The sequence below is a fragment of the Eublepharis macularius genome, chromosome 19 (assembly GCF_028583425.1).
Source record: "Eublepharis macularius isolate TG4126 chromosome 19, MPM_Emac_v1.0, whole genome shotgun sequence".
NCBI classification, from domain to species: Eukaryota; Metazoa; Chordata; class Lepidosauria; order Squamata; family Eublepharidae; genus Eublepharis; species Eublepharis macularius.
Window position 1 is genome coordinate 240,250 of NC_072808.1, and position 143,725 is coordinate 383,974.

The 143,725-nt window shown below is 46.1% G+C and overlaps 2 protein-coding genes, 1 long non-coding RNA gene and 1 other non-coding gene across 5 annotated transcripts in view; 3 read left to right on the forward strand and 1 right to left on the reverse strand.

Annotated features, from left to right (window-relative positions):
* Positions 1 to 16,405: 16,405 nt before the first annotated feature.
* Positions 16,406 to 22,600, reverse strand: LOC129346433 (uncharacterized). Its single transcript, XR_008598779.1, has 3 exons — positions 22,488 to 22,600; positions 19,044 to 19,198; positions 16,406 to 17,008 (listed from the first exon to the last, which is right to left on the reverse strand). It is a non-coding gene; the product is annotated as an uncharacterized LOC129346433 (long non-coding RNA).
* A 157-nt stretch (positions 22,601 to 22,757) lies between these two features.
* On the forward strand, positions 22,758 to 74,797 carry RAB11FIP4 (RAB11 family interacting protein 4). Of its 2 annotated transcripts, none has more exons than XM_055003782.1 (13): positions 22,758 to 22,830; positions 50,998 to 51,221; positions 54,243 to 54,434; positions 55,414 to 55,548; positions 56,719 to 56,754; positions 57,924 to 58,023; positions 58,399 to 58,502; positions 59,526 to 59,666; positions 61,704 to 61,785; positions 63,548 to 63,685; positions 65,343 to 65,501; positions 66,593 to 66,736; positions 70,507 to 74,797. In XM_055003782.1, the coding sequence occupies exons 2-13, from the start codon at positions 51,079 to 51,081 to the stop codon at positions 70,621 to 70,623; spliced, it is 1,491 nt and encodes a 496-aa protein (XP_054859757.1). In that variant the 5' UTR covers positions 22,758 to 22,830; positions 50,998 to 51,078; the 3' UTR covers positions 70,624 to 74,797. The 2 variants fall into 2 exon arrangements, with proteins under 2 accessions (XP_054859757.1, XP_054859758.1); XM_055003783.1 differs by having other exon boundaries at positions 54,309 to 54,434.
* A 14,839-nt stretch (positions 74,798 to 89,636) lies between these two features.
* TRNAT-CGU (transfer RNA threonine (anticodon CGU)) lies at positions 89,637 to 89,708 on the forward strand. Its single transcript has one exon. It is a non-coding gene; the product is annotated as a tRNA-Thr (tRNA).
* Positions 89,709 to 104,214: 14,506 nt separating this feature from the next.
* Positions 104,215 to 143,725, forward strand: part of LOC129346409 (hypermethylated in cancer 1 protein-like) — a 56,632-nt gene continuing 17,121 nt past the window's right edge. Inside the window, exon 1 of the mRNA XM_055003761.1 lies at positions 104,215 to 104,934. Coding sequence (XP_054859736.1) covers positions 104,215 to 104,934 — 720 coding nt within the window. The remainder of the gene's footprint in view (positions 104,935 to 143,725) is intronic.

Here is a 143,725-nt window from a genome sequence, read left to right on the forward strand (position 1 = left end):
TGCTTTGACAATTTCATCTCTGGCCAATGTCCAGGTTCTTTCTAATGGAAAAACTCTGAGCAGCCATTAATTAAAAAAAATGTCAGCAGCACCAGGAGTCAGATAGGGACACGCTATTATGCACCTTTGAAACTGTGACCGTCCAGCCATCTTTAGTCACTCCAATCTATTCGTTTTGACCTGTTTTGCCTGACAATGGCCACATTGGAAAATGTCTTCTCAAGGTGGCCAGTCACAGAGTAATGGGATGCTCCATAGCTGATGCATGAGTCAGAAGGGTAAGGATCATTGGAAAATCCTACAGATTTGGTTCCCATGGAAGAGAGGCTTAGATTCCATGGTAAATCACTTACTTCTTTGGGACAGGATTTCTTGGCCTCCCCGTCCCCTCCGGAACAGTATGAGAGGCAAGTCAGAGGCCTGCAACAGCGGGGGACTCCCCCTTCCCCCCAATCCAATGATCCAATCCAAAAATACTGGATTTATTCTGCTCACCATAGCTCATTTCTCCAGGACAAGGTGTCTTCCCCGTGCAAGAGGCTCTAGGGGAGTTCTTAACCTTTTTTTGTGCCATGGACCCCTTTGGCAGTCTGGTGAAGCCTATGGACCCCTTCTCAGAATAATGTTTTTAAATGCATAAAATAAAATATATAATTCCAGCCAGATTAGTGAAAATAAAGATGTAATTTTTTTCCCACTGAAGTTCATGGCCCCCCTGAAATCAGTCCACGGGGTCCGTGGATCCCAGGTTAAGAGCCCCCGCTCTAGAGTCACATGCATTGTTTGAATAAACCCTACAACAACTCTGGCACTCTTATCATGCACTTTTTATATTTAACGTGAGCAGGTCTCACTTCCACTGAGCCATAATCTGCAAGCTGGAGGTCTCTGCTATTCATCCGTCATGGAAGGCCTGAGAAGAACGGGAAGGAAGGGGATTTTAGGACAGGCATGAGCTCCGTTGATTTGAAACTGGACGTTCTGTGTGTAGCCAGTAACCCACAGACTAAGACTTCTGAATGGCATCCTTCCTGGCACCTCCTCCCATCTGCTGCGTCCTCCTTCTCCTTCACATCATCTCTTGAGGAGTGGTGTTGGAGAGAGTGCACGTCCTGCATCTGTTGGGTGGAGCCCATTTAATTTTATTATTTTTAATTAATTTATTTCAGATATTTATATCCTGTTGTTCTCCCCAATGGGGATCCAGAGTATTTCACATCTTGCCGCAGGCAAGGCGGGGTGCAAAATGTAGATACAAGTTGGAGAAAGGAAAGAGGCAAAGAGAAAAGACTCAGAAAATGGCACAAAAAAAAAAATACTGCGAGGGAGAAAGTACTCCTACTGGTACTTGCCACGGATCTTCTCCCATTTTTTTCCAAGAGTGCAGAATGCCACTCAGCTTCTGGAGAAGACAAAGGCATGGATTCCTGAAAAATTCTCTCAAAGGTCTGCTAAATGGTGTGGACGTAGAGGGTGCAGGACCCAAACAGTAAATTCTCAGAGAGCTGAGACCTGAAACTTAATTCCTGATGAAAGCCAGGAGGGGACTGAGCATTAGAAACGTCATTTAAAAAAACAAAGCCAATTCAGTATTCCTCCAATATGAAGAACAATCGCACTGCCAAACGAGGCACTTTTAGACGTTTTTGACAGCGACTCGGGAGCCTTCTTTCCTTTCTTTCCTTTTCTTTGTTGTTGCACATTTGCCCCTACTAAGTGCCATTCCCCAATTGATGACGCTCATTAAATTTTAATGAAGATCAGCTCCCCCTTTGGCTCATATCAACAAGTCGGTCACATTTGCCCGCTTAAGAAAGGAATAATTTAACATATATTAACATTAACCAGGCAGGTGATGTGTATAATTCATGCTGTGTCTTGTTCAATTTCCTCTTACAGGATCAGTGGCGCAGAAAGAACTTGTCGTTTCCATGGGGGGAGGCAGATTCCGTTGTTTCTGTGTTTCATAAAAGTAACTTGGATTTGAGCAAACCCTTGGAAAAGATTACCCGAGGAATCCCACATAAGCTCCTGGCCAGGCCTATATCCCATGTTTGCCGTTTGGTTTGAAAGTGGCATCATTTTTTGCAAGCCATGGTCTACCAAATAACATTCTGAAGTCTTTGACATACTGCTTTACTTTAGGGTGTAGTATTTTTACAACAGTGAGGCCTCTTGGATGGTTGGACCTGTGGCCTCTGCCATCATTTAAGAAAGATTGAAAAAAATACTGTGAAGGCCCAATCAGGCATGGGAGGACCAGGTGATCATACCATGGCTGTTTTGGTACTTGAAAAGGCATTCTGAGAGGGGGAGATTGCCTGATCCCCCTGTTTCACGAGCTTGTGGCATTTTATAAATAGTTACATTCTTCCCTAAAACGGCAGCAATGGCCATGGGTTGAACCTGTGGCCACCATCACATTCTTTGGCCTTGAGACTCAAGGTGAATTACATAGTGTAAGTCAATACAGACAACAGAATAGAACATCCAGTGAATAATACAATGGGATTTAGGTTCCAGAAATTTGCAACTCAGCAGAACATAGAATCATAGGGTTGGAAGGGAGCGCCAGGGTCATCTAGTCCAACCCCCGGCACAATGAAGGAAATTCACAACTCACCCCCCCCTTCTGACTGCCCCAGTGACCCCTGAAATTGGCTTATGTGGCAGAGGCCATATAACCTCACCATGTGGGGATGGGGGTGTTGGAACCACCCAAATGCATTGCTGAGTTGAGTGAAGCTACCCGTTTATACCAGGAGTATTATTCATATATTTATTCTGCAGCAAATGGAAAATAATTTTTTGCTTATTGCCCTTTATCCTGCAGAGTCATTTGATGGAATCCTTGCCGGCTAATCCTTTTTTAAAAGATCACTGCGATGCCAGGTTGGAATCTTAGCGACAGGTGTGTGGGTTTTTTTGGAAGGGGGATTCTTACATTTCCCCTCCTCTACAGCTGATTCATATTTGGCTTGTCAAACATGGGTACAAAAGGTATACCAGCTTGTATGGCAAAACATACACATGGAAGCGCTTGGTTAGGAATGGCGTCTGTGTTCCTTCTTCTGTGCAACTATTAAAGGGGGAAGGCAGGGTCTGTCCTTCTTTGCATCACTGAAAATAAAGTAGTGCTGTCATGTTCATAATAATGAACTTTTATGCCTAGCCACGCTAACGGTGCAGACTGAGGAAGAGTTGCACCCTTCTAAATCCATTGAAATCAATGGATTCAGAACTCTGTTATTTAGGATTGCACTCTGAATGGCTCTTGGTACTTATTAGCAAGCCTTCAGAAAAACTCAGTCTAACATGAAATCAATAGACTTAGACTGGAGCAGCTCTGGGTACGATTGCTCTGTAAGTAACTTTTTGTTTCTTGCATGGGAGGTACATGCATTTCTCAGTAACCCTGGTAGCCGTTGTTATGTAATGTGAAATTAGCCTAGTGCTAATTGCTGTGGCTATGCAGATTGGGGAAGGAGGGGATGGTTTTCTCGTTTGCTCACTCTGCAAAGGAATCACCCGTCATTCTAGTGGCTGCAAGTTTCCGAGCCGAGAAACAGCTCCTGGCGAGCGGCCCGTGGAGTACATTTGGCTGCAAGGAATGGGGTGAAGAGAAGGCTAGTCTCTGCTGTACTGTGGGAGGCTTCCCCCTCCCTTTGGGTTACCAACACCACTTTGTTAAGAAAAGTATCTTGTATATAAGTCTCTTTCTAGTATATTTCTGTCCAGGTCTTCCTCCAAGGAGCTTGGGTTAGTGTGGATTGTCTCCCTTCTTCAGAGTGTGTGTGTGTGTGTGTGTGTGTGTGTATGTATCTCCTTCCTCCATGCTTGGATCCTGCCCGAAAGTTCTGCTGCAGGAAGGGTTTTAATCAGCAGAGCGCAACTTCCTGCAGCCCCCAGTGCCCCACTGAATGTTGCTTCTGGGGGGCGGAAGACTCCCAGGGCCAGCACAAGGGGACCACTGGAGGCCTGCAGCGAGAGGGGGGGAATTGGCCAAATTGCTCCGTTCCATCAGCAGAAATTCTCCATAAGATCCAACCTGAGCTTTTTTTGACTCTGAAAAAATGTGTCTATATATCATGAGCTGTTGGGATATTTCTGCTTCTTAGAAATGTGAATGAATTCCAGTATCCGGGTCTAGGAGCTAGTTACATTCGCTGATTTTACCGGCTAACGTAGGGGCAAGGGCTGAGACCATCTGGATATTGCGGGGAGGTATTCAAGTGTGCCTCTTGGGAATGTTCATACTGCGTTTTTAAAATCTACCTAGCTTCCATATGGTACCTTTTAAAAAAGTATTTACAAAATATCTCAACTAACATATGTTAAAAATCATACACCATGCCATTTACTGATTTGTAGGGCTGTTGGATACCCTGTGAATATTTAGGAAAACAAAATTCTTCCCCGATGTTCAACTTGGCAATCCTTTTATAAGGACAATCCTTTTATAAGGCCTAGGACTGAAAGATGAGGCAGCGTCGCTGTTTTCCACAGCTGCTCAGAAATGACCCACTATTTTCAAAAGGCCTTGTTCAGAAATAAATGCACACAGAATTCTAACTTTGGCTTTTATGGCACTGACTGCATTTATTATCTATACTTCTGTCTGCCAATTGGCTGAACTGGAATTATAACATTAAATATTTGTGGTGTATGTATGTATGTATTTGTACCCCATCTTTCTCACCGAAACCCATGGCAGATTATATAGTGTAAGTCAGTATGATCTATGGCTGGGACATCCAATAACAGTGCAGTAGAGTCTGGATAGCATAAAATTTGATAATAAGCAGAAATTTGATACAGAGCTAAAACAATGCTGAAACAAAGCACAAGCAATTAAACATGACATAATAATAATAACATTTGACTTATAGACTGCCCGTCTGGACAACTTTACGCTCACTCAGAACAGTTTACAAAGTGTGTTATTATCCTCACAACAATCACTCTGTGAGGCGGGCTGGGCTGAGAGAGCTTTGAAAGAGCTGTGACTGACCCAGCTGGCTTCAAGTGGAGGAGTGGGGAAACAAACTCAGTTCTCCAGATTAGAGTTCTGCCGCTCTTAATCACTATGCCACTACAATGCAGAAATTACCCAGTAGGAGCCTAGCAACAAACAGTATGCAGTAGTACAGTCTACAGTTCCTATCCCTTTACCAAAGCATCTTTCTGAATCATTTCCTCCTACCTGTATAAAAAAACCCAGTGAATAATTCAGTGTTGCATAGTTTGCAGAAAGCCAGGAGAGTGGGAGCTTTGTAAACCTCATCAGGCAGGCCATTCTACAAGGTGCAGGCCACAACAAAAATGTGTGTGTACAGGCAGTTGTTAATTTTGCTGATTTGCCAGGTGGTACCTGCAGAAGTCCTTGTATAGGCTTCAGGGTGCATCATTGTTGGCACATTGGCAGCCTAGTTTATGTGTAGAATGAGAGAAGTGTCGGTTAGGTTGCGACTGACATCTCACATAGAACAAATGTGAGAACAAAGGAAAAGACGGCTGATGACTGGGCGGGGGTTAGAAGAGCAAGATAAACTAAGGAGCAGATTATCCTCATTGCCATGTTTTCAACTGTTATCTTTAAAATCCACATTTTTCTCCAATATTCTGAGTGATTCTATGGAGGCTTATTTACTTCTTCAAAGGAGCTGAATTGCATTTTGTTTGTGATTCATATGTTCCCTCCTCTGTTAGAGCAAGACTAAATTTTCCATTAACAGAGAGGATGGAATAATTTCCCCTTCTTGCTAAGGAGCTCAAAGTGGGTTTGATTCCTCACTCCTCTGCTTGAAGCCAGCTGGGTGACCTTGGGTCAGTCAGAGCTCTCTCGGAGCTCTCTCAGCCCCACCCACCCCACAGGGTGTTTGTCGTGAGGATATTAATAGCACACTTTGTATGCCACTCTGAGTGGGCATTAAGTTGTCCTGAAGGGCAGTATGCACATTGAATGTCGGTTCTTGTTGTTATTGGCCTGCCTTGTGCTTCCTGAGGGCCCCCTGTCCCCCCATGGAGGAGAATTTCGGGGAGGTCATTGTGCTGCAGCAAGGGGGGTGGGGGACGCAACAGTCTCTTCCACTGCCAAAAGTTCCTTGCATGGCTGTAAAATTTAGTCTGGACCCAATCCATGGCTTCCAATTTTCTCTTCAGTTTTCTTGTGGAATAACTATTGGACACGGGGCTGATTTAAGAGCAAGAGAAAGAGAGAAAGATCTCCGGTGGTTTATTGTCTTTTAACACTCTGCCTTCTAGCCGGTTTCTCCTCAGCCTTGATTATACAGTCTGAAACAGAAGGCCTAAATGCACTGCGGGAAAGTGAAAAACAAACATGGGAGGCAAACAAATGCCCCTGCTCAGGCATGTTGACTGTGGTGTGCAATAAAGAAGGGCAGCTTGGAATGGAATTATGACAAAAATTGACCTACTTAGACTTCCTCTCAGGAATGTATCATACAGGTGAAAATTAAGAGCACGGTTTCTATCCTTTTTCTAGAGAGAGGTCGTGAGGAGCCATTAAAAGGACAACAGTCAGACATGCACACACCTGGGTTTCCTGGTATCGACCTGGGTTCTTTTTCTCCCCAGAGTTTCATTTGCCACCTTATTTTGAAAAGAAAAACATCTATGTTGCTTGACGGCACATAGAATTGTGGGCAGAATGGGGCCCTGATCTGCAGGCCTCTGTGGGTGAGCAGTGCGACGAGGGCTGCCCCAGGGGAGCCTCAGAGGCTGAGGAGGGGTTGGGCAGCCAAACAGCTTTTCTGATGGCCAAGCCGGGTTCTGGACACCAGGGCTCTGCCTAGTTTCTCCCTGGGTGGTTCTGTGGCTAGCTCAAGCTGACTTAATAGTGAATCACTTTTGATTTATGTGGTTAATTCTACAGGTTGCAGCTGAATTTCAGGTACCTGAAGGTGGAATGGTGTGAAGGGGCATTGTTTCTAAGCACAAAGTCTGATCATGGCATGACGGATGGTGCCTGCTGAGATTTGCTCTCTTAAGAGAACTAGTCAAGGATAAAAGTCTTGCATCCCAGCACCTGCCGTGCTATACAAACAGCAAATGCAATCAGTACACCTCTTAACAGAAACTATTTACAAAAACTGTCTGGATGATCCAAATCTAAACAAGGGCAGCGTCTACACAAATGTAATCAACAGCAGAATCTAACCCTAAATGAGTCCCTTATGGAACTTGGCTGTCTGATGGGACCCCAGGGACCCAGCATGGGAAAGACGTGTTCCTAGCCGCCATCTGTTCCACAGGCTGGTTTTGATGTCACAGATCAAACAGCTCAACTTCCTTCCTCGGGATTCCCGCTATACAGTGGATAGTGAAAAAAGTTTGCGAACAAGCAGCAATGGTGTGACTCCTTCCGACAAATCCTATTTATAACACTATTTATAGAACTGACCCAGCCAAGAGACTCTGCCAGCAGGACTGCAGGTTTTATTATGGCTGTCCTGCCATTTGGTTTAGAGAACATAACAGTCCTTCTCATATAGGCCTGCACACCCACCTTAGCGTGCATGTTTATTTTCACTTGTTGACAGTTTATACCAGCCTCATATCTTTAGCGTCTTTGGTTGTAAAACCTCAGGCAGTGTTCAGTGACCACTTACGCACATCTGTAGCCAGGAGTTTACTTGATTGAAAGTCAGAACATGAAGGGAAAAAAACTATTTTCTTCCTTTATGTGTATTTCCTTCCATGTAACAAGAAAAAGGATCTTAGCTCAATAATAAATGAATAATAAAGCAACAATTTACCCCCCGGTGATCAAGTGCCGAGATATTCATTGCTGCTTTACATCTGCCAAGCCCACTTTCACCAAATTAACAGTTCTCTCCTAGGGAAGGCTCCTGTGCCTCTTTCTTCTTCCTTTCCACGTCAGAATCAAGACTGTTAAGAAAGAACTTAAATGAATCCCCTCTCCAGCGTGGTTCCCATGATGTCTCTCTCAGGGTCTCGTCTTTTAAAATCAGCAGTCTTGTCAAGATTTGGAAATCTTTTACTGCTGTTTGGTTGCTAACTTGAGAAGTGGCCCAATTTTCTCAGTGTAAAAGAACAAAAACATTTTAAGGTGGTCGTTATTAGGGCATTGGGAGGCTGGACAGAATAATAAAATACAAAGACATGAAATCATGCTCATTGCCAATTAAACACGGACAGTTGGCTCGTCTCAAAAGCAATTTGGCTTTGCAGCAGCTGATGTGTAGAGCTGAACTGCACTGCTGTTTTGGAAGAGCAAAAAACAAACAAAGGGGGGCTGTTGCGAAGCCACGATCAGCTCAGAGGGTTCAAAGCGAAGACCTTGAGCGGGGTGGGAAATGGGTAATACACTGATAATAAAAAAAATTATTATTTGTGGTAAAGTGGTAGAGCATCTGCTTTGTGTGCCGAAAGTCCCAGGTTCAATCTCCAGTTAAAAGGACTGGATGATAGATGATGCGAAAGAACTTGGCCTGAAATCTTGGGGAGTTGTTTGCCTGTCAGAATAAACAATGCTGACCTATTCATCACCCATATTACTAACTAAAAGTCAGCATAGGATAACTGCTGTATTATTAGAATCATAGGGTTGGAAGGGATCTCCAGGGTCATCTAGTCCAACCCCCTACACAATACAGAAAATTCACAACTACCTCCCCCCACTACATACACCCAGTGCCCCCCCCCCCGCCCACTCCATGTCCAGAAGATGGCAAAACTCCGTCAGGATCCTTAGCCAAACTGCCCCGGGGGAAAATTGCTACCTGACCCCAAAGTGGCAATTGGCCTTACCCTGGGCATGTAAGAAGGGGCCACAAGAACTAAGCACTGATGTGACCCTTCCTGCCCTCCCTCTCATGATCTGCCCAGGTTCACAGAATCAGCATCGCTGTCCGATGGCCATCTAGCCTCTGCTTAAAAACTTCCAAAGAAGGAGAGCCTAGCACCTCCCGAGGAATCCTGTTCCACTGAGGGACTGCTCTCATGGTCAGGAAGTTCTTCCTAATTTTTAGTCAAAAACCTTTAATTTAAAGCCATTGGTTCTGGTCCAACCTTCTGGGGCAGCAGAAAGATACCTGAAGTATCTGAAGAAGTGAGCTGTGGCTCACAAAAACTCCTACCCTACCACTAATTTCGCTAGTCTTATATGTGCTACTGTAGTTCTTTTCTATTGCTACAGACAGACTTACTGAAGAAGTGAGCTGTGACTCATGAAAGCTCACACCCTACCACACATTTTGTAGTCTTATAGGTGCTACTGGACTCTTGCTCTTTTCTGCTGCTACAGACAGACTAACACAGCTACCCATCTTGATCTTTTTCAAGAGGTATTATGCAATTGTAATTCTCCGTTTTCAAACAACAGGAACTGCTGCTTAAACCTCGGCATTAGTTTTAAAATCAAGTAAGGAACATAGGAATATAAACACGAGACTTGATAAACTAGAAGTGGCATTGCCATGTCAGTCATGAAAAATTGCATCAATATGTTCTGCCTTAATTTATTGCCTAAATAATGTATCTAGTGGAATAATACCATTGATCAAAAACGCTCTCAAGTGACTGAGACTTCACAGTTCCTGTACCTTGAGATGGATCATTTGTAAAAATAATTTAACCCCCAGCCTCAAAAGATGATGTATTTGCTGTTTAGCTTCTAATCTGCATTCCAGCCTTCTGCAGAATTTATTATATATATTCATTGCATCTCTGAGGGGATGTCCAAAAGATATAAGAGTCTAATGTGCAGTATAAATTTAACTGACTTGAATTACATGTATCCCATAAATACTATGTAGCAGTTAACTAAAAAAGAATAGAATGGGATTTACCATGGAGATTTTTCAGTTTCCTGGAGGGACCAGTGACTAGTTGGAACATGTGGGTGGCAATTTTGTGTTTCACTACAGGACATACATAAATCTTTGTAGATGATCTTCATCATCCAGGCACTATATAGACTCAAGAGCAAATGAAAAAGTAAAATATGTAGAAGTTCTGTACTTCCTCCCTTTTACCAGCAAGATCCAGAATAAGAAAAAAGTCTCTGAGAGCCAGTTTGGTGTAGTGGTTAAGAGCACGGGATTCTAATATGGAGAACCAGGTTTGATTCCCCACTCCTCTGCTTGAAGCCAGCTGGGTGACCTTGGGTCAGTTACAACTCTTCCAGAGCTCTCTCAGCCCCACCAACCTCTCAGGGTGATGGTTGCGGGAATAATAAGAATACACTTTGTAAACTGCTCTGAGTGGCTGTTAAGTTGTCCTGAGAGGCAGTATATAAATGTTGTTGTTGTTGTTGTTGTTGTTGTTGTTGTTGTTGTTAGAGTGCATTAAATAAACGGACCATTTTGCTCTTCCCACCCATTCACTCTTAGAGGTCTGAGATGAATTCAGGAATGCCAGAAATAGTTCAACTCTACAGGCAAATTAGGTGGCTGCCTAAAGTGGCCCAATACAGCGGTCACCTTGAAGAATCGGCAGTTTTTGTTTCCGTGGGCTTGTGATGCAGCTCATTCCCTATAGAAATTGAGGATGTGGCAAAGAAGCCACTGGGGCGTTAAGACGACCTTCTGAACTTTAGGTGGGCAGAAAAAAACCTTGAGCTGGGCACCACGCACGAGGCCCTCGCTGGTCCTCTTGGAGACACAAGTCGCTAGCGAAGGTTATTTTTATACTCCAAAACCTATCCTCTGTGAACATTTGTAGTGGTTTTAGAGGTTTAATCAGAAATGGATTTTCCCCCTTCATTTATACACTGCCTTTCTCCCCACCATTCTTTGCAATTTTTCATCACAACCGTCTGTGAGATAGATTAGGTGGAGAGTGTGAAATGGTTCAAAGGGGAAATAAATCTTATTCAAAGTTGAAAATGGTCTTAGTTGCATGTGGTGTGTGCGCTCAGCGCCTCCTACAATTGTGCCTGACTGAACAACTTTTGAAAAGTAGCCCTTCAAAAACTTGAAAAACTCTATTTTATCAGAGGACAAGTGGGGAAAAAATGTGTGCAGACGGGCACTCCATCACACTACACTCAGCTCGCTTACTATCACCACGTTAGCCTCAGTGAATCAGGTTAAAGACATGCCCTTTATCCAAACCGTCCTGGTCAGATGGCTGTCCACCTTTTCTTGACAAATCCTGAAGAGGAAATTCTATAACAATTTTATGCTGGCCAGTGGAACTGTTCTTATTCTTAAACTATTTTTGTTCATTTTGCAGGGTATAAGCTTTAGTGAGTCAACGATCATTTCATCAGGTACTGACCAAGTGAGCTTTGACTCATGGAAGCTTATATCCTGGGAAATACTGCTAGTCTCTATGGTGCAACTGGACTCAAATTTTATTTAAGTAATAGACGTGGCAGCAAAAGGAGATCCAGACGACGAGGGTGGAGGCAGGGTGGCCACAGCTGCCTGCCTTCTTTGTGCTATGCAAAGGGCAGTTGGGAACGGAGCATCCTGAGCCGAGGTTTGCTGCCGAGAAGTTTGCAGCGCAAAGCAAATAAAGCAGACGGCGGTTGCTATTGATTGCTCTGGCCTTTCCTTTATTGAGAGCGCATGGCTCAGGCTTATTTCTGTACCTGCCTTTTTATTAAAACTGACAAAGAGGTATCCATGCCTTCAAGAGATGAGTCTCAAGGGTCACTTGGGGTAGTGTTTGTCTGACTTAAAGTGATGCTAACACTCTTGTTCCATACAAGCTTTCAATGTGTCAATAAAAACAAACACTAAAAAAAAATGGAGGGCTAGATAAACTTCAGGTTTCTAGGCATTTTTAAGCCATCGCTTATTAGGGACAAACTCCAAGGGACACGAGGTGGGGACGGGGGCTAGAGACACCTAATATATTTAATTGACAGTGAGGGGGAGATCAACTTTTTCAAGTTTCTGTACAAAGGCTACTTCCACACAGGTACACAGCTTTGCTGCAGTTTCATCTGAACATATCCAAAGGCAGGCTCCTCAGACCCAAGCCACCTGTTTGCTAATTGGTTGACGCTGGAATTCTCTCATTCTTATCTCTACATAAACGTGTCCTCAATTGTTGAAGTTTTGGAACAGCAAGGCCATTGTATTTATTTAGTCAGAATATTTCTATGCTGCCTCTTTAAAGTCCTGCTCAAAGGGGCTTGCTATAGTTTTTTTTAAAAAAAACAGTTACTGGGCATAAGCAGCATGAAACTATTCATAAAACAGAAGCTGATGATAAAAAACCCTAATTAAAATCCTGGGTAAAAAGACTTATTAGCCTGGTGCCTAAAAGAAAGCAAAGTAGGCGCTGGGCGAGCCTCAAGGGACGGAGTATTCCAAAGGTGAGGTGCCAGCCCAGAAAATGCCCTGTCTCTCATCAACACCCACCTCTCCTCTGAAGGTGGGGGCACAGAGAGCAGGTCTTGAGAAGCAGATCTTAACTGAAAGGCTGGACCTTATGGGAGAAGACAGCCCTTCAAGTATTGCAGAATTCAATGTGATGGTGGTGGGGGAAAGTGCCATCAAGTCATAACTGACTTATGGCGACCCCTGCTGGGGTGTTCAAGGCAAGAAACTAACAGTGCAATCCTAAGGAGAGTTACTCCAGTCTAAGCCACTAACTCTTACTAGGTTGCACTGTAACGGAGGTGGTTTGCCATTGCCCACCTCTGCATAGCGACCCTGGACTTCTTTGGAGGACTCCCATACAATTACTAACCAAGGCCAACCCTACTTAGCTTCCTAGGTCTAATGAGATCAGGCTAGCATTTGGTGCGTTGTCAAAGTTATGGAGATGAAAGAGGAAAACCACAAGGTAGCAAGATAAGGTTGTAATCCAAGTTTTCCGTGCTCCATACCTGCATAATACTCAGAAGGGATGTCATTGAGGAGTAGCGCACAGGTTTGGCATACGGAAGACTCTGTGCATAATCCTTGATGTTGCAACTTAAATGATTTTCATACAAAAAGAGTCCAGTAGCACCTTTAAGACTAACCAATTTTATTGTAGCATAAGCTTTCGAGAATCACAGTTCTCTTCGTCAGATGCATGGAGGGCCAACAGAAACTGGTCAAATATAGAGGAGGGGAGGGGGGGGGAGGAGAGGGGAGATGCAAACAACTCCTTTTGATGTGGGGATCAGTTTGCTTCTGCAAAGGTTAAAAGGAGTTTGCCGTGTTAGTTTGTAGTAGCAAAATCAAAAAGAGTCCAGCAGCACCTCCAAGACCAACCAATTCCACTGTAGCACAAGCCCCCGAGAACCACAGCCCTCCCCGCCAGATGCATTACTACAGACTAACAGGGCAAACTCCTTTGAACCTTTACAGAAGCAAACTGATCCCCACGTCAAAAGGAGTTGTTTGCATCTCCCCTCTCCTCCCCCCTCCCCTCCTCTATATTTGACCAGTTTCTGTTGGCCCTCCATGCATCTGACGAAGAGAACTGTGATTCTCGAAAGCTTATGCTACAATAAAATTGGTTAGTCTTAAAGGTGCTACTGGACTCTTTTTGATTTCGCTACTACAGACTAACACGGCTAACTCCTCTCGATTTTCATACAGTATTGCTTGGAAAGATCTGCATTGGAGTCATTTCAGAAAGGCGACACGATAGTGTGTTTTTTTAAAAACCTTTTAAAACCTTTGCTTTTGAACCTTTAATCCAGCTCCTCCTTACTTTACCTTGAACTTATATATCCGGAGGGCCCAATCAACTCTCCTTATATTTCCACTCACACAGAGCTTAGGTGTTCTGTACTTTACCCAGGGACAGCAGGAAACACATTGGTGGTCACTGATCCAGGTGCAAACCAAGCTCCCTGTCTCTGGCAGTGTGGAAGGGGGGCGGGGATCCACAACAGCTCATGTACAGATAGCTGGGAATGGGACAAGAACCTATTTCTCCTTCCAGCCTGCCTCACAGAAAAGGTATAAGCATTCATACTGTCTTTGTTACAGATTGATGTGCTCACAAATGGGGCAATTAGAAGATTTCATAATATAAGAAGTAGTGTCTACTTTGCTCTTACCTTTAAATGTTAATACTGGTCCAACTTTTTGGAATAAACAGGGTTATTAATATAAATAAATACAACAGAATACAGAACGTCCTCATGTTGGAGAGGGCAGGTCTTTTTAATCAAAAAGAAAAAACAAAACCAGCTTGCTTCTGTTGTATACGTACCACAGCTAACTAATCCAAGAAATTCCAGCACAAAAAAAGGCTGGCTGAGGCATGAAACGGGCTGCCATTTTTTCCATGTGATAATGACAACTTTAGCGTCTACATTCTGGTAATCTCATTATCTCTATTATTAATTAGTTTCTGCTTCTCACATTTCAGCTCTCGTTTCATGCTCTTAGTTTCCATAGCCTGGAACAAAAGGGATTGTTAGATTTGGGAGAATAATGTGTTGCCTCTTTAAAGGGTTAAGGTAAAGATATCAATCTGCACATTTTATTGGATATTTTTATTCAGTAATATATTTAAGGGGGAACTACAGTCTCGGGATGCTGGAACTTATTTTTGGCAATTGAGTTGATTCTGGTGCACATACGTGCAATAAACTTTAACTTAGAAGTTATTCCTGCACTGCTAAGTAGTGATACCTTTAACAATGCTCTGTTTTCTTCGGACTTATCTAGGCCCAGGTACTCGCTATTAGGGCTGCCAGCACCAGGTTGGGAAATTCCTGGAGATTTGGGGAATGAACATTAGAGAGGGCAGAGATAAGTCTGGTGATCAGTTATCATTCAGAGGCTGGCAACTGTAAAGATGGTGCCCCCCCTCACAGCCCTGTCTAACTACAGCCTTCTGGCCCCTGCAGGATCTTCTCTCGTTTGGACACAAGATCTTGTGATACTTCGACACTCCCCACAAATCCTTGCTGATTCCCCGCCATGTCACTGGGCCCAGTTAGGCATCAGGCCCTGTGCAACTGGGCTGTAGTTTTCACAGGTGGTGGCTGCAGGTGAGGGGGGGAGGGAAAGCTGGAGACAAGGGGGCAAAGATCGGCTGGTGAATGGGAAGAAAAGGAGGAAGCAGGAAAAGGAGAGACGCTGGGGGCCCTTTTAGGGAAGGGAAAGAGGATGCGAGGGGGGATGAGATACCTCCCCACAAATCTTTGTGCCCCCCCCCCGCTTGTTCTATTTTGTTTTTGAAACAACCTGGACAGTAATCGGGGCCGTATGGCTCCTGAGAGCACAGCAAAGGGTACCCGTTTAGCAGATGCTTCATCCCAGGCAAAGGCCATTGGCTACATGCCTGGCATTTGTCCAGTGGCAGGGGCGACTGCATAGGGCACACTGTACAAGGGGTTGCCAACTCTGGGTTGGGAAATTACTAGAGATGAGGTGGAGCCTGGAGAGGGTGGAGCTTGGGGCGGGACTCAGCGGAGTCCAATGCCATATACCCTTCAAAATGGCTGTTTTCCCCAGAGATCTGATCTCTGTTGTCTGGAGATCTTCAGGCCCTGCTTGGAAGTTGGAAACCCTCCTTGCACACCGCCGCCGTTCCTTCAGTGTCACAGCAGAGCTTGTAGGCGTGAGCATATAGTCTTACTGAAAGACTGCACGTAGTGTGCAATGCCGTCATTCTTATTGCCGAGGGATTTCTGTTTACAGAATGCAGACAATGGAGGGAGTCGGGGTACAGTTTTAAGGGGAAGATCATGCTCAGTGACAGCGGGCAGGCATTTACCCCTTTCTCCTCATTCCCTTTTCTCACTGAAAACCTGAAAAAATTACTGAAGGTACAAACAGCTGGAGGGTGGCAATTTTGGGCTCAAAAGCAGGGTGAAGTGACAGTGTGAATACCTCCTTGACCTCATTCCCACCCCATATACTCTCCTATTTAAAATTAAAGGCCCAGCAGCTATAGTCTGTAAACAAAACAGTAAGGGGGAAAAATGGCAGGTACACAGAAAATCCTTAAAAGAACTCTGTAGATTTCTGAGGGTGTAACAGCCCTGAGAATTTCATCTTCTGTATGGATTCTGATGTTCTACATATTTTGAATAACAGTTAAAGAAAATGGGATATAACAGGACTGCTAAAATATTTGGGGGGCATCAAGCATTTTGTTGCTTTATACTGATGATACATATTTGACATGCTGTGAGCATGTTTTGGCATTGTGTTTGCGTGTGTACTTCCTTAAAACCAGTTATGATTCATTGTACCATATGAAAATACTTGACCTTAAAGCTATGTAAAAATAAACAGCCCTCTGCACATGCATGCACACACAATTCCTGTGGAACAAGAGTGAACAGCCGAGGAATTCTGTTAGAAAGTCTTCTGCAAGATTTCCACCTATGTATGAGGATTATCCCTTCTATGTATGAGGATTATCCCTTCTAGAGAACTCTTTCAATAAACAAGAAGGTGTCAATCAAAAGGAGTTTTATTTATAAAATAATAAAGATCAGTTGCACACAAGATAGACAGCACATGTACAGAGGTGACTAGAAAAGCAGGGAGGAAAATTGGAAAGAGTTGCAGTTTTGGGGGGTGGTTACCAGTCCCTGAGAGAGAGAGAGTCGAGTGACCAGCGCTTCAGTGCAAGATGAGCTCAGACCAAAGTCTGAGGGTGGATGCTAGATCCGAGGGCACTGCACACAACTATGGCAGAGGGGTAATCCGAGTATACTGTAGAACATACCCTGGAGCAGGATTACGTCTGCTGCCCCAAAACAATAACTTAATAGTCATCTCTGGGGTGAGACATTGAACCAGGAAAGTTTGATTAAGCTTTCCTGCGTGATACTAAAGTTATCAGTGATGACTGACGACCCACGATGGCTTGGATAGCTGAGGCTATCAGAGCCCTGAACAGCCTGGAATGAGTGGATAAGGGAAGATTGATAGGGTGTGTTAAGGAGATTCATTCAGGAGCTCCGGGAAGGCCCTGTTGTCTTAGGATCTTGGCACATCTCCAGGGCATGGGGGCTGAAAGCTGGTCTTGCCCGGTGACTGACACGTTCTCCAGCTCACAGCCAGGATCTGGCAGCCATTCCGTGCCTTGCTAGGCAGCGTTTCTGTGTTTAAAACCACATAGAGGGAGGAGGTTATGATACTGCTATATTCATAAACCTTCTTAATAACATCGGGCAGGTCTCACCACTAATAGAATGGCAGCTTCAGAAAGTGGACAGTGGCCCAGACTTGATGGGATGACATTCACGGGTCCATCCCATGGATGTCACTGTCATTTAAAGAGATTTTTTAAAAACTGAGAGACCCACAGTGCAGCTGGTTGAGGTGCTCTTGTCCCCCCTCACCCCACACCTTTTCAAGTACTGAAATGGCCACACATAACTGTTGTGGTACTTGGAAAGGAATGAGGTAATACAAGATCACCACAGCCTGGTGCACTCTGAGCCCAATCAGGATGGGGCCCTGGTGGCATTTTGGATTGCTTAAAATGGCGGCGTCCCCAGGTTGGACCTGGGAGTGCCATCACATCTCGTTTGGGTCCACATGGCATCACACCCCCGTTGAGCTCCTCCCTAAACTCTGCCCCCCCACCCCAGCACCACTCCCAAATCTCCAGGAATTCCACAAGCCAGAGGTGGCAACCCTAGCTTGCAGCTACTTCCTTTCAGACAAATGCTTGTGTGTGTTCCTGCCTTGTTGTATTATTCACTGCATAAGCGATAAACGATAAACGATAATCCCGTTTTAGTTTGCAAACAACCCTGTCAGATAAGTCAGGCTGGGACACTGTGGCCGGCCCAAGTTCATTGGGCGAGCTTTTGATCGCAGGGGGACTCTGAGTTCAAGTCCTCCCAACCTAAATGCAATACTGTGTCCACTAAACACCATACAGTCTCTTCATGGGAGTGGGAGGGATATCTCCTTGCATTTCCATTATTGCGTTATTCAGTGAAGATGAAGAGGTAAACAGGGAAAGCATTAATGGAAGCCAATGGGAATGACAACTTGTAACGTCCATGGCCTAATCAAATTCACAGAACACCAGCACTGCAGGATGTGACTGATTTTGCAGTAACTTTGCTAAATTCTATCAAGAAGACCTCTATAAATTCTTGATTATTGCCTTGTAATAAATGAGTCTGCCCCAATACCAGTGCATTTGGTTCATGTATTAAACATTAATATATAGCTCCTGAGCATCTCTCAGTAATAAAACATGTTTTCAGTACAGCCCTGTCTTATTAAACATTTATTACTTGTATATTTTTGCATGCAGCACAAGTTATTGGGAAATTAAGCTTTGTCCCCACAATCACTTTAAATGCCTTAAGTATTTTAAGACTGGCAGGACTAAAAATAATGCTGAAGAATGAATGAGGACATTTCACAGTCAAGTCTGTGGGGCAGTTCTGAAAATGCGCCCTGTGGATTGCTTTATTTATGACCCATTTAATTTTATAAATGAAAATACAGAGTCATAGCTTGCAAGCCTAGTAGCCCAGTAAGGCACGAAGTTCTGAGGAATCTGATGTTTAACCGTATTTCACACTGAAGGCTTTTGAACAGACTGTAAAATACGTGCATCCACCATGTCTGTGAGACTCCAAAAGCAGTGGAGACTTACAGATACCCACTTTTCAAGCTTACTCATATCTGGGTTTTTTTACCCATGTCCAGGAAACAAATGCTTTTGCAAAAATTACTTCTTTTCCACGCATTTGCATTCTCATTTCTTTAATTTTGCCCACACTTTGTTAAGTGTTTGCACAATAACAAAGTAATAGTTTTCACAATAGGAAGCAGGATATTACTAAGAAAAGGAAGTTATTGACAGCAGCTTCTGAAAGCAGAAGAATCTAGTAGCCCTCTCAGTCTTTGGGAGCCAACAGATCAATCTGTTTTGAGAATTCAGTGCCCTGCCTCCTGTCCCAGTTCTGCCCTGATTTGTAGCTTGGGCAACACATTTAATTGATCCTAACAAAATCTTATTGTGGCAGAGGAATGGATTTGGGCGTGCATTTTTAGAGACCTGCCCACTGCTTAGTTCTCCTGTACTCAGTTTATATCTGGGTTTCGCCACTGCTAAGTTCTAAACACGTCCCTGGAAGAAAATTGTATGACTTCGGTGGCACTTACTCCACAAAAGCATGCACAAAATCGAGGCCATAGTGTCTTCTTCTTCTGATTCTTCTTCTTCTTCTGCTTCCCCTACGCTGTTTCAAATGAGATGCTTGCGTCTACTGAGAGCAGTTCTGCTTCTCCCAGGGTATCTAACTGCTTGTCTTTGTCTCCTGTAGAGAATATATCGAAGCAGGAGAATATTGCTTTGCTGTGGATTTATGATGGAATATTTTTCTTGGATCTTATTCTCACATGTGCAGGCATGTCATTTGGGAGATAATTCAGCAAAGCCATATTCCAATGTGGCTGCTCCTCTTCCCTGTTATTCTACTGTTGTTCAATCAGATAAATGTTCATCAAGGCAGAAGAAGGATCCCTGTGGTGAAGGGCAGCCAAGGGGTGGCCTGAGAAACTGCTGTTGTTGGGTGAACTGTGCTTCTCAGGGATACAAAGGGGGCAGCCGGGGAAAGAGGCACTGCCGAAGCATGGCTGAGGTCCGAGGGGAGCAATTTTGGAGCTGTGGCAGAGGCATCTTTTCTTCCTCTCAGCTTTGAACACAATGAATGATTATATAACATGGCCAACCTTTTAGAAGCAGCGGCTATCAATTATTTGCCCAGACTAGCCCAATCTCATCACATCTTGGAAGCAAAGTGGTCTCGGCCCTGATTAGTACTTGGAGGGGAGACCACCAGGGAAGTCCAGGGTCAGTATACAGAAACAGGCAATGGCAAACTGCCTCTGTTAGCTTCTTGCCTTGAAACCCCTACCTTGGCCGGGGGTGGGGTGGGGGTGTCACCATAAGCCAGCTGTGACTTGACAGCACTTTCCACCACCAAAGGCGCCTCTGCTGCTCAGAAGAACGGTGTGGGACTTGATGGCTTATGGAAGGTAGGAAGGAAAGACCAGCAGCATCAAGAATAAGCCGCTATCAGGGTTCAGGAACACAGCTTACTGTGTTCTTCGTTACATTTTATTCTGTGTTCAGAAAGCACCAAGTACTACATTTCCTTACCCATACCAAGCTACTCCTTGGCATGAATTTGTCGCACACCTACAAATTATTTAGTATCACAGTTTATTCAGGGCTGGCCTTAATATTAGGCAGCCCCCAGGACGATAGTTCTCCTCAAACTGTGGGTGGAGGGCTTCATGAGGCTACTTGCAGAGGATGTGCATCTCCTTTTTAAGAGCAACCTTTTCCTGTGTTCGTTCACCTGGCTAACTTAAAAATAGAGCCCTCACAATTTTCTACAAACGAGGTCAGGGACAATCTGCCTTGGAGGAAGGGGACAGAACTGGCTTTCAAGGGCACACGGTGGTTGCCGTCACCGAGCTTTCAGAGCACTGGTCAGAAATGCACTGACTGGTTGGTAGGAACCCACAGCTCAGTCTTAGGAATACTAATAAGTTGAATTGGCACCGAGCAGTCATCATGGCTAATTCCAGTGTAAACTCAACTGTTTTTCACTGTTTTTCACTATAAAAGGTGTCATCAGTGTGAGAGAGAGAGAGATACGCCACTCTGCATCTATAAACAGGCAGTGGCGGTTTTCAACTCAATACTGGAAGTTCAGGTTTTGTGAGATGCTGGTCGTCTTCTGATTCAATGAACAGCTTTTTCCAGTCCCTTTCCTTCCCCCACCTTCAGTTGGCTTCTATCTAGAAATTATTAACCAAAAAAATCCAAAAAAGTTTCTTGCTGTCCTTGGTGCAAAGTTGCTTCCAATCCCAGGGTTATATTGATTAGAACTTGAGTTGTTTCCCTTATAGAATCAGCAACCTTTGGAGACCTGACCGCTTACAGACAATAAAGAGAGTTTTTAAAAAAATTGTTTTTGAAGTATAGCCAATAAGGGTCTCACTGTATTATTTTGAGGATGGAAGCCTCTACAGGGCATGTGGGACTTTGGGGTACACTTTGAAAAGAGGTTCTCTGATGTGTGGAGTCTACCAGCAAGGAGGAGCAAACGACTTGGGGGGGAGGGGTTGCTAAAAAAATTAAAATCAAAAGGGGAGGTTCTTGCATTGCTAAAGTCTGAGAACTGCTCGCATAGGACAATGCTTGTGCAGCCACAGCAGCTTGCGGGAAAGGACCTATTCCTCCTGATGCTCTGCTGGTCCATACACTCCAGCTATTTTGAACATGGCTCCTGTATGGTGTGAGAAAATTAGCCTTCTGGTGTGGTTGTAAACACAAGAAAAATGGGCCACGCCACACTCCATAGTGAGGATGCCACCACCAACAAAAGGAAGTGCCTCACTCAATGACTAATTATGGATTTTGCTTCTGGTGAATGTTACAGTCATTAATGTAGACAACTTTAAAAGGGAACTAGACTCGTGGCCCAGGCTAGCCTGATCCCATCAGGTCTGGGAAGCTAAGCAGGATCAGCCCTGGTTAGTACTTAGATGGGAGGCCACCCAAGAAGTCCAGAATTGCTGAGCAGAGGCAGGCAATGGCAAACCACCTCTGAATATCTCTTGCCTTGAAAGCCCTATGGGGTTGCCGTAATTTGGCTGTGACTTGATGGCACTTTATATGCCCAGACAGATTCATAGAAGAGAAGCCCCTCAATAGCCACTGGCTGTGCCTAAAGAGACCGCCATGTCCAGAGGACAAAAAGCTGTGCTAGAAGGCAACGTCGGGGGGAAGAAAAGATGGACAAAAACGAAATGACCTCCAACTGGGCTCTGTATTGCAGGTTGGACTTAAAGGTAGGTCCCAGGGCTGAACAGGTTGAAGGCCACTTGCTTCACAAGAACCAGCAGAAAGGAAGGAAGGAAGGAAGGAAGAAAAAAAGAAAGACTGACATGTTTATAAACTTTTGTTAGCCACTGTCCACTTCATATAAAAGAAGGCACTTTGGCAATTTGCCCTTATGTTGCAGGAATGAGAAAAGCTGTATTTCCTGAAATTCCATTGATAGAACAAATATTAAATGTACCGGAGTTCTCTACAGTTTATCACTAATAATCTGCATTAGGAGACGATAATGGCTGATTGAAACCTGTCCACATGCATCTCCGTGCAAGTTTCATTGGACGGTAACATCCAAGCAACCCACTTAGGTCTACAGAGCCATTCTTTGCCCTCTTTGTAAGGGTCTAGTCTCGTTGACTTAGAATGAATAGGAAGTCTCAGGACACACGAATTTCTTGGAAGTATGTCACAATAAATTCGTTACCATCACATGATCCCCCTTCAGGAATTTCTGTTTATGCTGCATACACGTTCTAAAAGACTAGGCGAGTGATGGTTTAGAGGCAGAAAAACCCCATAAACAGCAGCCGATTTTACCCACTGCAAGATTTCAATCTGAATAAATTTTAAAGCCGATTAGCTCAACCTATGAATGCATTACTTGTAACTCCCAACTGGAGTCAAGATGGAACAGATCTCACCGAGTCAACGGGCTTTACTCCCAAATAAATATGATCAAGATTACAGCCACTTACTAAGCATCTTCCACTGAACTCGGGGGTATTCAGTGGATGCGTTAACCGGTTTAGGTCCGGATTGCGCTGCAGCGGACGCAGCTTCGGGGAAAAGACCGCGCCGCCCTGGGCCTCGGGAGTTCTCACCTCCTGGCTCCTCCCCCTTTTGGAATCTTCGCAGGCCCCGCCGTTGTGATGTCACAGAACGGATACAAAGGCAGCGCCCGCGGCGCTTAGCAACAGCCTGCGGGGGCGTGGCTTCCGCGGGACTGCCAACTGTTGCCCAAGGTAGGGAGGAGGGCTTCTCCGGGTCCTTTGAGCCGCGGCGGAGGCTGCAGACGAGGGGAGTGGAGCGCGGAGTCAGGTAGGAGAGGGATGGCAGAGTTGGGAAGGGGGAAATGGGCAGGTGAGCAGCAGCACAGGCCGGGCGGGGCGCAGACCTGAGACCCCGTTTCCTTTGTGTGGGGTTCCAAGCTGCCCTCGGCCCCCCGGGCCCCCCGGGCTCCCGCTTGGGCGGGCTGCTTCCCGTTGTCGCAGGAGCGGAGGCTTCCCACGACCTGCCTCTCCTCTCTGCCATTCATTCTTCCCACTGCCGAACAAGCTGGGCTCCTCTCTTCCCCCTCCTGCCTTCGCTTGTTCCACTTCTGCATTGGAGGAGGAGCGGGAGGCTGATGGAATGACACGCACCCCCCCCCCCCGGTCCTTTTTGTAATCTCGAGATCTCCGCGGGATCGTTTGATGCCCTCAAAGCAACATTCTAAAGCTCTTTGTTAGAACTGATGGGGCGATTGGGGGGAGGGGGGGCTGCTGCAGCGAGGGCGCGCAAAGTCTGGCGGAGTTGGTGAGAAGAGGCCGCGTGGGTGGGCGAGGGGGCGGCGGGAGAGGCGCCTGAGCCCTGACCTCCTTCCGCGTGGCTCTTGCGGCAGGAGGCTTTGGCGAGGCTTGCATGCGGAATTTGATGGTCTGAAAGCCAGGCATCTTTGTGCAGTATTGGATGGAGCCAAGGAGACAGATCTATGGCACCATTGCTTGAAGGAATCGGAGGGGAGGGGAAGGGGTTTTTTCTTCTCCTTCTGAGAAATCAAAAACATTGTCACTGTTTCCTGAGATAGCTGGCAACCCTCTATACTGAACAGTCTGTAACAGAAGTGGCAGGTGGTCTTCATTTCAAAATCCAAATAATAGAGATGTTTTCCCTTCGAGAAGAAACTGTCCAGAATGCTCATTGGGTTCCCTGCAGCATCCAAATTACTTCTAGCCTAAGAATTGCTCTGTGAGACGCTACTGTTTTATGCTAGCTTTATGCCTTTTTAAATTGATAACAACTTGTATGGTGTTATGTTTTACTTTGTCAGCTGCCTTGAAAATGTTCTCTGGAGAGGCAGTACAGAAAAATGTCTATATAATAAATCACAGGTAGCAAGTTTCATGGTTAATCGGTTCTATAAACAAATTACTTTCTACCTGCCCGCCTCACTGCCTTTCTCACAACTCCTCTGTGAGGCAGGTTAGACCAACTGGCTGTGATCTGGCCATCTTGGGACCCACTTGATTGGCAGTGAAGGACATAAATATTTGAAAGCTTTTCATCCTTGCTGGACGTGGCTTCCTGGCCAGGCAGAGTTGTGAATGCAGGTCTCCAAACTGCACTATCAAGTCATTACATCCCATCAGCTCTCTGTAAGGGTTTGATTCCCTCATAGCCTAATAAAAGAGGTTACAGCCCATTTAATAGAGAAATCATTGACTTCTGTGATGTGGGAACATTGCAAGTTGACTCCACTGAGCCGTACCATACAAACAATGGAACTGTGTACTTGCTGTACTTCTTCCCAGGGCATCTGTTCCAGCAAATGAAATATTGTAATATTGAAACTCGAAGTACGCCAGTTATATTTGGCTGGACAACTAGACCTGTGCTTTGCCATTGTTGCACAAATGTTCACGAGAAAGCAGGGCTGGCACCTCAAATTTCTCTGGAACTGTATATTGCCACTTAAGGCTTTCACTAGTATTAGAGACTTCGACTCAACCAGTAGTATGTGTTTGTGGCTGATCTTTGATCAAGTATCTCATGCTGTGTGTCCGCTTGGGTGATTAAAAAACTGTAGAAAGTCTTGTACTGAATTGGGCTAATGGGCTTTCTTCTTGCTAAGATTTGATCAGTAGGTTTGTTGGTCAGTAGATCTACATTATGCTGCTGGCACTCACAACTGTGTTGCTGGCAGTGGACAGGGCTGACCTGGTCTCTTAGCCCCACATGCCAAAGAGGGAGTCCAGAGACCCAGAACAGGTTTGGAGAGGGGTGAGGAACAAAGGAGTAACAGACTGATATGGGCTCTAGTAGACCGGAAAAAGTATAATTAGTATCAGTAGATATAATATATTGCAGCCCAAGTGCGAGGAGTAGCTGCAAATGGCAAGAATAGAAGTATTGTTTGAGATAAAGGGGATCCCACAGATATTCCTGTATGTGAAACTTGTAATCCCTATTTTTGCGTTTCTTTGTTGTGATTAAAAGTAGCAAGAATGCATTAACACAGCTAATCTATAGTCATGTGTTTTCTTAAAATATATAAGACTGTATGAAGTTATGAAATAATTAGCCAAAGAACATGTGCTGTATCCGGTGAAAAAGCTAGCTATCGTTGGTAGATGATTTTGAAAACCTATCAATATGGGCAACTGAATTGATCTGTGACATCTTCTTTGAAGATGGTCCATGCCTGTAGCTGCTTTCTTTTGGTAAGAAATAATTTATGGTCTCAAATAACTGTTCGCCTTAATTATCTATGCAGAATTTGTGGATGGTATTTGCATATTCCTTTAAGGGAGTCAGTGTTAAAAGGAAAATCAAAAAGAGTCCAGCAGCACCTTTAAGACTAACCAATTTTATTGTAGCATAAGCTTTCGAGAATCACAGTTCTCTTCGTCTCATCTGACGAAGAGAACTGTGATTCTCGAAAGCTTATGCTACAATAAAATTGGTTAGTTTTAAAGGTGCTGCTGGACTCTTTTTGATTTTGCTACTACAGACTAACATGGCTAACTCCTCTGGATCTAGTGTTAAAAGGGTAAATAATTGTGTTTTGATAAAATGTAGGCAAGATTCTCTAGTGATAGTTTCACTTGTACCTATGATTGCCGACCTCCTGCTGGGCCGTGGAGTTGTCTAGAAATTATAACTAATCTCCAGGACACAGAGATCAGTTCCCCTAGAGAAAATGGCTGCTTTGAAGGGTTGACTCCATGGCGTTGCATCCCCGCTGGGGCCCCTCAGCAAATCCCACCCTCCCCAGGTTTGATTCCCAAGTCCCCTGGAGCTGGCAGCACTATTACCCCAAACAGACCAAAAACATTACTGAGGTGTATGTTTTGCCAGATGAATGATCTGCTACAGGAAAGCTGACTAGACATGCAGGGTTTCTGAAGTGCTTACCTGTATCGGAATGAGGCTTGACCAAAGGCATCTGGATCAACAGTAGGGGGTAGGCAGTGTGCAGTTGGGGAGCGGGGCTGTGGGGTGTCTAGAGAGAAGTGTGCATGCGTCATATGGTGAGACTCAACATGTGGATAATTTGTTCACCCTAGTGTACTCAGCTTCCACAGTTCTATGCAGCGTGCTGGTGATCAGCAGAAAAGCTCATGCAAAACGGGTTTCTTGAAGGTAAAAGGCTTGAAAATCACTAGTGTAATTGAACAGAGCCTGTTGACTTGTGCTATCAGGTGTTTGGCCTTCTCAGCTGGTAGTTCTAAGAACTGGCAGTGCAATCCTATAAGAAATTACTCCAGTCTAGGCTCGCTGATCCCGATGGGCTTATTCTGGAGTAATTCTGCATAGATTGCAGTGTGACTCTAGCGTTTGATCCCAGGTCTGAATTGCACCACTGAAGCAAATGAACACGGCATTGCAGTACTAGGATGAGAAAGAACTTTGTTTCTCCATGTGTTGTTCTTTTTGGGGGGAGGGGGGGCGGAAATATCCAATTTCATGCAAGGCTGTGGGTTTTCTTTTTCTTACACGGATGGAGCTAACCTGGATATATTGTGCAAACTGGCTTGGTAGAAGGCTTTCCTTTGAGGAAGCTCTGTAGGCATAAGCACTGCACCAAATATGTTTCAGAACAGAACCAAATACATCTCTTTTAAAAGAGAACCAAAAATTCCAAAAAAGGTATTTGGGAGGAGTACGTGGGGTGCTAGAATAACCAGTATGTAAAAGGAATGACAGGCAAAGCATTTTCTGGGACTAAAATTTAGACTTTTGCAGACATGGAAATTGTAGGAAGCCAACCACAAACCGTCCTAAGATTTATGCACTAAAATGACCATGCAGGGTTCATTTGTGTATGCTGATGACTTCCTGTGACACCTCATGTGTGCCCCTTCCTAATCAAGGGCTCGCAGCCAACACCTAGTGTTTGGGCTGCAGAAACTTTATGGATTATTGATCAATATAATTATCAGTAATGTTAAGTGGTACAGTTTCATTGATGCAAACAGGCTTTCTTATACTGACACTTTTTTGATCCATTGCTCTGAATTTTGACATATTGGCTCTTTAATTATTCAGGTTTGCTGCCCCCTGTTCTGTTGTTACTTTTGCAGCTCTGTCATTCTATTATTGTGCAACTTTTTAGGGTCTGGTTATAAGTTTGTCTTATCATGTTCATATGTGCATGAACAAGTGGCCCCAGTCAAACAAGCCCCTTGAATTGCCCACTTTAAAGACTCCTTGGACACAGCAGTAAGTTTGGAGAGCCATTGCATTAAGACTTGGCTTGTTACATATTCAGTCAAGTTAATTATTAACGCTATTATTAATTAAATATTAACACTGGGTCAGACCTATGAGGTCAGTTGAATTTCACGTATTTTTGTGGTTGCAGCAAATAGCTTCTTTTTGTGATCCTTGAATATTTGTACAATAGCTATTTCAAGATTTATCGCCAATGACTATGAAGAGAACAATGCCGTTTTTCTGGGGGGAAAGTACGTGCATTTTTTCCTAAGGGTAAAATTAAATGTAATGGCAACCACCATGTTTATTTAATTGTAAGTTTACTCCATAGACATGGAAAACAGCAGGTGGGAGCTTGATGTTAATAATGAAAAGGGCATTTGGTGAAGAAAGTCAAACCCTTCAGCCTTCCTGCCTGGTATCCTCAGGATCTGTTGTATTCAGAAGGGCTTGTGAAAAGCTGCCTGGCTGCATGAACGTTAGATGGGGTCAGCTCCCCTCACTCACACACTGCTTTGGTTGGGGTAAAAGCCAGATCCTGTGTTTTATACGTGAACAAGGGAAAGATGAGTCAGGCATGTAACTGAGACCCACCCACCAGCTAGAGCTGGTATACTCAATAAGCAGAGGAGCTGTGATTTGTTATGGTCTTCTGTGGAACTATTGCTCCTTTCACAAATTCCTAAAGTAGTGTTAAGTAAGATAGGTATTTTCCACGTGGGGACAGGCTTGTGTAGTTTCCCCATTGCTGCTGTAGCTGCCGTTATGCTGCCGTGGTAATGGGGCTTCCACAGAGCAGGTTTCCCTGTAATTTTCCTGCCCCATTTCCCCCACTGCAGCCACCCCCATGCTATTAGCATGTTTCATTAAAAATGGCAGTTGACTATTATTATAATGATTTAGCAATCTGTGTACCAGGTTCTGTTAATTTCCAGCTATCATTTTTTTAAAAGTCTTTAACCCCTTTCGGTGCCTTTCCTCTTATATCTCTGAATGAAAAGGGCTAGAGACTTTTTAAAAGAAGAAATCTCCTGATTCAGAGAATATAGTACACGGCATGTTAGACTGTTACGAGGATGTTCAGCTCCCAGTTTTTTAAAAGCCGCCCTCCCCATGGAAGGGGAAGGAAATGGCTAGGTTATGCTGTGATCTTTCCCTAAACTTCACAGTAAAGCCGATTCAGGAAGGATTGGAGGAAAGCCGGGGAAACCCCACAAGGTACACAAACCCACCCTGATGCTGTGGGAAAGCAGGAAAAAACTCTCCTTTCCCGGCAGCATCGAACCCGGGACAAACGAGCTGCCTGGATGTGGGCCTACGTTCTCAGTAGGTCATCTGATGTGTGGGGTGGGGGGCCATACTGGTGGCCAGTAATTACATGTTGCTGAAATCCTCACCAAGTATCTAGGCAGATCTCACAACTTTAAACCTTCCTTCTCGCTGATCTTTCTGACAAAACCACTCTGTGGGTGGCCAAAATTGTGTGCCCTGCCATGTTCAAACAGGAAGGTGTCGGTCTAGTATTTTAACAATGTTCCCACTATTAACAAAAATAATAGTATGCATTCTTCTTTTATGTATTGTATTTTAGGTATTGTTGACTTGTTTGTAGCACATGACTGACTGAGGGCCGCAATGAATAAAATCGAGTTACTGATGTAATGCAGCCCAGCTTTACAGGGCGGTTTTAAGAATTATATTGTGCTTGACACGCTCATTAAGAAAGAACAGAATGTTTGTTTTTTGTAAGATTGATAAGGGTTTTAGTTCTGATTCCAGGAACTTGCAGATTACAAATTTAAAATATGGGGCAGATAGAATTCTTAACCGTGGTTTACTTTAAAAGTACTTTATTGAATGAACTCTGATCAAGATTCCTAATATACAGTGAAATCATCATTTACCTTTCCATGTTGAGTCTTGTGGCATGTATGGGGAGGCCTCAGTGACATGTTGGTTATCTGTCTTGCAAGCAAAGAGAATAGAGAAGTGGAAAAACGACCTTCAGAACGGCTTGTTTGTTTCAAATGCAATACTGAACCGTGATGAGAGGAAGCCATGGCTTGCAAAACCCGCTCCGGTGCAGTTGACATATTGTGGTTTTCAGCCAGTTCTAAATCACGCTTCAGTATTCCAACATAATGCTTGACTGTGGTGTGATAGATGGGAGCATTATCCTAATTTATTCAAAGGGCTATGTACCAATAAGATTGGGATCCATTAGGAAGTGTCGGTTGGAAAACTGTTGGGAGAGAGATTAGTAGTTACAGGCTTAGGTGTTAAGGGCATTTATTAGATCTGGGGAAACTGTTTTAGACCCTATCTCAAGTTTAAGTTAACTTTGTTGTTGTTTTTTAATTTAAAAATTACAAAGAAAAACCACTTTGTTTGATAAATCCTTTAATTTTTGAGCAGTTGTGTATATAGACTTAACTTGGCCATGACATAGGACAGAAGTTTGGCCGTTTACACGCTATATAGCCTGTTCGATCCATGTTGAAACGCTACTGGCTATCCCAGGGAAGGGGGAAAGCAAGACGGTGGCCCTAGGGTGGTGTCTCAGGACCCGCCTCATTAAAGTCACACATGGCATGAAATCTGCATATGATCTTAGTAACAGACTTTGGCAAGGGACCTGTAGCCAGGGACCACAGCTGACCCAGCACATGCGCAGCATCTGTTCCCAAATGTCTGGAGACGCGCTGCCCATCTCCACTCAGTGGCCCTTGCAGAAACGAGTTCTTTCCTGAACTGAGCAGCTATCACTTTCTTAACTTGTTGTTCGTCATGGCTCAGGGGCAGGTCCTGTTTCCTGACCCACGATAATCTCTTCTGGTTTAATGTATTCTTTTACGTTTGTTTGCTTTAGAGGCCAGCGCTAGGCCGGACTACCACACTGCTTCTTCAAACAGCAACTGGAATGTGCCCATTGAATAGACTGCCAGTTCATTCTGCATAGTGCTAATCAGCTGCTGACTTAACGGGTGGAAGTGATTTCTCCCCCTTCCTCCAAAGCAATGCAGACCTCTGCACCCCCCCCCTCCCCCAGTGGAATAGTGGGGTATGCGATTGCAGCCAGAACCCACAAACGTGGCAAGTGCCTTTGTAGCAAGAATGCAATAAGAAACGTGAGGTCTGCTCCCCAACCACTTACTGGCTCTTGGAAGCAGCACTGGGTTGTTGTTGTTGTTGTTTGAGGGGGGGGGGCGTTCTTCCTACCAGCTCTGAGACCTGGCATAAGACCTAGCCTTCTCCCAAATTGGTGGTGGTGGGGGGGAATGGCTGCTTGGTGGTGTTCACAAATGTTTTCATCATGGCCAGCGAAAATCTGTGGACCCCTCATTGTACTGTTGTATTCTCAGTTCTATAATAATACGATCTTAGTCGCAGTGTTTTATGTCAGGAAGACATCTGCCCTGTTAATTGATTGAACTTTAGCTGGCTCTACACATAGGCAAATATTTCTGAGGAGGGATCACGGCGGTCAAGTGCCTCAGCATATACACGATGAACAAGGATGCAGACTGAGCTTTTCTCCCTCCCCCTCTTTTGGATCAGCGACTTCCAAAAGGGAGGAGCCAGAGAAGTGGTCAGTATGAAATGAGTTCCTATTTCCTACAACAGTATCTACCATATTATGAATACAATTACGTCCAAGAAACTTCTTTTTAAAAAATTAGAATTCTCTCTGATGTGGCAAACACCATTGCATATCACAGGACAGCACACTTTTTTTTAAAAAGTCACCACATGAAACTAATGTTGGCAGAACTTCCTTGTGGTGGTTATTATTCAAGTCCAAAAGTTGTAGGGAATGCCCCCGCCCCCAAAGACTGGGGAAACTCTCCAGCCATAAGGTCACCTGATCATCTCAAAACAGGTCATGGGAGACTTGGCCCCAATATGGTAGGCAGAGGGAACAGAAAGGAGGAAGAGTGCTAAAACACACACACACACCCCACAGGCTTTTTATAGCTTGGATTTCCTGAGCGTCCTGAGAGATGCATTTGAACTTCATGTGGCTCAGAATATTCACTGGTTCCGTGTGTGGGGCACAACAATTAGCCTACCTTAACATTGTCAGCCGTCTTCTTATTTCTTAGCTATTATAAAGTTTGGAGGATTTCTATGGAAACTGTTTAATGTATTTGTAGTTATTTTATTTATATGATTCCTTTTGGTTTGATAAGAAGTACTTCAGGTGGTTAGAATAGTAAGATTCAACTTCAGTGGCACCTTAGAGACCAGCAAGATTTTCAGAGTATAAGCTTTTGAGAGTCGAAGCTCCCTCCATCAGTAGTATCTGACGAAGGGAACTTTGACTCTCAGAAGCATATATCCTGAAAATGTCTGGTCTCTAAGGTGCTCCTGGACTCAGATCTTCTGTTCGACGCAAACCAGCATAGCTGTCCATCTGAAACTACCTTAAAATGGTTAGCTGTGGCAAGCACAGAAAATGATTCAACAGAATAAAAAGTTAAGTTTAAAATCGCAAGCAAACAACTTAGAAAGACACTCAGACTTCTGCTGGGAGGCCTGTAAAGACGATGGCCAGTTGCACTTTCCAGACCACAACAGCTGAAACAAACCCTCTCTAGCACACCTGCTAACTTAATCTTGCCTTGACCTCAAAATCCAGAGAGGATGATCTGGGTGGAAATGATACTTTGGATCCAGGCAGTGTACATTTCTTTAAAGGGGTACACAGTAACGTGAATTAAGCCCAGAAACCAAATGGAAACTCTCTCATGAACAGCTTGCCATACAGGGGGCCATAACCCTGTGGGGAAATCTCCACAACCATGGTTTTTTGCTGCCAAAAATGTGAATTGGGAATGTAAGGACTAGTAACACAATAGTATCCATCTACATACAATCTTGCATCCTATAACAAGCTCAGGCAGAGGGTGGAGAATTTATAATGGATTTTGCAATTTTCAAAAAGATTCACAGTAAGCATAATGTATGCAGCAACTGTCAGTTATTGTGTGGTGCTGATGCTGGCTCTGTAATTAAAAGAGAGCAAGGTTCAAGTCCTATTACCTGCCAACATCTCCTCCACAGTTTGACACTGAGAGATCCCTTTCTTTTGGTGCTACACCTCTGAAGATGCCAGTCACAGCTGCTGGCGAAACGTCAGGAACTACAATGCCAAGACCACGGCGATACAGCCCGGAAAATCCACAACAACCATCGTTCAAGTCCTTGTTGTTAATTTAAATAAAAATACATTGTCCAATTTCTCATGAGCCTCTGCTATTTTGGAGATTGTTTGCAGGGAGTAGGCCAGATACACCAAAGTCAGTCAGGAATCCATTGAGGCTGCTTCTGTAATGCGACTCTTGGACCAGCTTTGCAGATAATCCCAACCCAGATGAGGCAGTGAGTGGCATTCTTAATCCCAAAATACATCCTCAGGCCCAAAATTGTTAGGTAAAGATAACAGGCGGGACTGCTTTGACTGCTTTGCTGTGAAGGAATTCTGATAATCTTAACATGTCATCTGTTGGGCCAAAGTCCCTCTTTATTATTACCTCTGGAAACAGCCAATCAGGATTGTATGTTTGGTGTTTTGGGGGCTGGAGAAGGCAATCTCTATATGAGACAGTGTACTGTTTTCTATTTAGCAGAAATCTTTTTTTTTAATACATTAGGTTTGTTCAAAATAGCAGTTTCTTGTATTTGGTATGGGTCTCTTCTTCCCACCGCCCATGAAGCCATCTTGTCAGTTTTTTTCACACGTTTTGCAGTATCATGAACTTGGAAGTATACGAATGAGATGTAGATTGGCTGATAGACTCCATGCCTTGAGAATTTGTGAATGGTATAATTGTGTTACATTTTAAGGTTCCTTTGAATCTTTGTATGTTTATCCTTTGCGGAAAGACTGGGGCAGGGGGGGCACCTTCCTAAAGGCATGTGGTTCAGTGGTTTTAAAACCAATAAAATTGTAAGGATAAATTTAAGGAAGGAAAATAATTTTTAATCTGGCACCTCTGAGGTCTGCAAGGATATATTTTTCCCAGTGTAGTAAAGAGTCCAGTAGCACCTGTAAGACTAAGCAACTTGATTGTAGCGTACAATAACCTGACCATTGCTTGTAAATCTGATATTGGAGGAACTTCAAGGAATACGTTTCGAAGTTGGTAGCCCTAAATCACTTTTTCAACTGTCCTGTCAGATATGTTAGGCAGGATTTGGAAGCCGGGCCTCCCTGGCCCAAGCCTAATCCGCTGCTCTTCTCTGCCATTCCTGTTTTTCTCTTGTTCCAGAATAATCACATATTCAGGCTTCCTGTAGATGTCCTTCTTTTTTCCCCCCATAGCCTTTAGCCCCACCGTTAGGCTCGTATAGTAAGTGAACAAGGCTTCATTATCCATCGGCCTTGTTCACCCTACAGGCAGATGTAATGCAACTCTGTAGCCAGCTCTTCAGCCTTGAGGCATCTCAAGAGAAAAAAGGGGGGCTCTTTAGCAAATTGCTAGTTTAGAGCCAGCATTTTGCCTTCTGGCTTGTGCCAAACCTTGAAGCAAATATTTTTGGAGTAGTTGTAAAAGCAGGAGAAACCTGTTTGCTTCCTTCAGCATGATTTCACCTAGCTGTTCTTTGTGGGGGTGAAAGAGACACTCCAGCACTCCAGTTTGTTTCAAGTTAGCTTTCTGAAATTTAATTGCGCAATATGCCTTTTGTCTCGTGTCCTCCAATAAAAGAAACTGTATTCAGGCAGCTGGACACAGGATGAGCCCAGCACCATTTCTGACAAATCTTGGGCATGTGGTATATATATTTTCAGTCAAGTTTGTTGCATACAGTTTAGGGGTTTAAGGGTACAACATGTTAATAAGTAATGCTCTTAAAGCACCATTAGAGTGGATTCAGATAAACTTGCAGATGAATTGGAGACATCGCAGATGGTTCTTTCCAAGTGTTTGCATTCTGCAAGCTGATGGTCGTTGGGATTTTCTCCTATGGGAAGAATTGTGGAAGTTGACTGAAGAGGATGGTGTTGTGCTGTCCTACTCTGTGCCTAAAATAAGTTGGAGCTTTCCAATAACTCACCATCACACTATAAAAAAACAACAACAACCTGCAACTGCGTGAGCTGATCTGTTGCTCTCTTACCTTTCCTGCCACCTGGATCCACCCATTGGTGCTTGTAGACAGAAATTAACGGCATTTTTAATATAGTGGTGCTTGGGTGTGGCTAATTCCATTGTTTATCCTGAAACCAGGGCACCCTTGAACTTCTGCACGTAATCCATATACGGAGCTCTGGGAATCTGGTCGGATGACTGGGGTTGCCAGCAACCTAGAGGGGGGGAAATACCCAGTCTCTTTAATAGAGGCTTGATGCATAGAAATGTGCAGGGGAAGCTTTTCGTGGTGTGGGGGTCAGTAATGTCACTTCTTAAAGGAACAAGACACCTTTCCTCCAGGCCATTGGCTACGCTTCCAACAACCTGTCCAAAAGGTGCAAGCAAGCCCTTCTACCCACCTCCATCTTGCAGCAACCAGGCCACTGGACCCCCTGCAGGCAGCACATGCGCTGAAGCATCAGCAGAGGGGACACCTTCGTGTGTTTCGGACATCTGAAGCTGGTGGTTCGGATAGTAATTGGCAGACAGTTATGTGCACAAAATCCTAGAGTTTCAGGGTCTGGTAGCTCTTCCTTGCATAGCTTATCAAATCCAAATAAAATTAAAAAAAATGTTCTTGGCCCAAGCTGAGACTGCCTGTCCGAGCCACAAATTGTGCCAAAAGACTATCCATTCTTACTCCTATTACGATTGGTTTGTCTTGTCCCCTCCATGTCACTTCCTTATCCGCTCACCTACCCCTACTTCACTCCCACCCCACCCTGGAACTGCTGGCCGCCTCACCCCCAGCTTCTCCAAGTAGATCTTCCACGCTGAAGTGCTTAATTCTGTCACCAATTCTTGCTCTCTACTGCCAGCATTAATACTGCCTGGGAGTGCCTCCTGTTAAGACCAGGACTGGCCTGGCATTTCAGATATTTTTAGGATGGTGTTGGTTTTTCCCTAGTGGCAAGAGGTTTAGGACTGTGTGGATTTCACTCTAGTGGCAAGATGGTTCTGTGCCATGCTTGTGGCTGCTTTGTTCAGTCCTGTTACTAAGGTTACTTCTGCTGCACACTTGCTGAGAAAAAATAAACAGGTTTAGCGTAGGTGGAAACACATGCTCAAGTGTGAGTGCTGCTGGTTTTGATCCACCGGAGATAAACTAGAGATGCAGCTTAGGTACACAAGAAAGGGGAGCCGCCCTTCCTGGTGTCTGCGATCATTCACAGTCAGGCTTCAGGGGTGTCTGTGGCCTGTACACAGCTACACATTTCAAAAGACGCAAGATGACTTAAGTTTTCTTATGAGTTAACAGTAATTTCTGCTGATTTCCCCCCTTCCTGTTGTAGCCCACTGAGCCACCTGAAATGTTGATTGGAGGGGGGGGGCAGCAGAGCCATAAGAAATGCACAGGGAGCAAGCTGGGGTCTGCAGTGGGAGGGGGGAGTCTCTACCCACTATATTTTATCCCACTGTCTCTCCAAGAAACTCAAGGTGGCTTACATGATTCTCAGTCTTCCATTGTATCTGCACAACAACTCTGAGATAGGTTAGGTTAAGAGAGAGAGAGAGAGAGATAAAGCCTGATGGAGGGGTTTGGATCCGACCCTAGGTCAGCCTAGACTCTGGCATGCTCACCGTCTCACCACCAGCTCACCACGAAAGCCACTTCCCCTCCTTTGACGACTGCAGTGATCTCCTTGATGCATGCACTTAGGCGAGTTGGGTTGTATTGGATTTGGGGCAGAGAGCTCGAAGGGGTCAAAAAGAAATTCCAGCCCAACTGCAAAAAATCTTGGCCCACCTGAGGTACCATCTAGTACACGTTTCTTCCACTGGCGGCTGGGAGATGTTGAGACTGAAAGAGAAGCACCAAGACCGGTCAGTGGAACCAGGACAAATACTTCTTAACAAAGGCAGCCCGTGCCAGGGCTCAGTCCTGCTGTTGCCTCTTGACAGCTGGGAGATGCAGAGGCTGAGCTGGATGGAGCTGAATCCCGATAGAGCTGGCCTCTTTAAAATATTTCCCCCCTTTCTCCTTTTTCTTTCAAAGGTTAGCAGTCGAAGGGGGGCAAAATGCTGACGGGTCTAGTAAAGTGTTGGCTCACCTGGGCCCGAATCCCCTCTCTGCCTTGGCAGTGCGATGGGCGACCTCAGGCCAGTTATGTCCTCCCAGACTAACGGGCGAGAGGAGAAAGGTGCTGTAAGACGCTTAGAGTCCCCATGGGGGAGAAAAGCCGGGTATAAATATATAAATCATATGTTCCCCCTTTTTCCCAAGAAGATAATTATGTCTGATTTCATGGCCATAGCTACTTTCAAACACAGTTCTCTTGGTGCAGTTATTCTGTATTTACATTACTTTCTTTCCCTCCGCTTTAGGATGAGAGTGGCTGTTTTACTGCTTTGCTATGCCTTGGTAGTATGAAGCCCAGTCCTATACACGTAGACTCGGAAGCTTTCACTAGGACGCCTGTATTTCATTGCAGGCTTAAGTTTGATTCAGAGGCAGCTGTTTCTAATAGATCGGCGGTATGCTGTATGTTTCAGCAGTCCCTGTTTCGGGGCGGGGGGCGGGGGGGGGGAGGCTCTATTTTCTGATAACCTGTCCTTGGCGAAAGACAATTCCTGATGCAGAGATACCGGGATGCCTTTTGAAATAAGTTGTTAGTGTACATATGTAGACGAGAGTATTTTTGGCTTCAGCTTTCTTCCCTGGATCTCTAGAAATGAGGCAAGAATATGGGACGCACAGGGGCTTTGTCAGGAAAGACTTGTTCATGCTCATTTGCCTGTTGCGTCTTGGTTCACAGTCTGTGGCAGGGCAGGCCATTGTTCAATGAACGAATGCAACCTAGAGGAGGTGAGAGAGGACAGAGGCACAGGCTCTTTGGTGTTGTCCTGGGGGTCTTCAAGTGTCTTTCTCCATCTGTGGAATGTTAATGTTTGCTTTCTCTGAGGGTTGTTTCGGATATTACCTGCCCAGATCGCAAAATCCACGCTGAAAGGCTTGCATTGATATGCTGTGACCATGAAAAAAATGGCATTTTTAATACAGATTTTAATTTTGCATTGAATTTGTTCTGTAACATACTAAGGGCTGGAGGGAGGGGAGCAAGCATATAAAAGGGAACAACTATGTTCTTGTGACCCAGATTCTCAGAAGGCTGATATACTAATAAGATACTCACTGAATAATTTTGTAAGTATATGGCATCCTCACTTGCCATAGGAAAGAGGCAGGACTTATTAATATCTTTCAGCACATATACAACAACTGCTATCTGTTAACAGTAGAACCATCTAATTTCTATAACGGCTTTAGGGAATGTAATGCCTTATGGAAATTATCCCCACGTTTGTGTTAATTTTACAGAGAGCTGCACTGAAAGAAAGCTGTATGTGTTCCTCTTGGCATTTTGTAAGTTTTTTTGAGAATCATTTTGCACTGTGTTGCTAACTGTGACATCATGTCATCTCAAGGGTCTATGTTAGGCTTGACTTGACTTTCCAAAACCAACAACTCTGTGGCCAAAAATGGGGGGAAATGCTGTTATTGGAAAGTAACGTTTGATTCTTAATCAGGATGTAAGTTGCAGTAGAAACAATGCAACCTGTATTAAGACAGGTTAAGCGGACCCATTTAAATGTGCCTGTTTTGTTAGGGGGAGGGGGAGCGCTGGCATGGATTCTCTGGCATCACCTGCCTGCTTAGAAAAGAGCCCAGGCCCTAACAGATGCTGCATGCTGCAATAGCTCTAGCATAGTATGGATCTCGGGGGAGGCGGGAGAGCCCCATTGGGCTGAATTCAGTAGGTTTTTGTTCCATGTCAGATAATGCCAAGAGAATAATTGCCACTACCCACCTACAATGATACTATTTTTCTGGATGGATGCAAATTGGAAAATAGATCTTGCATATTTAGTTTCAAGTGATATTTAGCATACAATTTAAAGAGTGTTCCATGTTGTCTTTATGTCCCAATAGTAGCAAATACTTACACTGAAACACTTTGTGAAGAAAAAAACGCTGTTTAAATGTTGTGTTCAAAGCTTTATGTGGAAAATACTTCATTAGAATAAATCTTGTAAAAATTTAACCCCCAAATGGCATGTAATTACCTTGTCCCTTGCAAATCCTTTTGGGTTCCCCATTGTGCTACTGGGCCTGGCCCAGGGATCAGCACCGCTCAACGGAGCAGGAGTCCCCCAAGGGACAGATTGCCAGCGGGAGGGAAGGAAGGAAAGCTGAAAGGGGAGGGGGGCATAAATGTTGGTAGGCTGGGGGGGGGGTGGGGAGGAGAGAAGGGGGCAGGGAAAGGGGAGAGGAGGGGGTGCCCCTGCACATCCTTGCAGGTCTCATATATAATTCTCAAAGTGGCCCCATCTGTGGATTCTTAACTCCAGTGACGGGGGCCATGGACAGACATGACCAGTTTTCTACAAACAGGAACAACTGAATTATTCAAAAAGGCTTTCGCATTGTAGGGAGAGGGTCTCAGATGCTTCGCTCATGAGTTAAGGACCATAGACCACCACTCTGTTGCCTCAAGTCCTATCTGTTGCTTTAAATATGTGCTCCTAGGAGCTGCCTGTGCTCCATGTGGTCTAATCTCAGCCCTAGAATTGCTTCTGTTCTGTTTCAGCATTTCTTCAACTCTGTATTGGATTCTTACTAATGCTCTGTCTTTGAAAAATTGTGTGAATTATGGCATCGTTTATGGAAATGTCCTTGAAATTGACAGTACTCATCTCACACTGTGTAATCCTCCTGGAGTCTCAGTGAGAAAGGCGGACTATAAGTGACATACATACATATATACATACATACATCTGATAAAGTCCCCAGGTTTGCAGAAAAAATCTGATTTTCTAAAAGATAAAAGCTTTAAAAAACAGTTGCCCTTCGTGACGGAGAGCTAGAAAACCACAATAGTATTCAAGTCTTGGTTTCCATCAGGAAAAAGCAGGAGGGTGTGAAGGGCCATTTCCAGGCTGTTTTGGCCTTTGAAAGTGAACTCCTCGGGGCCAGGCCCAGCAGCAGGCACTGGGCAACTGGCTGCCGCAGGGCTTGCCTGACTCAGCAGGTTCAACAGCGGCCAGCTGGAGAAAGCCAAGGAAACTGGGCAGTGAGGATATGGGGGTTGCCAGGAGGAAGAAAAACGCAAACAGTGTGGGGAGGGGTTACAAGGGAAAGTGAGTCCCTCGCAACTGGGCCAGGCTCAGCCCACACTGTGTGCAACTTGGAATTTCCCAAGCCGGAACCCGGGCAACCCTGGAGTCTCTCAGAGTGGGGGAAGATGGCAGGTGTGGCCAAGAGAAGCAGGTGGGCCTGTGGAAGAGGGGAGAGGTGGCCCTTCGAATGAGTGGGACACAGACCGCAAAGGGCGTTCAAGGGCAGAACCGACAGCATGACAGAAACAAGATTCTGCCGAGAATAACAGGGCAAGACCACCTGCCATTCCAAGGGGATTGCCAACTCAGGGCTGGGAAATTCCTGGAGATCGGGGTGGTGCCTGGTAAGGGCAGGGTTTGGGGAGGGGTGGGATCTCGGCAGGGAACAATGCCAGAGAGTTCACCCCCCACCCCCACCCCCACCCCAGCCACCATTCTCTCCAGGGGAACTGGCCTCTGTCATCTGGAGATCAGCTGAAATACTAGGAGATTTCCAGCCCCCACCCGGAGGTTGGCAACCCTAAATTCTGGTCCGTGCAATTTTGGAGCAGTTCCTCATATTATACCGTAAAATTATCACAAGTGTTCTTCTGTTTTGTGGCAAAGATGGCAACATTTTAGTTTTGCTAGTGGAAGCAAATCACTTACAACTGTAAAAGCAGCTGTGCCCCCCCCTCCCCCAAACCAGGTTTTTAGAATTTGGAGAATACTTGAACAGCCCCATAGTCTTTAGCATGTCCCCCCCCCTCCCCACGTTAAGGACTCTGATGTCTTTATTTCCTCTTTGTGCCCCCTTGTTTTGGTCTTGCTGTTTGTGAACTGGGAAAGGAGACCTCCCTTTGGCACTCCCGGAGGATCGTCCTCCTGAAATTACCCTTTCCTAGGGGTGGCCTTGAGGACGTGAGTGGGGGCAGGAACAACATCCAAACTTTTAGCCTGCGCATGGGTGAGTTCACACACCCTGGGCACATTCAAAAAGTAAGCGATCATTTTTTATCAAACAGCATCACATTTATAACTTAAGCTCTGAAAAAGATTCACATTTTCCTTGGTTACCCCCAGCAGACTACACAATATCCCCCACCCCCCTCTAAACAGGCCCTGTCAGACGGAGGAAACCAAAGCAAAAGCTTAACGCTTCAGCCTGTGGCCAGCCAACCCCCCCCCCCCCCCCGTCTAACGGCCGTTCTTTCCCAACTGTCCCTGTTCCTTGGAACGTAAGCCCATTGGCTCATGAAGCTATGAATAAATTATGCGAATGTTTCCGTGACACGACCCTAGCTGGCCACCCCGCTTGCTGCTTTCTTAGTGAAAAGAGCCTCTTTGGGTGCATTTAAAATAAATGCACAGCAAATGCTCCTCCTCGGTACGCAGCAGCCCTCCGAGCAGGACCCTGCCTATTAAACGGCCGGGCCTTTCTGTTACCAGCCTGCTAAAGTGACAGGTGGGGCAAGTGCAAACATTCTGGCAGTCCCTGGCCTGGCCCCAGACCCCTGGCCCAGTTTTGTTTTGACCGCCCCCCCCTTCAAAAAACAGTGGGTTTCCATTTGAACTTCCTAATGGGAGCACAAAGCCGCTTTTCATGAGCTCTCCTTTTTTGCCTTCTGCCTGCAAGTCTCCTGTAGGAGAAACATAGACTTCATTTCCACTTGGAATGTGGACTTTTACATTCCTGTAGTGCCCAAATAACCTTTTTTCTCCCACCTGGACTTAAATAGTGTTAACTCATCACTGTAGGGTTACAACATCTAGTGTTGCTCACTTGCCTTGTAGGGTGTGAAGATTTGTGTGGCCTTAGGCCTCTTTTTTGGGGGCTGAAACATGTTTGCAGAGCTTTCTTACCCTGATTTTCTGTCCATTCCTGAATCTTGATTCTGTATGTTTCCAAATGAAAGGGGAAAAGACAGAACTTCCACAGTACAGTCTTCTAGTGAAAACAGAGTAACATTTTGGAAGCTGCCCGCAAAGTAAAGAATAGTGCCTTGGGGCTGTCCATCAACTCCTGCCTGACTGCAGGTCTGTAACGGAGCAGTCACAGGCGTCCACCGTTAAAAGTTCTCAGCTGGCAGTGATGGAAAGGGCAGCTCTGCCTAATGGCCGGGAGGGCAGCTCTGACCCAAAGTATTCAGTGGCGAATTCAATGGCTCCAGTGGTCTGAAGTTGCATCTCTGGGGAGGGGTGAGAGGAGTTGCAGGTAATGATTCGGTTTAAGGGTTGGTGCATGGAGTGGGGTGTGTGTGTGTGTGTGTGTGTGTGTGCTCAGAGAAGAGCGCCCTTAGCCTGGATGTCTACTTTCTGAACTGCTGTCTGAGAGGCTGGGATAGTCGGTCATTTTTCTTTCTCTCTTGTGTAAGCAACGGATGTATGCCCTTGCAGCTTTTTTCAAATCAGAAAAATAAACAAAATTGGAAATAACTGCAGTTGATTTCCAGACTGGCCTTTTCAAAGAGTTGTGCGCTGGCAGGTGATCACCGTACTGATTCAGCTTGCTGCGCACCAGCTAATGGCATTTTTTTCAGGTGGAGGAAGGGTGTGTGTGCGTGCGTTCGTGTGCATATGCATGCGTGTGTCTAAGGTATTGTTTATAATTGCTTCTCTCGCATATGAATTAACAGGCTCAGTGTGAATAGGGGAAGGCTGTAATTTCATCTGACCCATGACAGCTACAAAACCTCGAGTTTTCCGTTTTGGAGGCTGTGTTCTCAATATTGACTGCTCCTGCCAGCCACATACCTTGAACATCCTTGCAAAACATGCTTTGTATTAAATACTATTAATGTTACTTTGGCATAGATGTGAAAGGAATTTATGCAACCCGCACAGATGTGTTCTTATTTCTCAGGTCCCATGTTTGTTTCCTTAATGACGTGGCTCCCCACTGGGGAGGAATCACCGTTGAGGTATAGATTAAATTAATAACAGTATATGGGGCTCAAACCATCTTATCTGATAATACTCCGCCCCCCCCCCCCCGGTCATGCTTAAAGTGCAGCATTGAAGACCTGCCTTATTTGTGATCATTTTTCTTTGGAAGTCTTACCAAAGCAGCTCTGGTTGTCCCCCTCCTTGTCTGTCTCTTTGTTACCAGCTTAAAACATATTTTTTTTCAAAAACATTTTTATACTGTTTTAGGTTGACTTTGTCCTCTTCTTTTAATGTTTTTTATGGATTGCTTTTTGGTGTTTAATTTTGCATGTTGCCACTCAGGAGTGGGAAATGCAACTCTTAAATATACCCCCCCTTTAAAAAAAAAGGATCCATGTAATATGTTTTTGCCATTGTGTTGTGAACCAAGCAAACTATCTCTGTTTAAGTAAATATAACATGTTAACTTGACTCTGTAGGGGGCCAGTAGGCCTAGAACCTGATCTGCCTTTTTCTGGGGATGGGAAAAACTTTAGTAGCTCTATTCAGTTGGAAGTATAAAGGGCCCATATCTTGCCTAAACCCAAGGATCGACATCTTCAAGACCTGAGTGTGCAGACAAGCTCCCAGTAAACTGCTTCCAGGTTGGTTCAGTTAAAAGACTAGGATCCTGGCCGTTGACCAGGGCTAATTGTCTCTGCTTGGACTCCAGCCTTCCTAAACAGGTGTTCCATCTCTGTTTGAAATCTCAGCGTTCAGTTATTTATCAGAAAATTTCAGTCCTTTCATCCACTCAAGGCAACTTACAGTAGAACCTAAAGTTCTCCTAAAAATACCCTCAATTCAAACACAACAGCAGAAGAGGTGACTCAAACTGACCAATGCCTTTGTACAAAAAAGTTCATTGACTGTCAGACATTGGATTGCGAGGCAGCAGCGTTTGAATTCCCTGTCCCCAAACTTACATTTATAGCTTACATTTTGGTTTCCCGTTCTGCCCCCCACTTGGCGCCACTGAACACGGTCCTTTAGGACTATTTCTTTGACTCAGCTCTGTCATTTTACCTGAAAAAGTCTCTAGAGGCCTTCAGCCAGGCACACGTTGCCACTAAACTTGGTTAGGCAAAACTGGTCTCTCAGCTCTCAACAACTTCTTTATCTTTTATTCAAACAAGTGGAGGGAAGATCAACAGGCGAGCTCTCCTGGGACTGGCAGTGAACCTTCTTCCTTAGCTTTCAGTAATTTCTGTGCAAAGATAATCTGACTTTTTAAAAAACCCAGCCACAATGTGCCTGAGCATTTTAGCAGCTATGCCCTTCTCCACTTTCTCCCCCAACATCCCTTTGCAATAGTGAAAGTATTTTCCTCTAAATTCAATAGACATTTATTTATTTATTAAATATTTGTATGCTACTTTTCTGCCCAAATAGGATCCCCAAGGTAGTGTACATTTAAAAATTTGAAAAAAAAATTAAACAATTTAAATGTAAGACAACATTTAAAATAGTATTAAAACGATTCAATTAAAACCACACACAACACCAAAACTGGTAACAAGAGAGACTAATTCCCTGGTGTGCACAAATGAATTTAGATCTTTGACTGACATCCCAGCACATTTCTGTTCCCCACCTCAACTCCCTCCCCCCATTTGTGGAGAGCTGGAAAATAACCAGTTCAATTGTCCCGTTTTTATAACCCATCTCCCATCCCTTCTATGTCACATTGTTGCTGCCTCGTTGTGATTCATAGCCGCATATGCAGGATCTTTCACATAACAAAATCTCAAGAAAGGACAGCAAGTGCTATAAATTCTAGGAAGAGCTGTTGTATAAGCCACTAGAACTTTGTGGCCTAGCTAACTTAGCTGTATAAATCTGTAACATCTCTTTGCCTAGTTTTGTGAGGGGATTATTTTGTGACATTGTCATCTTTCCTTGGGATTTCCTCCTCTTGAAGCCCTCGAGAGACAACAGTGCTGACCTTGAGGGACCGACGGTCTGATTTGGTGTCGGGCATCTTCTGGTGTCCACGGAGCATGTCTCAGGGTCAAAAGGGAAGTGCTGCTGTAGGTCTGCAGTCCCATTGCTACCAGCTCTGGGGGGAAATTGCCCTGCCTCTTTAATAGAGGCTCAGTAAGTGGGAATGGGCAGCAGATGAAGCTTCTTATGGCGTGAAGTTAAATAGCATCTCTTATCAATTTGCTCTCCAAGCAAGAATTATTAAAAAGACAACTAGAGGGACCGTTTCAAAGGTGGACATCCCAAGTAGGACCCAGTTTGGTGTAGTGGTTAAGAGCGCGGGACTCTCATCTGGAGAGCCGGGTTTGATTTCCCCCCTCCTCCGCTTGAAGCCAGCTGGGTGACCCTGGGCTAGTCACAGCTGTCTCAGAGCTCTCTCAGCCCCACCCACCTCATAGGGTGATTGTTGTGGGGATGATAATAACACATTTTGTAAACTGCTAAGTGGGCATTAAGTTGCCCTGAAGGGCGGTATATAAATCGAATGTTGTTGTTGTTGTTAAGTGGTTTTGCTAATTTAACCAGGAAAGCAGTGTTGGGGAAGGAGGTTTAACCGTTTAATCCCATGCTGTTTCCCTGATCTGAACCCCCCCCCCCCACCCAGAGACTAAAAGGCCCACTGGGGTGGTGGGGGATACAGGTACCTAATGGCACAAAGGAGAGGGTTAATCCCCTCTTCCTAGAGTACAGCTTTCCTGACCAAATTAGCAACCCAATGCAGTTGCTTTGAAAGGAAAACACATTGGGAAATTTAGTCACCGATTTCCTTCATCTGTTTTGACTCTTAGATGAGACAAAATTCATTTTGGTACACACAGAAGTAAAAAAAAAAAAGTTTAAGAGAGTGATCAACTGTTGGGGTATATAAAGGTTGGATGGGGGAAGGGCCGTTAGACCGTCTGTTTTACTCAAGGGACAATGAATGACTTGTGCTGAAGAACCAGGCCAGAGTTGGCCGTACTGCAGGCCTCGGTGACCTGCTCCTCTCGACTCCGGCTCTCTGCCCAGCTGGCGGCAGCAGCAGCAGCGGCGGCACCATCCTCTGGCTTTGTCCAGTGGTGGCCCTGGAGCCTAGCAGAGGGCCGGCCTGAAGTTCTGCTATCACGGAGTGCAGAGAGGATCTGGCTGCTGGAGTCAGTGGTCTGAGACCCCCCTGCCACGTTACAGGGAGCAGTTTTTTTTTTCTCTTGAAAGCCGCCCTTCTCCAGAAAGGTTCATTTAATAGATTGGAATGAAAATTAAAGTGCATATACTTCAATCACTGTCTAGCACAGAGCAAATCATGCTAAAGTCTGCTGGAACCAGTGGGCTTAAGTGCACTCACCTCTGTGCTTGATTGTGGTCTTCAGTTGTATTGCTGCAAAATATGAATAGCACTAACCAGATTAAGCATACAGTCTGTTCAGCGCTGTGACCTCAAAATATCTGCTCTGAAACTGAAATCTTGTTAGCTTCCCAGGAGGCTGGGGGTTGTGAAGTATTAATAGCTACTCTGGAGAGGTTGCTGCATGTAATTGCTGACAGGTCTACTTTAGAGTATTGGATTAAAGTAGTTACTAGCAAAATAAGCAGACTGCTACCTCCAGGGCTCAGTTTTGTGTTTCTGTGCATGTTTTAAAAGTACCAATGAGATGTGTTTGGTGTAAAAACTTTGCTAAGTAAAGGTCTATAACAAGCTTTCTTTAAAAACACGTTGGTAGAAAGATAACCCTCTGAATGCCAGTGCTGGGAGACATCGCTGGGGGAGGCTCTTACGCTCCATCTGTTGGTCCTCCAGGGCAGCTGGTTGGCGGCATCCCTGTGAGATGGGATGTTGGTCTTAAATACACTGCTGGCCTGGCCCAGAAGGGCTCTTCTTCTGTTCTTGTGCCTTGATTAAGTTTTCCACAGAGGGGTCACACTGAAGATGAACAGCCCTCCTGTATTGTTCGGGGCCTTATGGAGGCTGGGAGGGTGTCTTTGTTTTAACGCTGTAAGGTTTGTTTCATCACTCGTGTAGGTGACATTTAAAGAATGAAACCTTGAGGAATTTGACTTGGACAAGTAATTCAGGATGCAGTATATGAATGTTCAGTTCGCCTCTGGTGTGGCAGTTGCCAGCTCTGGCAGCCAGGCCCTTCAAGCTGAGGGACTGCAGGAGGGCCGACTGCTGGGCCACCATTACTGGATCTCCTGAGATGAGTTGCAGAGACCGCAGCAGCTCTCATCATAACCCCGGGAAGGGGCGGCAGTACAAGGGCATGGTAACACCAGACTCCTCTGAGAATCTGGACCTGGAAGCCGATAACTAAGTTACTGAAGAAGGCATTTTGGGTTGGCTAGGCAACTCCTCTGAATGTAGAGCTGTCCACACCTAGTTGTCCTGCCAGAATCTCTATGTGGTTCAGCTCCTCTGATGTGATCTGCTGCTTGTAGGCCCCAGTTCTTCTCCCAGTGTGGTAGGTGGACCCTATTCCGTTCTTTTCCAGCTCTGTCCCTTCATACTTCTAGTGTCGCTCGATTTACAGCAGTCTCTGTGCTCGTGAGGTGGGCAAGGTGCCTGGATATCACTGTCTCCTTTTCATTGCTTGGGGCCAAGCCAAATGAAATCCTGAATGATCAGTGAATGGATGGCCACTGAATCGGAGCCATGGAAAGGGCTTTCATCTGTTGAATGCCTTTTCTGCAATCTTAATTTGGTTCCCTCAAGTTGATATTTTCTCCGTCATGGGACACCTAATGTATAGGCAACCTGTACGTTTCTCCAGTGGGGCAAATAGCAGGGCTCTGGGAAAATGGGCTGGAAGGGCTGGCCTGAATCAGAATCTCCGCTTTCCCACCGCTGTGGCTGCGCCATTTGTAGGCCTTCTAGCATCTTGCCTACTTCTACATTTACTGATCTTTAGCCCCGCAGGGGACCAACAGCATTTAGTGGAGACAGCCGAGTGGCCGGGGCAGTTTTCTGTGCCTGAATGGCTTCTCTTCAGTGGATGATCTCGAGATCGGTTATCATCTGCAGACCATTTCTGTAGTTCATTAGGATTTCTGCTTTATGCTTAAGAATGAATCTCCTTCCAGACTGCAGAGACCAGCTCCCCTGCAGAAATGGCTGCTTTGGAGGGCGGAGTCTGTGCCGTTATAGCCTGCTGAGTCACTCCCCAGGCTTCACCCCCCAAATCCCCAGGAATTTCCCAGCCCAGAGTTGGCTGTCCTACTTGGGTGCCATTTTGGGTTGGCATGGCAACTACTCAGAAGGCCGAGCCACCCTTGTGTAGTGCTGCAAGCATCTCTGTGCAGTCTAGTGTCGCTCTGAAGCATCAGGTGCTCAGTGGGGTGGCTGTGCTTGGGAGGACCCCAAATTCTAAGGCAACTCCTTTTAGAAATATGCGAAGCAAATATGCTGGCATTCTACGGGGTTGCCAAGGCAACCAAAGATACCTTTCAAATTTTCAAAGGTCATCTGAGCAGCCATTTCAGTTCAGCGATGTACTGTGCGAGGTGGGAGGGGGCGGTGAGCTGATATTCCGAGAGCTAAGGGGGAGGTCGCTTGTCTTCGGTGATGGGAGGGGAAACAAGGTGGGATGGTGAAGCAGAATGAAAGGATGAGGTTGTGTGAGATTAATTTGGGCTTGAGAAGGAAGGGGTGTGAAGTTTAAAGAATGCTTGGTATAAATATTTTATTATTTATTTAGAATGTTTCTTGCTCTTCAAAGTCTTGCTCAAGTTAAAAAACACAGTATAAGCAATAGACTGTTTAGGTGTGTCCAAGGAAGTGTGAAAATGCAATTGTATCATAAGGTGTGGCTGTAGACAATGGATCATGTGGTTGAGTCTCAGCTAGCCACGTGAAGAGATCTCAGTAGGTTTCCAGTGCAACGTGGAGCTTTTATGTCCATTATGTGCTTCCTCAGAGATGTCCATCAAGTGAATCTGTTGTTTGGACTGGTCTGTGGTCAGGTCGACGGGGGGGGACGGGGGGGGACAGGAGCTGCAAAACTGTTCTCAGATGGCCACGGATATGTTGCCGCAATGTCAAGTAATGTGGGTGCTTATTATAGCAACACTGACCCGCTTATTTTGAATACCGCCTGAAACAAAGGAAGGAGGGGAACAGTCTTGACTGATCTGATGAAAACAAGGTCCTTCGTCTGTCTATGATGCTCGGCTCTTGGTTCTCCTCTCCAGAGCGAGATATCAGTCCTTTCTTTTCCTTAAAAAAAAAAAGGCAGTTGGCACTCATGATGTTCACTGTCTTGGGGGGCCAAGCCCACTGGCCAGCACCAGAAAGAGGTGCTGGTACTTTATACTGGCACAGGCCACCATGCCTGTCTGAGGTATTTTCTGCATGGGGCTTTTTCATCGGTTCTGGCCCCATACAGCATCTTGTTCCTCTATAAACTTCTGCACGCACAGTCAAAATACCCCGCTTCAGTCTCCAAACGGCTTCCCAGACTTTTTTGCATTCCACATGGAGGAAGGCTACAGGTACTGCAGCTTTGCTCCCTGCACACCCCGATGTTTTCTTCCAGCAAAGTCAAAGCAAGGCTTTTTTAAAGTGCAGAATGCCTTCTTCGGTGTGAGGCCTTGCCCTGGCCCTGTCTTTCACCCTCCCCTTTATTCGCCTGCATCCTGATTGGTTGAACAGCAACCAATCCTATTTTTTTCCTGATTAAAAAAAAAAAATTAAATTGCAACCGTACAACCTTGGTGCCTTGAAAAAACCTTGCAACCGCCAGGGGGAAACACTGCAATACAGGTAACACAAAAACTCTGTAGAGAGCCCCGAATTCCAGTTGATTTTTTACAGTTTCACATGTACTTCCTGTACTTTTTGGCTTTTTTAAAAAAAAATATTCAATGTTAGATCAATTTAAAAAGACCAGAAAGATCTTGTTAGTTCCTTCAGCGATCAGTGGAGGAAACTGACCTGTCCTTACCCAATCAACTAAAGAAACTGTCATTTCCTCAGCCAGTCAGCTAACAAAACTAAACTGATCTCGGCAATCAGCTAACAAAAGTGACATGTCCTCAAAGCCAGCAGCCGAAACTGGGCATTTTTCTAGTGCAGAAATAAAAAACAGAAACCACTTTGGCTCAACTGCCTCAAAATGTAGATTTAAAGGATCTAAGCAGTATGGAGCTAGAACTGATGAGTAAAGTGGACCCGATCCTCGTGGGCTGAGTATGCAGAAAGCCCGAAGGAAAGTTCACCAGGTGAAAGAGGCCTGACATTATTTATCAAAAGATCTTTCTTTCTGTTGTATATTTTATTTCCTAGCTAACTTTGTTAATCTTTACAAACTTGAAAAGAAATTTATATGCCTATTTTGAAAATCCGTGCAGTATTTGAAAACTCTTCATCCAGATCTCAGTCTTCATGCCATAAGTGCCCTTTTACTTGCTTTACTAGTAAAGTACGTAAAATTGGCTGCTTTTGACAGCTTCTATTTGTTCATACCAAACATATTTCTGCATGTGATAAGTACAGCATCATCAAGACACTTCATTTGGCCAGATTTTAAGGTTAACACGTAGCTCTAAACGTTTGCCTAATCTGCTTCTAAATTGTATTGGCAATCAGCTGATTTCTGACTGGCACAGGCTTATTTATCTTATCTGCACAGAGGTTTGCAACACTGAGAAGCCTAAAATATAACAAGGAATTCTGCTGAGTTTAACAGCTCAGACTTTGCACACTTTTGCTTGTCTAATAGTCTGATAGCACAGGAACAGCTACAGTTGAAAGATCCTAGTAGTTGCTAGGACTTTACTGGCTGGAGCAATAGTGGGGTGGGGGCGGGGCTCCATTGGCTTTAAAATCTGTAGCCTGTCATTCAAAGTTGTTGAGTAAATACTTCTGAAAGAGAAATCAATAGCAGAGTTGAATATTTCCTTTAAATGCTTGGAACGCTGTTGGACAGAAAACTTTAAGTAAGACCTTAATACCAGAATACAAATTCTTTATCTTCTCTTCCTCTCTCCCTCCATCCAGTTTTGCTTCCTTTAGTATTTCTAATGCCAAACTCCCACTATTCATTTTGTTAATCTTTCTGAACCCAGCAAGAGGGTATAGATAATAAACTGCATTTCTTGTAGTTTTTACAGTACATTTTGAAACTAGGAATACTGCCATTCATCTTATGAGACTGAAGCTGTAAAAGGAAAATCCCTAGGTCGAAAGGGAACTTTTTGCTTTGCAGAGCATGAAGAAACTGCAACTATGAACTAATCTGTTTAGCTTGGTACAGGTGAACACACGTTGGTGGCCCATGGCTCCTGTTCTATTTTGCTGTAGATGTTCCTTTACTTGGAACTCTATCATTTCCTTATTTTTCTTCAATGCTGGGTAGGTTCTGTCCTTTTGCATGAGAGTAATCCCATAGTATATTTCTTCCAGTGTTAGAAAAGGGGGAGATGTTTATTTTTATCCTACTGTAACCCCAGTCTTGAAGTCCCAGCAAGGAATGGTTTTTGGCCTTTGGGACTTCTTGTAGACCAGCCCAGTTCAGTTCACCAAAACCTACCAAAAGACAAGTTGATTTAGTCTTTAATTTAAAAAGAGGACTTGAGTCCTTAGGCGTGCACATGCACATGCGCGCACACACCCCGTCACCTTCAAGTGCTCCTACTTTGCAGCAAGCGTGAATGCTTTCTGATTTCTCTTCCCCAGGGTGCTGAAATCCAAGACGCTAGCTATTTGGACAGCGAAGGTGTGTACAACGAATCGGATCTCTTTCCTGATGAAGACAACATGACCCTCGCTCAGCAGGAAGTCCATCATGAGTCTGATATGGACAGCGCCATTGAGAGCGCCCACAGCTCCGAGGCGTCTGATGTGTGTAGGAGTGAGGAAAAGGATGGTGTACTGGGAGGTCTCTTTCTCCCTGGAGAAAAGTGAGTAAAAGCTACACGTTAGGACTGTTTCAGAGATTTCTTTTTTCCTTATTTCTTCAAAATAAGTACTAATTGCAAAAATATCTGGATCTGTGTCAAAACTGCCAGATGTATCTTAGATCAGCTTTAGCACCTCCGTATCACCCACAAGCTGGATTAGTGTTGATGTATGTATTTTTAAAATCTCCATGGTGCGAAATACCATCATTTTATAATCTGGCAGTAATTCCTTGTTAGTATTGCACAAGGGATTAATTTCTTTCCCTTCCATGTCTCCTCTTCAGTAGTTTCCCTAGATCTTTATCCTGTTTTACATAAAAACTAAGTAACCACTTCCATCCATCCATCCATCCATCCAACTAACCACCAATGTTAAGATCCTTGAAACGGCCCAATCTAAATTTCTTAGATCTCTATTTAACGCACCTAGATGTACCTCTAACGTTATTCTTAGACAAGAAACTGGTTTGCCCAAAGTCAAATTGAAAATATGGGAACATTTAATTTATTACTGGCTAAGAATTCATCTTGAACCGAAGGGTTTAATTCCCTTGCTGTTAGCTTCCGACCCTTATCCTATATGGTCCTCAAAGATAGCTGATAAAATTAAATTGAGAGGCCTGGACCCAGAAGCCCTGTTTGACATGGGACTCAACAAAGCAAAAACTCTAATCACTCAAAGATTGACATAGAGTCCCCAAATGATGAGGCAATACTCCCTCTAAGTTACAAGAGCTTTAAAAAAGGACTGATCTATACCGTATCCCCATATCTTTCAGATATCGCGAACGAGAGATGTGGATGGGCTCTTTCGAGAGCGCAATTCGTCGCATTTCCCTCTGCAGTTCTATAGGGGAGATTCTCTCACCTGCCTTTGCAGCAGCGCTGTTGTCCCTGGTTAAATAAAGTGGTTGAGTCTATTACACATATACTTTTCCACTGCAAATTCCATCAAGAAGAAAAACTACAAATAATTACCCCCCCGGCTTTCCAGATTTAAACCATCACAATATTATATTGACTTTCGCCCTGCGAAACTCTTCAGATATATCTCTTAGAAGATAGCCAGAAAACTGTATCTTATGCGGTTGCAAAATTTTGTGTATTCAGAAAATATACACTGCCAGCACTCAGAAAGCGGAATTGCTTGACTAAGGAAATGTTAAATGCTGGGAAGTGAATTAGTGAAGTGAGTGAGTTTTATTATTTTTATATATATCTATATATATATATATATCTATATATATATCTATATATATATCTATATCTATCTATCTATCTATCTATCTATATATATATATATATATATATATATATATATATATATAAAACTCAGTTTCACTAATTCATATATATATATATATAGCTCCTTTATCATTGTCTTGTCTTTTATGTATTAATTCATTTTAAATGTTTAAAAACCGTCTTTTATCTGTATTTAACTTGGCTGGTTCTTTGATTGTAATAAATCTGTCCTTCCTTCCTTCCTTCCCTCCCTCCCACTTTTAGGTGCCACCCTTCCACCCCAGTAGGATCCTGAAGGTGGCAAATATCAAAAAAGTTCAGCCTAAAACCAGCATATAAAATACAGTTTATGTAAAGTAAACAATTCAGTAAAAAAAAATCAAACAAGCATAACAACACAGTAAGGGAGGAAAGCCAGTAGCGGGTATTGATACACCAACGTCCTCATGTGCTGGCAGAAGACCGCGAGGAAGGGAGACTGTCTCCCTGGGGGGGGGGTGAGTTCCAGAGTTTGGGCTCCATGACTGAGAAGGGCCTTTTCTCAGCTTGCCACCCACCTCGCCCCAGACGGCTGGGGGGGCACCCAAAGCAGTGCCCCCAAAGATGGTCACAGTGATCAGGTAGGTTCGCGTAGGAGAAGACAGTCCATAAGGCATGCTGGTCCTAGGGCAGTAGAGGGCTTTAAACGTCAATTCCAGCACCTCACATTGGGCTCAGAAACGAACAGGGTGCCCATGTAGATGGAACAAGGCTGAAGGGATGTGGTCCCTACAGCACAATCTAGTCAGCATTCTGGACGCAGCATTCTGTGCCAACTGTGGCTTCCAGACAATCTTCAAGGGCTGCCCTGCGTAGAGTACACTGCTGTCATCTTGATGTCGCCAGAGCATGCACAGCAGCGGCAAGATCTTCCATGCCCAGGAAGGACTGCAGCTGGCTCGCCACCCAAAGCCGGTGAAAGGCTCCCCTGGCCGCCTGCGCCTCCAGCTTATTCAACAGGCGGCTCAGGTCCAGCAGCAGCACTCCCGCTCCTGGGGTGGGGGGGCAATCCCACCTAGAACAGGAGTTCTCCTGCTTCCTGGGTCAGACCTTCCCCCACCAACAGCACCTCTGTTTTGTTAGTGTCTTAGCCCTCGTCCATCACGAAACTGCTCCCAGCCTCCTGTTCAGAGTTTCCACAGCCTCACTGTGGAACCTGGGGGCCAGGGGGCAGGGCAGCTGTCCCTCAGCATCACACTCTGAAAACTGTCTTCAAGGTAGGACTGAAACTGCTGCAGAACACTGCCTCCCAGTCCCAACCCCAGAGGGCAGTCCAGAAAGATGCCATCATTGCTGGTATCAAAAACTGCCTCAAGGCAGTCCTGGAGAATTAGTCAGATTGCTCTCCACGTGTCCGTCTCCCAGTGGAGGTCATCCACCAGGGCAACCAGTCCCATAACCAGGTTTGAAACGAGATTGAAATGGATCCAAACAATCCACTTCATTCAGGAATTAGTGTGTCATCGTCCCCCTGCCCCATTTTTTAAAGCAAGAGGACGATGTCTTCTCTGCAGAAATAAGATGTGGACATGGACCGGAAGGAGGAGGATGTGGTGGTGTTTTATTAGGGCCAAGCATTGGATTTCCCAGTGAAGTGAGCTATTGAACTGCTGCTCTGCCCCACTTGTTCCCGGTTCTCCAGAGTGGTGGCGCTGGGTCCCGCTTTCTGGCCTTCAGGCAGCAGAGGCCCTGTTAAAGGCGCTCCCTTGTAAACGCTGTGATGCTCCTTTTCTTCAGGTTAAGTCCTCTGAACCCTTCCGCAGCATCTGACCTTTCCACCTATTCCACTGCTTCCTTGATTAGTAACGAAGAGCAGTTTGAGGATTACGGAGAAGGAGATGATGTGGACTTCACCCCCAGCAGCCCATGCCCAGACGATGAAAGCAGAACAAACGCTTACTCTGATCTTGGCTCGTCCGTTTCTTCCAGGTTCCTTATTTGCATTCTGTTTCTTTTTCTTGAAGTTTGGGAAGGAAATTCCTATGAAGTTTATTGCAGTATCTTTTGGGAATTGCTTGATTTGTCATCAGTCTAAACTCGTCTTTTTTTCCTGCAGTTCTCTTTCCCCAACCTTAAGCTGATGATGGAATGTGGCACATCATGTTGTCCACACGGCAATTTATTTTTAAAAAGAGCCCTCCTGGTTGGCCTGCAAAGTCCTTCTCTTCTGTGTTTGCTCTTTTTAAGAAAAACAGCATACATTTATTCCAAAGATGGCGATGGTGCTGTTGTTGCTGTCTTCCAAGATAAAATGGTGACAAGCATATTCTGTTAAAATGAGCGGAGTTGGGCAGTGCAATCCTAAGTGGAGCTACACCCTTCTAAGCACATTGAAGTCACTGGGCTTAGAAGAGTGTAACTCTGCTTAGGACTGCGCTACGAGTGAGGTTCAGCCTGATACAGATAGCAGAAGACATCCTGTGCTCAGCCTTGACAAAATACAAAACGCTGCCCTGGAGTAATACTGATTAACCAGGAGCTGTTCTTCCTGCTTCCCTGTGTCTGATCCGTGCACGGTCACTGGGTAGTGATGGGCAGTGGCTGGACTTGTACACCACCAGCCCCTTGGAATGTGTGTGGACTGGACAGGCTCTGTGTTGACCTCAGACGCTTGGGGCCGGCCCCTTGCGGTCCAGAGAAGAGGAGAACTGTGGTTGCAAGGCTGCCCTTCGAAAAGCACCACTCTCAAAGCTGGGGCAATCTGCCACTGAGGGAACTCAGGACAATTTTCGCTTCAATATTGCAAGATGGTTCTTTTTTTTAAAAAAAAAACCCACCCCTTTCCTGGGACTAAGCCTGGTGCCAGAATGAGCCCCGGAATTTTCATTTGTGAACAGCAAGCTCCGAACCTGACACACAGCGAGCGTACAGGGGATCTGGGTCTCACCTCCTTCCTTTCTGCCAACAGTGCTGGCCAGACCCCAAGGAAAATGAGGCACATCTACAATAGTGAATTGCTGGACGTCTATTGCACTCAGTGCTGCAAAAAAATCAACCTGCTCAACGACTTGGAAGCCAGGCTGAAAAACCTGAAAGCAAACAGGTAAGAAACACAGGAGCCTGGGTGACGCCTTTTAGCAAGGGGGCCCATGCTACAGTTCGCAAGAAGGGGGGAGGCTTTGTCAGGCTCTGCATTGTGGGTGTTGGGGCCTGGCGGGGGCTCACCCTGCACATGAGTCCCAGCCCTGGGTGTGCCTCAGAAATGGGGGGAGGAGGGGGGGGTTACAGCAGCCGCTCTCCATCCACTGGGCAGGTTTCCCGCCCTCTCTGCTGCTTCTTAGTGCTTCCTCTCCTCCTCTCTCTTTCACCATCCACTCATCAACTCCCCAGCTCTCTCCACACCAGTTACCCAGCTGGGAACCAATTTATAGGGCTTTCTTGGAGGGATATCCATCCCCCAGGCTTCGCCCCACCTCTGACTGACCCTCCCCCTCCCAGCACCGCCAGCCTGTCTGGGGCCTCCTCCTTATTATTATCCCCACAACAATCACCCTGTGAGGTGAGTGGGCTGAGAGAGCTGTGACTGACCCAAGGTCACCCAGCTGGCTGCAAGCAGAGTGGGGAATCAAACCCGGCTCTCCGGATTAGAGTCCTGCCGCTCTTAATCACTACCCCAAACTGGCTCTCTTATTCCTTCAGCAACACACCTCTCTTCCTTACAGCTCAGTCCTCCTTACCTGTGCAAAGAGCCCTTCTGAATAATGCAGTTCTGCATCGCTGCAGGAAGCCAGGGGCGTGGGAGCTTTCCTGACCTCTGCAGGATTCTGGGAGTCACTGTGGTATCATAGTGAAGGTGTCTCACTAGTACTAAGGAGACCAGGGCTGAAACCCCCCCTCCCCATTCTAGGTCAAGAATTGGGTGGCCTCTCCACCCCAGCCCCTCAAGGTGTGGGCATAACATAGAGAACTGACAAACACGTATGCGACTCAGAGCTCCATGGAGGAAGGACAGAACAAAAATGTGCTAGATTATATTTTGTTCTGTTTGAGCACCAGATTCCCCCTAAAGATCTGCATTATCTTTGCTGGGGGTGGGGTGGGAATTTCAGTGTTGCTGTGTGCTTACTGTTGCGGCAGCCATCATTCTCTCTTTGAAATCAATACAGGTGAATTGTTACTGCTGCTTAGTGGGTTTTGAGGTTCTGTTGTCTTGCACAGCTGTCGAGAAGAAACTGCAGATCACTTCACAGCATTTTTGTTTGTTTTTTCCTAGCCCAAACAGAAAAATATCTAGCACAGCTTTCGGAAGGTAAGAAACATTACTGCAGTGCCTGGGACTGTCTTAAATAACAGCACATTCATGCAATTGCCTGCCATTAAAAAAATGGATTGAATGCAAAAGGAGGAGGGGCTGAGTGGGTTTTGAGCAGTATCTAAATTGTGCCAGAAGGAAATCCATCTAGCTAAGGAAATTTCTGGGCCTCCAATATGATTCCCACTACACTGGGATCAAATCCAACAGACTTTTCTTATTACTTGATCCAGCCACTGGGGGAAAGCCTCCCCCCTTGTTACCTTGGCTGCTTATCATTCCCTGTATGCCGAGATAAAAGCTGCCGTTAGGCCCCAGGACTGCTCTTTGAGATGACTGCGTGGGAAATCCTCAAGCCTCCTGTCTTTGGGTCTTTCCCCATGAACATTAGGGCCGCCATCCCATTAAAGCCTCCGCAGTTCCTTTCTCTTCCAGAGCAAAAATGGAACAGACTTTGGCTCTGATGCCTCAGCCATCAACCTGCCTTGTTGGAAGTTTTTTTCTTAATTAGATGGGTGCAAAATCATGGAGGGGGGGGTCTTTATTAAAGAAATAAAAACCACTGTCTGAAGGAAGATGTTGGGAGCAGAGACCTGCATGATGGAGGCACGAATAATAGTGCACCAGAGCATGAGCAGAGTCCCACCTGGTCCACTCTTCCAGTTCTGAATTATGTAGGGAAATGCTCCTGCACCCTTGGAAACTAACAGTTGTGCAGAAACGTCCTTCTTTGTGAAAGGGGGGGGGGGGGAAGAACCATACTTGCTTTGGAGCTGGTGATCGTGGCTTTATTATCTCTTACAGTGTATTGGAAAAGAGCAGCAAAATTTAACGTCTAGCTTAAAGTAGCCACTATTAATATGTGCCTGGAGGTTTTCTATGAGGGAGGCCCCCTCCCTTGAGGGGAGGGGCTGTGGCTCAGCTTTGCATGCAGAAGGTCCACCCCAGGGTCAGTCTCCAGCAACCCCAGCCAAAAAGGATCTGGTGGGAGGTGAGGCAAAAGAACTCTGCTCGGGGCTCTGGAAAGATGCTGCCGATCAGAGCGGACCGTACAGTCCTCCGTAGATCAGTGGTCTGATTCCGGGTCAGGAAGCTGTGTGTGTGTGTGTGTGTGTGTTCCTGTGTGAGTTCCTTTACCGCAGGTTTTCTTCTTGTCCTCCTGGCAGACAACTCTTCCACAACAGTAACTTCAGCAGCAGCAACGGCAGCACAGAGGACTTGTTCAGAGACAGCATAGACTCGTGTGACAACGATATCACGGAAAAGGTGAGCCCGGGGCTTCCTGGCATCACTGTGAATAAAAGCTCAGGAGACAGGCTGCTACACCAAAGACAGTTTTGCACCGGGCGGGCGGGCGGGCGGGCGGGCGAGTGTGTGTGTGTGTGTGTGTGTGTGTGTGTGTGTGTGTGTGTGTGTGTGTGAGAGAGCGAGAGAGAGCGAGAGAGAGACCATCTCCCCTGCAAGGTACTCGGAGTGCAGCGTGCCTGGAAACTGCTCAGTGAGCAATTGTAGGTTCGGGGTGAGGAAAGAGCATTTTGACACAATTTTTAGATGAATAGGCTGGTGCCTGTGACCTGCCCCCAGTTCTGCATATTCCACAACTCCTGTAGAGAAGCAACTTGCGTCCTCTTTCTTTTGCAGGTGACTTATTTAGAGAAAAAAGTGACAGAACTGGAAAATGATAGCATGACAAACGGTGACCTGAAGAGCAAATTGAAACAGGAGAACACACAGCTGGTTCACAGGTAACTGAGCACACTGCCTACTGTTGCCTTTCATCCTCTCCAAAGTTTGAGTGTTACGAGACACTCAAAAGAACTAAGGCTCCATTGCTAACATTTTTGCCTGTCTTCTTTGGAAGCCAGACAATAGTTCTTAAATATTTGTTGGAGCTGTGATTTTACAGCGGGCGAGAAGGATATGTTGACAGTTAGTTCCTCTGGTCTGAGAGGTATTGCCTGGTGTGCCTTAAACCTGGAATAGTTCTTGGGGTAGCAGCTGTGATGCCTTTGCTGGTTAAGGGCATGAAAAGCTTCCATGGTGATTGGGTGTCTAAATACTGCTGAGCATTAATTATCACAAGAATGAAAGACTCTCTTTTCTGCCCTGAAGGCCAGGCAGGTGTGGGAATGGAGAGAATGGAAATGAGTTGGAATGGGAGTTGAAGAAGGACAAGGGTTAGGCCTAGGGAGGCGAAGCCTTTTGATTACCAGATGTGGACTTGGTGTGGTGGGGCCACTGCTTCTTTGGGTGCTTGAAAGCCAGATCTCCCGAGCTCACTAGATCAGCCCTGGGGCTTAGGCAAAAGCAGACCTGCCGTTCCTCTGCAAGGTAATATATACATCAGTTGGAAGGGGCTGAGAGGGGCGTCCAGCTGGGCCACACTTTTTCAGTGAACAATCCTCACTTCTTCCAAGAAACTCAATCTGTATTATGCAATAGGGTGTTTTTAAAAAATCAGTTTATCCTTGTGGAATTGGGTGGGGTCATTGTGAGAGCGCATCTTAAAATTGTTGTGAGGGCTCAGTGAGAAGCAAGTTACCTTGTGTGTCACTGAATTCAGTTCTCCTTGCAGTAAACTAAATTTCTTGAGATGTCAGCAAATGGAGGCAGCATCTCACAGGCCGTATATTCAAGAAACGAGCCACTTTGAGTTTTGGTTGGCAGTTGCCAAATCCAGTAGATGCTAAAAGGAATGGAAAGCAGGAGGGTGCTACTTGCAAGTGGGCATGTTGAGCTGGTGGGTAAATGCGCAATCTCTTTCCTAGAGTTCATGAATTAGAAGAACTGTTGAAAGACCAAGAAGCATCAGCTGAGCAGACTCTGGAGGAAGAGATAAAGAGGCACAGAGAAGCATACAGCAAGTATGAAAAAGAGAAGAGCACTGAAATTGAACTGCTCAACACAAGGTACTGATCATGGCTTTCGTCAGCCATGCCACGCTCCAAGAGGCTACAGGGTTTTTTTTTAAAGTTGCTTTACTGCAACAAGTTAAGGCCCACTTTAGACACAGTTACACGCTTGTCCATGCAGTAATGTAAAGAAAGATATCATACGGTCCCTCACTATTGCTATACAGATACGGAACTGGCAGTCTACTTTTCTACTTCATGGTCTCTGTGCATCACCCAGAGGATAAGAATAACTAGCAGAGGGAAAAAGGCTCTCCAAATCACTGCCCCCCCCTCCCCGAGAGGGTCAATAGGCAACTGAGTGGGAAGGCATGGCCTCTCCCACAGAGCAGGCGTCGTCCAAGGCGGCATTTGTTCATGCCCAAAGGCGAGTGCTAGATGTTTCTAAATGGCTGCTCTATGCAGGCTTAAAGTCCTTTAGTGTGAAAACACAGACAACCACTTGAAAAACAACAGTTACAGGTAAGCAGCCTGGTTTTTGCCTCTCCTGTCAGAGCAGGACTGCTCAAAGGGAGTTCTCGTCTCTTGGTTATGCTGGGGTTTGTATTACTTGGATTCTGTATGGCTTGATTTTATGGGTTTATACTTGTTTTTATTTTATGAGCTGCCTTGTGGTGGCATATACATGTTTACTCAGATAAAATAATAATAAGGGAGGGGAAGGCAGTTCGGCCCTCTCTCCACTACCGCCTCCCTTCCGTGTGGCTGCTGTTCCACCTGGGTCACGGGAAAGATCTGTGATCCATGCATGCCTGGATTGTTGGATCCAACCCATTGTTTATATATGATGCAATCATATGAATGAGTGGAAAATGTAAGTATAGAATTGAGCCTGTCATAGCCGGTACTGGGGTCAGGGCTATGTGAATTCTGTATTTTAAAAAGTTGTGCGCCCAGGCAATCCAGGTCCTTGGCTAAGAAAAGTTGAATGCTGCAGCCTCTCTGAATTATGCAGCTTGAGCGATTTTGCACATTTGTTGCATGGTGTGAACTGGGGATGAGGCAAACAGCAGTGCAGGGCTGCAAAACCCTAACTAAGCAGGGCGGATTTTATTTAGCCCCCATTACTCCTGGCCATGGACTTGAATCCGCTGGAGTGCTCCCATGGGCAGAAGGATGTCGCCCACAAAGTGTAACTTTCTCACCTCCCTCTTCACCAGAATTTCCCCGTCACGCTGTTTCAGGGGATCTCTTGTCCCTCAGGAACAGTATTTGGGGGGAGCATTTGGAGCTGCTGTGAGGAGGGGAGGCAAGAAAGTCATTTTCTGTGGGTGGAAATTCTCCTCTTGATCCAAGTCTTGAGATTTCAGCAGGATTCCCAACATCTGTCCAAGCATATCTTTGTAACCATAAGGGTGAGAAACTTGCTTGCTTTTTAAAATAAAAACTGAGAATCTCCAGAAGCTGAGCTCTGAACCTAATACATATTTTTTTTAAAAAAACCCTCGCCTTCCTCGAAGGAGCTCAGAGCTGTGTATGTGGTTCTCTCTTCTCCCCCACCCCCATTCCACTCTCACAATTACCCTGTAGTGTAGGTTAGGTTGAGAGGAAGTGACTGGCCCTAGGCCACCTCTTGAGCTTCATGGTTTAGTTGGGATTTGAACCTAGTCTGACACTAATCACATGACATTGGCAACACCCGAATCTTCTTCGGTACTCTAGCAGAACAGCAACGTATGCAGAGCCATGGTTATGGCTCCGGTTCTAACAAGTGATTGACAAGAGATCCTTGAGCGGGTCTTGAAGTGATGCAGTAATAAGTTGCTGATATCGAAGCACCATTGCCACGCAAAGCTCCTCCGGGTCAGAAACGGTCTCGGCACACACACACACACAAGAATTGGATCTGAGTGTCTTGGTTGTCTTCCTTTGGCAAAGGAAGAAATTATTTTTTATAAAACCTGCCCTGATTTTATATATTGAATGTTTTGAAACATTCTCTTCTCTTTAGGTGATGCTTAATTTTCATGTATTGCCTGTGTACCAGTGTAACTATTAATGTGCAATCGTTTCACTGTTCTCCTTCAACTTCAGGGTTCAACAGCTTGAAGAAGAAAATTGTGAGCTCACAACTACAGTCCTACGACTGAAATCGCAAACTGAGAAGTTGGATGAGGTAACAGAGCCCCTGAATTTTTGCCACGTGCCACTCTTGTACCCAAGCTGAGTAAAGTGAGCTCAGTGGGCTTTGCTTGGTGCAGATGAGTTCGACAGAACTGACTGTCACTTGTGCGATCAAAATGCAGGTTTAAGAAATACACGAAAATCTCTGTAGTTAAACATAGCTGCGTTCATTCCGTGTGGCAGGAAACAGAGAAGATGACCCCATTTATTGGATCTATGAGGCTGAGAAAGGAAGCTTTTAGAACATGCAGTCGTTAGTCTGGGGGGCAGGTTAAAAAGCTGTTATTCAGGCTGCAGACATGTGGTTGAAGAAAAGGAGGAACCAGAACCACCATGACCCCCCTGGAAACTCAAATCCTGAAGAGAAAGGCAGAGCCTCAGAAACTGATCACAAGTTGCGATTTAGTATCGTATAAAAAGTGCCTGCTGTGTTTCCGTAACCGTCTTCCTCAGTGCCAACAAGTCCTTACTGTGCAGTGCCAGCCAAAGCGACTCACTCCAGTAACACTGTTCCTAATATTCTGTCGTTTGAAAGAATATTCTCTGGGATGGGTTGTCGTAACTGTCGAACCAAAGTAAGAAATACAAAGACGCTTTTATGCAGTAATAAATATACTGCTTTAATCATCAGTTTAAGGTAGTGCAAGCCTCTCTCTGGTTGAGCCTGTTGCTTTTTGGAACGAAAGGGTACGAATGTTGGTCACAGTCAGGAAACACATTTGAAGCTCTGAGCAGCAATAGTAGAGGAAAGCACGTTGCCAATAGGCCTGGAGAACAACGTCCTGTCCATAGGGTGAGCATGTGCAAACTGGCAGATGAAGCTGTTCATGGCACGGAGGTCAATAACATCCCATTAATCCTCTGTTAAAAGGACAGGACATTTGTTATCTCTAGGCAGCTGGCAACCCTATCAGCAAGAAGCATTACAGGTAATGCCTAGAGGAAGCTTGGAGCTACCCTTGCTGCCTTGGTCCTGTGGCATCCGTGCCTCCCATTCCTACCCAGCTAGGTTGCATGGGCTGCCTGCAGTTTAGCAGACGGATTGGAATCCTGAGTGCACGGCTCACAGGTGACTACAGTTCTGTTTCCTCAGACACTGTCTCTGGAAGCACAGTGCATTAGTTAGGTTGCAGGTTCTTCCACCTTTTGTACAGGAATTGAGGGATCCAGTTCTCTCCATGAAATCAAATTTCAACAAATTCTGCTGAACTAGTTGTCAAATAAATATGCATAAGATCAGGCTCCATTCTTTTCCGGATACAAAACTCCTCATCTTCTCAGGAGTTCCCATTTAGGCAGATTACCCTACCTTGGAGCCAGTTTGGTGTAGTGGTTAAGAGCACGGGACTCTAATCTGGAGAGCCGGGTTTGATTCCCCACTCCTCCACAAAGCCAGCTGGGTGACCTTGGGCGAGTCAGAGTTCTCTAGAGCTCTCTCAGCCCCACTCACCTCACAGGGTGATTGTTGTGGGGTAATAATAACACTTTGTAAACCACTCTGAGTGCGCATTAAGCTGTCCTGAAGGGCGGTATATAAATCGAATATTATTATTATTATCGAATGTTATTGGTTGATGTTGGGGGTGATTCCAAACGTAGATTAAAGTTTTTTTAAAAAAAAAATCTGGGAGAGCGCTCAGAGACGCCCCTTCTGCGTCAGTCCCCTGTGAAGTGCCGCAGTTGCAGGAGGCTGGGGTCATGGATCTTGACTCGAAATCAGAGGCCGCTTGTAATATGCTTTTCACTGTGCTCAGGAAAGGCAACGGATGTCCGACAGATTAGAAGACACCAGTCTGCGGCTCAAAGATGAGATGGATTTGTATAAAAGATTGATGGACAAACTCCGAAGGAACAGGCTGGAATTTAACAAGGAGAGGGAGGCGACTCAGGAGGTGGGTCACGGTGGGGGTCCAGGCAGCTTGTTTTGTTTCCCCAAGAAATTAGCACTTTGAATAGGACTAAAAGAAAATGATTGGGTTAAAAGCTTAAAAAATAGCTCCTGCTCCAAAGGGATATTAAGATGGATTTTTAAATTTTTATTTTCAAAGGTTATTAGGTGCATCTGCTGGCTGGCTGGTGTTGACTTTGCCTTATTAAAATAAGCAGTAGCTTGTGAAATGCGTTCCTAGAAATTTTGGCTGCAGGAGAGAGATCAGCGGGACCACCAGTAAACGGCGAAGAGCATTGGCCCAGAATCTGAGCAGGCAGAGAGGCCAGGCGTCCCTTTCTCGACGGAGTCCCAAGTATCCCAGTCTGCCACCAGCTCTTCCTTGCCAGCTTAACTTTGTCAAGGGGAATCAGCTGCTGGGGGCGGGGGGGGGGGGGCTCCTGTCCGTGGCTGCCTCTGGTTCCAAGGCCTACGCGTCCCTTTCGTTTTTAGCGTCAAGAAACTGACTGTGCCGAGTCTGTTTCTTGTCCTATTCAAACATTGGTTCAAGGTCTTCAGCCTGGTTAAAGCAACGGAAGCCTTTTCCTCTGGGCAAGTTCAGACAGGATGACGCTGCAGGTTCCCAGGTAGATGAGACCGGGTTGGACTAGCCACAGGTTCACACCAGAAGAGATTCCGGGGCAGAGCCCGGAAGGGAGTCGTTTCCCACTCAGCATTCCCTCCCAGGACTGCGTCGCGCTCTGAGAGTAGAGTGAGTTGCTCCCACTTGTGTGGACGTGCCGATGGTGGCGGCAGCAGCGGTCGAGCCTTTCACTGGTTGGTCAAGCTGGTCAGGCCACACTGTGGGCAGGTGGCCTTAAACCCTCACTCTAGTTACATCCCTGCTCCTGGTAACATCCGGTTCCTGGTGGAAGTCTGTAGCCATACACAGTTTTGTTTTTGTTGTCTGAACTTTGGACTCTGAACTCTTGTGCTCTAGCTGAAAGCTAACATCTGGCTTAGGACTAAAAGACTTTACAGTGCTAGTATATGAAATAGTTATTGTTTTCTTCTCCTGTTTTGCACACAATTATAATTTGTTATCTCTTGTACTTCTTTTAATAAACTTCCTTCATCATATCTTTGTGGAATTATTTGGGTTTGTCACACTTCAATCTGGATCCAGCACCTTGGCCAGTTTGCCACAGCTACTCCAGTAATTGTTTTGGGGGACCTCAGTCTGCGAAGTGTCCCACCCTGCAAGGCTGACCTTCTCTTGCATGTACTGCCTGGCAGGAGCCGAGATCTGCCTCTTGGTCTCTGAAGGTGGGCCAAAGAGGCTAGTGGTGGCATTGCTGCTCTGGACATGAGGGTTCACTTTCCAGCTCTGGAGTTTTTTGACTCTTGACCCCATTAGGAATCCCCTTGTGGGGCAGGGAGGTCTTAACACCTAGTAGCGCTCTGAGAGCTACGCTCCCCATATTTCTTGGCACATTGCATTCCTCCCATTAATACGCATAAAGGCATAGACGCTTTATGCATGCGCCCTCTCTGCTGCTGTCACCCCATTCTCTTGCTAGGGTAGCTTTGGGAATGGAGGCAGAATCAAGGAGAGGTTTTGGGAAGGGTGAGTAATAGCCCGGCTCCCTTGGACCTGATTTTCCCCTCTGGATTTCATGCAGCTTATTGAAGATTTGCGAAAGGAGTTGGAGCACCTGCAGCTGTACAAACTTGAATGTGAGCGGCCTGGTCGTGGGCGAAGCTCTTCCTCTAGCTTGAGTGAATTCAATGCAAAGGCAAGAGAAGTGGAAATGGAGCATGAAATTAAACGCCTAAAGCAGGTGAGGTGTGGTTGGGACTGGGAGGGGAGAGAGAGAGTCAGAAATCTTCATAAATGTCTGCAAGAGGCCATAGGAGAGAAGGTCAAAGGATCTGTAATGACCTTCCCACAGAGGTTTAGATTAGGGAGGGGGTGGTCTCATTTAGCTTGCTAAAAGGCTTTCAAATAGTGCATGTTGTAGATTTTAAACAAGGCACAAATGGGCATACACAAGCTCCATTGCAAGGATGGAGAGTGCAGAAGGACTGCAGAAGTTGAGAGGAAAATACTTGAAGTTCATTTTTAAAATATAAAAGACGCAGCAGGCGTCCTGACTGCACTTCTTTTGATGAGGGTGTGATGAACAAGACTAGTTCCACCTCTGCTTCTCCCAGGGAACAGCCGATGAGAGCTGGTGGAATAGCCCTGGGCAGTAGCTGGGTGAGGGGTGGTGGATATTGGGAGCGGGCTGCCTGCCGGTAAGGTCCCTGAGAGGCGGGGCGAGGGGGCCCTGTGGGGATTTGGGCCAGGGCTCTCAGCTCGGCCATTAGAGACTAGACGGATGGTATATTGTGACGGCCCTTAACTGCCTGTGAAGCCCCAAACCTGGAAAGGGAGGTTGGTTGTGGGTGGCAGGACACAAGGGGAGGAATGATATGAAACTGATACGACTTTCTTTAACTGTAGTCTCCCTTTCAGTTTCAGTTAAGGAGAGGGGGAAATGGACAGATCCATTGCCAACGTCACCATATTTTTGCCATCTTCTAGCAAAGGAGTAGACAGAATTACACACGCACACGGCCCTTGGGGCGTCTGGTGGCAGAAAATCTAGTTGGTGGAAGAGTTACCTGTGCCTCTTCCAGAGTTGGCAGCAGAGACTCTTCAAATGGGAAAAGGTGACCAGTGGCCATTTCCCCCCCCCCCGAAGGAATAACTTCAGTCTGTTGCGTAAGCGCTATTGTGCAATTTGCACAGAATCAGGCAAGTGCTCTGTATAGTATTAGCGAAAACATCTGATACCCTGCAGCACCCCCACGTCTGCTGGCTGAACTGTCCCCTCTTCAGTGTAACGTGAAATGACCTCCTTCCTCAAGTTCCTTCTCCTCTTAACAGGAAAATCAGAAACTTCGCGACCAGAATGACGACCTCAACGGGCAGATCCTTAGTCTTAGTCTTTATGAAGCCAAGAATCTCTTTGCCACGCAGACGAAAGCCCAGTCCCTGGCAGCCGAAATTGACTCTGCCTCCAGAGACGAGGTAAGACGGCTGGCTGCCTCCCGTTCCAGCTGACGTGTATTGCAAGCACACAGTGAAGCAATCCAAAAACGGAGTAACGTTTCTCCGTAGACCACCTGGGAAACCTGTAGCGATCAAATCGCCCTAAACTCGGGTGGCATTATGAAATCCAGTTTTAACCCTGGCAAGGTTGCTTTGTGCAGTCCAAGATTTGAACATGTGATCAAGTGTGGCCACAGTGTAAGGCTCTCCTGTATATCAGTGCTGGCTGCAGTTCCTGTGGCTGCTGCTGCTCTTTACATCCAGCCTAGGATATTCGGGAAGCGTGGGCATGCTGCTGCTTTTCTTTTCCTCCAAACTCCTTGCCCCAGTGAAGTGGAGGGAAGGGAAAATGGCATCTTTTCTAACCTGCTTCTGACCCACGTTGGAACTGATGGAGATGTGCATGTGGGAAACTTGTGGATTGGGACCCACTTTGCATTGTGCTGAAGGCGCAAGCCTCTTGATCAGAGGGCCTGATCCCAGGATCCAAAATGGCCACCACAGGAGGTGGAGCCAATCATAAAGTGGCTGCCACGGGAGAGAGCACCAACCACAAAATGTCAGAGTCTTCAGTATTTCAGGCAGAAGTTCTGATTAACATAATGCCTTTTAAAATTAACACATGGTTCAAAAATATTTTCTTACATATACACAGCTTATCTTCGATGACACAAGGAAGATCCTTGTGCCGTGGTGGTAGCTGCTGCCAAATGCAGCTTCTTAAAAACCTGCACAGCCACTTGCATCTCCAGTGGCCCTGTCTGGTGAAAGCCCCACCTGGCCCCTCCCACTATCTAAAGACACTTGATAGGTGCTGGGAAAATGTCAGTGGGTGCTGTGGAGCCTGTCGAAGCCATGTTATGGTCCCCTGGTCTAGATCCATGGCCTGATTTTGGCTGAGACATACTTTGGGCTGCATGTGCTTTCTTCATTCATCGTTTGTGTACTGATGCTCAAATGCAGTTCTTCTTCTTGCTGACTACAAGCTCTAAAAAGTACACAGCCATACAGCGGGGGGGGGGCATATTGAGAGCAAATGCTGTCCATCCACCATTTTCTCCTTGTCCTATTGGGATGGAGAGTGTTCCTCGGTGGCATACCCAGTCATAAGAGATTGAGTCGTAAGGCTAGGAAAGCCCTCTGCCTGAGGGCTGGTGCCAGGCCCTGTAAATAGCACTGGGATAGATGGCCCAATGGTTGTCTCACACCCAGGGTTCATAGCTTCCCATTGCCCATTGCTGGGTAGACTAGGGCAGAATAAACTCAGCCGTGTTGGGGCTCATATGGGGCTGAGATTCCAAGCTTGTTCTGCAGCTGTGCCTCTGCAACTGATTCCTGCTTTTGTACATTCCTGTGCTTGAATGTGCTGGACTCATTGATGGAGAGGCGAGCTAATGTGTGGCATGGATAGACTGCTTTACTGTCTTTAACCAGAGTCCTTCAAGTCCACTGATGTAGAGGTGGATTTGCCATTAAGGCCACCAGACTGCCCCCCTGCACCAGGGCCACTCCAGCCCCAAATGAGGGATGGCACTCACCCCCCCCCCCGTGGGGTGGGTGAGCAACCGCTGCTAGTGAGCCAGCAGCCCTCGCCCCCAGCAGCCCTCGCTGCCTGAGCTACCCATCAGCAGCCAACGTGGTGAGTGAGCTGGCTGCCTGAGTGAGGAGCCCTCATTGCAAGCCAGGGAGCAATGGCCTCGACCGCCTACGAGCTGCTGCCACTGCGAGCGAGCGAGCCAGCTGCCCAAACAGCCCACCGGCAGCCACTTGCTCTTCCTTCTTTCCCTACGGGCGGACGGGCGGTGTGCGTGGCTCTCCATGTCTGTATTTGCCTCCCACCCTGCCCCTGCACTGATGTATGTAAAGATTTCTAGCAGGCATAGGCTGATACACCGGGAATTGGCTGCTGGTCCCATGCTTGCCTACACTCTATCTCCCGTCCCTATTCTGATGTTTCTGTGTCATGCAGATACTTGGGGTAATGCCTGCATCTCCCAGGAGGCTGGATACGAGCAAAATCAAAAGCTGAGAAAAGAATTATGTTTCCGTTGTGTTATTCAAGTGAGAATGTAATTTAATATTTAGGGAGCTTATAGAAAGGAGCTATGGCATGGGGACAGGGAGCCAGAGCCGAAGATTCAGAAGGTTTCTAAGGCTTATGAACATCCACAGTCTCTAAAGGTACATTGTAGTAGGACATTGACAGAGCGGAGTGGTAAATGATTAGCTTAAGATTTTTTGAGTTTATTCACGAATACTGGGTTTAAATATATTGCAGTGTTTCAAGAGGGGTAGCTGTGTCAGCCTACAGCCGTAGAAAAAGGCAAGAGTCCAGTAGCACCTATAAGACCAACACAGTCTGTGGTAGGGTGTGAGCTTTCGTGAGCCACCGCTTGCTTCTTCAGATACCTGCCCCAGGGCCACTCCCGTGTTGCCGGTTTAATGAAGTTGTGCCCTCCTTCTGAACTGGCTACATCCTTGTCTTAGGAATGCTTCCCTCTCCTTTATCCCTCGTTTATCCTGTTTAGCTTCTGTGCACAGAGGACTTCTGCAGGCGTCCTCTGTCCTGACCTGAACCATTTCATCTTCAGCAGTACTGGGCTTTCACTAGTTCGCTGAATGACTGTTGGAAATCTAGTTTTATTTGTGTTCTATATTGAAAAATTTAAATAAACATTTTTAAAAGGAGGCTAGAGAAGACCTGTATAAGGTCTGTATAAGAATAAATATTTTGTTATGATTTAAAAAAAAAACAGTACTGAGCTTTCAGATCGCAAAGATTTACAGTGCAGTCCTATGGAGACTTACTCCAGTCTAAGTCCATTGACTCCAACGGGCTTTGACTGGAGTAACTCGCCATAGGATTGCGCTGTTGGTGACCACTCTGTTGCAAAGAGTGGGCTTGTGACTGACACTTAAGATGTCTGCAAGCGTTCAGGCATCCTGTGTAGTAACTGTTGCTTACCGTATTGCAGAACGTTCAGCAGTATATTTCTACCCAACCCCCAACAAAGGTGGTCTCTGCTACCATTTTTATTCTGGAATTAAAAACTCTGACCCAGATTAGAATTCCCATTCTAGCACCTTGCAAATGTGCTTATTTTTCATAAATGATACATCTTTCAGAATCTAGATTTAAAAAAAAAAAACTTTTCACAGCCCTGATTGAAATGTGCGGTGATATATAATCCAAGTGTACCCTTAGCTTTAAAAGCAGATTTCCATTTTAGATTAAAGCCAGAATTAAAATTTTAAAAGAGGTTTAAAAGTAACTGAGTTTTGATTCTCTCCCCACCTGTCACAGTCATGTGCCTTTTGCAAGCAGATGCGTCTCTGCACCAACAAAAGTCAAACCATCTCTAGCACTCTAGCACAGTTGACTCTCCTTCTCATACAAACATGCACGCACACAGATGCACATACAAAGATAGTATGGTCAGTACAGACCTATGTAGACGGAGGCTAGCTTGGTTCTCAGGAGCTTCTGCTGGTTTAAGAGGACCAAGTAAATGGACCCCAAATTTGTTGGAATGGAAGTTGGGGCAGTGCTTGGAAGAGGAGGCCCGGTGCTGCCCCTTGCTCTGCCAAGGCAGTGCCCTCAGTTATGTGAGTTGGGCGTGGGGGAGGTAAAGGAGGAGCCTAGAAATCTCCCTTCCTCCTCTTGGCCCCCCGGAACTGCTTGTGGAATAACTTGGGGCAGTTGGGTCACATTGCAGCAAATGTGTTATGACTGCCTCTTCTTCTTTCAGCTCATGGAAGCCCTTAAAGAGCAAGAAGAGATAAACTACCGATTGCGCCAATACATGGACAAGATCATCCTAGCCATTCTAGACCATAATCCATCCATCTTGGAAATAAAAAACTGAAGGCCTGGGACCAGAAAGGAAACCAGCAGGGACTTGCGCCTCTTAGGATGCCGCTGGATCCAAACATCAGTCTGCTATTGTAAATGAATCTATAAATATATATATATATATATCATATATATATATATTATATAACTTCTGTGGATACACAAGGCGTGTTTATATGAGGTCAGGTCCACTAGGTCTGTGAATCCTACGCTGGCTTTGTTCGTTTCTCATGCACTTTCACCACGTTCAGGGTCGGGTGGGGGGGGGGAGATTGTGACTGGATTGTAATGACATGACCGCGTGACTGCATTTTGCACTGCTTTAGATACTGGACAGAAATGACTCTACCTCTAGCTGCAAGGATAAAAGACAATGGAAAACTGTTTAGTGCCAAGGCTCCCCGTCATCCTGAAACAGTGCCGAGTCCTTCTCACTCCATCCCAGAAATGTGCTGCATGCCCAGGCTCCCTACATCATGTTTAGTTTTTTGCCCAGAGTTGTGCTCCTGGAGATGGCAGGAACAACAGTGCTGCCTGCTCTTTCTAAAAGAAGGGGAAAGAGTACATCAAAGAGTTTTTCGATCTTTTTACCCCCACCCCCCGCTTCAGCAGAAAGCACTTTTAATAACCAACTGAGCCAGGTATCTTTTAGAATGGTTGGCAGTCTGTGATACACATATGCATACTTGCACACACAATATGTCCACGTTCTCCTGGGCCTTGCCACTGAAAATTTGTTCTCCATATGCTCGGCTTCATGGTTGTTCTTGGCCACAAAAGAGGTGCTTCCAGAGATCAGGGTCTTAACTGTGTCAGGCAACAAGCTTGGGCACTCCATGGGAAATGGCTGAGGTCTTAGGGGGTGAAAGCTCTTTATGGTAGAGCCTCAGTGCTGCCTTCTTGAAACACAGAATTTGGTATTTGGATGAGGTCTTTGTACATTACTGCCTGTCAATACCTTTCCGTGATGTTTTGCATGTGTGACAAAGCCTTTCAGGCACAGTCTTTAAGAAAAAGTGGCAATCCCCTCTCTCTGGAAGTTTGTAAAGTGTGTGTTCACACATCACAAAATTTACTCAACATGATCACTCTAGAGCTCAGGCTTCGGGTTGTGTGTGTGTGATTCATAGGTCATGGGTACCATTCGGTAGTCGGTCAGTGCGCGATTGCTTCAGAAAAATCAGGAGCCGTCACTCACACCGACTTGTGCAGTCGCCCATAATTATTGAGAAGCCCACTGTTGACTCTGCCATCAAAGATAATTTGTTGTTCCTGTTTTGTTCCTTTTGCGGTTCAACCACCACTTTATAACACTAACCCCTTTCTTTCTTTGTTTTTCAACCCATTCACTGGAAATACACCCTCACCCAGGCACGCTCTCGGAAAATTGATAGGGAAATGGGGCTTGCTGTGTTGACTGCTACAGATTCCAGTTTTTGTCTTTTTCATTTAAGGGCCATTCCACACATGCCTCGTTTTCCTGCATGGAAAGCACTTCTGTATAGGAAATAGCATGCAGCCTGCAGTTAAACTGTTGTATGGATAACTGCACGTGTGTACATTTAGCGACATGCGTGATGCGTGTGGGTATGTGATCTTTACATGTGTGATCTGCATGTGGGTTTCGTGCTATTCCCTGCACCAAAGTGTTTCACATGTAGAAGGTGCATAAAGTCTAAGGCAGCCATAAGTCTTAAGGACACCCTGCACCTGTGAACGTGCACTATACATTTTCCCCACCTAACTGATTGCAACTACAGTTCCAAGTTAAAACACACCTTGTTTTTAAAACATGCTGTAACTTAATTGTATCATTAATCATAAAGCTAGGAACTGTAGCTACCAAAAATAAATCAAAAGATTAAATATGTTGGTATTAATAATTTTGATCTCTTATTCTACATACTAAAATGACATTTATTTTTTAAAAATTACATTGTAAATTTTTCACCTATCAAAATATTGGATATATGAACCTTCCCTGTAAATGTGTTTTTCAAGTGTTCCCATTCTCCCCTTACTTACAGGCATACAAGATTGTTCTAGAATTATTCTGTAGTCTGGAGCTTCACTTTCAAATGAACACACCCTTTCTGCTCTAGGCTGTCTCGTCCAAAGCAGGTTGCCTTCTGTTTATTTGGAGAAGAGATGAGAATAAGCTCCTTGAGAGATTTTCCTTTCTTCAAATGCATCTAGTTAGTTAGGACTTGCTTCTCTGGTTGTAGAGATTCCTTATGTTCAAAGTGTTTACTGAGCACATGTGAAGCCTTATTCTTATCTCTTGTTAAGAAAAGTTTGGGAGTGTGTTGGCTGTCTGTGTAGAGTGCTCAAGGTTGAGGCCAGACTTTTTGATTAATTAGATGATATAATAGGGCTTTGGTGTCTTGATTAGCTCTGTCCACCTTCCTTGTCTACCTTTCGGATGCATTCCTAGAAATCATCCCGGGAGTAGCTTTTTCTGTCTTAATGTGACACCCCAAAGTTATTTAGCCATTTCTGCTTTTCGTATACGACTCCTGCCACTGGATGCATGCATAACAAAGCCTTCCGACGCCACGATCTGGAAAACAAGATGGCTGGTGGCTTAGGAGCAAAGAAGACCGAATGTTCAGTGGGGCAGCAAGCAAAGAGGTGCATAATTTGAATATCTGGGTTGGCCAGAACAAGTAGTTTAAAAAAATTATAAAATGTGGTAATTTCAGTGGATTAAAATCGCCAATTAAAATTCTTTACATGAAAACTACATCTGTATTAATTTCAGTTCAGGATGGTACTTGCTGCCTGTCCTGTTGGTCCCATCCTGGTTCCTGAGTTGGTAGTAATGGAAGTTCAAATGAACAGAAGCCTGTGTGGTATGTGTGCATGTTGCTTCTTGTGGCATCTCGCCTCCTAAACCAGTGTATATTTTCCAGCTGTGGACCATTTGGAAGAAACCTGCTGGCGGAGGAGTGGTTTCTTCTGCCAATCGTTTGCTTGCCCTTCTCTTCCCCTTCTTGGAGCCATGTGTTATGGGCAGGACAGGAGAAACCCATTCCATAAAAGTTTCCTGTCCAAAGGTAAGATGGTCATTTATTAGGCGGCAAATTATTGTGGTGCCCAGGTAACCATTTGAGTTCTACACAAACAGTAGCTATGGTGATGAAACTGTTTCTGGAATGTAGCACTTGCAAGTAGATGTGGATGTGTGGGGTAAGCACACACAGCCACCTACAACTGGACGCTCCTCACAAACCGTGGCAGGCGAGCAAGGTCTGGCCTAAGCCTTCAATTCTAGACCTGCTGGTGTTGTGCGTGTTTGATCATTCCCGTGGAGCAGTAACATGCTCACTTGTGCGTTGAAGTTGTACAGTCTGTAAACAATTTCCTGATCTCTGTTGTTTGTGTAGACCTGGCCTGTGTTACAGCCTACCAATATCTTTACCATGCTTCCAAACCTGAACTGAGGGGGTAGGGGAGTGGTACAATTTTCACTATATGGTTAGATGACGCAGAATACTAGTTTCATGTACTGGTAACTGACTCGATATATATTTTAGCCAGAGCTTACTAGAGCTGCTTTCTTTATTTTGGGTTCTGGAGATAGCTACACTACCACTCGGTTTGCATTTATAGATTTTGTTAAATTTGTCCCAGAACAAGGCTGGGAGGTGGATGGGTAGGAAAAGGTCTAGGTATTACCATATTTGATTGTCAAAATGCTATCATTGCTAGACACTGTATTGTTTAGAAAAATAATTCCCTGCCTCACAGGTCCACAATCTGAAATGGATTAGAGAGAGAGAGAGAGAGAGAGAGAGAGAACGTGTGCATGAGAAGGGAAGAGGAGCAGGAAGGCACCAAACAAATGGGTCTAGAGGACTGGACAAAACATAAAATATAAATTCATCATTTGCTATTAGTCATGATAATGCAGTGGAAACGTCATGCTCAGAGGCTATATACCTCTGTGCTTTTGCTGTGATTCTGCTTCAGTTGACCATTGATCTGACTGAACAGGGTCGTTGTTAGGAATTTAAAAACATAGCAACTTTTAAAAAATAAGTAAAACATGTAGGCTTTAAAAAGAAGAAAGAAACAGAGCAGAGCATAAAGGGTTAAATGCAGAGGAAGTTTTCAGGCGGAATGGGTTAATTTCCGCCCACCCCCCTCTTTCCGCTGCAGACCTCCTGGTTTGCCTCATGCTGTTCTGGAAGGCCTTTGTCCCCCAGGAGAAGCATTTGGGGGAGATGGGTGGGCTGCAAGGGGGTTGGGGGAGGCAAGGACATCCTGGTCCACTGACAGAAGTGCCTCGCGTGAGCGGACGGTTTAGTCTGGATCCAACCCGAAGAAAGAGCACACAAAGATACGTTAGGGGGGAGAAAGAGAACGCATCACGAACATGAGCCTGAAATGAATATGGACAAAAAAAGTTGCAAGCAGAGAGGAAAAATAGGAAGGTGGTATATGATCAGAATGGAGAGATACAGAAGCAAGGCTACAGGCAAAATTGAGGACTGAAATAGCATAGGAATAGAGGGGTGAGAACATTTAACCTACTTTAGTTGAGAAATAAGCAACACTCAATGCAACATCGAAGGGGAGATAAAGGATGCATTTTTAGTGATGTGCGTAAAGTAGCAGCAAGTCTATTAGATGAGTAGCAGATGCAAAACACATTATACTTGATGCTATCTGCTACTTTGAACTGCCCACATTCTTTAAAATTACCCTTGCATTTGACACTGATGAACTCAACAGTCACATAACAATAATGTTCTTTTTAAAGAAACCTAGCATAACGTCCCCCTGCCCTACACACACAAACACACCTCCAGTGCATGTTAAAGGCATTTGCAAAATTGAAAGCATGAACTGGAACCACTACTGAATACCTTTTCATGTTCTTGGGAAGAACGAAAGGTGTTCACACATTATCCATCCCACTGAACAAACAGTGGGGTTGGACTAGATGGCCTTGGAGGTCCCTTCCAATTCTATGATTCGAAGCGGTTGCAGTCTTGAACCATGCTCTTTTACTATGATAATGTTCATGGACCATTAAAGAGTAGTCTAACTGTAGTAGTGTTTGTTCACCTTGGCTTTCCTTTGTGTAACTAACATGGTCTAACCAAACCCATAACCTGTCTTTGGGGGAATGATGGGATGGGCACTCCAACATTCCACATTATCAGGCGTTTTAGTTATAATTGATTGTTATCATGGGTCAATGAAGCTGGAAGAGGAGAATATTTGAAAGTGTGATTTATTGCTGGTTTTAACTCCGTGGGTTTTATTTTGTTTGAAAAGCTAAAAGAACTGGGCATGTTGAGATTTGAGAAGACTAAGAGGAAGGTGTTGATGGGTAGGAGAGAGGAAAAACTGCTTGCCTTTTCTAGGGGCAGGAGATGCAGCCGTGAGAGGGAGACGAGAGAAATTTGTTCTGACTTGAGGAGCACAGAAGCTGTTCTAAAAAGACATTACTGCTGGAAAAATTGCAATACCGTTCAGACTGCCTGTGTTCAGGACGGCTCCAGTTAGGGTTCCGATATTTTATTCGCTGCAAGGAAGTGGACGATGACTTCCTGAAGTCTTAAACCCAAGAACTAAGATTAAAGGCAATCTTTAAATAGGCCCTTTATGGGTAATGTGCCAATGTCTTTGTGACTGTGGCTGCATGCAGTTGTGGGGAGTTCTACCAGTGGCCAATTCAGTTGCTTGAAGCCCCCACCTTCTGTGATGGATCTCGCAGTGCCTTTAGTGCACCCGGAAAGGGTTGGGTGGACGTACCTGTCCTTTGTTGGCCGCGCATCCTTCGCCTTCCAGTAACGTGTGGTTATCTCTGCACCTGCCGCTTTAGCCACTGAAAGAGAAAGGATGTCCCAAAGAAGAAGAAATGTTTCCCAGCGGTGGCTTTGGACCAGCTGGGAGCGGCAGGCTGGGTGGCAGGTCCTCCAGTGAACATTTAGGTGCCATGCGTGGTTTAGAACAGCAGCAAGGACGGGGGAGAGATCTTGTGGAGAGGAGCCTGAACTACGAAAAGACATTTGCTGATCTAGGGACAATCGAAAAAAGAGCGGAAGAGATGAATAGGTTTTAGCTTGGAGAAGATTGAAACGAGAGGTTTATGGCGATGAAGTGTGTGAAGGATAACCTCAAGCATACGAGTCCTCTTTCATGCTTTTCCAGGGACGGGCTAAACTACAGCCCAAAACTTCAGAAAAGAGCATTAACTTTTCACTGAGAGACTAGCGCAGGGCGCCAACAGGATCATCTTTTAGGCAGGTTGGAAGAACGATTGGCTTAAGATGAACAGATTGGATTGAGGAAGCAAGGGGTGTACGTGGGCAGTCTCTTGGTGTGTGTTTTAATTCCTTATTGGGGTCTGTTGCTGCAGTTTTCTTGCAAGGTGCCTTCAGATAAGGTTTCAGGAGCTGTCCTGGGGTGGCCTCCTCAGGCCTCACTCCCCTCTCTTTTTCTGCTACTCTGTGTTGGTTCAGATGCTGCTGCACCAACAGAATTTTTGCAAACAATTACTGAGATCGATAGTGTAAGCATCAGAGGACGGAACTTGAAGGTCTGTGGCGGGCGGGGGGGGGGGGGAGACGAGGGGAGAGTCTCAGGACAAAAGTAGTATTTTTTCACAAAAGTATTTTGGAGTTGGGTGTGGGGAGGCCCCAAAGGCCAGGGGGTGAGGGATGTTGTTGCTCTTACCAGCCCTGTGGACTTGCATGAAATCACAGCTCCTCCTCCACTGCAAGAAGCAATTCTTCAAATTAAGGAGAATTTCACGGCGTTCCCTTTTCAGCGTTACAATATCCTCTGAACTGATTCAGAATGATGGCAAAAAAGGGTACTCCTAGCTCATTTGCATTCCCATTATCTGATAAGATCCTTATCAAACCTGCAGCAAGTGGATCAGTGTAACCTGCGTACCTCCTGTGGCCCACTTTAGGAGCATCGTTGTGGGTGCAGCAATAGTAAAGAGACCCTTCAACAAGCCTGGCTGTCAGTTGTGGGATACGATGCCTGCCGGTCCTGCGGTCTCCCCACCGCAAGAAGTGGAAGGGGGGAGGGAACCGGCCAATCTCCCCCCACCACATAAAGAGTCCCCCTTACACCGCCAAATCTTTGTGTGCTTGCTCAGATGAAAATCTGTTGCTGTAGCTTCACGTGTTTCTTACCAGGCTTTAGCCATGACCGTTAATGCCCAGTGCCAAACAGAATGGACCAAATACTGAAACTCATAACTGCTGGCTAGAGAGTAGGTCATTTGCTTTAATATGAATGGGTGGCTTTATGTTTTATGGGTATTTAAGATTAATGTAAACCACACTGAAAATATTCCTTTGCATTTCTCAACGTATCATTTTCATCCCCCCTCCCCTGCACCATTGACCTTAAAGGCCCTGGAGCCCAAACTGTGAAAAGAAAAGCAGCACCTGTGGACCACAGAATGTTGTCATTTATACTGTATGTTGCAACTGGAAAACCTGTAGGAGTCTCTACTTGTATCGTTCACCTTAAGCTATGGATGTAATTGGGTGGGTTAGATAGAAATTTCCGAAGTGAGGGGTTCTTTGGAACGTGACGGAATACAGGCATCATGTAGCATCCTTTCCTTGATGGATCATTAAAGCTGTCCAGCCTCAGGGAGTGACATACGGCTTAGCAAGCTTAACAAGTGTGTGCATTTTCCCCCCTAGCCTGTGAGCTACAGTAGTGCAGGCTTGAGCTAGAACAAGATTCTACTTTGTTTTATATTTCAGGTGTATATACAGATCTAAAAGTTTTGAAATATGTGAATTTTAAATGTGAATGTTGCGTTTCAAATGCCACGGTTAAAAAATGTTCAGATTTTTTTTCTTCCAGTTTTGGTTGTCTGGACAGCCAGAAACCAACCTGAGTGTTAGGAATGGGGCCCCATTTTGTAGGTGCTGGCAGTCAAATGTTGCCACTTCCAATTTTGGAAAATTTGCCCAATGTTTGTGCAAACTTCTGTTTGACATTAGTGAAGATATGAGGGGTGGTCAGAGGGGGGAGTCACTTGTGCACTATTGAGTAGTACTATGGAGGCAGCCAAGCACTTAGACAAATCTTACTACAATACAGAGATGGAGGAGGGGAAGAAAGAGCCTGCAACCCATTTCCATCCTACAGACTGAAGCTGTACGATGCTCAGTGGAATTTCTTAGCTTTATCATTAGTCGCCCCCATCTTGTATAATTAACACTGCCCATTGAAGCTAGCAAAACAGAAAAGAGCAGCTTCATAAATAAAACCCTACTAAGCGGTACATGTGTTGCACTCCAGTATGTTTCGGTACGGATATATACTGAGATTTACTGTAAACCTTTATTGTGGGAGCCATTTGTTTTGCTTTGTTGCACAGATTGTACTTAGGAGAAAGGATTGTTTACTTTTCATTGTTTTGCATGATTATAGGTTCTAGTATTGTGCCTTTTGACTTGCCTGTCATGAGTGTGTACAGAATTCTTTTTCAAATTTGATCGACTATTTGTCTCAGATTTTATATATTTTGAGTCATTTTATTGTTTTTTTCATTCTTCCTCCTTCATTCTGCCATTTTTGCCCCTGATCTATTGTAAATGTGTACATATGAAATAGAACTGAGTTTGTATTTCACGTGCCTCAATAGGATGTAAAAACAAAATTCGTTTTTGTACAGAATTTTCTCCTTCCTCCCCTTTTTCTTCTTCTAGAAGTACTAATTCTTGTCCTGAGTATTTAGCAGTTGACAAAGTAATTCATTGATCTGTCTTATTTCAGAATTGTTGTGATGAATGAAAGGAGTGGAGCTCTGTGTCTCTTTTTTGTAAAAGCAGTGTTTCTCTTGCACACACAAAGAAAGAAAGCTGTAATCCTTTCTGGCTTGCTTGTCGTTATTTATGATGATTCATTTTGGTTTGCTTCATCTTTTAGAGCCTGGATAGCTTACCCATCCCACTAGGGATGGTCAGATACTCTTTCAAGAAGAGATTTGCCACGGACTCCCTCCGAAGGAACTAAAGTGGACTTGGTTCCCTGTGGGCTTCCTGCTCTTGGCCGATTCTTTCAGCCACAACTCCGATCTACAATGTGGGAGTCAAGCTGGCCTAATTTGGAAGTAGTTTTGAAATAAAGCCAGCATGGTGTAGTGGTTAGTGTGTCATACTAGGATCTGGGAGAACCAGATTTAAATCCTCACTCTGCCACAGAAGCACGGTGGGCGGCCTCTGGCCCTCTTTGGAGGCTGAGTGCAGTTTATTGACAAGATCATTTCCCTGTGACAAGACCAAGCATCACGTTCTTCCCTTTTGCAGGGACAGGAACAACAGTGGACGGACAGACAGAGTGAGTGTTGCTTTAGTCCTGAAGAGGCTGGCTGTGACTTTCATGGTTTCGGGCCACAGACTGCACAGACCACTGTGTGACAATTGCTATCAGTTGTGTTGGGGGGAGGCACAGGACGCCCGAGGGGACACGTACCTTCAATGCAAAGTAACTATTGGGGTTTCAGGGGTTTTTAGCAACTTAAAAAAGGAATTCTTTCTAGGAAAACCAATGAAGGTTTCTCCATGCAGCCGAAATTGCTGCTTCCACCAAAACTCCATGAAAAACGTGTGAAATTTTATTCACAAGATAAAACAAATTCCAATAATTCCCCCCGTCCCAGGAATAAAACAGTAGGTTAAGTGGGAATGTATTTAACCAAGTAAATTGCATCATCTTTGCATGTCCTATATCACTAAGCAACAACAACTGTTCAGAAAATACAACAGATATTATGACCCTGTGGTAGTTAATGGAAAAAGTGTACTGCTGTGCCAAACAAAAGCAAGAGGCATATCTCAAGAATATATCAAGAGCTGCTGTAGTGCAGTGGTTGAGTGGGTCAGCTATGAATCAGCCCTCTGCTGGTTCGAATCCCACTCCTGCCATGTGCTCAGTAGGTGGCCTTGGGTCAGCCCCTCCTCTCAGCCCCGGCAGCTCCCCAGCTGCATTGTGGGGGGAATAATAACACTCACTGGTTCACCACTCTGGGTGAGGCACTGACCTGCCCAGAAGAGTGCTTTATAAGCATAGTTATTATAACAACTTTGGTCCCTAAAACGCTTGCGCTCTCTCGCTCCACACCCAATTTTGCCAATTTTTTCACAGGATTTGTGAATCAGAATTGTCCAGTCCCAGTGAGGGCAGAAAGCACCGTCCTTGCTCTGACGTCATGATACAATCAAATGTGTTTAGCTATACAACATCATCAGTAATCTTGGAACAAGAGCAATGTTTATCCTCGTTCTGATTTGGCTTATTAATGTCATCATACAGCCAAATCTGACGAGTTGTGCCATGGCATAACATCAGCACATAGCCCATGGGATCCCTGATAGGCTAGAATGGCCTCAAGCCTGTTTTTAAAATGGCTTCAAATGTGAAAATCAGAGAAAGCAGTGGCTATGAACAGGCAGTGGATGTTGACTTAAAAAGGTAAGTAAAGGGGGTTTCACTAGACACTCCTTTGTTCAGCCCCAAAATTTTTCCTAGTTTTTGTGGATGAAAAAATTGTCAAAAATTTAGTATGTTGATTGAAGTGTTCCAGGGCTGTATGATTTTTTAAAATTCAGTAACCAATATATAAACCATTAGTGTACTTCTTAACGCAAGCGCCACAGCCTCCACTTGAGCTGACCTGGCTGGGGCTTTTAACAGCGGTGATGCTTTCCCCACTGCCACATATCTCCCTGCCAGGAAAAGGCCAGCCGAATCCCACAGGTGAGACACCTGGGACCATCTGTACTGCTGCTTGACTGCTGAGCTGAGTGATGTTTTAAGGGCATAACTACAGGGTGCTTCTGAGTCCATCAGGCAGCCACGGGGAGGGCCTGGCTGGAACTGAGATTCTCTCGGCATTCTGGCCAAGAAAGTACAGCCAAGGTGGGCCTTTTTCCCTCACGGTTTCCAAAAGGATAAAAAGTGCGACCTTGTGTCATTCTTACAGTAAATCCACCATGAAGGATAATAGCAAAACCAGTTTAGTTTCAGGAGCAAAGAAAGACCATGTGACATGTTTGAAAGTTTGGGGCCAGGTTTTCAGAGTTGTTCTTGTTTGCTCACCACAACCAGGCACACGATCATTATTCTCACAGTAGTCGCTCATGTAGCCCCCACATACTACTCTTCTAATTTATGCCACTTCCCCGATAGTCTCCTTGGCTGCCAGGGAGAGGGAAATTGGGATCGCCAGAACCAGAATCTTCTAGTTTTAATTCCCACTTGAAGTAGGAGACACGTAGTCGTGGTATCTCCTGCCCATTTCCCCCCTCCCCGTTGTGAAGAGGCCACAGTTCAACGCAGGGTTCAGTGTGCTTGAGCCCACTGTAGTAGATTAAGATGTGGCTCAGCTGTGATGTCCTGTACATTATGTGGGGAAAGGGATGAAGCCACAATGGCTGCTTAAAGACAGAGATACTGGGGGCTCCAGAAAAGAAGCTACCAGCAAGACGGGGTGGTTGCTTTAAAACTAACCATGTACACAAGTTTCCAGTTCTGATAGGGGCTGTAGCCTCCGCTTTCCCCTCAGCACTGTTTCCCAACCTGAAACGGTCCTAGGGAGCGGCTCCTTGCCTTGTTGGCAAGTCTAAGGGCTGGAATTAAGCTCTCCGTTGCCATCTAGAAACCCTCTCATATACTGATACACATTCAAATTGTGGAGGAAGGGGACCATTTGGTGACGAAGTTCTGTGGCACACGGGCAATAAGTGAGTCTTGAGCTGGCCAGTGCCCTGGAGGGAGACTCCCTGTTTTGGCTGCCTGGAGCAGAGTTGTCATCCGGGCTGGGCTGCAAGTGGAAAGCCAGGGCCCCACCGACCCTGCCTGGATAGGTGAGTAAGGAGAGGGAGAGGAGCTCTGCCCAGCTCACCTCCCTGCCCCCTCTGCATTCTGGAATCCTCCTACTGCGCTGCAGACTTAAAAGTTCCCTCCTGGAAGAAAGGTGGAAGATACATAATAAGAACTGTACTTATACACCGCTCTTCTAGACAGGCTATTGCCTCACCCAGAGCGGTGAACGAGTGTTGTTATCCCCACAATGCAGCTGGGGAGCTGGGCTGAGAGGCGTGGCTTACCCAAGGCCACCTACTGAGCTCAGGGCAGTCGTGGGATTCGAACCAGTAGAGTGCTGATGAGCAGCCGAACCACCTGAGCACAGAAATGAAAAGAGAACACAGTTTGTTCAAACAATTTCAGGGTTAGGCCCTCCCTTCTCCATCACCACCCCATTTCAGCTGCTGTGTTTTACCATACTGAAGATCTGGAGTATTCCGGTATCTAGCTAGAAAAATATAAGCAGGGTACTTGCCTCCTGTATGTGTAACTGGTACACAAAGAAGGAAAATGTCAGATGATCCAGCTTGTCACGCAAAAGTTAGAAAATCTCCAGCTGCCCACAGTTTTCGGCACGGTATTAGTTCTCTTACTGAACACTAACCGTTACCCTTTTGCATTTGGTTGCTCCAGTGTAAGAAGTGAGATACTGGTTTACCAGAGTCAAAATGAGTGGTCAAAGCACAATTTGCCTTCAGAAGCAAACTACAACACAACTGCATATAATAAATGTGAACACTGGGTACTTCTAATAGCACACAACAGTATTTTACCTATCAGTGGGGCCAAGAAATAGGAATAAGTAATTTACAGCCATCGGCCCCCCAAAAACCCTCAAAAATCCAAGAACACAATCCATGTAACACATTTTAAGGCCAACAAAATGACACATAACAGTGTGCAGACTTTTAAGTTTCCCAGAACTCTTCTTCGGGCTGGATGCTTTAGAAAAATCTTTAAGGGTTTAAGGGAGGGAAAACATTTCAGGACATGATGTAAAATCCTGTTATTTTCTGATTCAAATACATCCAGTTTGATGTAGTACAAAACAAGAGGCAACAAAACTATTACAATCCATAGCCAGAGAAAGAACAGGTAGGACTGTGCCCGCACAGGCATTCAGAAAGTTTGTACTTAAAAAAAAAACAACCCCAAGCCCCCCCCCGCCCCAAACAAGCACTTAGCCTGTCTGCTGCTCGCCAGGAGCCAAAGATCAGTTGAGCGTCAGCTGAAGGGGAGGGGGACAGAGGGCAGAGGGCCCACAGCCTTGACGGACCCCCCCCCCCCACTCCTCTCCTCCCCCAGACTACCAAGCGAGAAAGTACAAGGACACGGGCAGGGGATGAACCTTTCCTCTGAGCTAAATTAATCCTCCCCCCACACAATGCAATTGACTCCCATGGATCGAGAAGGGAGTGACTGCTGAAGGCTGCCCTGATCGAGGCCTCCAGAGACTCTCCAGGACACCAAGGAGCTTCGGGTGCAGTGCCCTGGAATGCGGGGGGGGGGGGATTAGCCGGGCAGGAAGGCATGCCTTCCCAACCAGCCCCAGTTCCCACTGCAGTGATCCTGTACGGCACGGGGTGGGGGAGGGAAAGAGGCCGTGCTCCTGCACTGGGCTGCTCAGCACGGGAGCTACTTGACACCCACCCTAGTCCTGAACCTTAGCAGTGACTGCAACTGGACTATGTTCCTCTTAATGCGAATAACAACAGCGTTCAATGTCTATACCACCCTTCAGGACAACTTAACGCCCACTCTGAGTGGTTTACTAAGTGCATTTTTATTATCTTCACGACAGTCACCCTGTGATGGGGGTGGGGCCGAGAGTGCGCTGAGAGAGCTGTGACTGGCCCAAGGTCACCCAGCTGGCTTCACGCGGAGGAGTGGGGAATCACACCCAATTCTCCAGATTAGAGTCCTGCCGCTCTTAACCGCTACACCAAACAGAACCAAGGGAGGTGGGAACTCCTGATTGACCCCCAGAGCCCAGAGGCAGTGTGTTGTTGGTGGGGTTCCCCAATGGTTTACCCCTCCCATCCTGAAATTCCTTTTGGGTCTCCAACTGTTAAAAATGTCAGTAAAGTCAGCCTGAGCACTGCAACCGTGCCTATGCACGACTGGAAATGTTACAAAACGCACTCCCTTGCCTAGTACTGCACCCCACCTTCCCCCTAATGAGGCTCCAAAGTGGCTTAGATCGTTCTCCTATCCTCCACTTTGAACCCTCAACACCCTTCTGAGGTAGGCTAGGCTGAGAGGGTGTGACTGGCCCAAGGGCGCCTACTGGGCTTCCCTGGCAGAGCAGGGATTCAGCCCTGGTCCTCCCAGAGGCACGCCTGACACGCTAACCACTAGACCGCCCAGGGCTCGCCACAAATGGCATAATCCTGCTGTGCTCGCAGACAGGGCATGTTTTGTTATTACTGACAGATGTTGAAAATTCCCCTTTCCGGCAACGAGGTGGCAGCCTTGGCCCATCTGTGCAACCAATTTCAGTTTTGCAGCTGGTGTGGAAGCACCTGAAGAAGCCCTGTGCGGAGGTGACAGTTCTGTTTCAAAGATGAGACCTCTAACTGTCCCCCGCTTCTTCAAGACTATACTTAACTGAGGAGGAAAGTGTATAGACCCTTTTTTCTTTTCACATTTACATGTTTCACACGTGTATTTTATTTATCAAAATATTTATACCTGCCTTCCTCATAATTCCAGGTGGCTTACAAATTCAAATTAAACATTATATTAGAATAAACCCCACATGACTCTCCTGCCCCCCCCAAAGATTAAACTATTATTTCTACCCTTTCTCTGAATTTGAGCTATTCTCAACAAAATAGTACCCACATCTGGGAAGCTGAGCAGAGATTAACAACGCTAATGTGAACCAATTTTGGCACCTGGCATAAAAAAGGATGAAGCTCTTGAAGCACGTGCAGAGTGCATCAACCCCTCACCTTTGTACAGCCACACGGCGATGCCACATCTGGGAGAAACAGAAGAGGGAAATCCAGGTCAAAGTGGCTAAACCGTAGCACGGTGTTTTCTAGAAGGGAGCTGCTGCGTGGAATGACTCGCTTAAGAGTTTTCTCCAGTAGGTGGCACCCTACGATCTTCATTGAGTATTAAAACATCCAGAAATGGAGGGGAAGGGAAACTGGAGCCCAGAATGTTAGAAATCTTCTCATTTTAAGCAAGCCACAGGGGGGGTGGGGGTGGAACACAGCGCAAACTCTGTGAATGTGTATAAGTGTGCAAACATGTTGAGTGATGATAACGCATGAGCTCACAGGCAGCGTCCTTCCGCTGAATCACCCCCTTGGTCTGTCAAGGTCAGTATTGTCTACTCTGAACGGCAGCTGCTCTCCAGGGGCTCAGCTCGAGCCCTTTGGCACCACCTGCTCCCTGATCCTTCCGCTCCAGATGCCCCGAGCAGAACCTAGAACTTCCGGAATGCAGAGCGGACGCTCTGCCGCTGAGCCTAGTAACGCTCAGATGATTTGGCACGAGCAGCTGTTAGACAGTTCAGCTCACGCTAGCCAGACATAGTGCAAAACGTGATTGGTGTGGCACTGGATAATCCCTGGTAAGCAGAAAGTGCCTGAGGAAACTGCGCTTTCCAAAAGTTCCTCCAGTCCCGAGACACATTTCTTTATGCAAGGAGCAGAACAGTGAATAGCTGTGAGCTCTCTCTTTCTCTAGTCTGGTCCGTTGGGGGCATGGCAACAAAAGGCATATTTAAAATCAGAAAAGTTGTAAAAGCATCCACTGGCACCTGCCCAAGATGTGAAGTTGGCTCTTGTACCTATTTCATATATGCATGTCATTAGAAACAAGTTTTGCAGGCACCTATTTATTCCATTGATACCCCACTTTCTTTCCAACGGGGACCTAAGGCAGTTTACATCGTTCTCCCCTTCTCTATTTTACCCTCACAGCAACCCTGTGAAGTAGGTTAGGATGAACGAGAATGACTGGCCCAAGGTCACCCATAAGCTTCCATGGCAAAGGGGGGGGGGGCGGGTTCAAACCTGCGTCCTCCCAGATCCTAGTACAGCCGCATAACCACTAAACCACGGTAGGCCTTTGCCAGCAGGGCCCCCAGAGCAAACAGCATTCTTTTCCTCCTGAATTTCATCTCTTTTGCCATTCTAGTGGGCCGTGAAAAACTTCTTGTTCCCACAAGTCTTTTGGGACTGAATGACATTTAAATTTCTTGCCTTGATTTGTCTGTTAGTTCAGTGATAATATATGGCAATAATTATCTTGTGCTGAGAGCTCTTTTCAGGCCTTGAAAACCACAGAAAAGTGGGATACAAGTGATCCAGATGCAAAGAACTTAGAAGCATGATTTCCCTTGAGATTCAAAAATACCCAAACTGCGATGCTATAAAAGATTGCTAAGTAGAGCCCCCCGCCCCGTCCTCGTTGGTACGATCCCCTCCTCCACCTGTCCTCACAGGAACCCTGTGAGGTGGGTTAGGCTGAGAGAGTGTGACTCTCCCGGAGTCACCCTGTGAGCTTCCCTGGCAGAGTGGGGGTGCAAACTAGGGGATGCCCCCCAGTACCTTATCTGAAGCCCTAACCACTACACAACACTGCCCGTCAAAAGTTGCCACCCTTTTCTGTGGAACAGCCTGACAAGAGAAATATACCAGGCGATGTAGTTTCTGAGATAGTACTAAATGATAACAAAATCAAAAAGAGTCCAGTAGCACTTTTAAGACTAACCAATTTTATTGTAGCATAAGCTTTCCAGAATCAAGTTCTCTTCATCAGATGCATCTACTAAATGATAAGAATGCTGAACCCTTTACATTTTTATGTACTAGGTTGTTCTTAAAACCAGAAAAGCAGGGTCAGTTTAAATATATGAGAGCTCCCTTCTTTTTAGATGCAGAGGAGTTAGCCGTGTTAGTCTGTGGTAGCAAAATCAAAAAGAGTCCAGTAGCACCTTTAAGACCAACCAATTTTATTGTAGCATAAGCTTTCGAGAATCAAGTTATCTCCGTCAGATGCATGATACAGACTGGTCAAATATAGAAGAGGAGGGAGGAGAAGGGGAGGAGAGAGAAGAGGTAATTAGGGGGGGGAGGGGGAGGGTGCAACCAAAACCTTCCTTTGCTAGTATATGTAAACATCTCCTTTTGGTGTGTGGATCAGTTGGCTTCAAAGGAGTTTGCCCTGTTAGTTTGTAGCAGCCAAACAGCTAGACCATCCAATTCCAATGCAGTATGGGCCTTCCATAACCACAGCTCTCCCCCCCCCCCCTAATTGCCTCTTCTCTCTCCTCCCCTTCTCCTCCCTCCTATTCTATATTTGGCCAGTCTCTGTATCATGCATCTGACAAAGAGAACTTGATTCTCGAAAGCTTATGCTACAATAAAATTGGTTAGTCTTAAAGGTGCTACTGGTCCCTTCTTTTTATTGCATCACACTCATGATATTTCAGATTGTGTAATTGTAATCAGCCTTTCAACAGCCGATAGATGCAGAAAATGGAAGGTCACTGGGCAACCGGAATCTACTAGCATAGCCTCATGAAAAACAGAAGGAATAAGAAAATAGTTTTGAAAAGATTCATTAGCTGCAAAGAGCATATGACATGAGTATCACATACCCCAAACAGAGAGGTTGTCATGGCTCAGAGGGAGAGCATTTGCTTTGTATGCAGAAGGTCACCAGTTCAATTCCTGGCATCTCCCATCAAAACCTTAGACCCCCTAGAGTTGCTGTCAGAGCAGACAAGACTTGATCTTGACAAAAACCGGAAAGAGCGTTCTTCAGTAGCAAAATATTAGTTAAATGATGACACAGTTGGGCAGGCCAGTTTTATTCCTTAGTCTTTGAAGCGCTACCACGGCAGCTGCCAAAGTAGGTCAGGATTCTCTCGCAGGGCCAGGGAGGAATGGATGGAACGGGGGGAACTCGGGGAGGTGGGGGCAGCAAACCCCTCCTTCATGCGCAGAGTGAGCAGGGGAGAAGGCTCTTGCTCAGTACTGTTCTTTATAAACCAGAAAAAATAAAACCATGTGAGAACCCTGCATTTTACGCTGGAGTCGCGTTGCAAGTGAGGCCAGAAAGGGAGACTTGTTTCCGAGGTGGCCCCACTGGCTGCTACAAGGTCTCCTTCTAAGGCTAGCCAAATAGAAGAGTTGCAAGGGCTCAACTGTTGCAGGGACCGTGGCCCTCTGCCAGGAAAGGAAAGCTACGAAGAGAGGAATGTGCGCCCAGAGGAGCGCCAGCCACCGCCTGCAGGTTAGGCCCCGTCTCCCCAACAGACAGGCACTCGGGCCACCTTTTCCCTCCCAGGAATTCATCCCTTTCAGGCGGGCAGGCACTCTGCAGGTGCTCAGAGGCCGAAGACCAGCAACCAAGCAAAGAAATGGGCGACTCTAGTAGTTCAAGTAAAGCGCCGATGAAATATTCGTGCCTGACTCTTGCGGAGCGGAAAGGCACCTTCCCCCCGCCCCCAAGGTGGGGGTGGCGGGGAAAGCGAAGCCCGCCAGGCTGCAGGAGGCGGCGGGAGATCTCCCGGGCGGGCCCACCGCTGTCCTCCGGGCCAGAAGGCCGCGCCCTGCTCTGGAGGGGGCCCCGGAGGCGCCTCGGCCTCCCCCGGAGACCTCCAGCAATCCCCCGCCCTCCCCACCGGGGCTGGCCGGAACGCAGAACTGCCGGGGGGGGCGCAAGTCCGGCCTCGGCGCGCCTCCGCGCCCACTGAAGCGCGCAGCCGGGAAGGGCCGCGTCCACCCAGGGCCTCCCCGGGCCGGGCCGAGCCCCCCCCCCCCCGGGCCCGGCCTCCTAAAATGGCCGCGGCGTTCTTGCCGGCCCCGGCCCCGGCCTTGCCCGCTTCGCCGCGCCTCCGAGTGCCCCGCGCGCGCGGAGAGGCAGGCAGGCAGGCAGGCAGGCGAGCGGGCGGGCGGGCGGGCCCCGAAGGGGCGGCCGGCCACGCTCCACGCGGCAGAGGCGCCCCCAGTCGTGCCCGCGCGCCGCCGCGGCGCCCATTTGGCAAGCCGGACTCCCGGCCGGGCGCGCGTGGAGGGCGAAGAGCGCCGCGCCTTTGCGCTCCGCCTGCCGAGGAAGCGGCGCCGCCCGAGCCCGAGCGAGCGCGGAGAGCCGCGGCCGGGCGCCTGCCTTCCACTGGCTGCTGCGGGAGCTGCTAGCCTGTCGGGCGCGGTGGCCAAGTGGTAAGGCGTCGGTCTCGTAAACCGAAGATCGCGGGTTCGAACCCCGTCCGTGCCTCGAACTGGACCGCGGCGTCGCGGCCCGACCGGCGGGGGCGGCAGGGGGATCCCGCCCGCCCGACCGCCGCTTTTTGGTTTTGCGGCCTCCGCTTCCCGCGCCGAAGCCTCCCGAGAAGACCGGAGGAGGAGGCGGCTCCCTCCCGCCGCCCTCGGCCCCGCGGGCATCGCAGCGACGGGCGCGTCTCTCCAGCCCAGGAACGGGGAAGCTTGCGCGCCGGGAAGAGCCGCCCGCGGGCCCAGGAAGGCCGAAGCGAGCAGGACTCGGCCTCCGCCTGGGAACCGCTTCGGGCTGGATGGCAGCGCGCGGGCCGATTGGCCGCCTCGCCTGGGAGCACCAGAGCCGGGCAAAGAGGGAACCGCGGCCTGCGAGGCGCCCCGGAGGGCCCAGCCGCCTCCTGCGGCCGACGCGCCCCTCCCCGGGCGGCAGGCGAGGCGCGGCGGCAGCAGGAGCAGGAGGCTCGTTCCGGCACTGCGGCCCCAAACCACCTCTCGGGGTGGGATCAAGCCAGGGCGGCCCGAGCCGGAGGGACCGGGTGGGCAGGGAGAGCTCTCGCCTATCTGCCATGCGAGTCGATCTCTGGAGCTGGGGTGCAGGACTGATCTAGCTGGCTGGAGATCGGGCCTGGGTTAAGACCGGTCAGGAGGGGGACGCACTAAAGCTAAGGACACCGACTGCCCATCGACAACACATGATGGCCCCTAGAGAATGCATGCTTGCCCACAGGGAATAACGGAGAGCACGCGTTCCCACAAGGAGCCGTGGGGACAGAGACTGCCCCATGGCAATCGCGAAGACCCCAGCTTGCCCACAGGGAATAACTGCCCTTAGGGAATAATGGAAAGCACGCCTCCCAGCAGGGACTAAGGGGGACAGCAATTGCACATAGGGAATAAAAGAGACCACACTTGCCCATAGGGAATAATGAAGCTTCTGGGAAGGCAGTAGAAGCTGGGCCAAAAGTGTGTTGGAGGAAAAGGTACTTGCAGTTCTATTGTCCCTTTAAATGGGAGAGGGAGATTGAATGTGACATGCAAAAATGAGGCTAAACATAACTACAATGAATTTTCTCGTAGACGGCGCCATAGCTCTGGTCCGCATTTGAACAGATTGAGGTAGTAAAGTTGTAACATGGGAACATGGACTAAACCACTTCAGAGTGCTCATAAGGTGACATTTTAAAATGCTTTCTTTATATAGAATAATCCCTAAAAGCTGTGACAAGTGGAGCAGGGAGCAGGCCAGCTCAGAAGCACCCCCCCCCCCCCGACTTGCTTAATGCTTGCAAAGATGCTTTATTCATGCGGAGGGGCATCCAGAAACTGGGGAAACACCCTGCAGCTTAAGAGTGGCAGAATCCGCTCTCTTCCCCCAGGATTCTGCTACACGTATAGGTCCGGCCTAAACCAACAGGCCCTTCCTCTTAACCTTGAATAATTGGCTTTGGGGAGAGGCCCCCCCCCTCAATAAACAACCAGGAGAGGAGCCTGGGCAGAAGGAAGAGAAAATATGTTTTTGACGATTGCCTAGAGGCCTAACGTTACAAGGGGATGCTGAGCCGCCACACACCAAATGTCTCCAAACAAATGTTACTGCGTCATCACACGGTTCTGCATCTCCCTAACACCGTCTCCAGTTCATTGACCATCACCTGCAGAGGTCAAGAAAATAGTAAAACACGATGATGCCACATTCGGGGCAAGGATGCCTCCCCTGTCGCATGTAGTTACGTCCCAAATCCAAAATGCATCTATGTTTGGGCAGATTAATGGGGTGAATGTTTATTATTTAAATAATCCCCTGGACTGTAGTAATATGCACATTATCTTACAATTCTTTTCATTTAGTTTGCAGTGTCATGTTCAGGCTGAAGTTGGACCCCTAGCATTTCTCAAGAGAAAATGCAAACTCATTGTTCAAAAGGGTGACTCAGCCAAAAAAACAAAACAACACCAGGCAGCACAGACTTCCTGTAGAAGAAACAAGCCTGTTATTTCAATCTGAATGGCTCTGCTGCCATCCCCCCTCTTCTCCGCACTCATTTTCCTTTCCACTGCAGGGGGGGGGGTGAGTTTGGTCTGCATAGCAAAGACAGCAGCAGAAGAAAAACCAACTTGATTTCATCTGCTGGAAAGGGGAAAGTGAATTTGGAGAGACCATTGAGAGTCCTGAGATTTTGGTTTAATTCCTCCTGAACTCAAGTTGTGAAGAAATCATACTTCAAAATTCAGGACTTTTGCTAGGGCACGTTAACTGCAGTCACAGCTAAGGCTGTAACCCACAGAACACTTGCTAGGGATTTCAGTTAGAACGACACGCACCGACTTAAGAGGAAGTCCTTTTGCACTCAGTGGGACTTACTTCTGAGTAAACATGCTTAAAGAATGGACCATGATACATCCTGTAATGCCCCCCACCCTCCCGTGTATGCTTGTGGGCTGCCTCATCCCGCCTAATGGCAGAGAAAGCCTTTCCAAAAACTGACCATCTGGGCCTATGGAGTAAGAGCTTTCCATTTCTGTGTTCAGGGCTTACTTATATGCTTAGGAGTAGACCTGATCAGAGGAAAAGGGCTTGGACTAGCCTCTCTCCAACAGCAGCTTTAATTGTGGGATTTGCTGCCACTGGATGTGGTACTGGTCCCAAACATCCTGATGGCTTTTAAAGGGGATATGGGAGATGAATGGAGGAGAGGCCCAACAGTGGCTACTGGTCACGGTTAGTAAAAGGACCCTCCATGTACAGAAGAAGCAAATCTCTGAGTATCAGTGCTAGGATTAGATGGACCGCTGGGCTGATCTAGTGGGACTCTAGGGGGCATTTGAGACATTTATACTCTGCTTTTCTGCCCAGCGAGAATCCACAGTTGCTTACAATATCCTTCTCCTTTCCTCTCTTTTCTCCTCACAGCAGCCCTGAGAGAGAAGAAGTAGCTCAAGGCCACCCAGCAAGCTTTCTTGGCAAAGGGGGGATTTGCACTCGGGGTCAATCAAATCCTAGTCTGACACTCGAACCACCACACCCGGTTGGTTCTCACCAAAGCCAGTTCATGTTTGTGCAAGTGGTTTTTTTTAAAAAAAAATGCAGCAAAGGATGGAAAAGTTGGCGACCATGTCTGGCTGTGGTCCCAGTGCCTTCATTTTCCAGCCTGTGCCTGATGGCCACAGTCCACATCCCACCAGACTCGGCACCAAAACTCTTGACAGCCACTGTTCTCTGTTCAAGTTCCTTATATAAAAACTCTGTGGGTAACAGTTGATTCTCCTCACCCCTCTGCACATGCCGCTACTTCTCATGAATCATCGATACAAAACTTGTGACTAAATGGATCAGATAATAATAGTTGTGAGTGGCCCTGAGACCCCAGGGAGCCCCTGCCTGTCCGAGTAGACAAGACTGACCTTAGTAGATCAATGGTCTGACTTGGCATGAGGCAGCTTCTGGCGTTCCTGAGGAAGTAGAGCAAGACTGTGAAAATGCAAAGACACATGAGAAAACGTGCCATTTAATCCATGCCAGTTTGCCCTCTTTGTGAAATAGGCTGTTATCTATAGGATCTTTTTCACATCGTTCCTGGTTTTGGGGGCCGGAGATCCTAAGCTTTGACCACCTGCACAGTAAGCGGAAATGAAGCAGGAGGTGTTGTATTGGCAGGATGTGGCAAGAGGAAAGTTCACCAGGAAGACAAAGTGCAAGGCCCATCTGTGGCGGTTTAAGTCTTAATGAGATTATACCTAAATTATACCAAACGGCTGCTGTAACTTCAACTGGAAGACAAAGCCCTTCTGTGATTGTCAACAAGAAGGAAAATACATCAAGGGGCAGGGAGTCCAACGCAATTTGATGCAGATGTTCCATTTTTAAAGGATCTGTCAGCAGCTCCTTCGAGAGTCCTTAGTTGTGGGGGCTTTGTTGTCATTGTTACTGACCGGACTTACTCTGTCTTCTCTCATACTGTTCCACACCTAGGATTGGCAACTGCCTGGAAGAAAAAAAAGACAGGTGTTTCCAGGAGTCCCAAATCCCTGAATTCTGGCCTACTTTTAGTCCCAGCAGATAATGGGGGGAACTCTTCGATTTGTACGTAGTTGATTCATGGCTCCACTTGCTCACTTCAAGTTACAGCTCTACAGTTTAGAAAGTGAGCGCCGTTCCTCGAGCTTGCCAGCAATCTGAGCCTGTGCTCATCCGATCACCTGTCTTCACTCGTCCACAATGCAGACGGCAGCAGCTGTGGGAGCTGAGTAGGGGGGACACGGTTTCCATTCGGGGCACAATCCAGCCATAATTGAGCACTCGGAAGTCCCACTGACTTTAATGGGAGAGATTTACAATCTGATCCTAGTACGCATGTTTACGGACAGGTGAGCCCCACGAAATTTAACAGGCCTTATTCCCAAATAATGGCGCATAAGATTTCGTCCATGACCACCTCTTGAAATCAGTGGGACATAAAAATGCTGATATGCCTTACCTAATTTCCTGGCTGTTAAGTAGGAAAAACAAATCGAGCAAATTGCTGGGTTGCTTAAAGGAAAAGGCCAGCATTGGTGCCTTTAACCGTCGTGCCGTTGAGAGACGTTCACAGGCTCATATTGGCAGGCAGGGGTGAAAAAGAGCTTCCTTTGCTGAAGCCAACTTCTGCTGAACCGATAAAGGACCTTCCTTTCTAGCAAAAGTTCAGTGGCATTGCCACCCTTACAGGACCCCTCCTCCTCTGAACGATCGATCGATCACAACTCAAGTGTAGCAGTGGGGGGCCGCGGATGCCAGTAGGCCCTTTGTGCAGGCAGTGAGAGACGGACAAGAGGGGTGGCTGGTTCAGGATCTCCTCCTAATTGCAGCTCTGCAAACTGAGCTGGATGCTCAGCTGAATAATGTGTATCTTATTTCCTCCCCAAATTTATGCAGAATCAAGAGGGTCACATTCCAGAAGCTCACTGGGTCTGCTGTGATGCAGAAGAGAAACCAATAGCTTATTTCACCCTTTTCCAACACTTGGCGCTGTTCGCACGAGGAATGTATGGAGACAGGTGGTGGCGGTTTGGACTTCTAGCAGCCAGCCAGTACATTGGATGAGGTTTGCGAACATGTCCTGGAAAGAGCTGGGCTCAGGTTATTCTATGAATTTGCTGTTTCATGAAGCAAAGGTGGTGAAATGCTGAGAACAAAGGCTTTTCTTATGGCAAGTTTCTAGCCCCCATCATAGCCAAGGAGAAAGTATAGGGATTTGGGCTGAAAAACCGAATGGGTGTGAATAACATTATTTGCAAGAAGGTGGGGACGTGTGTGGAAAATGAAGCTATGTAGATGTTCTATGCCTGCTCCTGCCTCCTGTCCCAGACGGCATTACTCCTAGCACCACTGCATTGTGTTGTTCGACAGAGTATTCTGCTGTTCCGTTTTGTAATCTGCCCTGAGTCTCAGTGAGAAGGTGTGTTATAAAGGAATGAATAATAATAAAACTCCCTGCCTAAACCCACAACTAGTTTTGGGAGACCCTGATCTCGCCAGTCTCCTGTGCCTTCAACTGTCTCACTCCAGAAGAAACGGACTCAACTCCTGCCCTCCCTGTGACCTCTTGACCCATCTTGTGAACCATTCCTTGTCTCCCCCGCCCCCCCCCCCTGCAACAGGTGTGGAATGGAAGCAGGGGCTGGAGAGGGAAGAGGTCGAGAGAGACATAAGCAGAAGTAGGAACACCTCCTTCCCTTCCACATGGAAATCTGTTCAAGGCAAGAGTGGCACAGTTACTGGAGGAAGACAAAGGCCAGAAAAACCCTTTGCCTACTCTCTGCCTTTCTCTAATAGCTTCAAAAGCAGGGCCGGGGTTGTTAGGGGGAGGAAGCCAGAGGAGGAGGCCCTCGCCCACCCCTTTCTGTTTCATTTTCTCGAAAGCTCTACAACAGAGGTTTACTGGGCGTTTCCCTCAGGAGTCAGCTTAAGTTTAAGAGATGCTAGGTGGCAAACTTCATCCCTGTTTGGAACCTGAGCAGATTGCCTCTGGCCCCTTCTCGCAACCACAAAATTGCATCTTGCCGAGTTCCATCGGATTTACGTCCACGTATGTGTAGCCTAGTTATCCTTTGGGATGAAGACTGGTGGACTTGTGATGCGAGGTTCCTACACAGGGGAGGGGGAAGCAAGGACTTTACAAATGGGTCCTTAAAGGATCAGTAAGCTTACAAGTGGGATTCACTTCATGAAATTGGAGAACAGGTGGAGTAAAGGATGCACGCTGGTTTGGCATGGAGGATGTAAAGCTGGGTATCCATCTTGTATGGCCTTAAAGCCATTCAGCTTTGTGTAGAGAGTGTCAGACTAGAGGTTTAAATCCCCACTTTGCCACAGAAGCCTGCTGGGTGACCTGGGGCCAGTCACACCCTCTTAGCCTAACCTGCCTTGCAGGGTTGTCGGGGATAAAATGGAGAAGAGAACAATGTAAGCTGTTTTGGGTCTACTCCAGGGAGAAAAGTGGGGGCATAAATGAAGTAAATACTTATTTAGAATAATTTGCTTGCAGTCTCCCTCATCTGTAAAATGGGGGGGGGCTTGTCATTCTGCTTCACAGAAGGATGAAGGTGAATGGCCAATCTAGATGCATTTCCTGACCGCTGCTGCTAGTCCTGCAGATGTGTTAACAGGCACCCAGAGCTCTTGCGCAAATCTTTTGGCAGCTGCATGCAGACTTTCTCCTTCTAAATCAAAGCATGCTTTTCATTAGTGCCTTGTTGATCCAACCCCCCTTTTGTTGCTCAAGCAGTGAACAATGTCCCACTTGCAAATTACCAAATATATTAAAATGTGCAAGGCTTTGTTTTTGAGGCTAGAGCTAATGAGGAAGGAGAGTCCAAACCCCCAACACAGCAAGGCTGGGTGTGCACGTGAGCAGCATCTCCAGAATTGCCGTGAGAAAAAGGGGGCCCTCCTCGGACAGCTGCACATGCCGTTGAACTTTATTTTGTGTTTAATTGCTGTTTGGAGTGTAATAATTTCAGCCACACGTGGAATCATATCAGCTATGGTCAGTATGTCAGTTGCAATTGCATCTGGTTATGCCTGTCAGTTCTCACAAGCGATGACAAGGAACTGACCAGCATAGAAAGAGAGCTGTAGCTTTCTGTTCCAAATTGAAGAGGGCGGGGTGGTGGAGGTGGTGGTGGTAGGATCTTGTACTGGGATCCAGTCCTGTCAGACTCCGCCATCTAGTGTTAAACAAGAAATGTAGTCCTGAGACACTTTGCGCAGCCCTGCAGACTCTGGGAAGAATTTACCTGACAGCTCCTTAGTGGTGCTAACAGTTGCAATAGGAGCGACTGTTAGCAGAAAAGAAAAAAGTTGCTTCGTGTGGTCATAAACTCAGGCATTCCTGAAACTATGCTGGGACTATATAGATGACAACGACATCTTGAATTGGTTAGGCTACAAATCAGCCCTCTGCTGGTTCGACTCCCATGACTGCCATGAGCTCTGCAGGTGGCCTTGGGTGGGCCCCTCCTCTCAGCCCAGCTCCCTGGCTGCATTGTGGGGATAATAATAACACTGACCTTGTCCTCCACTCTGAGTGGGACACAAATCTGTCTAGAAGAGCGGTATAGAAGATCAGTTATTATTACAAACATGTAAAATTGTGCACACGCTTTGTTAAGGAGTGGGGTCTGCCCCAAGTCAGTGTTACACCAGTCGTGATTTCCAGGTTGATTTGACCACATGCCTTTCGTATTGTGGGTTACTAAAATGTGAATACTGTGAACCCCACAGGCAAGGAAAGAGCCCCTCAGTTGTCCAGAGTCTCTTTTCCTTGCAGTTCCTTTCAGCAGCTGATTCACTCTTCGTTCATGCAGAGGAATCCATGTTTTAAAGTTAATTCAGGGAATCACCACCAGTTACACAAGGTAAACCAGTTTCTGGAGGCAATTTAACAAAAGATGCAGCGGCAGATACTTGAACTTAGGTGTGTTCTCATGGATGCCAACCAAACTATTTTCAGTAGCAGATTAATCCATTGTTCCCTCCTACCCTGGACTGTCAAGCTCATTATTCCTATATTAGCCTTCTGACTGCCAGATTGGCAGGAATGATCTCTTTTTACATTTATTTTTAGAGGCGTGACAGTCAGGATGTGTCCCAACTTGCTGCGGTTGTGATCGCATCTGAACTGAATGTTCAATAAGCCTTTCCATTGCTCCCCTTTTCCCAGCTCATACACCAACAAGCCAGAAAGGAGCTATCATCACACATGTGTTCCATAGACAAGCTGCCTGTGGCTTGGAGCACGGCCCACAGGTACAGAGCCTTCTAAACAGGTTTAGCCCCATGTTGGCACACACCTTCCCTTTGGAGATGAGCGGGAGCATGACAAAAGAAGGGAAGTATCTGTCTGAAGATCATAGTAGTTTCAGTAGAGCTTTCACAGAAGAAACACCCGTTGGGTAGCGCTGTTCTTTTTTTAAAAAAGTATCTCTTCCTCTTGATCTTTTAAAAAATATAACCATGCTTATCAACCAGAGCTGGCTGAAGACAATCAATCAAGCACTTTAAGTACTGTTCTTTGGCAGGTGCTTAGATCTTTCCCAATCAAATAAATGAAGCTTACAAGCAGATGGTGTCCCCCAAGTTTGCCAGACCCTCCAGGATGGCGTCCCAAGCTTGCAACTTGGACAGCTCGGCCCTAAGCCTCAGGAACCAGCCCGTTGCCAGTGCTGGCACAGGGCATGGCTCAGTGAGTAGCCTGTTGTTTCTGAGGAAAGGAAAACATCCACGAAGATCCAACTCCACAGAACTGAAAGAATAGCGACTGTCCTGATGATGATGATAATAGATTTATATACCACCCTTCCGGACAACTGAATGCCCACTCAGAGTGGTTTACAAAGTATGCTATTATTATCCCCACAACAAAACACCCTGCGAGGTGGGTGGGGCTGAGAGAGCTGTGACAAGCCCAAGGTCACCCAGCTGGTTTCCAGTGGAGGAGTGGGGAATCAAACCCGGCTCTCCAGATTAGAGTCCCATGCTCTTAACCACTACACCAAACTGGCCCTACACCAAACTGGATGGGGTCCATTGCAACACTGTCCAGCAACAGCTCTCCCTCCCACCCATCAGGGAGCAGCATGTTGACAAAGCCAGCCATAAACAGAAGCACACTGGCACACCTCCCTGATGTCACCCTGCCCCCCCTCAAAAAAGAACAGAACAAGGGAAGGCAGAAAAGCGGCACAGCTCCTTCTGTTATATGCAGGGCTATGGAATGCCTAGGATGAGCCGGAAGCATCACAGATGCGGGTTTGAAACCTTTTTTGCATGCTCATACCCTCTGAACAGGTCATCACACAAGAAAGGAAGTATGGCTACCCTGTCGCCAGACACCTCCACAGCTTCCTTGGCAGAGGAGCCCTCCCCAGAGGAAAGCCCACGCCCTCTCTCACCCACGGGCATGCAGCACCATCGCATTGATAAGCGGCCCTGCTGGAGTCTCTCAGAGCAACACCAGGCACATCTCTGAACTATGCTCAGCGCCCGCCATGTTATGCCACCACGGGGCTGAGTTACTATTCAGAGCAGTTCACAGACAGTCTTTAGAACTGTGAATCTTTCAGAATGCACTTGTATGTATTTCTTTTTTTAAACCAGTGGCTGAGCAAGGATTTCCTCATTTCTATTTTCTTCAAGCAGCTCCCATTTCTGTCTCACTCTGTCATGGCCCCACGTTTCAGGAGTTTAGTTCACTCAGTTTCAAAGATGCTGAGCAATTGAATAGATCTGTGAATGGGATCAACTTACAACGACAATTATGACACATGAACGGAGCAATGGGCAGCTGTGTGTGGGGGGGAGGCCTCTGGAGCCACACTCTCTCCTCGACACTCTTTAGCCAAACAACCCCCCCCCTCCCAATGTACATCTTTAGGCCAGTTCACACAAACGCATGTCCGTCATTCAGTAACGATTTGCATGTGTGAATGAGAGATTGCAGGTCACACACTACAGATGGTACATGAGTGACATAAATGTGTGAACCGGTGCTTACAGATTCTGATGAAATGCCCCTTTACATAGAATTTAAACATGATGGATTTTGTGCTTGGATGTGGCTTCCATACAAGGAAAAGCATGCAAGTTGCATGTCGGTTGTCTTGCTCTCCGGGGGAACGTGCATGCATCGACACAGGCAAGTGTGATCTGAGTTGTGAAGACTGGATTGAATTCCCTGGAACGTTTCCAATTGCACAAAAACTCTTGTACAAAACAGAAAGTCATGGCCGGTATCCCTTGTACTAAGTCAATTGGGTCGTATCCCATCTAGTGCCAGGTACATTTCTGCACCAACACCCGGAAAACCACCTCCTTTGACCACATTGTGGTCACTTCTGCTAACTGGACTGTAATTACTGCATCAAATAACATTTTGATTTTTGCCCACAACAGCACTGATCAGAAATGAGAAATCAGCCTTTGATCTTATAGTAGCTGTTCTGCTAATGAAATTGTATCAAGTCACACTTCTCTTTTGCTATCGCACACTGGGACCAACCTACTAACTTCAAACGGCCAAGAGTGATATCCCTACGAGAGATCCTTCATGGTTGAAGCAACCCATGCTGAATACGCTCAGAGGCACCTGTTGCCAAATGTTTTACATGACATGTGCAAGAATGGACACCAAGACTGGGGCTAAGCCTCACCACAAACCAGCTCTTGGCCTAAGGGTGAACACATGGCTGGATCCGTAAGATTGCCTGAAATCAGGCTCACGTCAGGAACCTGTCAGAGACAGAGAGAATAGCTGAGAAGCAGGAGGGAAAAACAGAGCTGACTTGCTCCTACATGCATGTTCATGCTACAGCATGAAGTGGGGATGTGCACACACGACTGGGCCACTGAACCTCCTTTAGAACTTTCCTGTTGTTTAATAACCTCTTAAAGGTAAAGGTGGTCCCCAGTGCAAGCACCGAGTCATTACTGACCCACTTGGGGGACGTCACATCACGACGTTTTCTTGGCAGACTTTTGTTACAGGGTGGTTTGCCATTGCCTTCCCCAGTCATCTACACTTTACCCCCAGGACACTGGGTACTCATTTTACCGACCTCGGAAGGATGGAAGGCTGAGTCAACCTTGAGCCGACTCCTTACCAGAGAGATTTTTCAAAAGAAGGAGTCAAACTGTTGTGACTTTTTTTTAAAGAAACACAACAGCCCTGCACAGCCCCTGTTCTTTTGAAGAGCTACGACAATTGAGGGGGGGGGCTAGTTTTGATTTGCAAAAACTGTGATATCAGATTCCCCCTCTCCCATCCCCATGTAATCTAGATCTGAACTGGATCCCTCGTGCGGCTGTAATGAAGCTTGCAAAGAGGTTAGGAACTGGATCTCCCATTGACTAGTCTATTTCGAGCTTCAGCTCACACCATCAGTTGCCAGTCAACAAGTCTGTGTGAATCACCTCTTAGACCCAGGGTCCTCATTCTGCAGCTCATGGTAAGCCACATTTGCAAGACCCCCCCAAACACAATAACTATTGCTGTAGCTGCTGTTATTGCTGCTACTACTTTTATTCGCTTATGTGTTTGTTCTTTTTTTAATGTTTTCATTATATTTATATACACATTTTGAGTGTTGTTTTAATGTTATAAACATTTTAATATATGTTGTTTGTCACCTTGGGGAACCATATTTTGATGGAAAGACAACATATAAGTGTTTTAAATAAATATATGAAATAATAATAATGAAATAATAAATGAAATATTAATATTAAATATATGTAACGATCGTCTTTTAAATCACCAGAGTATCTCCGTGTCTCTCCCCATCACTCCTGGACCTCAGCCAGCTGATGGCCTTGCCCTCTTTCCTGGAATGGGGCGGCAGTGACCGTGAGAGCCCCAGGTGGCTCCCAGGCCACGGAGGATCTCTTTCTCAGATGCTCCCAAAGCCAACTGATATTTATAGGATTTAGCTTCTCTTGGAGCACCATGGCGCAGAGTGGTAAGCGGCAGTACTGCAGCCCAAGCTCTGCTCATGACCTGAGTTCGATCCTGGTGGAAGCCGGGTTCATGTAGCCAGCTCAAGGTTGACCCAGCCTTCCATCCTTCCGAGGTGGGTAGAATGAGTACCCAGTTCCCTGGGGGTAAAGGGAAGATGACTGGGGAAGGGAATGGCAAACCACCCTGTAACAAAAGTCTGCCTAGAAAATGCCGTGATGCGACATCCCCCCATGGTTCAGTAATGACTTGGTGCTTGCACAGGGGACTACCTGTACCTTTTACCTTACCTAGTCTCTCTCATAATGCCTCATTTAAGTGAAGAATTAAACCACAGCAAATGAGTGGCTGTCGATAAATATTTCCTTTCTTACAAACAGGTTGGCTTTTCTCGCTTTATCCCATCTGTGCTTGATAGCTGTGACCCACTTTGAGCCCATGGGGTACAACTAGGGGACTACCAATCAAAATGATTGAATGCATTCCTGGGTCATTTAAAACCCTTTTTCCCTTGCAAGGCCAGGCAATCAAACTGTAACATTTTTACATGGACATGTTAATGAAGAGGGAAAGCATTTATCAATCAGTTCAATTAACCACAGATTTCAGCTGAGTTCTTTAATCTAATTGGAGCTGTCCCCAAAGTCTGTATGTCTGGTCCATTGATATACATAAGGTTACATGCTTGCCTCAGTTTCAGACAAGAGGATTTGAAAAATAATAATTTGTTTGTCAAAGGAGACAGATTGAGCCAGTTTGGTGTAGTGGTTAAGAGCACAAGACACTAATCTGGAGAACCGGGTTTGATTCCTCATTCCTCCACTTGAAGCCAGCTGGGTGACCTTGGGTCAGTCACAGCTCTCTCAGAGCTCTCTCAGCCCCACCCACCTCACAGGGTATTTGTTGTTTACTTTGTAAACCTCTCTGAGTGGGTGTTAAGTCGTCCTGAAGGGCGGTATATAAATCAAATGTTATTTTTAAAAATGCATTCCAAAATGTTTTTAGAGGAATTGGATCGACTAATCTTGGATGGAGCAGAGCTGTCATTTTGCAGAGCCAATTAAGAGACTGGACCCACCTTCGCACTCACAGCCAAGAGTGCCCTTCTCTCAGCTGCACGTGGCTCACCAGCTCTCTCCCCTCTCTTAGATTCAGCCCAGCTGGCCATGCTGATCCACGCATTTTGCAACTGTGTGGAGAGATTACAGCAATGCCCTGTACGTTGGGCTGCCCCTGTAGACAACATGGAAATTGCAGCTAGTTCATAGTGTGGCGGCCCGATACAGACAGCCTCTGGTCGATGGGGACATCTTTCCCTTCTGGAAACAGCTATAGATTGGCTGTGAGTTTGTTTCCAAGCCCAACTCAAGGTGTGGGTTATGTCCTTTAAAGGCCTTTATGGCCTAGGACCCATATATCTAAAAGACCATCTTCTTCCCCCCTGACCCCATGCACCAAGTAGGGTCATCTGGCTGCCAATGACTGGCTGTCCCCTGGCATCCGTCAGAGCACGTGCCTTTTCCACTGTAGCTCCCTCTTTGCAGAATGTGGAGGGAGGGGTCATCTTTAGGAATTTTCTAAAAATGTTGCATGGCCATTTTATTAGCCACGGCTTTTTATGGGGTATAAACCCCAAGCATCTTTGGGGGGGGGGGGAGGAAATCTGGGGTTTTATTCTTTTGATTTTAAATTGCAATGGTATAATTGTGTTGTTGTAAGCTGCCTTGAGCCCCAAGAAAAGGCAGGGTGTGGATATTTGAAAAACTAAATAAAACTATATTCTGGTTTCACAAAAAGTTTGTGTTAGTTCAAAAGAAGAAGAAGAGTTAATGTTGTGGCAGTGCCATCCTAAGTGGAGGCAAACCATTCAAAGTCTATTGAAGTCAATGGCCTTTGAAAGAGGTCACTTTGCTTAGGATGGCACTGCCAGACAGCCATGCTTTGGCTAGGCACAGGTGGCCGCAATCTTGGCATTTGGATTCTGGAATCTTTAAATAGCGAGATTCAGGCTTCAGACCCACAGAGGCCACCCAGTGTTTCTCTGCTTTTCCTATTCTGTGGGGCCAACCAGCAGCTGTCAGCGTAATTTTTTGTCGGCCTTAATGTTGGGTATCAAGGGGGGAGGGGTTCCATTCCTAACTTGATTGTGTTTCAGTTCGTGCTCTCTGGTATCTCGAAAAAGTTCTGTGATTTTTCCTAGCAAGAGTTCCTCCTAACAGTTTGGTTCAACTCCCCTGGCCCCAATTATCGGGACGCGTCTATGAGAGCGTTGGCAGGCTATGCTTGCCTCCCCCCCCCCCCGGCAAAGAGCTTTCAAAGCATGGCTTCGACTCCCCCACTGACACCACCCCAGCCGTCAGAGTAGCTTTGCTTTTTAACGGGGGGGGGAAGGGGAGGGGGAACCATTGCGATCTCTTGAGGGAAAGTCTAGCACTTAACATCCCTAACCACTAGGGGTCTGTCTCTCTCCTCCCTTGCAACCGAGAGAGAGAAAACCAGCCTGATCTCGGTGGCCAAATGGCATCGAGGGGGGAGAGGGGGGGGTGCTGGGACCGGGGCGGCGGTCCGGGTTGGGGGGGCGGCGGGGGGGGGGGCGGGCGAGGGCCGCCCCGGGCGCCGACCGCTGCTGGCTGGAGCCGTTTCCTCCGGCGCGGGGCCGGGAAGGCGGCTCCTCCGCCTGGGACGGCGGCTGTGCCCCGCGCCCTCTGCCAAGCGCAATTGCACCATCGCGCTCCAGTGGGTGGGGACCCACCCGGGCGCTTCCTTAAACAGGCAGGCGCGGCGGCGAGCCGGCGGAGGGGAGCAGGCAGCGCCGCGGCCCCTGTCGCTTGCGCGCTCGGGCGGCTGCCGCCCCTCGCAGTGTCACCTCCCACGTGGGGGGCTGTCCGGCCGCCGCCGAGAAACTTCCCCGGGCTGCTTCGCCTCCGCCTGGGACACGCGCGCGCGCGCGGGGGGCCCGGAGCGGGAGGGGCGGCCGCGGGGAATGCCGCCCCGCCGCCCGCCAGGACCGGCTCCCGCCGCCGCCGCCGCCGCCTTGCTCCGCGCACGGAACCCGTGGCGGCGCCTCTTCGGCGAGACCTCGGGAGGCTTTTCCCCCCGGAGGAGGAGGAGGAGGAGGGGGGCTCCTGCGTCCCGCTCGCCCCCGCCCCGCTGGACGGGCAGCCCAAGGAGACCTGGCCGGGACAAGCCAGGCCCGCCCGCTCCGGCCCAGGAACCGCTCCCGCCTCTGACCCCCAGGTAAGTGCGGCGGCGAGGGGCCGGGCGGCCGGCGGGTCAAGTACGCCCGCGTGTGCGGGGCGGCTCAACTTTTTTGCGGCGTGGTCAATTCCCCCGTCCCGCGTGTCAGTTTCATGCAGCCCGCGAGTGTCTCCGGACGGCCCCTTTAAATTGTCGCGCCAGGCTTGCGCTTCATCGCGGCACATGCAGGACGGGGCCAGGCGGCACAGGGGCACCCCCCCCCTCCGCGAGAGCTGCCTGGAGGTGCAACCTGCAGCCGAGGGGCACCAAGCCCTTCGGAAGCCCCCCACCCCACCCCACCCCTTCCTGACATCCCCCCTCTCGGGGCGCCTTTGGCGAGGGGGGCCCGATTTGCCAAGGCCTTTGAATGCATTCCCAAGGCGTGTCTCCTAAGCGGGCGGGCGGGCGGGCGGGGGGGCTGGTTCGCAACACGCGCTGGGCTTCAGAGGAAGTCCTGGTGAACCGGCGGGGGGCGAATTGCATCGCTTTCCTTCTGGAGTTTTAAACCGTTTCCCAGAGCCGCAGAGAAGCCTCTCCTGGAGTGAGTCGCGTTCGTTCTTTCAATGTATTTCTACAAACGACATAATGGCTTTAAAGGGCCGGGACAGGTCCTGGAGCCGATCGGGTGGACCGGGAGCTGGGCGCTGGGTCTTTGCGGGCGAGATGAGAAGTTCCTGCCGCCAACTGGCCTACAAAGTCCCAGTCCCCGGCTCCTGACTTTGCGCGCTGCCAGGCACCCCCCCTGCCTGGAAGGAAAAGACAGCCAGTGACAGCCGATGCCCGTGGAAAGCCAGCCGGGGTTGGGGGGGGGGGACACCGAGAGAGCTTCTCCTATGGGGGGAGGGAGGGAGGGAGGGAGGGCGTGAATCCCTTCAATGCCTCAGCACCCTCCCCCCCCCCCCCCGCCGCCGCACGCCCAGGCCTGAAATCTGGGGCTCCCCGTTTCTGCCGGCCAGCCGAAGTTCAGCCCTTTTATTCCAGTGGGAGAATTCAGCACATGCTCAGCCCACAACCATCCATGGGACCCAAAGTGGCTGGATCGCCCCCCCCCCCATTTAATAAACTGCTATAGTCATAGGCCATTGCAAAACCAAAATACAAATAAAATATAACAACATACACCAAGTTTTATGTATATATAAAATGAAATATTCCATTTAAAGCTTTAGACAGAGGCCGGACTCATTTGTTACCCTGTAAATATTATTTGCAACATTTTTTAAGCAGTAAACTCAATATTTAATCACTGTCAAATGCAAAGGTTCTTTTGCTGGCGCGACGGATTTCTCCGTCCTTTCCTCACGCTCGCTTGAAAGTATTTATGTCTCCCAAATCTGCAAGTCATGCTATGATAAAGGGAATCTGTTGCAAGGCCCTAATCTAACATTTATGGTATCTCTGCAATGCCTGTCGTTTCAAAAAACACATCTTTGAGCTGCAAACAAATCGGGAACAGTGTTTTGTACTAATGTATGGTTCTTTTTATTTTAATAAATTGGCATCGAGTGATTTGCACACTGCTGCCAACAAAATTAGGCCCTTGTTTTGCCTACAAAACTGAAAATCGTGTTCTCTTTTATTTGTAAAACGTGGCGGGGGGGGGGCGCACTGGAACGTTCCCATGCAATCCTACGCAAAGTTACACCCTTCTACATTCACGGAAAGGGTATATGACTCTGTTTAGAATGGCACAGTTAGAGATTTAAGAGCACAAGCTTTGGTAAGTCGGCACACTTCATCAGATGCATGAAGTGTACATCCATTTGGCCAATGCATTTATATTAACAACAGAAAGCTGGGAGTGGGGTGTAAATATAACCGCTTCAGCATAACAAATGTACAATTTATGCAAGTGGCGAAGTCTGCTTCGGCTCTTGGAGCTTATGCTGTAATAAATCCGGTTAGTTTTTAAGGTGCCTCTGTACTCCTGTTTTATTTTGTTGCTACAGACTAAAACAGCGACCGCTCTGGAATTTCCACATGGATGTGTTCACAGGCCTGCAGGGTGAATACAGTCAACAATTGATTCAATGTAATGTTGCTGCACATTTAAAAAATGTTGCCGTTTTTTATATTTTTAGTACTATAAAGGCAGCTTTTTAAAATCCCGTATTCATTATACTAGTCATTCATTGGTTTTTATGCATTTCTGAATGGGATCTAAAAAGTGTTTAACTTGTAAAGGAATTGTAGGAATATGAATTATGTGGGAGAGAAGAACTATTACCTGTGTAGTGCAAGCTAATTCATGCTCAAAAATAAAGACTGCTAGTTCAATGGGACTGATTTCTAGGTACTGCAGCCTTAAAAAGGCTTTTCTTTCTCAGAATTTCAATCTCTAAGAGAGGAAAAATCATTAAACAACACCATTAATTACATTTGCTATAACTAATATGGGCTTTTGTAGTATACGTGTCAGAGATTTCACAACACTCAAGCACATTATAGATTACACTTCTGCACCTAGATTTTTCCAAAACAAAACCAAAAGCTTTTAGTCAAAAGTTTTTATTTTGCAGTAGTTTTCTTTTTTAGGGAGCAATCCTAAGTAGGTCTACTCAGAAGTCCCATTTTAGTCAATGGAGTTTACTCCAATGAAAGTGTTCTTAGGATGGCAGTCTAAACAACCTAATAAATCTTCATTTCTTACCATGGAATGAAACAACGATATCCCCGTCCATTGAACTTTGCTTTCAAATTACACAGCTGATCAGATTTGGATCCTTCCACAATTAGACATGATTTGGTACATTCCACATCCTCCCTCCCCACATGAACTTTGCCACTGATTAAGAAATCATTATTTTCCAGCTTTTCAAAAGGTCTTCATCGTTTGCCTTCACTTGCTGTTAATGTGTGGAAACTGTTCTTTGCTGTACACAGAACATCTGGGCATAAATATCATCATCATAATTAGCCCCTCACATTTCCAGAGGGATGAATTCTGACTGGGTGGTGTCAGCTGATTTACGCATTGACTGTTCTGCAAAGGCTTTTAAAGCCAGCTAAGAGTTGGAGATGTTTTTTGACTCTCCGAAGGTCTTTGCGTTGTTATATACAGCAGAGCTCAGGCCACACAGACATGCTGTGCTCCCTGACGGGTGCCGTATGGAAGTAACAGTCCAGTGTTGCGATTCTAGGTGTGTATCTTGAGGAGGCTGTGCCGTTGCAACTGGGGGACTTTATTCCAAGAAATTCATCCGCTTAGGATCAGGGTGTCAGTTTTGGATCCACAGTTCAGAATTTAACATTCTTGTACCAGTTTTATGTCAAGTGATTCAAAGGCCAAGCCAAGCTCTTTCTAAAAAGCTTAGTTTCCCTGCTAATGTTTTTCAGAGAATCTTCACTAAGGAACAGAATTATAAATATGACACTCTTATAAATATTATTTTTTTCAGTTTGGGGGGGCAGCAGGGAGGAGGGGCAAATATGCCAAAACACCAAAAACATCTTCAATGTTAGCTTGTAGCCTGATCCATCCATTTTCCCTTAGAAAGTCCTACTTTTTCAATGTAACTTGCTCCTAGTATGTGTAAATAGAGTTGCAACCATGCCGTCTTATCCTATACATGTTTACTTGGAAATAACTTCTCCAGCGATGCTTGCTCTCAGATAAGAAGTACACAGAATGCAATCCTATGATATGCACTTTGAGAGCAAGCCAAAGTGAACTCAGGGGGAGCTCTGGTTAAAGAAGCATAGGCTTGGGCTGCTAATTTCACTTTTTGAAAATTGCATTGCTGGCTCAGATCTATTATTGTCAGGTTCCTTTAGGATACAGTGGCATAAAAAAAACTATGAAATATTCCAGTCCCATTTCATTCATGCCAAAAGTAGGATAGACATTTATATCTAATTCCCAAATTAAATTCTAAATTAAATTAATTTCATCAGAAGTGTATTTCCAAATCATGTTTTCCTTTGGCTTTTGCAACATAATTAATCAAACTGATTCTGTTTGAAGCACCCCGATACAGTCTGCACATGATACATTCCTATGTATACGAAATCAGTTTCCGCTTTGTAGTTCTCTGGTCTTTTCCTGGCACGTACTTATTCGAAGAATTATCATTCTTACATTGTTAAAGAAATAAACAAACCTGGATAGCCCTTGGGGTTTTTTTTAACTTTTAAAATTATGTTTCTTGCTCCCTCTTTCTGATTAGTTGTGTTATATAGCACATAAGTGAAACAGATGTTCAAGCAGGAAGTCAATGAAGGGGGAAAATTAACTGGTGGCCCTTCTATCCAAATGTCTCCGAAGGATCTGTTCTAAATCCTGTTTGAATCTATAAGCATCTCCCCCCACCCCATTTATTTTATTCGGATTCCTGTTGTTGTGTCCACACTGTCGTTAGGGAAGTGGAAACGTGTCTCCTTACTTCTTGTAGTGGGTGGGCTACAAATCAGAGAATCTGTAGCTTCAGTCTTGCTGGTTGTGCCACGAATGCACCATCAGGCCTTGGACAAGCCACACTACTGTTGCTCCCCTGCCCCAATCTGCACTGCAGAGATTATATGAGTGGTCTACCTTATAGGGCTGACATGCGATAATATTCATGAAGTGTTTTGCACACTCAGAAATGATAATAAGGGCTTCATCCAGCACATAGTTACTTATGCTTAAATCTCTACTAAAATCCACTGTAAAGTGTATCAAATTGCAAGTCAGCATGTCAGTCCAGAGTGTGTGGCTCTGAATGCCTATACACACACCAGGGCTAATTTCAGTGGAAGGAGGAGAGCTGTGCACAAATGAATACGTGTTCGGCTCAGTTCCCTCATTTTAAGTGAAGCCACAAAGAGCAGAGGGACTCCAGGCTCACTTTGCTACAAGAACAGGACGTTTATCTGTAATGAAATTACAGTGTTATGACTCCCAAAGTAATATGAGGTTGGGGAGAATCTCTGGGGACTAAGCGTTTAAATGGAACACAGAAGGCATTATTTTGCCAACCCCGTCTTATTTGAAAGAGGTCTTCTGTATCTTAAATGTTTCTCCCTAATTTCCTAAATCAAGAGCTCCTCAGAATGTCGCTTATTTCGTTATGCCAAAGTCCTATTCGACGACACACGCTCAAGAGACCACTGAGTATGGGCTCCTAGCCTGGCCATCCTTTTCTTTTAATCAGCTTCATGAAAGATTCTTGCTGAACTCTGATAGATGTTTTGACTTGGGTCAAAAATGGGGAGGGCCAAATGGTCTCTGTTTGCTCGTGAGTTCCTGTTTTGTTGCTTTTCCTGCCCCCCCTCAGAGAATGCTTTGGGCTTTGCTTGTCTTTAAAGGAATTGCAGCTTCAAGATTCTCCGCACTATGACTCTTTGTTCAGGTTCCCTCAGGATAATTAAATATTATTATGCAGAACACAATTTCCTTTTGTATACTTTGATTACTTGCAACACGTAAGAAGTTTCCAGCTGTAAGTTCACTATCCAGAATATTTTTTTTAAATTGCCTATATATTATTGGTTGTGGGTGTAATGTATAATTATATATCTCTATGGTCTGCAAATCTTCAGACAAACAAGAGTGATTTGTATGGTCAGTAAAATATATCTGGGGCAAGGATGCCAAGGGAATACTGTAAACACAGAATGGGCACCATTTCACACTTGGTGTAGCAAGCGTGTTCACTGTGGCTGCACCAACATTAAGCCAGTGTTTTCTGTAGCCAAGTGGGCAATGGAGATATGGAATCTCCGGGCGCACAGCAGAGATGGGCGGGGAGCTGTAGCTGATCATGACTCCAGAGCATGCGCACTTCACGTGATCCCAGTATTTGGAAACATGCATCTTCACAAACTTATTGCAGCAAAAAATATGCACGTGATCAAAATGACACAGCGAAACACCACCACACTTATGTGGCAAACAGGAATTGGGCCGTGGTACCTAGATTTGCATACACGGGTGTTTCTTGGGTGTGTTTGTCACAGAATTTACGTATTTGGTCCATGTAACAGAAGTATATATGCAGCAATTGTGTTTTCTTTGTAAAACAGGGAGCCTTCCAAAGACAGTATCTTTAGTAGGATCAGCTTGTTCAGAAGTACAGGACGCAAGTGGGTGAATCACATAGAATTCTTCCATTGGTGAGATTTTTTAAAAGCACAGGACAAATGCTTTTGAGACACACAGGATTCTTCCGTCAGTGGGATATGTTTAAAGCAGTTCAAAGCAGATTTCAAACGCAGCGTGGTAGCAGTTTGCTCTTCAGAGGCGACATGTCTCACTCCCTTTGCATAAGCATGGCAAGGGCCGGGGGGGGGGGGCGGGGGGGAGCACGCTCTCTGAACTGTGGCCTGGATCTGCAGGCGGTCTTTCCCAGTGTACTATAGAGAAGCAGAGTTCTAAAAATAAGGGCTATCCATGAGGGGCAGTGCTGCTGAAAATAAGCACTACAGGATTTATCACCGGAGCTTGATTTCTAAAACAAGAAGTACTGGAGCCGATGCATGCTGGAAGTGACGGCCTTTGCTTTGGCCACCCGCCTTTCTCCCTCATTCTTATTTGGAGGGGAGGGGAGGGGAGCTAGTTGCAGTTTAATCAGTAGAGATGTGCCAGCTGACCAGTAAATAGCCCAGCCTGGCTTGTTTTTCGGTCCTTAATGGCATATTGAAGGCACCAGAAAGGGAAACTTTTTCACAGCAAGGAGCATTACCACGTGCTAACGTTTGCATTAGTGAGCTGTTGTTAAAGGCAGGGTCCATTTGAAAAACTGGCAACTTTACCATTCAGAAAAGTCGTCAGAGGGAAGGCAGTCCCACGGCCAAAGCCACACAGGACAAGCAAAAATGGGATCCAAGGCATGGTGATGGGATTCACATGTGTTGAGTGAAAGAGGTGCCGTGCAAATCATCCCCCCTGGGAAGCGGTGCCTTTCCCTAACACTGCATCAGGTCAAATGTTGCTGCGTTCATACAGCTGTATGCATGTGGAAGAATTATTAAATACCTGACCTAACTCTCAGTGCAGGATGGGCCCTCTGAACATGCTCTTCTTGTTGTTGTTGTTTCTTTATAATCTGCCTTTCTCACTGAGAATCAAGGCAGATTACATACTGCAAGTGAATACAATAGAATCAACAGAGCAAAAATACAACATGATCAACAGGACGTTCAATGAAAACTGATGCCATAGGGCATGGTAGCCACAAATCTAAAAAACTATTTATGACACAGCCCTATAATCTGAGTAGAAAGGAAAGGCTAGCCCATATGACTGTAGTCTGGAAGTGTGGTTTTTTAAAATAAAATTCTGGCATTTCAGGTCATGTGCTTATAAGCACGTACAAAATGCCTCATCCACTGAGCAGAATAATGTATTTTGAGGAGCGCTGAGCTTGTAGAACACCACTGTAGGTTTGTTTTTTTTTAAATGAAATCCACGTAAGGACAGAGTGTCTTTGCTCATGTGCAAGATGCCGCCTAAAGATACCATCTCTCTTTTTAAAAATCTTGCACAGAAATAAAGGAAATGATGAAATACCAATGACCCCCCACTCCCAACCAAGGGACAGTCACTTGTACTGACAATAGGATGAAACTAAGGTCAGATGGCCACCCTGGGAGCACGGTTAGTATGGATCGCCCTGCAAGGAGTGGCTAGTGGAACCCGAGGCGGGTGAGTTAGATCTGAGTCAGGGAGACCCTTTCCTCCCGCCCTGCTTTATCAAAGCCCTTCGACAGCAAGTCAAGCAGCCCCAGTTGGCCTATTCCCCCCTCCCCCCGGCTTTTTCTGCCTTGTCCATTACTCCGTATGTCAAACAGATTCCAGAGCTAAGCCATGGCTTTTTCCCTATCTCTAGCCAGCCCCAATCTCCGTCCTACATCAATGGATTCCTTTGGGTGAGATAAGGATGTATTGTGACTCACCCCGGAGTCCTTGGGAAAGATCAAGGACCAAATCTCAATGGATAGCTAAGTTCATTATTCTGCAGTTTTCTCCACTGCAGAGGCTTCATGCAGCTCAGCCTAATCAGCCCACAGTAGCAGCCAGTTTGTTCTGGCCTTGGGTTTGGGCCTATTCACCAAAGCCAGCCAACTCAGGTGGCATTCTCAGGAGTCTCAGTTTTGATTTCTAAAATAGGTTTCTTGCTCAACAACAGGATGTGCTGGGGCTGCCAACTCCAGGTTGGGAAATTTCTGGAAATTTGAGGGTGGAACCTGGGGAGGGCAGGGCTTGAGGAGAGGAGATGCCTCATCAGGGTATAATGCCACAGAGTCCACCCTCCAAAGAAGCCATTTTCTCCAGGGGAACGAATATAGTTCGCCTGGAGATCAGCTGTAATTCCAGGCATCTCCAGCCATCAACTGGAGCCTGGCAACCCTAGGACGTGCTTATGGTTCTGCCCCTAATAAGGGACAATTGTAAAGAATTATTATAAAAAACAAACAAACATGCAAGCTATTTTGATAATGCCTGCCATTACGAACGTCTTTTTTCTTCAGTGTCTGTTACTTATGTGATTTTTAAAGATACTACGTATGTAAGTGAAGAATAAGCTTGTACTTCTCCTTTCTTGTCTTTGTGCATTCTTCCTTAATATTGGCCGTTTCCACACTACTCACCTTCAATCGGAAAGCCGCGGAACATTGCGAAAAAGCCGCGGAAGATAGCGTTTTCTCATGCAAGTTTTGCGCGATGTCACACAAAACTCGCATGAGAAAACGCTATCTTCCGTGGGTTTTTTTGCAACGTTCCGTGGCGTTCCTGTTGAAGGTGAGTAGTGTGGAAGCGGCCACTGTCTCTGGCTTTGGCCCACAGCTCTTCCAGTTCCTGATCAACGTTATTTAGATTATATATTTGGCAGTATGTTTATTTGAGTATTTATCTTCAACTTTATTCTAATTTTTGATATCAACTCCTGGTCTTGTTTTACCAGAGAGAACAGAATTTGCTTCCCATTTATAATCTATTTGTTTCCTGTATTGGCCATTAGGTGATTTCCACATATACAGTCTTCTGTTTGGTTGCCTGAAAAATGTTTGCAATAAACAAATTGTTGGCTTCACAAAATTCTATGAGCCATTCTCCTGCTTCAATTCATAATCTTAGCCCAAATTTTCCAACGTTTGATTGTTTTGTGTCCTACTTTTGCATTCCCGTCACCTATAATTATCCATGCATCTTGTTTAGGTATGTGATCAGTATCTTCCTGGACACTTGCACAAAAGCTTTCAATTTCTTCCTCTTCAGGTTCTGTAGTTGGGGCATAAACTTGAATGATGGTTATGTTGATAGGCCTTCCATGCAGTCTGATTGATATTATTCGGGAAGACTCTGCATTAAAACTCATCCTGATTGCTTGAGCTACGTCTATAAAAGCTATGTCTATAAAAGTAACACCATTTCTTCCAAGTTTGTCATTTCCACAGTAAAACACTTTGTGATTTACTTACTGATAATGTCATCATCAAATCCACTTTAGTTCACTCACACACAGGATTACAATGTTTAAATGTTCCATTTCCATTTTACAGTTTCGAGCTTACCTGGATTCATACTTGTACACGATCTGAAAATCTCAAATAAATACAATCCAGTTTTTTCACAAATACATTTTATAGAGGCTCATCTGGTTCCCTTTTATAATGTTAGCTTGGTCAGCAGTGCCACAGACCCTAATCAAAGCCAGTGCCTTACAATGCCATCCTAAGCAGAGTTATGCCCATCCAAATCCACAGCCGACGGCCCTAGAGTGGTGTCCCTGTACTTAGAAGGGCACTGCCAGTCGTCTAAGCTTTTGCTGGACACATTTTAGCAGTAGTAATCAAAACCGTCATTCATCCCATAATATCAGTAAGATATCAGAACCTCCAAGAAAAAGACAGCCAGCTTGGCATGGCGGCAGGAGTGTTGAACTAGGATCTCGGAGAACCAGGTTTGAACCCCTACTCTGCCATGGAAGCGCACTGGGTCACTTCGGGCCAGTTACATACTTTCGGCCTAACATACTTCACAGAGTTTTTGTGAGTATAAGATAAGGGAGAATTATATAAGCCACCTTGGGTCCCCATTCAGGAGAAAGTGGAGTATAAATGAAGTTAACAAATGTGAAATTCTAGCCAATGTAGCCAGCTCTAGCCAATGTAGGTCTTTGCAGCTGAATGATTGACTGAGAAATGCCAAAAGTGATCAGAGCATCACTTACCAACATGACAAATGATTTGGGGAAGCAACTTCCGTGGCACTGCGTCTTCAGTCACTGTGACCCAAGTGTCTAAGCTCACAGCCACCAGGTATCAGAGCCTTCATGACCTTTCATGTGTGAGAAAAGGGTTTTCCTCTGGCCACACTCCAAATAGCTGGTTGAAGCTATGCCAGGCTACCAGAACTAGGCACACGCAACCTTGGCAGATGGATTGGGGCAGGAACTACACCTGTGACTCCAGTTTGCATGGACAGTTCCTCATCCAGGCAAGAGTTCATGGGTCTCTGCGCCCGTGACTCCTATTGGGACCGGAGTGAATAAGGAGACTAATCTTACATGACACTTTTCCTGCAGGACGTGATCTTGGTAGAGGAAAGCCATGTGTTCCGTCACTTCTCTGTGAGTATTTGTTCTGCTACACAGAGCAGGAAGCATTCATCAGGCTGCTGCAGTATGCTAATGTCACACTACAGCAATAATTTGTAACTGGATTATCTGGCGTGGGCATGTCAGTCCAGTTGCAAATGACAGCTAGATTGCAACAATAGCACAGTATCCGAAGAATGGGTGGATACAGGAGAGCAGAGGCTGCATCAGCTGGCCGAATGCTGCAGTAGAGCCAACTCACCCATTCATGCTAGTTAAGAAGTCAGCATGTTCCTGAAAATAGTACAGAAACGTTTCTGATTATGAAAGTAGCTTAGCTGAAGTCTTCCAGCTCGTTGTATGTTGTCAATGTGCAAACTTTTTTAGGTCTTTAGGAAAAGTCCTCAGCAGGAGCCCATTCAGAAATATATGCATTTCTGAAGCACAGTCCAGCTACAGTTAATCAAGGGAAACTGTGTTTCATGACTGACGTTAAAAGGATTGTACTTAGTTCTTGTGGCCCCTTCTAACATGCCCAGGGTAAGGCTGACCTTGAGGTCAGGTAGCAATTTTCCCCAGGCCAGTTTGGCCAGGGATCCTGATGGTGTTTTGCCATCTTCTGGGCATGGAGCAGGGGTCTCTGGGGATGTGAGGAGGGGGAGGCAGTTGTGAATTTCCTGCCTTGTGCGGGGGTTGGACTAGATGACCCTGGAGGTACCTTCCAACCCTTTGATTCTATGATTGGAGCCATTGTTAATAATTCCCATAACTGCAGCAATACTTTTTCTAGCTTGTGTGATCAGCAGCTTCAGACAATGGATTTCCCTAGTTAGTTAGTTAGCCAGCCAGCCAGCCAGCCATACCTACTTCACTTTTCTCCTCAATGGGAACCCAAAGCAGCTTACAATATTCTCCCTTCCTCCACTCTATCCTCCCAACAACTTCGTGAGGTCACCCAGCACCCTTCCCTGGCACAGCATGGCTTTAAGTCTGAGTCTCCCAGATCCTAGTCCAACCCTCTAACCGCTATACCACACTGTCTTTGCTTGTGTACCTAGAGATGCTCAGGATTTCTCGCACGGATGCAAAATGCAGGCTGGGAGAGAACACAGTGATGAAAGTAAGCCCCCCCCCCCGCCCCAGCTGCATTAAGTGGCTCATCCCGGCCTCATGGAAATACATTCTCATCATTCTACCCTATCTGAAGTCTCAGGCATGAACTAAAATCTCCGGAATTGCTTGAAATGACTTTGCCCAGTACACTTTTAGAAATGATTACTGAATGATCTGTGACTTGCCATAAAGAATACATTAAAGGGTCACCTCAGGCCTCCACAAAGTGTCAAGCCCTAAGGCAAACGCAGCTCACTCGCCACGGACGGCGGATCGCTGGGACCTCAACAACCCTGTTTTCAAGGCCTGCCTGAAACTGCAGGGAGAAAAGTACAGGGGCGGGGGGGGCCGTGTCAGGTACCCAGAAGCCTTGGGGTTGGTGGGGACACAAATTGTGAGAGTTTCTTCACTAGCATTCTACCCAAGACATGCGGTTTTAAATCAGAAGTCCAATGTGGAGAAAGATAAGGAAGGGGGGATCTTTATTTGATAAACGCCGCAACATAGAACACGCATCAAATTATTATTTTTTGTTCTTGTGCTACTGTAACTCACCCAATGTCTTGGCCTTAATGTTGCGCTTGGTGTCTGTGCTTGGTTTCCGAAAGCAAGCCTGTCCACACAGAAAGAAAATGTCTTGGTGGGCTGGTGCACAAACCAATGCGTAGCACATTTAACATTAATTCGCCTTTGCTACAGTTTCCCTGCTCCCCCCAAACTAGCCAGCACTTAGACTGCAATTCCCCCAGACTTAATCTCTGAAGAGTTTATCATGCTGGGGGTGGGGACGGCAAAACATAATCTGGGGCCCTGGTAATGCTGGGGCTCAGGGAGCTGGGCAAGGTGCCACTGTATTTACTTGTATGTATGCAGTGGCACCTTTGCAGGTGTGGGTGAGAGAGAGACCTTGGGCCAGTCACACTCTCTTGGCCTAACCTTCTAGGGTGTTGTGAGGATGAAATCGGGGGGTGGGGGTGGGATTTCTACTGCTCCGATATCCTGAACAAAGAATGGGGTACCAAATGTGAGGAACGGAATGGGGAAACTGTCTAGGCATATACAGAGAATCGAGTATTGGCCTATTCATGCTAACAGCAAGTCATAGGATTTCTCTTGACATGATGTGTAGGTCGGGATCTGGGTGGTATGGGGTGGCAGAGGGAAACTTTGCCTGGGGGCCCATGGCAGCTGTCAACAGACCTGCGAAAAGAGTGACATTGCCAGCCTTCACAAAGGACTGGTAAATATTTGTCAGTTCTTGCTCACTCGATGCAGAAAAATGGGCCATATCTTATCTGTGATAAGACTTGAAACAAAACTATCAGTGTAATAAGAACTCAATTGAGCAGAAAGGATTGGGGCAGAAGGAGAAGAAAGCGATAACTCAATGTCCATCAAAGCATTGGAGGAATACATCAAAACTGTCCAATGTCTCAGAACTGACCCTGGATTGTGTGTGTGTAAAGTTCCAGAAAATCATAGCCAACTTTTGATCTCCCCATAGGGTTTTCAAGGCAAGAGACAAACAGAGGTGGGTTGCCATTCCCTGTCTTGCATAGAAACCCTAGACTTCCTTGGTGGACTCCCATCCAAGTACTAACCAGGCCTGACCCTACTAAACTTCCAAGATGTGATGAGATCAGGCCCCTGGATTACCATCACTTTATTAGGAATAATTTGTCTGAAAAACTGTTTTTACTTTTTAGTTTGGAATATATATGTGCAGGTATAAAAATAAGAACTTTATTACAATAACAGTGTATGTTATGTGGATATTTTTGACTCAGGCATTCTCATTGAGGAGTACAAAAAAAGGTTTAATCAGTTTCTCCACAAGTGATTATAGGGATAGAACCAATTATATAAACAGGGATTTGTAAATAAAATTAAAATCCTGATATCCTTTGCTGCAGATTTGGCTTTTTCCAATGAGCACTTGGATAAAAAGAGAAGCCATTTTCAGGAAAAAAAAAACATCAAATGAGCAAGATAGGCAAATGCACAACTAAAATAATCCTGGAAAAACAAGGAACGTATTAGTTAACTTCCTACCTGAACGCTGTTGTTTTTGGCTTCACCGTTTCCACAACACCAGTCCCTTTCTGGCTTGTCTGGTGATATTTGTGTGAATGACAGATCATTGCTCTGTGGAAGAGAAAGGCAAGTGAACATCCTGGCTAGTTTAGCTTTGGTGGACCCAAGTCTCAGTGGGGCCACATCTTATGTTATAGGAATATCCTAGCCTGAGATTTCGAGAGAGCAATTCTAAGCAAGTCAACATGGAATCCTAGTCAGGGCAATGCAGTGGGGCTGATCACGGGAAAATGTTCTTGGAATTGCACTGTGAATGCCCCATAAGGCTGGGAAGGGTTTTTTTCTCCAGAGCTAAAGATTGTCTTTCTGAGCATGTGTGAAATGCCAGAGCTCCCAATGGATTTTTAATGTCTGATCTCCGTTCTTGATCTGGGAAGTTATAGGGACCAAGAGGGACACAGCAAGCTTCTGGATCTATTCCTTACGCTGACTTCTTTTCAGAACCTTTTTACCCCCCTCTCTTGAAAGCGTTTTCAGTAAATAGCTTGACATAATGCACGTCACACAATGAAGACATTCCCCGCATAAACCGCAACTCTGCCCATTCTTCTGCACGTGCTCCCTGCACCTTCGTAGAATGTTCTTTTGGGATGCTGCCGGCTTTGTTTGCCTTTGCTTAAATGCCTCCAAGTATTCTGGCTCCTGCCTTGCCAAGTTCATATCAATATCCTGTGGTCTACTGGAAATCACAAAGGCAAGGAACGCACTCCACGGGCATTGCAAACAGCTTCCAAAGCAAGGTGAGGAGACTGTGGCCTTGCCCGAGCCCAGTGCTTGCAGAACAAGGACGTTCTGTCTTGGGCGGATCGGATGCCAGTTTTTCACAATGCTGGAGAGTGTTAGAGGCAAACCAGAAGCCTGCAGCCACGGAATTAGCTAGTTAGTTCCAATTCATTTAGGTTCGACCTCACCTCCCTCTGCTTCTTGTTTATTTTATTTCATTACCTTATTTACAGTCCACCTTTCTCGCTGATACTCCCTTCAGATTGCCAGGTCACATGTCTCCCATGATATTGAATGAAAGCCGCTGCTGACACACGCACACACCCCACATGTCTGTGTAATTCTTTAAGATATAGCAGCCCTATACCTAGTGCATGCATGGCCCTTGGCCTACTGCTCTAGTGCCTCCAAGCCGCTTTATAACTTGCTCCCTTTCCTCATTCCCTGACCTGCTCGTTTTTTTCTCTAAAGCCTCCTTTTCTCCCCTCACTGTCCTTCATCCATCTTCCACACTGCAGCCTCCCTTCAGTCATTTGGACTCTGGGCTCCTTGCCCTTACATTTCCTTGCCTATGGGACCTCTTCTCAGTTTTTAAACTGTCCCAGAAAATACAGCTGTCTCTAGAGCATCACTTCCTTCTAGGTTTGCCAACTCTGGCCTGGGAAATTCATGGAGACCTGGGGGCAGTGTCTGTGGAGGGAGAGAATTTGGGGGTGGATTTCCCCTAGAATCTGTGGTTTGTTCCCTGAAGCTGCCATTTTCTCTAGGGTAACTGATCTCTGGGGTCTGGAGACCAATTGTAGCCCAGGATAACTTCAGGCTCCACCTTGAGGTTGGCAACCCCACTTCCTTACCTCACAGAAGCAAGGCTTTAAAATCCTGTGACAAGATTGTTCCCGGCCAGTCCATGCCAGGAGGCTTCGGAGCCACAAGCATAATACAGTATGGCTGGAAATGCTAGATTATGCCAGTCAGAAGTTTGGACCGATCCCAGAATATACCATTTCCTGTCTGGGATGGATTACAGAATTCAAACCTGGATCCTGCAATCCAACTGAAGATCTGAAATAGATTTTCCTCACTTCCTCCAAGAGATTTCCTCCATCTACTCTTCTCTCCCTTTTTGCTCTTTATCGTGTCGGGCTGCAGATGCTCTCAAGGGACAAAGATGCTAATACAAATAACTTGCACCTACTGAACAATATGTATTTGAGAAAGTAACGGCAAGATGTTGTGTGCTGTTCACATTTCTTGTACTGAGCACCGGGATTCTGACACACTTGCTCTTGGTGAACCACCAGATTTTCTTATGTTACAGTTGTCATCTTGAAGGGCACCTCAAATGCTTCCCGTAGTAGAATCTGTTGCTTTGCAATTGGTTCTGTTTACCATCCTTCCATTCTGTGATGTTACATTTTCCTTGTGCGGGGACTTTCAGCACTGAAGAGGGTAGGTCCTTTGCTCTTTAAGGATCAGGCAACTGCTCCCAATTTAAGAGACAATATGCATACCCCTGCACACACTCTGATTATCCCTATTTACTAAGGACATATACCTATCCCTTGTAAATCTATCATGATGTTTGTTTTCTGAAGTTCCTTTAAAAATGTTTTTAGTTTCATTACACACACACAACTGCCTATCTAGAGAATAAATGTCTCTGAATGGGTTTGAGTTGCGTCACAGTTTTTCTATACGAAAGACAGCCTTATCTTTGGTGAGGCTTAATATTCTATTAAGTGTTGAAAAGATACACAGCACAATCCTGAGTAGGCTTACACAGAAGTAAGTCCCACTGAGTTCAATGGGATTGTCTCCCTAACAAATGTCCTTAGACTCATAGCTTCCAGAGCACCAAGAAGTAGGGTACAAATTGAAAATAAAATGTAAAAAATACAATAAAAAGGAAACTGTTCTGGTCAGTTTACTAACAGATCCGGTTAAAAAAGGCAGGACAGGGGCTGGCTGTTGCCAAGTAAGTGAATACAGAAAGCGGTAGACGGAGACAAGTTTCAGCCGTCTTCAGTAAGGGGGCAGGGCGCTTGGATAGCGGGTCCAAGTGAACAGGAGTGTTATAAAGACACAAGAACGTCTCTCTTTTCATCTATGAAATGTTTGAGGGCGTGTCCAACTACCAAAAAAAAGAGAGAACCATTCCCCAGGAATCTAACAGTTATTCACAACTCTGTTGCGCTAAAATAAATGCACTGTTAAGGGTGGAGGGGGGGACCTTGTACTGAATCTGTGAATTCTCTTTCTGTGAAGTTTGGTTGTCAACTTCCTCTAACAGAATGCTAGCAATGCAGTTAACACCCATTTGCATAATGAAATAACAGCAGAGGTTGAAGTAGAGCGGTAAAAACTCGATAGGACGCAATATGAAAATCACACAATAAAAAATGTGTATGTGTAACATTTCAACAATAATTCTAACTCTCTCTTGCATACAAACCAATTTCCTTTGAATCCATAATTCGGACTCAGAATTTGTAAGGCCAGAAGCGGGGACTGTTAAACGCAATGTTAAGGATAGGGTGACGTGCTAAGTGGGCCAGGGCAGTAATTAAAAAAATAAATTCCAGAAGATGCTGAAACCTCTGCATTGTTGCAGGAAACAGTGATGGTTCTGGCTTGGGCTGGAACAGCTAGGATAATACTGCATTTCCACGGAGAGGAATTTTCTTTAAAAAGAACACCGATGGACTGAGATGTGAGGGCTAAGAGACCCTGATCTGTTGCCCGTTTGAACTGGTTTATAGATTTCAACAGTTCAAGGGTATATGCTCTTGGCCACCTTACATATATTTTGATACATTTAAAAACAGTTTAATCACCCTTTAGTACTAATAATTGGAACATTTAAAGAGAATGGAGGATATTTTTCCTCCCACTGTTTGAATGCACCCGATTTATGAGAGGAACATCTGAGAATAGTAGTTATTGCTGGATAATTAAATCCGAATAAATGAATGTGTGTGTCTCTCTCCCTTCTTGTGTTCTTATCCCTTGTAAATCTATCTTGATTTAGTGGGATGGGATCCCATTAAATCCAGTTATTTCAATACAAATACTCCAGTGATGGGGCCATAGCTCAGTGGTTTCGCACCTGCTTGGCATGCAGGTGGCCACAGGTTCAATCTCTAGATCAGTTGTAGGCAGGGTAAAAGACCTCTGCTTAAGACCACCCCACCCTGTGTCCGAATTCCCAAAGTGCCCACAGGATCCAAAAAGGTTGGGACCCCTGTGAGAAGACAACCTTGGAGTGAGAAGAAGCCCCTTTTGGATGCATTGCACAATGCTCTAACAAACTGGCTGGGAATGTTATTTTGTGCTGCTATTACCCTAGTCCACATCTGGCAGATAGCATGGGGTCATAGGTTTCTAAAATATAGTCATGGAAATTTTTTTTTGTATAAAATCTCTTCATAAAAAAATCCAGTTCCAGAACATATTCATATGTAGTAGCAAGAAAGCAAAAAGTTACATGAGACTGTACACCTAAGTCCACTCCTAAACCAAAATTCAATGGAACGCAGTGGGACTTATACCCTAAACCAGACTTCTCCTTGGTGAGAAGGAGCTTCCTCTGTTTAATTCAGTGGTGCCAAAAGGTTATGCCTATTCACGGACAAATGTCCCCGGCATGAAGTGCACCGAGAAACTCCCGTTCACAGGGGAAACTCCACAGACGCTTTAAGAGGGCAACTACACAGGGAAAAATCCTCCAGAATTCAGTGGAATTTGCTTTCTGATTATTATCCCTGTTGCTGTTGTTGTTTATGTATAGTCCACGTTTCTCAGGGAGACGGAATAAATATGAAAACTTGTGTGGGCAGAAATATCTTAATCTAACTGAACACTAGATGACCCTCTATGTGTTGCTTATGGAGATAGTTAGTGAGGAGGCCTGGGTCGTTTCCACACATCCTAACATCGTACCACACTTACAGAATGAGGGCATCTTCCTGGCATCATTTCTGATGTCATCATGCCACGACAATCCCATTTTCGTGGTGCGATGACGTCCGAAATTGCGCCAGGAAGACACCCTCGTTCCGTGAGTGTGGTACGACATTAGGATGTGTGGAACCGACCCTGGTTTCAAATCACCATTTATTTATTGAAGATATCTACATTCTGCCCCTCAATTTACAAACCCCAGTCAATGCAGTAGACAAAAATAACATTTAAAATCTAATGAAATATACTTACTATAAACCCATAAAAAGAACCATGAGTAATCAGCAACATCTGAAAACATTGGGGAAATGTTTAACTTCAAAAAGATCTTCTATAATAATAAAAAAAAGTCTGTACCTGCCACCAGTAGGCCTCCAAGGGAACCCCCTCAGGGGTGGAAAGAGTTCCACCACCCATCAGATTTCCCACAGCGGAGCTCCCTCACCGGACCTGAGAGCACAAGCCAGGTCTGGGTGACCGCGGGCCGGTCACTCGTTCCGTAGAACCTCCGTCATGGCAAAGAGTTATGAGGAGAAAATGGAGGGAGAGCTTTGCCATCACCTTGAGCTCCTTGGAGGCATGGGGGGCGGCGGGGGGATTGCAATGAAAGATATCCCTGACTCAGAAGTACCTGACACAACTCTAATTCGTATAGGAGATTGGTGGGCAACAGGACGGGGCTGAATTCTTTTAGGATCTGAGACCAGCTTCTTTGTCAAGGCAGGAGCACTGAATCAACCACTTGCAAGAGACAGAAAATTCTGTCATTGGGGTCCATTTTTTCCACCCATTCCCTTTAAATCAGTTTTTATCTGTCATGTGCATATCTCGTGTGATATTTGATTTAAAACTGGCTCCTTTTGCTTTCGGTTCTGCATTATCCCCGTTCTCAAGAAACACATTCCAGGCAAAAAGGCATTCGTAAGGCCAGTCTGCGTAAACATCTGATCATGTGGTAAAACTATCTCTGGAATGTATCACTCGGTTCGGACTGCAAGTGGGGAATCAAATGTTAAAGGGCTACATCACATTTATTAATTAGAAAAAATCCTTCCAACATACACAATGGTATTTTAGAAAAGCCCAGGCCTCCTTCTGGATGTGCGGGTTTTGCACATGTGCCGAGTTTCTAGCGAGGTGATGGCCGTTTTTCAAGATAAGGAGCCTTTTGTGCTGGGTGTGGAAGGGGAAGAGGAGCCACAGCAGGGAGTTTGTTCATTTATTTGTCACGTTTTTATCTCACCTTTCTTCCAAGGAGCTCAGGGCAGGATAATTTATTCTCCCTTCCTCCATTTAATCTTCACGACGACCCTGGGAGGTGCTTAGCTGAACCCTTCCAGTTCATAGTATGTGCCATCTGTTTCTGGTCCTTGTGAAAGTCAGATATGCATTTCGGAGCCTCAGTCCAGCTCAAGTTATTCAAGATAATATCTCACTGCAAGCAATGTTTCATGACCGACCTGACCTCAGTAGGACTAGGGCTGTCATCCGTAATTGCCACCATTGCAGCAATATTTTGCTAGTATCTTTGATGACACAAACCTGCTATTATGGTTGTTTGTGTGATCAGCCACTTTGCACAATAGATTCCTCATTTATTCATTTAATTTTCTCCCCAATGGCAACCCGCTGACAATATTCTCCTCCCCGCCCAGGTTATTCTCACAACAACTCTGAGAGGCATGCTAGGAAATTCCTGGAGATTTGGGGTTGGAGCCCAGGAAGGGAGGGGTTTAGGGAGAGGGGAGCCTCAGCAGGATATAACGCCACAGAGCCCGCCCTCCGAAGCAGCTGTTTTCTGAACTGACTTGTGTACTCTAGAGACCAGTTGCAATTCTGGGGGATCTCCATGCCCCACCTGGAGGTTGGCAACCTTATTTTGGCCTGTGCTGCTTCTGAAAATTGTGGGGCAGCTCTAAGGTTAGCCTTTATTCTGATGCTGCTTGCTGTTTGAGATTGTTTAGATTTTTTTAAAAAATCTGTTCTAGAATTTGACAATGCTTTGATTGCCACCTTGTGATTGTTATTTTAGGGGGGGGACCTTTAAATAAACAAACAAATGGCAGTGCACATCACAAGGGACTGAGGACTGCCTGCCCGCTCTTGGCTAAAGAGGGTCTACGTCGGAAAGCTAGTTCTGGCCTACATGCGTTAAGCAGGCCACTACGTTAGGCCACTGACTGCGCCGGCACAAGTGGGGAAGCTATGCTGGCACAGCAGTCTTTGCACTCTCCCTGCTACACCATGGGGCTAAGGCATAAACTGATTGTTCATAGTCTGCAGATGAGCTCCTCCCACTTGCATTAGTAAGTTTTTTGCAGAGATTTTGCTACAGGAATGGTCTTTCCTGTCAACTTTAACAGCTATCAAGGCAGCTGCTTCATTAAATATATGCTGATTAAAGTCTCAGCAATCCAAACAGCAGGAAGGGAAGGCGGCACGGTCTAGCCGGATCTTGTCAGATCTCGGAAGCTAAGCAGGGTCTGTACTTGGGTGGGCAACTACCAAGGAAGACTCTGCAGAGGACGGCCCTGGCAACCCCCCCCCCCCCGCTTCTCGCTTGCCTTGACAGCCCCTTACTGGGGCTGCCATGAATTGATGGTGACTTGATGGCACACACACACACACACAATCTAAACAGTCCAATAAATGATTGTCAGAGCTTCTCAGAGTTAAGGGGGGGGGGCGGGGGCGGGAATTTGTTTTAGTATTTCAGTGCTGTCTATTCTTTTGTTAAGTATGTATCATTTCAGAAAGTTGGGGCAGAGGAGAAGCATCCTCATGTGAGATTTATTAGCATGTTATACAGCATTGTTCCCATTTAATGGGAGCATATATTACTATAGTGGGTCAAGTGGACTTATTTGGCATCACTTCAGGCAAAATCAGGTGTGGCCGAATGTGAAGACGGAGCAAAAGGGAAAAAAAACCTGGAGGTACTTAACCATCAGGGAAATCCTGCACAGAGGAACGCCATGGACTTCAAAGAGCTACGGCTAGAGCTATTCTGCATAGGGGCGCACCGTCACTCCTGCAAGAGGGCTTTTCACGGTGGGCGTGAACGCAGCCTGAGCGCCAAACTGGATGTGCCAGTGCCCTTGTGGCTGCCATGGGGCCACCACCATTTTAAAGTGATTTAGAAAGACCTCACTGGGCCCACGCCAAGGCACTCTTGCTCCACTAGGGTGACTAACTTCAGATTGGGAAACGCCTGGAGATTTGGGGGTGGAGCCTGGAGAGGGTGGGGCATATGGAGGGCCCTCCGTTGGGTGGAATACCACAGAGTCTGCCCTCCAAAGCAACCATTTTCTTCTCCACAGGCACTCTCTCTTCAGTCAGGAGACCAGCTGCAATTCCAGGAGCTTCCCGGGCCCCACCTGGAGGTTGGCAACCCTATGCCCCAGCCCTCTTCCCCCCCCGTGCTGAAATGGCCGCCCCTCCACACACACACACACACAGAGAGCTGTTTCAGCGCTTGAAAAGGGGGGGAACAAGAGTGAGGTGCCGCAGCCCAAACAGGAGATCCAGCCATTGCAGTGTTTTAAACTCACTTTAAAATGGCGTCAGTCTCCTCAGGGAGGCCCTGAGGAAGCCGCCCCGTCTGCTTTGGCCCTGAGCCCACCTCCTTTCACTGGCTACCTCCTCGCAGTCTCTCCCAACGTCTTTTCCGCTTCTGTGTCAGAGTTGGCAGCTCAGCGCTGACATCCTTTCCCCGAAGGCAGCCATTTGACCCACCCAAGCGAGAATTTGAAAGGGCCAGTAAAACCAGTCTTGGGAATCAAGTAACGCAAGATTAACACAAGAGTGGGGAGTCGGACACATTGCGGACACATTTTCAAACAAATTATCCTCATCTGAATGCTCCGTGAGCAAAATCGATGTATATTCTCTCAGTTAAAGATGCTGTTGTACTCGGGGCAGGGCAAGAAAGAGCAACATGTTAAAATGCTGACATTGGCAAGTCAGTAGAAGCTATATTATTGTCTTAACATGAGTAACTTGCAGTGCACTCCTTAAAAACAATTCCTGGGAATAAACACAATTGGGTAGATTTGAGCGGGATTCTGAGACGACCTCTTGAGGAAGGCACTGTTAAAATTTCAAAGAAATTCCTCAAAGCCAAACTGCACAGTAAGTGAGAAGTTCTGCTGAGTTTGAAATCCGAAAGACTGAATTTGAAGTCTGAAATTCTGCAGAATTTTGAATTTGAGCAAAAAAATTCCACTGGTCCATAAAGGGTCCCAAACCTACATGTCACTCCCTTGTTATCCCAGCACATCTTTTGCAACACTGGTGTGCTGTTTTTTCCTCCAAAGATCTCCGAGCAACTTCCGTATGTTCTCCAAGTGGTCCTCCTCCCATGCAGGGCTACAGACCAGCCCTGTGGCAGTAGAACCGAGCCAAGTCTTCTTCTAACCGTATTCATGCCAGAAAGGATCATACTTCAGAAGAGTGGTGCCAGCATAACACTCCATCTCACATTATGCGTTTCCTTTCTCAAGCTGACTGTGGTGCTGCTGCCAGTAAAGTCCTCTTTGTTACTGAAGTAGATTGCATCTACTCCCCTCTCCTCCTATATATCTGACCAGTTTCTTCTTACCCTCCATGCATCATGACGAAGAGAGCTGTGATTCTCGAAAGCTTATGCTACAGTAAAGCTAGTTAGTCTTAAAGGGGCTACTGGACTCTTTTCTATTTTGCTCCTGCAGACTAACACGGCTAACTCCTCTGGATCTATGACTCTTTTCTATTTTGTTATTGAAGACTGTGTAGGAAATGGTGCAAAGCAAGTTCATGGCCAAAGAAAGGGGTAGTAGATAACGAGTGCTGGACTAGGACCTGAGAGACCCGGGTTCAAGTCTCCACTCTGCCATGGAAGCTTGCTGGGTGGTCTGAGCCGAGTCACAGACTTTACAGACGAATCCAGCCCGTAACCCTACAGGACTGTGGTGAGAATAAAATGGGGGGGGGGGTAGGAGAACCATGTAAAATGCTTTGGGTTCCCATCAGGGTGAAAAGGAAGGATATAAATGAAGTAAGTAAATACAAGTGGCACAGGGAGAATGGAGGAAAAGCTGATGTTCTTCTGGGCGATAAGGAGGTTGTCTAGAGGAGTTCTGTAGAAATCCAGTTGGAGGGGAATGCTGTCTTCTCTAGTTTGGGCACTGAAAAGATGGCAGTTGTCTTTTCACAACACCCACCAATGATCTTCAAGGGAAGAGAGTGGTCTGTATTTCTCCCTCTCGTGGCTCCCACTTGTGTGCCCCAGGTAAGGCTCATTACCACCTTGGGGCCAGGTAGCAGTTTCCCCCTGGCCAGTTAGGCTGGTGATCCCTCAGGTGTTTTGCCATCTTCTGGGCATGGAGCAGGGGTCACTTGGGGTGTGGGGGGGGGGAGGTCGCTGTGAATTTCCTGCATGGGGGCTGGACTAGATGACCCTGGAGGTCCCTTCCAACCCTACGGTTCTATGATCACTACATTACTTCTGGCACAACACAGAAGTGACAATGGGCAGCTCTAAGAATCTCCTGGTGTTTCCTAGAGCTACCTGCTGTCCCTTCTGGACTGTATCTGGCAGAGGTCAGCAGCACTTTTTATTTTTCTCCTGCTGCCATCCTGGAAGTGACCCCATGCTGTCAACAACAGCGTTCCCCCCCCTTTCCCCCCCCACTGGCCACTGGAGTGCTGGTGAGCACATGGTGACCCTACCTAGTGGGATGATAATCCCTATTGCAAACATACAGCTTCTTTTAACTTGTTTATTTCTAACAAAACTGAAAACTTCAGGGCAGACAACTATAACAAATGCTGAATTGAAAGCTTTTGTGTTCATTATTGACTAGGCTCAGGATTAGATTTGTCAATCTCCAGGCAGGGCCTGGAGATCTCCTGGAATTACCACTAATCTTCAGACTTTTCCCAAAAGTGACGTCATGCCATCACTGACAGCATTCTTTAAATAACAATTCTTTCTCCCGCCAGCCACTGAAACTTTGGTGGGCAAGGCCCACTCGGGGCTGGAAATGTCCTGCCCCCCCCCCAGCAGGCATATGGCCAACCCTCCCCCTCCCCCTCCTCCACTTCCAACTCAGGAAACTGCCAACGGATCTCCCCGCATCGCCCTGTCCGGCTCGGCCCTGTCTGCTGCCTTCCCTGAAAGTGCCTGCAGTCGACAAACAACTCCAACCCCTAGGGCAACCCGGGGAATAGATCACGAGCACGGGGATCTGACTTCCAAATTATTTGCCAGTAGCTGATTTGGTATGTGCACCATTTCTGTAATTTTGATAGGCGACATACTGCAGCTGATCGACATGTTTGGCCTCTCGTATAATCACACCGATCAAAATGTTACTCTCTAAAAAATGAAAGAAGGATGAGTCAGAAACTGGGAGGACTAAAAAACCCAACAATATGAATATGTTTTCGCAGACCAGTGTTTAGGCAGGACAGATTAATGATATTGGGGGGTTTAAAAAATGCAAGAGAGTCAGTTCTGAATCAAATGTGCTGGGTTTCCATCTGAATTACAGATGCAAAACTCACCTGTGTAAAATCAGTGCTCTGTGTTGTATTTTAGGGTGTGCTAGACAGCATGCTGGGAGATACATGAAGAGGCTTAACCTCACCCTCTGTGGTTATTCTGACTGAAACCATGCTGCCCCCTGGTTACGATTAGACCTCGAGAGGGGGAACAGCAGGCACAGAGGGGTGTCTGCCTTCCCTCCCAAGGCTAACAGCAGCCCCCCAGGGAGGAGGTTAGTTTTGACCCCCTTCCCCACTCCATGTGTTGAGTTGGGAGACTCAGCACTCCGCATTTACTTTAAAGAAAAGTTCCGTTTCCAGACCTCTCTTTGTCTTGTCTTGCTTGGCACAAACTGGGTAAGAAAAGCCTCCCTGGGACATAAAATTCAGGCTACTGTGTTTGCTCAAAAGGAATTCAACGCTAACTATGTGACAACTGCCCTTGCCTTTAAAATATTATATCTCCAAATATTTCTATTATTGGATGTAAATGTAACTTGTACATGAATCTAAGACACTCCCATTCTTTGCATATTTGGGGGAAAAAAGATTAGTCTTGCATTTGAGTAAATGCAGTAATTTACATCAGGCAAATGCAAATAAAAATATTCCTTGACTGAACCACTCAGATATGTGTAGGGGAGGGTGTGCGTGTTTGAATGTTCTTCTGTGTGAGGGGGGAACCCTCCTTGTGCATGGAAAAATAGAACGTTAGCAAGAAGGTGACACTCCATCCTTCTTCTCAACAGACTCTTTTTAATATAAGCAAGCAGTTTTACATGAAGACATATTCAGACATAAATCTCTGTACCTGCACCCCAAAAGGAGTCCAGGAAAAGCTCTTCTACTTGATTCTTTTGAACATATAAGCAGACACTTGATTGGACCACAAGATAGAATGCAGTACCTGCTCGTAACCATTCCCAGTCATCAAACCAGAAAGCTGGTGGCGCATGCATGTCATCTGGGCCAATCATTAGGGGTTTTATTTGTTTGATTGTTTGTGCATCTTCATTTATACCCTGCCTTTCTCCCCAACGGGGATCCAAAATGGCTTACATCATTCTCCTCACCTCCATTTTTCTCCTCACAACAACCCTGAGAGGTAGGTTAGACTGGGAGTGTGTGACTGGCCAAAGGCCACCCAGCAAGCTCCCCTGGCAGAGCAGAGAATAGAACCTGGGTCAGCCAGATCGTAGTCCACCACTCTAGCTACTAGGCAACAACTGGATCTCTGTGACTGATAGATCAGTGGGGTCACCTACATTCTCGCAGGGGTTTTTGTTTGTTTCCTTAAATCATGTCTGTTCTCACTTCTTCGGGTCTGCTTGTGTCGGGCTGAGAAACTCATTGTATCCCACTGCCAGACTGCCTTGGGTATTAGCTTGCTACACTTCGAAATGTTTGTACAGTCGGTTGGAAAGCCTGGCCACTTTTATATTTAGACTAGTGATTTACCTTGGAGAGAATCACCACACACTCTTGCCTGACAGGCGGAGGGACTGCATTTGGCCAGCAGTAGCTTGAGCTTGCCTTGCGCTGGAATTTCCACCCCTGAAATCCAGTGATAAAGAGAAAATGTAAGAGTTCTGGAGTCATTTTTATCTATGCTCCTGGACAGAAAGAGTTTTATATCTAAAGCAGCATTTTGCTTTATGCAATGAAAAGTAATCTGAAAATAACCAGCGCTTGCTTCTCAGCATGGAGTCAAAACCAAGGGGAAATGCTGCACAGAAGTTTGCTCTACCCGACAATGGTCATAAGGAAACGGTAGATGACGTAGGCCACTGCTGTGCTGGAAATGCCATTGCTGATGCGCAGTTATAATCAGAACAGAACAGAACAGAACAGAACAGAACAGAACAGAACAGAACAGAACAGAACAGAACAGAATAGAATAGAATAGAATACTAGCATGTTAATTCAGAAGAAAGTCCCACCAACAGCGCAATCTGAAGCGGAGTTACTCCAGTCTAAGCCTATTGATTTCAGTGGGCTTAGAGTGGAGTGATTCTTCATAGGATTGCGCTGCAAGGAAGGTCAAAAGAGATGGGTCAATCACAGCAAAGGTCCATCGGGTTACGCTTCCTGTTTTTCGTGGAGGCCCAAGGCAGGCCTGAAGAAGCCGCCGGCCCTCCCTGTTTTTCCATCCCCTTACTTAGCATATCTGTCTGGTCGTGAAGACTCGGAACTTAGAAGAGCCTCCCACAAAATGGCAGTGCTTTTTGTTTTTCGGCAATCGAGCGCTATTTCTCGGATCAGTTTGAACGGGAGGGTGAGGACTGCCCATTGCATGGTGTTCCAGACCCCAACGGCGATGACTCCGCTGTCTCACACAAAACTTTATGAGAGCTGCAGTAATGTGAACTGTGCTGATAACCTTACAGGAGACACATTGGTAGATGGTTTTATGGCACACAACAGCCTTACGCAAACAGCAGACCCCAGAACAGGCACCACAAGATGCAGAGAGAACTTAGCCATACGGTCGTTCTGTTTAAAGAGGCTGTTTATCATATTAGATATGTGGAAATGAGGAAATATGTTAGGCTCGAGTGAGCAATCTTTTTTTGGCAGCGTGATTTCCCTCTCTTTTCTCTCTCTTTATTTTCCCCCTCCATGAATAAATTGTGCCCTTTCATGAATTTATTGGCAATAAACAACATGTGATTACACTGGAGGTTGAGCAGGAGCCTCAGTTGATCAATTTATTCCCATTCACAACAGCCACTTGTATCAGAGGACGCTTCTTTCCAGACCAACATAATCTTCTTCTTTAATCCTTAGAATCAAATCTCCCTTCACCACCCGCCACATACCTGGCAGGGTTGGCCATTAAGCACTGAGTCGTACATGCCAGAGATTAATTGAAATCTCATGGTTTGTTGATGTTACAAGTGGCTTTTCTCCCGCTGCTACTGGTCCAATTGGCCCAACCAAATGGGTCATGTGGATTTCTGACTGAGAAGATAGTTTGTTTACTTTGCAGCGCTCGCCAAAGCATTTGTTTCATGAGCAAAGCTGTAAAGAGCTCTCAGTGGTTATTTAAGGGGAGGCTGTAGAGTTAAATCTTGTCTCAGCAAGTTCCCTCTGCAATGCCCAGGAAAAACTACAGGCACAGGGGCGCCTCTCCGGGCTTTCCTCTGGCAACCTGGTCCCCTTTCCCACTGTCCAGGGCACCTCTGTGTTCTGAGACCGCCTCTGGGCTACCTGGTACGGCCGCCACGCCCTCTCTGTGTATTGCGTGCTAGGCTACTCGTCCGCGCTCTGTGATTGGCCCTCGGGGTCCCAAAGGCTTGATATCTTTCCAGCGTGTTCAAGCACAGTTGCCTTTGCACCAGTTAACCTCTGGGAATACCAACCTCCAGGAAGGACCTGGAGATTTCCTGCAATTACAGCTGAGCCCCTGACTACCAAGATCAGTTCCCCTAGAGGAAATGGCTGCTTTGGAAGCTTATAACCTGCTGAGGTCCCTCCTCCTCTCTCCAAATCCTGCCCTCCCCAAAAGTTCCACCTTCAAAATCTCCAGGAATTTTGCAGCCCAGAATTGGTAACTTGACCAGAGTCATCAATGTTAGATGGGTGATCCTGGCCTAATTCTAATAGGCACGTTTAAACTTACAATTTAGATCCAACAAGACTCCTCGTTTCTCAAGAGTCTTTCTAGATGAAAGTTACTATCTAGATCACTTCTTTGAGGATACCATAAAAAGCTGTTGCTGTCATTTGATACGATGATGATGATGATAATGATGAACAGCTCTGAACTAAGGTCAGGTAGCAGTTTTCCCCAGGCCAGTTTGGCCGGGGATCCTGATGGTGTTTTGCCATCTTCTGGGCATGGAGTAAGGGTCACTGTGTGTGTGTGTGGGGGGGGGGTATTCATGAATTTCCTGCATTGTGCAGGGGGTTGGACTAGATGGCCCTAGAGATCCCTTCCAACCCTATGATTCTAAACACATAACACGTTTCCCTTGTTTTAGTAAGACCGCTATTTTGACAGGGATGAGTGAATAGGCCCTCGCACAATATGTTCTCTAGTTTTGATACATGTATTCTCAGCTCTATGTTCTATATAATGTAATTTTCAATTAAAGAAATGAAAAAAAACTAAATTGTATAAATTCCAATTAAATAAATGTTTTTTTTTAAAAAAAATCAGCCTATATGGTTTTCTTTTTGGTGCCTTGTAGACTCCCCCTTCCTTACTGCCTAATTCCTTGGAGGAAGGGAATAACTCTATGCTGAGAAGGTGGAAAGTTACAAGAAGTCCCAGCCATAAATTCTGGCAATTGAAATGTGACTTGACACAAATAAGGACGACTGACACAGGATCTATTTATTACGCCCTGTCACAGGCCGGGCTCCCTTGACTAATGAGAATACTTGGCATTTTCTTCTGTGGCATTCAAATTGCTTCATAGTCAAGATGGTAACAAATCTCTCTTGTGGAATTTTCCCCTGTCACCTCCTAGGAGCAGCTGTACCTATAGGGAAAAGCTCTTGGATAAGGAAGCCATTTTTGTGTGGGGTTTCCAAAATAGAATGAGAAAGAAAAAATAAAAGGAGGTGGTCCTTAAGCTAGACCCCCCCCTTCCCCAAAGTTATTTAGAATAACAGAGTCCAACTTGGAGGGGGTGAGGCAAATCTTACTGAAGTATAGGAGAGCTGCAAGCCTATAACCACAATAGAGATGTTTCTGACATGGCTCATGAGATCGTACAAATGGAGTGCTGTGTTACAAGTTTGAACTGGGCCCGGGAAAGTAATCTGGGCCCTGTGCAAGATCTGAAGATGCCCAACGCGTTGGATCCATCTTGTGGATCAAGCGCTGATTGTTTCACTTCAGATCAGTGTTGCTGTATACAAAAATCAGAAAGCAAAAGACTATTTATTTGTTAAAATACTTACACTGCTCCTGACCTATAACTCGAGGTGGCTTTGATACAGTCATTAGAGTCCAATTTGGAGGTGTGATGTGTGTGATATGATTCATGAGGGTCCGTACTGGAGGCAGTATGCGTGGCTGGTATGTCTTGTGCAAGTGGAAATGCAAGACAGGATACAGTCAGACTAACTTAATGCAAGGACTACTTGTGATGACTTTTTTGCATTTCTGCTTATGCGAGAGTTCTTGTGTGAGTGGAAATGTGCCATGGAATCCAACCTAACAGACCTTCTTTAGCAACACCAGTCTTTATATCCTTATATCCCTACTCCTTGCTTTAATTTTTGTCTTTAGAGTGAAGCTGTCTTGGGAATTTAGGACGTGGGGAAACAATACTACCAGCTGTCACAGACACAAGATTTAAACAGCATAAAAGCTGTCTTGAGCACTCTTATCTACAATGGAAATCCGGTGCATACATGTTTCACTTTATTCACCTTTTGTGTAATATCAATTCAGATATTTTAATCTTGATGTTTTAATGGTGCAGCTTAACAAATGGAGCTTCTTTCTGTTCACGAGCCCAAATCACTTGTCCTTTATTGCAAACAGTCGTTTTGACAACTCCTTGGTGGTGTTCCTTGCATTGATGATTTCGCATTGACTTGCATTAGGTAGTGCTCTGGAAACATTAGTTTGTATTTGTTTATTCCACTTACGACTCAGACAGCCCCATTGCTAAATTTGAATGAACTGTCTAGACTTTCAGGGAATTAATCAAGCTGTAAAATAAAGTGCCCTACCACTTATGACAACTGCCCCGAAGCGGCAAAAAGTCAGAGACTTGCAGAAGCACAGTTGGGAGACTGGCTGATCCCAGGGCTGTAAAAAACATCGAGGCAGTCGTGGAACAAACCACAGCCACTCTAGTAAAGGCAAAGCCACGGCATTGGTAATTGGGGCAGCAATTACTGCCCTTTCCTCTATAAAGAACAGCTGGAAGATCAGGGAAGAAACAGGCTGGTCTTCTGTTCTGTTTCTTTTTTCCAGCAACTTGAACTGCGAAGTCAGTGGGTCCAATTTCTCACAACAGAGAGGTTACTGCCCTTTAATCCATTTTCCCAGATGCCTGACAGCTACTTATTATTAATAGGACCCCTTGTGGGTGGACAAAGCTAATGGGGACCTCCATATTCAGAGACAGTAAACCTGTGAATACCAGTGCTGGGAGGCCATGTCAGAGGAAGGCCGCAGCCTCTCTGCCCCACTGATGGGCTTCCAGAGGAACTAACGGTCTATTCGGTGAGGCAGAATGCTGGACTAGACGGAACTGCTGAGTCAGCTAGGATTGCGAACTCTGGGTTAGGGAATTCCTGGAGATTTGGAGAAGGAGCCTAAGGGAGGGCGGGGCTTGGGGAGGGGAGGGACCTCAGTGAGGTATAATGCCATAGGGGCCACTCTCCAAAGCAGCCATGTTCTCCAGGGGAACTGATCTCAGTTGTAATTCCAGGAGTTTTCCAGGCCGCACCTGGAGGTTAGCAACCCTAAATCCAGCAGGACTCTTCTTGGGCTCTTACGTCCATGTGGCTCTTTCCCATGGAGCCAGCACATCACTTGGAAGGGGAGGAACAGCGTCTATGGGAAAGACTCGTACAACCATTTCCCTGAACGGCATAGCGGATAAGCACACCCTGCACAGCTTGAACAACATGCTTAGCTAATGTCCAAGACTGCAGGTGGGCAGGTGGGTCCACAGAAAATTTTGAGGAAAAAAACAAAAAAACGCCTCAGCAGTGTAATGCCTTTTCATTAGGATCAACCAAATATCACTGAGAAAGCTTTTGAGTTCCTTGGAACTGAAGAGGGTTCTGTTGTAGTTGTTATATTTGTATTGGTCCTGCTGACTTCCCCAGGCCAATTTGTTATGAAAGGTGTAAAAAATTGCCACCCCAATTCTCTGTGTTATAGTGAGTTTTTAGACTGCAATCTCAAGCATGCTTACTTGGAAGCAAATGGCATTGAAATCAATTGGGCTGGTGTGCTTAAAATGTGGAAAGGTGGCCTGTAATGATTCATTTGAATTTAAAATTAACAGAAAGGGTATGAATTATTAGGGTCTTGTTGCAAGCAGAGGCACAAAGAGGTTTGCAAGCCAGGTGCTGGCAGCCAGTCAAAGAGCCTGGGAAGGGTGGGACAACATAACGGGTGTTGTGCCAATTCTGCAACATCATTTCCATCAGGCCACCCCATTGGAGCAGTGCTCTAGGATTCACCTGAAATTGAATCACGGTGACATCACTTCTGGGTTCGTACCAGAAGGGACCGTGTGTTGTTGGCCTAACACTGATTCCTCCCCACATTTTGCTCCCACTGATCCATAGAGGAGTGGCAGGGCAGGGGCTTGGAGGCGCCACGCAGGAGGTCTGCCCCAAACGCAGGAGACCGTATATCTCTAGACACAGCAGACCCACACTGGCGGCCAGGCCCCTGAAATCCAGCGTATTACCTGCATCTAACCCTTTGGCTGCAGTATCTCCCATCCGTCGGAACCTATCATGCTTCCCCCCCCCCATCTGTAGCAACAGGAGTAACTTGGAGGGCTATGAAAGGCAGCAGGAGAAAGAGCAACAGCGGCTCATGCTTGCAGCTCTTCCCAGCTCTCCATATAAGTTTCGTATCTCACTTCCATTCATCTTGTCCCCCTAGCAATATGCACAAACCACCTCTGCACTAGGAAACTTGCGCCCCATGGGAAATAAGGGGAAATGGACAGGTTCTGTTTTGTAGCTGGTCAAAATAAAGAATGGGGGGGGGTTGTGGGGCAACTGTCCTTCTGTCCCAACCACTCTTCCGAAATTCAGTAATATCCAGGCATCTGATGGACTCTGTGATCAATAAGATCACTTTAGTTTATACAACACAAGTAAAGAGCTACAGGCTAGAAATGTGCTTTATCCAAATCTAAAATGTCTGCTCAAAGCTTGAAAGCGCTCTCGTGCAATGTTCAGGGCATGCAAAGTGGGTGGAGGACACAAGGACTACAAATCGTATTTCAGATCCCTGGTCTTACTGATAATAACCGGAAGAGAGCACGGCTCTTGAATTATGCAGGAGAAGGTTTTATGATCCATTTGACATTCCCAGATAGGGGACGGAGATGACTTAATCCAAACAACCTTCGCATACTTCACAGGTTTTTAAAACCCTGAAATAAATGCTGGGTTGAAAATACATAAATTTAGGCAAAGTAACGGGAGATGACAATGGTTATCTGTTGACAGAGACAATAGATGACCATTGAGGAAAGACAAATAAATAAAATGGAGGCAGTAAGAATCATGTTCAAGGAAAGGCCTGATGAGTAAGAGACGGCTGGACAGACAACAGGTCTCAACTTAGACTAAAGCAACACTGACAAAGGCATTCAGAAGCCCCGTATTACACCATGCGTACTGGGAACCCATCAATTGTTCATAATGGGAACTCAAGCTTGCTTGGCAACCAGTGGGAGACCAGGGACATGGAAATGAGGAGCCACTGTCATCAACATAATGATGTCACTTCCAGGGAAAACCTCTCCAGGAATTGCTAGAAACTCTATGGTAACTGTCTTCCTAGAGAAAGGAGAAATCACTTCTGGGTTTTCCCCAGAAATGACATCATCTTCTTGTGCCAGTGGAGTGAAAGGTGGGAGTGGGGGAATCCCCTGCCCCCACCCAGGAAATTTTCTGGCACGATGAGGAAGAGTGCACTCAGCATCCCTCCCAAGGTGTCTCCCCCCCCGCACGCCATCCCAGTGAGTGGAGGAAGGGGGCAGGGCTGGAGCAGGGGATCCTCGTGCCCTATGCCAATTCCCTCCTGGCCCAGCAATGCTCCCCTTTCTCCTTGAGCTGCAGTGCTCAGCCCCATGATTCAGCTGGTGAGGAGGAAGCTTGTGAGAGGCCAGGGAAGGTGACCTTAGCGCCGCCATTTTGGAAGTGGAGCTTAGCTCTGCCTCCTCCCGGATTGGCTGCAAGATCATCCCTGTGAACACGCGGAGCACAGCCCATGGTTTCTCTTTCAGCCAGGACAACGGAGGCTTTTCTTTCATATGGCTCAAAGGGGGAACAGCCACACAAGTCTTGCTTCACATTAAACGTCACCCGCCCCAAACGCAGGGAGAACTGGCATGAGGCTCCATCAAACCAGGATGGGGAACTATGTCTTGAAGGTGGTTTATTCACCACAGCTAGTCTTCCCTCATAAAATTGTGGGCACTGTTGCTTGTTCCCTGGCATGGCCCTCGCCACTGTGCAGGCTGGGATAGCCGGTCTCTGCAGAAGAGGCGAGATAAAGGCTGGAGGCAATAAAGCCAGCCTGCAGGGAGGTTTGCCGGGATTTGAATCATGGTCTGTGAGCAATGCCAGGCTTTACAGACTAGCCATAGTGAAACTAAAACAGGGCTCTGGGTGACTTCTAAACCAAGTCAATAACTGGATCGTTTAGCAAAGGCAAATCAGTTTTCTTCTGCAGTAGCACAACTATTCCTGTAAAATCACATGGCTTACAAATGGCAAAGACAGCCATTTTGGTGGCAGCAAAAGAACCATTTTACTCAAGTATGCAATCTGAAGCTAAAGCTACGATGTCAAAATTCCAGGTAGATCAAAAAAGTCACAACCTGAGTAGCAAAGAGAATTTGGTTTCTGGGACCATGCAAATAACAGAAGCCTACTCAGAACAGGCTTTTTGATTTTGCTACTCCAGACTAACACGGCTAACTCCTCTGGATCCAGAACAGGCCAGGGAGCAACTGAACCGAAGCCATGATCAGTGCTTTGGAGAAAGCAATCTGTGGAGTCCTGCAGGGGCTACTGCACATCTAGGAAGACCCTCACTCTGATGCAATTTTAGTGATTTTGGGGCCCTGGGCAAAAGTCAAGGATGGTGCCCCCATAACCCTTTTTATTCCTAGTCCAATCTGAACAAGAATAAAGTGTTTCTTTACAATGCATTTCCCTTCAAAAATGCATCACTGTTTGCATTTTGACTTTATTCTCCACCATCTATCACACCCATCTACCCAGGCCCTCAAGCACAAGGCCCTGGGCAATTGCCCAGACTGCTCCACAGGTAAGACTACCCCTGAACTTGCTAGCATGGTACCTCTTAAATTACATCTGATGAAGAGAGCTGTGGCTCTCAAAAGCTTATGCTACAATACAGTTGGTTAGTCTTAAAGGTGCTACTGGACTCTTTGCTAGCTTAAATTACTAAGAGAACGCCAAGGTCATGCATAGCTGATGGTAATCCACACTCTCTGTTAGGCAATCCACGAAATAAACATCAGCACTGCAGAGGATATGGGCACGTAATGCTTGCCCTTCTTTGCCACTATGTCACATACAAGAGTGGAGCCACTCAGAATAAGTGCACTACCCTAATCAGCATGTTAAGACGTACACCTAGACTTTTGTGGGCTTGAGAGATGACAGGCTGGTTGTCACTGATGAGTTCTCCTGATCCCCTGAAATGAAGGTTGGGAAACTCACATCTGCTAAATCAGTCATCCCCTTTGTGGACAAGATATTCTTTACATTTGGAATCCCAGACTACTGAAAACGGACAACGGCCCACCTGTTCAAGGAGCAGAATTTGTGCAGATTGCAAACTCTGCAGGAAATAGTGCCAGTCTGGCCCAAAGCAAACAGAGAAACAGAAAGATTCATGACGAGCACAGGCAAGATGATAAGAGAATGAACAGTTGAAGGAAAAATAAAACAAGAAACCAGCCATGTACACGTTGTTGTACAGCGCGCAAGTGCACGTTGTAATGGTGTGTGCTGCAGCAGCTGTAATTTTCAAGCAACACATTTGCACCCAGTCACCAAATACTCTTCTCCAACACAGGAGCGTTCTGACTTCAAAGACACTGATGACAACATGAAGTTAAAAACGAAGCTCAATGCACACATGGAAAACACTGTGCCAAGGGGTCCACGATAAGACAAGGAGATCTACACTTAGTGAAACAAAAGCAGGAAGGGAAATTCTTTTGCCGCCTCGATAATTTTTAATTGAGAACGACTGCCTATAAATATTTTAGAACTGCATGAATGAAATTGTTGACTGCCTTCAGTGCAAATCCAGTTTGTTAGTAGAATAATGATTATTCATTAGTAGCTAATCAAAATTTGTTCCATGGTATAAAACTATTTAAAAAGATCATCTCAGAGCCTCGTATTTGGTAGATATAACAGCATGTAGCCTCAGAACAGCCGTTACACTGCTGTGCTCCCAAACTATGCCGACAGAGCCCACTCACAGGACGATACTTAAAAATACCCCAGGGACACCCTATTTGTACCTGCGGAGGTTGGGTGGGAGATTTCCCCCACTATGTTTTGGTTTGCCCTTTATACTTGGAGCCCAGAACTAAATTTCTGGCAAAGGCATTAGAGAGCTTATATTCCTTTTCCAATTCTGGCAAACTAGAATTGATGCTGTCAGAGGTGGATCCCATTGTTTCCAACAGGCTGGCACTTTTTGCTCTAGCCGCCAGAAAAATTAGAGCAAATGTGGTTCTTAAGAAAGCAGTCTGTTGAAATGAAATGTAATTTCATGTCGATGTGAATTTTTAGAGATAGATGTAATTTTAGAAATTTTAAAATTTTAGAGATGTAAATATGTTTTTAACTTGTAAAGGCCTATGGCCACATACAGTGAATTCATCTGTCTCTCTGTCAGTGGCAGTAACATAAATTCAGGGATCCACAACACAGAGAAATTCATCTCAGTTTAAGGTCGTTCGGGTGCTATTTGCTAAGCAAGAAAGAAGAGGAGGAGGAATCCATACAACAATCCAGGCAGAGGGTGGGAGCACAAGCTAGAGAGTACACAACAACTGAAGACAAATGGCTGTAACCTGCACAGAACAAGTGCCCATCAAAATATCAGTATGCTGATTTTGTAGGGGGAGAGGTGAGAGTAGCAGCAAGAATCTGGAAGACCCGCGTTCAAATCCCCACTGGGAACCCGGGAACCAGTCAGACTTTCTCACTCTGACCTACCACACAGGGGAGATCTGGCTGTTTCTGCCTCGCTTTTCTCCCCAGCGGGGATCCAGAACAGCTTAGAACACTCTCCTTTCCTCCATTTTATACTCTCAACAATTCTGTTGGGTAAGTGAGGCTGAGAAAGAGTGATGGGCCTGAGGGGGCTCAGCAAGTTCCCATGGCAGAGTGGGGATTCGAACGGAAGTCTTGCACAGCACTAGGCTAGTATTTAATAACTTGATAGTGACTTGTTGCAGGCGAAAAGAACGTGTTTTAGTCACATCTTAACGAATTTACTGTGGCATAAGTTGTATGTATCCGAATTGGAATTGATATAAAATAACAATGTGCCGTAGCAATAATTGCGCAGTAACTTTATTAGGGACAACTGAAATGTTTTCTGTGCTCAAAGAGCTCTTCTTCAAGATAAATGAAAAAAACATAAAAAGAAGAGAAGGGAAAAGCTGGTGTTAAGTTTGATGAAAAGTCTGCAGTTTGCAATTGTCTTAAGGTGGAAAAGAGGAAGTGTTACAAAGTTAAGTAGGTCGTATAGTGGTGGGTGCAAAGGAGAACTCAACTGAGATCAAGAACTGATGTAGCAACTGAACATAAATTATACAGGAGAAGAATTTATGTTAAGTATGGAGGGATGTACTATTCTAGGGAGATGTGTTTTAGAAAGTATGTCAGCCACTTTAAGAGAAGGATAAAGTAACTACATTGATCCACAGACAGATTCCAAAATCATGTAATACTTTATATTATGACCATGCAAAAATCACAAAAACATATGCGTCACAAAACAGTGCACAAGCTTATGAGTTCTCCAAAGCTCTGCTTCCAGCTGGATGCTCAATAAAAACAGCTTCATGTCGGCCTCCCACCTTTGGGGTGGGGGTGGGGGTTCTCCCCACCATTGCACTTGGTTAATTTATTTCATTATTGTTTTGTATATTGATTTTAGTATTGTTGTTTTTTGTTTTTATTGATTTTAAACTGTTCACCGCCCAGAGCCCCTGAGGATGGGTGGTATATAAATTGAAATATAAAATAAAAAATAAATAGTAAAAGGGGGTGAGGAAACAGAACATAGGTTGTTTCAATGTATGGTGGCAAAATCCAGAGTCTGTAGTACAGTGGAAAAAGGATGAGCTGCGGACTAAAGGCTTTTTTCAGATATTCTGGGGCTCCAACCACGTTTAAAGCATATGGCCACCTTTTGGTTGTACGAATGGAGTAGTATTTTTCATGTATGTACAACTTCACAAACAGAAGTTCAGAATTTTGAGGGAACAAATTGAAATTGAAAATGGTTATCATACGTATCGAGAGGATCAAAGGTAGCATGAGCTCCCGTTACACAGAGCTGGAGCACACATTTCCTGCTATGTCATTTCTGTCTATCATTCTACCTGGAAAGTTCCCGGGGATGCCATTCAGCAGCCAGGCCTCAAGTTGCAGATGGCTAGGGTTACCAGCTCCTGGCAGGAGACTTGGGGCGGGGGGGGGGGGGCGGGAGGCAGAGAGAGTCACTGGAACAGCAGCTGACAGCTGTCCCCATGTCCTTGCCCCCTGTCTCCCTCCGTTTAGAACGGCAGGACTCTAATCTGGAGAACTGGGTTTGACGCCCCACTCCTCCGCTTGAAGCCAGCCGGGTGACCTTGGGACAGTCGCAGCTCTCTCAGAGCTCTCTCAGCCCCAACCACCTCCCAGGGTGATTGTCATGAGGATAATAATAATGCACTTTGTAAACCACTCTGAGTATTAAATTGTTCTGAAGGGCTGTATATAAATTGAAGGTGGTGGTGGTTGTTATTCTGTGATCCTTAACCTGAGGGCCTGAGGTAAAGAATCAGGAGAAGCAAAAATAAGGAGGCTCTGATACTTGCACAGGAAATGAGGCTCTGGGGTGGAAAATTCCCAGAGATTTGGGG

What these genes read in the sequence shown, in the direction of transcription:
- RAB11FIP4 (XM_055003782.1), top strand. Translation starts at nt 51,079, where the DNA reads ATGACCCTCGCTCAGCAGGAAGTCCATCATGAGTCTGATATGGACAGC. An exon ending in ATTGAACTGCTCAACACAAG is followed by an intron (nt 59,667 to 61,703) that starts GTACTGATCATG and finishes CTTCAACTTCAG; the next exon opens with GGTTCAACAGCTTGAAGAAG. An exon ending in AAATTAAACGCCTAAAGCAG is followed by an intron (nt 65,502 to 66,592) that starts GTGAGGTGTGGT and finishes TCCTCTTAACAG; the next exon opens with GAAAATCAGAAACTTCGCGA.